We start from the raw sequence: 144,179 nt of genomic DNA, 5'->3' as shown, positions 1-144,179 counted from the left end.
ACAGGTAGGAAGGCCATAATGACCTCTAGTCAAAGAAATGAGTAGTGAATACACCAGTGACAATAACTTTGAGAAGAATCTAGAGAATAGTCTTAGAAGTGGAGAAGAAATTAAGAAAATTAAACAAAGGACTAGAGACTGAAAACTACTTAAAAAGAATAGGTAAGTAGTCAGACCTCTGGTTTGTAACAAAGATAATTGTGAAGAAACAAAGGATTGTTTTGAAGTTTAGAGTGCCTACATGTTAAACTTCCACTCTATTAGCAACACGAGATAAATTCATCAGACTTTCACGTGATTGAACTTTGGAGCTAAAACTCTGGAGCTGTAAAGATAACCATAAATAGAAATTAACTCCTAAAAGACAATGACCTTACTGGTTGCAAAAATGATTGCATTGAACTGGTTATTAATTACTTGCTCTGATACAAAAGAATATAAGTAACAAATTGACTTTTTTGTCTACTGTCTAATTTTATTTCTTTACATGTATATATTTATGGACCATAATGTAGTAATTCCCAGGTTTGCAAACTTTAGTTTATAAATTCACCTTCATGCAGTCCATAGACATTTTCATAAAGACTGCTAAGCTAGAGCCAGTGTGTTTGCCTTGGTAGAAGCTGACAGAGCTCCCATGCTGGGCTTCCAATAACCAAGTTGAATTTACACTTCAGCACACTGCCTTCCTGTCCATGGGTTTTCATGAGCATGAAGTATTGATATGCGAAGCCATGTATCAAACTCACTTGTGAGCGAACCCAGTTGAAAAATAAAAGTTCACCTTAATGAAAAGTATGCTGCATTGGGCTCCAAACCCAAATTACAATCTTGAATCAATCATTATTCTGTGTAAACATTAGACAGATAGCTTGCTAGACTCAACTTTAGTTGAAAGAGGTGGTGAGGAGGAATGAAAAACATGCATTAGATTTAATAATAACTTCATTCAAATAGTGGTGGAGACAAATCAGGGTGGGGTAGGGTAAAGAGAAAGACCACGAAAATATTGTTATTCTGGGAGAATAGTAGAAACTAGGAATCTGGGTGAGATTAAGGAAAAAGCTTTGTGAAAACAGCAGAAGGAAAGGAGGCTGTCAGTGTAAAGAAGTGCTATATAAAGTCAAACAATTTACCTTAATTTTGTTCAGCTTTTGCTATCTCTGCTAACAACCTAAAATATCTTCCTGCTAAATTTCTAGAAATTTTTGCACTTCAGGAAAATGGACGAGATAGTTTGTGTGTAGAAAGAGGAAGATTTTGTGCCACTCTGAGTTTTGGCTTGGTTTCTGGGTTCTGAGCTTCAGCAGTGACTCCCTGAGAGATTGATGTACTCCAAATTCATGACTATCTCTCCCCCCAAATCTCAGCTCCAACCTTATTTTATATCTCTTGTGTATATTTTTTGCCATCCCAATATTTTCTTCCTTTTCCTCCCAGCTTTACTGAGATTTTATTGACGTAACAATACAAGTTTAAGGTGTAAGCATTAAGGTTTGACCTACATAAAACATGAAGTAATTGCCATGTATGTTTAGTAAACATCCATCATTTCATATAGATAAAATAATTGAATAAATAGAAAAAATTATTTTCTTTGTGATGAGAACTCACATAGGATTTCCTTTTAATAACTTTCATATATAACATGCAGCAGTGTTAATTATATTTATCATGTTATACATTATGCACATTTATTTTATAACTGGAAATCTGTATCTTTTAACTGTCTTCATGCAGTTCCCTCTCCCCTCACCTCTGATAATCAAAAACCTAATCTTTTTCTATGAGTTTGTTTCTTTGTTTTTGAAGTATTATTAACCAACAACACTATGTTAGTTCCTATTACACACATAGTAGTTCAATATTTCTAAACATTCAAAATGATCACCATGATAAGTTTAGCTGCAATCTTTCACTATACAAAGATACTGCATAATTATTGACTATATTTCCATCATTGTGCATTTCATAGCCCTGACTCAATTATTTTGCAACTGGAAGTTTGTATCTCAACCTTCCTTACCTATTTCTCTCCTTTTTGCACCATCCTTCTCTGGCAAACAACTGTTTGTTTTCTGTATCTATGATTTTGTTTCTGTTTAGTTATGTTTGCTCATTTCTTTTTAGATTCTACATATAAGTCAAGTCATCAGGCATCTGTCTTTATGACTTATTTTGCTTAGCCTAATACTCTCTAGATCCATCCATGTTGTTGTAAATGCAGTCATTTTAATGGCAGAGTGATAGTCTATGGTATATATACATATATACAAGCTTCTTTAACCATTCATCTATTGATGGGCACTCCATTTGCTTCCATATCTTGGCTGTTATATATAATGCTGCAATGAACATAGGGGTACATATATCTTTTTGAATTAGTATTTTTGCTTTCTTCAGATAAATATCTAGGAGTGGAATTGCTGGACCATACATTAGTTCTATTTTAGACTTTTTGAGGAATCACCGTATTGTTTTCTACAGTGACTGCACCAATTTATACTCCCACTGACAGTGCTCCAGGATTCCCTTTGGTTCACATCCTTGGCAAAACTCGTTCTTTGTTAGTCTTTGTGATAACAACCATTCTGACAGGTATGAAGGGATAATTCATGGTGGTTTTGATTTGCACTTCCCTGGTAATTAGTGATGTTGAGCAGCTTACCATGTGCCAGTTGACTATCTGTAGGTCTTCTTTAGTAAAATGTTTATTCAGTACCTCTGCCCATTTTATTATTATCAGATTCTTAAAATATTGAGATGTATTAGTTCTTTTGTACATTTTGGATATTACCCTTTATCAGACATGTAGCATGCAAATATTTTCTGGTATACAGTAGATTGCCTTTTGATTTTGATGGTGTTTCTTTCATTGTGCAAATGCCTTTTTAGTTTGATGTAGTTCCATTTGTTTATTTTTGCCTATGTTTCCCCTGTCTGGGAAGACATATACAAAAAATATTACTAAAACCAATGTCAAAGGGCATAATGTCTATATTTTCTTCTAGAATGCTGTGGTTTTGCATTTTATATTTAAGATTTTCATACATGTTGAATTTATTTTTGTGAATGGTCTGAGGAAGTAGTCCAGTTTGCTTCTTTTGCACATAGCTGTCCAGTCACCTCAACACAATATATTGAAGAAGCTGTCTTTTTCCCACTGTATATTCTTGCCTCCTTTGTAATAGATTAATTGCACATATAAGAGTGGGTTTATTTCTGGGCTCTCTGTTATGTTCCATGGATCTATGTGTTTGTTTCACTGTGCTATTACCATACTCTTTTGAAGACTCTAACTTAGCAGTATAGTTTGAAATCAGAGAATGTCGTTCCTGCAACTTTGCTCTTTTTCCTCAATATCATTTTGTCTAAACAGTAGAAATTTACATCTCATAGCTCTGGAGGATAGAAGTCCAAAATCAAGATTTCAACATGGTCAGTGGTGGCCGCTCTTCTCGATCTCAGACTTCTGGTTTTATTCTTACATGGTGGAAGAGCCTGGGGATCTTTGTGGGATCTCTCTTAAGAGAGCACTAATTAATTCATGAGGACTCCACCTTTAAGACCTATTCATCTCCTAAATGCACCACCTTATAATGCCATCAAATAAAGCATTAAGACTTCAACATGTCACCATTGCAATGAAAAAAATAAAATACTTAGGAATATATCTACCTAAAGAAACAAAAGACCTATATATAGAAAACTATAAAACATTGGTGAAAGAAATCAAAGAGGACACAAATAGATGGAGAAATACACCGTGTTCATGGATTGGAAGAATCAATATTGTGAAAATGAGTATACTACCCAAAGCAATTGAGTTTCAATGTAATCCCCATCAAGTTACCAATGGTATTTTTCAGAGAACTAGAACAAATAATCTCACAATTTGTATGGAAATAAAAAAAACCTCAAATAGCCAAAGCAATCTTGAGAAAGAAGAGTGGAACTGGAGGAATCAACCTGCCTGACTTCAGACTATACTACAAAGCCACAGTCATCAAGAGAGCATGGTACCGGCACAAAGACAGAAATATAGATCAATGGAACAAACTAGAAAGCCCAGAGATAAATCCTCGTACCTATGGACACCTTATCTTTGACAAAGGAGGAAAGAATATACAGTGGAGAAAAGACAATCTTTTGAACAAATGGTGCTGGAAAAACTGGTCAACCACTTGTAAAAGAATGAAACTAGAACACTTTATAACACCTACATAAAAATAAACTCAAAATGGGTTAAAGATCTAAATGTAAGACCAGAAACTATAAAACTCCTAGAGGAAAACATAGGCAAAGCAATCTCTGACATAAACCACAGCAGGATCCTCTATGACCCACCTCCCAGAATATTGGAAATGGAAGCAAAAATAAACAAGTGGGACCTAATTAAAATTAAAAGCTTCTGCACAACAAAGGAAACTATAAGAAAGGTGAAAAGACAGCCTTCAGAATGGGAGAAACTAATAGCAAACGAAACGACTGACAAAGAATTCATCTCAAAATATACAAGCAACTCCTGCCTTCAATTCCAGAAAAATAAATGACCCAATCAAAAAGTGGGCCAAAGAACTAAACAGACATTTCTCCAAAGAAGATATAGAGATGGCTAACAAACACATGAAAAGATGCTCAACATCACTCATTATCAGAGAAATGCAAATCAAAACCACAATGAGCTACCACTTCACTCCAGTCAGAATGGCTGCTATCCAAAAGTCTATGAGCAATAAATGCTGGCGAGTGTGTGGAGAAAAGGGAACCCTCTTACACTGTTAGTGGGAATGCAAACTAATACAGCCACTATGGAGAACAGTGTGGAGATTCCTTTAAAAGCTGGAAATAGAACTGCCATATGACCCAGCAATCCCACTCCTGGGCATACACACTGACGAAACCAGAATTGAAAGAGACACGTGTGCCCCAATGTTCATTGCAGCACTGTTTATAATAGCCAGGACATGGAAGCAACCTAGATGCCCATCAGCAGACGAATGAATAAGAAAGCTGTGGTACATATACACAATGGAATATTACTCAGTCATTAAAAATACATTTGAATCAGTTCTAATGAGGTGGATGAAACTGGAGCCTATTATACAGAATGAAGTAAGCCAGAAAGAAAAACACCAATACAGTATACTAATGCATATATATGGAATTTAGAAAGATTGTAACAATAACCCTATATGCAAGACAGCAAAAGAGACACAGATGTATTGAACAGTGTTTTGGACTCTGTGGGAGAGGGCAAGGGCAGGATGATATAGGAGAATGGCATTGAAACATGTAAATTATTGTATGTGAAATGAACTGCCAGTCCAAGCTCGATGCATGAGACAGGGTGATCAGGGCTGGTGCACTGGGATGACCCAGAGGGATGGGATGGGAAGGGAGGTGGAAGGGGGGTTCAGGATGGGGAACACATGTACACCCATGGAGGATTCAAGTCAATGTATGCCAAAACCAGTACAATATTGTAAAGTAAAATAAGAAATAATTAAAAAGAAAAAAAAAGTGAAAAGACAAAAAGAAAAAAAAAAAAAAGACTTCAACATGAATTTTGAGGGAACACAAACCTTCACACAACAGTGTAGACCAAATATGGCTTATCTTCACTTTTAAATCTTCTAACACTGCTTTAGAAATAGTTTTTGCATACAGTGTGGGGTAGGCCCAGGATCAGAGAAGGCAATGGCAACCCACTCCAGGACTCTTGCCTGGAAAATCCCATGGATGGAGGAGCCTGGTTAGTTGGACACGACTGAGAGACTTCACTTTCACTTTTCACTTTCATGCTTTGGAGAAGGAAATGGCAGCCCACTCCAGTGTTCTTTCCTAGAGAATCCCAGGGATGGGGCAGTCTGGTGAGCTGCTGTCCATGGGGTCGCACAGAGTCAGACACGACTGAAGCGACTTAGCAGCAGCAGGCCCAAGATAAATATATCTTATTGAAATGGCTATCCAACTGATCCAGCACCATTTATTTTAAAGACCATCTTTTCCCACTACAGGGAAGTCATTACTTTCTCAGACATGATGAACTTTATATTTCTGGACTCTCTCTTCTGTTGCACTTTCAGTTTGTTCTTGTACTGAGACATAGGAAGGGTACTTAATTATGGATGGGATTACTTTAATAAATATAAAACCATGAGAATTTTTCTCAAATTTTCCCTTGCATCAGTTTGGAATACTGTATCTTTTAAAAGAATTTACTAATTTCACCCAAATTTTGAAACGTTTATCATAAAATTGTTCAAGAATGTTCCCTTTTCTTTTTAGATCCGAAGGACAGTATTAATGACCACTTTTCATGCCTGATTTTGATTACTGGTGCTTTTTCTTTTTTCCTTCATCAGTCTCATTTAGAGTTTACCAATTTATTAGTCTTTGTAACTAACTCTCTTTTATATTTCTTTATTTTATTATATATTTTTCTATTTCAGCAATTTCTGCTCTCATCTTTGTTATTACATACCTTTCAAAATCTTTTGGTTACTTTTCTAATTTGTTGAGGAGGAAAGATTAGCTCATTGTTCTATTAACTTTTCTATTTTTTAAAATATGTGCTCAAAACTACAAAATTGTCTGCAGATACTGCTTTAGCTATATGCCATGGTGCAATGTATAGTAATTTTATTATAATGCCATTCAAAACATTTGTTTGTTTCTATTTTGATTTGTTTTTAGTCCCATAAGTTACTAGGGAATGTGTTGCTTACTTTCTGTATATAAGGGAGGTTTTAAAGTTTTGAAGCTGAGCTAGGCTTCAAGAGTATGTGAACCAAGAACTACTAGATGTTCAAGATGAATTTAGAAAAGGCAGAGGAACAAGAGATCAAATTGCCAACATCCGTTGGATCATAGAAAAAGCAAGAGAATTCCAGAAAAATATTTATTTCTGTCTCATTGACTACACTAAAGCCTTTGACTCTGAGGATCACAGTAAACTGTGGGCAATTATTAAAGAGATGGGAATACCAGACCACCTTATGTGCCTCCTGAGAAATCTGTGTGCAGGTCAGGAAGCAGCAGTTAGAACTGGACAGGGAACAACAGACTGATTCCAAATAGGATAAGGAGTACGTCAAGGTTGCATATTGTCACCCTGCTTATTTAACTTATATGCAGAGTACATCATGAGGAATGCTGGCACTGGATGAAGCACAAGCTGGAATCAAGATTGCCAGGAGAAATATCAATAACCTCAGATACGCAGATGACACCACCTTTATGGCAGAAAATGAAGAGGAACTAAAAAGCCTCTTGATGAAAGTGAAAGAGAAGAGTGAAAAAGTTGGCTTAAAACTCAACTTGCGAAAAACTAAGCTCATGGCATCCGGTCCCATCACTTCACGGCAAATAAATGTGGAAGCAATGGAAGCAGTGACAGACTTTAATTTCTTGGGCTCCACAAAATTAAAAGATACTTGCTCCTTGGAAGAAAAGCTATGACAAACCTAGACAGCATATTAAAAAGCAGAGACATCACTTTGCTGACAAAGATCTGTATAGTCATGGTTTTTCAGTAGTCATGTATGGATGTGAGTGTTGGACCATAAAGAAGGCTGAGCACCAAACAACTGATGCTTTTGAACTGTGGTGTTGGAGAAGACTCTTGAGAGTCTCTTGGACTGCAAGGAGATCCAACCAGTCAATCCTAAAGGAAATCAACCTTAAATATTTATTGGAAGGACTGATGCTGAAGCTCCAATACTTTGACCCCCTGATGCGAAGAGCTGACTCGTTAGAAAAGGCCCAGATGCTGGGAAAGATTGAAGGCAGGAGGGAAAGGGGCTGACAGAGCATGAGATGGTTGGATGGCATCACTGACTCAATGGACCTGAGTTTGAGCAAGCTCTGGGAGATGGTGAAGCACAAGAAAGCCTGGCATGACGCAGTCCATTGGATCACAAAAAGAGTCAGACTCTACTGAGTGACAGAACAACAAAAGTTTTTAAAAATTTCATTTTAATTGCTTATTTTTGTTTTTGCTATGAATCTCTAGATTATATGAATTGTGGCCAATACCTACATGATTTCAATGCTTTGATTTTGATGAGTATGCTTTATTGCCAATTTAATGCTTAATTACAGTTAAATGCTCTTTGTAGGAATAAAAATAATGTGCCTTCTTTAGAATTACATTCTATAAGTGTTATTCTATCGTTATGGTCTACGTATGCCAATGAAATCAAGCCTTTTCATATCTTTTTCCTATCTTTTCCCATTCAACTTATGTATTCAATATACTTTTTACATATATCTCTTTTCAGTTCAGTTAAATTCAGTCACTCAGTCGTGTCTGACTCTTTGCAACCCCATGAACTGCAGCATGCCAGGCCTCCCTGTCCATCACTAACTCCAGAGTTTACTCAAACTCATGTCCATCAAGTCGGTGATGCCATCCAGCCATCTCATCTTCTGTTGTCCCCTTCTCCTCCTGCCCCCAATCTTTCCCAGCATCAAGGTCTTTTCAAATGTGTCAGCTCTTCGCATGAGGTGGCCAAAGTATTGGAGTTTCAGCTTCAACATTAGCCCTTTCAATGAACACCTAGGACTCATCTCCTTTAGGATGGACTGGTTGGATCTCCTTGCAGCCCAAGGGACTCTCAAGAATCTTCTCCAACACCACAGTTCAAACGCATCAATTCTTCATTGCTCAGCTTTCTTTATAGTCCAACTCTCACATCCATACATGACCACTGGAAAAACCATAGCCTTGACCAGATGGACCTTTGTTGGCAAAGTAATGTCTCTGCTTATTAATATGCTGTCTAGGTTGGTCATAACTTGCCTTCCAAGGAGCAAGCACCTTTTAATTTCATGACTGCAATCAGCATCTGCAGTGATTTTGGAGCCCAAAAAAATAAAGTCAGTTACTGTTTCCACTGCTTCCCCATCTGTTTGCCATGAAGTGATGGGACCAGATGCCATGATCTTAGTTTTCTGAATGTTGAGCTTTAAGTCAACTTTTTCACTCTCCTCTTTCACTTTCATCAAGAGGCTCTTTAGTTCTTCTTCACTTTCTGCCATAAGGGGGGTGTCATCTACATAACTGAGGTTATTGATATTTCTCCCAGCAATCTGAATTCCAGCTTGTGCTTCCTCCAGCCCAGCATTTCTCATGATGTGCTGTATAAAATTAAGTTTTGTTTTTAATCCAGGAAGATAACATTTGTCTCTTAGATACATGATTGATTTACATTCTTTTTTTTATATTTGAGTTTAAACCTACAGTCTTGCTCTGCGTTTTCTACTTGTCCTACCTAGTCTTATACTTTTTTATGCTTCTTTGACTTCTTTTGAATTAAGATTATTCTCTATTATCCCTTAAAAATAATTCTGTTTATCCCTCTTTTACTATACTTTAGTAGTTTTACTCTGAGAAGGCAATGGCAACCCACTCCAGTGTTCTTGCCTGGAGAATCCCAGGGATGGATGATCCTGGTGAGTTGCCGTCTCTGGGGTCACATAGGGTCAGACATGACTAAAGCGACTTAGCAGCAGCAGCAGCAGTAGTTTTACTGATGTTGTAATAATTACTTGAGTTAGTTGATAGTTACCTTCTTTCCAGACAATGCAAGCACCTCAGAATGCCTTGTTTGACTTATAAGCATTTTTTCATTTATTTTAATCATGTGTATATTCTGATCCCATGAGACAACATATTGTTATTTTATACATTCAATATTTACTTAGATTTACCTGCATATTTTACCACTGGTGTTGCTTTAACCCAGTTTCAGGAACTGAAATTTCCTTGGCTACTAAATGACTCAGTCTAGCTGGTCTACTTCTGATACACCCTTAGACCTGGGGTGTCTCCCGTCTGGTTCCAACCTCAATAATGGAACTTATCAGGGCCACTTTGGTAATGCTGGCTTCCGGCTTAATTTGCCACAGACCCAGACGTCTTCCAAAAGCACTGTTCAACCTGCCAGACAGCTATTTTGTATTGGCAAATTCCAACAGAGCAGAAGCAAGTCAAAAAACCAAGTTTCTCTCTGGATTTCTCCTTTCTTCCAGAGATTGATGCTATAGTTATTACTTTCTTAGCTGTTTGATGACTTTAAGAATATGTCACTTTTTTTTTCAACTTTTTTGTTATGTTATGCCAGAAATTTATTTCAAAACGTTTAGTATACTACTACAAAATGTCAATAATTATCTTTTATAAGCCTTTCCTCCCTTAATTAGACTAGTTCCCTCAGAGTTATATTATTTTCTTTGCACTTTTAAGTGCCTACTTTGGACTTAGTATGCAAAATAGTCAATTTTATTAAATAAATCACTCACCATACTCAAATAGCTCCAAGGAAAAATACATAAATAGTGCTATCTGAAAGGTCCATATGTTTAGCGGTAAATCTTGGTGAAGACAGAACATAGTGTCTCTATGGCAGCGCTCCAGTAATTCAAGTAATTGCCTGCTATACCAAGGAGTCCCTAAAAATATTAGCAGTAACTGAAATTTACATTCCTAATGAAGCTAAGAAATTGAAGTGTATTGTATTAATAATAACTGTTATATTTTATAGTGACTTCCCAAACTGGGCAGAAGCATATAATTTTGTTCCTGTTTTTAATGGTATGAGAGTTTGGTTCAACTAAGAACTAGTTTTATGGGCAGCAACCTACAGATATGTACTAACATAAAAGAGAAGATGAGGAAAATTTAAAATGGAGAAGCACACTACTGCAAAACAGAAAAAAATGAGCACAACCATCACAATTTAAGTTAAATGGAAACATCAGTTGATTCTACTATTTACACATACCTCACAAGGCGTTGTTCATTGCCTCTAAGTGCAGCTAGCTATAAAGGGCAAACACGGTGTTCTTCCCAACTCCCAGACACATGGAATATAACCTCTTCTCCCACTTGCTCCACCAGTGTGATTACCACCGCTGATCTTTTCTTTCCTTTCTTTTCCTTTCTCCTTCTTTCAACCTTCCTTCCTTCTTTCCCTCCTCTTTCATATCCTCTCCCATCCTTTTCCTTCTTTCCCCTTTCCTTCTTCTTCACATATTTGTATCGTCTGTTTAATACCTTTAAGTATCAGAAAGTCCCTAGTTCCCTTTTTTGATGGGGAGTTACGCACTGCATAGCTTGTGGGATCTGTTTCTGACCAGGGATTGAACATGAGTCCTTGGCAGTGAAAGCATGGAGTCTTAACTGCTGAACCAGCAGAGAATTCCCAACCACTGGATCTTTATTCCAAACCAGATTTTGTCACTTGGGCAAGTCTCCAAACATTTGCTGTCATACTTGACTAACCTGGAAAATAACGTCATTATTAAGGTAATATTTAATGTTTCATATTTCCAACAGTCTATAAGTCTATTAATTTTCCATGTTCATACACAACTCTATTCTTGATCATAATTGTTGGTCTGGTTTGGGGCACATGGTCTAAATTGACCAAATGATTCCCTCCTCTGAAATGTTTGGACTTAAATACAGCAGTAGCTCTTTCTAGGGATCAAATCGTAAGATGTAAAGCTTAGCAATTACTTTCAGTCAACTTTGCTGCCAAGGAGAGAAAATTTGCCTGAAGGGAAAGATAAATTTAAATAAGTTAAATTTTAATCATAAAAACAATTCCATAGCTTTGACAATTTATTCTTGTTTATTTAATTCCAAGTCCTGACATATAAGATAGATTTAGATTTATAAGATTAAGTCACAGGATATACAAGAAAATCAGATTCTTAAAAAATCTGTCATATGAGCTGATTTTGTCAAGCCACTTACATACCTTACTGAAAAAGAGAATTCTGGAAAAGGTTCAGATAAAGGATTTAGATTAAAGGATCCAAACAAAAATTACTATTTGAACATCGTTTATTATGAATCAGGAACTTAGCATATACTACTTGCCATTCATGAGATAAGCCAGAAAGATATGAATTATTGTCTCCATTTTGTGTTGGAGGAAATTGAGACTCAAAAAGATTGAATCAATTGCCCAATTTACACAGTTAGTAAATCATTGAGCTGAAAGCCAGCTCCCTCACTAGGACCAGAGATCCCAAACTTTTTTCATTCTATAATACAAGATTTCCTCTCAATTTGATCATAATATGTTTAAAAATATAGGAATGAAATAATTCATGAATTAAATTCACATGATTAATAAAATGTTTCCCTATAGGGTGAGATGGTTAGATAGATAGCATCACTGACTCAATGGACATGAATTTGAGTGAATTCTGGGAGCTAGTGAAACAGAGAAGCCTGGTGTTCTGCAGTCCACAGGGTCACAAAGAGTTGGACATGACTTAGTGACTGAACAACAACAATTAATAAAATACTTAAAAACAAATCTAGAAGAATAAACTTTCCTAAGAGCTATATAGTATTCTGAGGAGTACCTCTAATTTGATAATCTGTAAATTGCACATTTCTGATGGAAACTCAGTTTGACATCATGTATTACTGCCATCTGTTAGTTTTGTTGGAATTTGCTTTGTGACACTTGACTGTCTTAATTACACAGTACTGTATGAATTCTCGGGGCTCTGGAAGATGAGATTTTGTGGCCCACACTGATTTTCACAGTTGGATGTCCCAAGCCTGCTCTTTTGGACAAATAAGTCAGGAATTTTTAATGTTCCAAGTTATCACTTAAACTATTGCTAATAAATATAGCTGCATTTACACCATAGACTCTCAACAACTATTGACAGTTTTGGTTTCCCTTGTGGCTCAGCTGGTAAAGAATGCACCTGCAATGCCGGAGACCTGGATTCGATCCCTGGGTTGGGAATATCCCTTGGAGAAGGGAAAGGCTACCCACTCCAGTATTCTGGCCTGGAGAATTCCATGGAATAGTCCATGGGGTCGCAAGAGTCAGACATGACTGAGCGACTTTTACTTATTGACAGTTTTACTTTCAGGTAAACTGAAATACAGGAAAAGTTTTCTTACACAGATCATAAGGCTTGTAAATGGTATACAATCAGCTAACAAGCCTAAAGCTGTCTGACTTTAAGGTAAGGACACCACAGCTTCAAACAACCCCAGTCAACACTGGCTCCATAGACTTACTGAGGTTAAGGGGGAATATTTTTAAAAGATGTAAACAGATAAAATCAAATTCAATGATTATCCCTAGAATTATTATCTCAAAGTTGTATATATTGCATGTTGATATATGCAAAGCTTCCTTTAAAAACAATACAGTGAAAACGTCCATCCATACAAAAAAAATGCACATAAATGTTTATAGCTGCTTTATTCATAATTGCTGAAAATTGGAAGCAACCAAGATGCCCTTCAACTGGTGAATAAAAAACTCATATACAATGGAATATTATTTAACAGTAAAAAGAAATGAGCTATGAAGCCATGAAAAAGCACAAAACTTTAAAATGCATATTGCTAAGTGAAATAAGCCAATCTGAAATGACTACATACTCTATGATTCCAGTTATATGACATTATGGAAAAGACAAAACTATAGAGAGAAGAAAAAAGGTCAGTGGTTACCAGGGGCTCGGGGCAGGGGGACTGAGAGAAGGGATGAATAGAAGAAGCACAAGCATTTTTTAGGACAGGGGAAATATTCTGAATAATACTATAATTACAGACATATGTCATTACACATTTGTCAAAAACTCATAGACTAACAACACAAGAATGAAGCCAAATGTAAACTGTGAGCTCCAATTAGTAATAATGTATTGACGTTGGCTCATTAAACTGTAACAACATTACCACACTAATGCCAGATGTTAATAGTAGAAAAAAACGGGAGGGAGTGAGGGTGATTATGGGAACTCTGCACTTTTAGTTCAATTTTTCTGTAAATGTAAAACTACTCAAACATTAGTCTATTAATTTAAAAAACATAGTAGATGCCAATGTTGTGGGGATCATAAGTAGACCACCACAGACCACATGAAAAAATGACTATTTACAAGGTAGGCAAATGGATTTTTCTCTTTGAAATAAAATTCCCAGAGACAACAGAATCACATATTTTAAAAAACTGCTAGATATGAGTGAAGTTGATGTATCCTGGGAAACAATGATGACTATAAATGTAAAAGATGAAGATCCCACGATGGACTCATGTAAGAGTTTGAGTAAATTTTTTCACATAATGTGAGAAAGAAAAATTGTACTATTTCTTAATCATTATATTGCTTGACAAGCTATGTAATTGAAATAGGTAAGATGACAACTAAAACAAAACAACTAGCTATCAGTTCAGTTCGGATGCTCAGTTGTGTCCGACTCTTTGCGACCCCGTGAACCGCAGCACGCCAGGCCTCCCTGTCCATCACCAACTCCCGGAGTTTACCCAAACTCATGTCCATTGAGTCGGTGTTGCCTTTTCATACTCTTCATGGGGTTCTCAAGGCAGGAACACTGAAGTGGTTTGCCATTCCCTTCTCCAGGGGACCACGTTTTGTCAGAACTCTCCACCATGACCTGTCCATCTTGGATGGTCCTACATGGCATGGCTCGTAGTTTCATCTCATATATGATAAGTAAATTTATATTTGTCTTGGGAAAAATTCTTATTTGTAAAATTCCCATTGGGAATATGGAAGCTTACCCTATTGGGGGATTACATTATATTCAGGAATTTATGGTATTTTTTTGAGTATTTATATTACATTGGGTTAGACACAGTAAGGCAGATACAAAATAATCAAGGCACCATGATACAGTTCCTGCTCTGAATCCTTAAATACGGTTCAGTGATAAGGGTGGAATGAAGATGAAATTCAAGTGTTACTCTAGCTACTGCTTAATGTTTATAAGCAGTAAGTGTAAAACATGGACTTTATTATGCTAATCTAAATTAAGGAGAAATTGCCTCTGTCTAGAAAATTCAGAATATCTCTGTGGAGAAGGCAATATTTTTGATGAGCTTAAGTTGAAAGATGAAGAAGGAAAAAGTGAAAATTGGAAGAGAAAAGAATTTTCTCACAGGTGGAGATGCAGAAAAGAGTAAGTCATGTCCAAGGATTAGCAGTTGATTCAGTTGGTGGCTCACATGGTAAAGAATCTACCTGCAATGCAGAGATCTGAGTTTGATCTCTGGGTCAGGAAGATTCCCTGGAGAAGGAAATGGCAACCCACTCCAGTAGTCTTGCCTGGAGAATCCCATGGACAGAGGAGCCTGGTGGGCTACAGTCCATGGGGTCACAAAGAGTCAGACATGACTGACAATGAGCACTTTCACTTTCAGTTTGATTAGATCACAAAGATCTGAATACGGAGTGGAGAGGAGAGTTTTTATGGAAATAATGGAAGAGGGTTAGTTCTGTGCTGCCATTACCAAGTCCAAGCTCAGACTGCTTGCTCACTGTGCAACAGGCCAATAAATCAAGAGAAATGTTGCTGGGGCAAGAAACAGTGACTTTATTTGGAAAGCCAGCAGACATAAAAGATGGTGGGCTTGTGCCTCAAAGAACCATCTTCCCTTAGTTGGAATTTGGGCATCTTTTATACTAAAAAGGGAAAGAGTAAAGTAAAACATTTTCTGGTTTGGTTCAGCCTCTGGAGGGGATATGTTATTTTTTTCCTTCCTGAAATCATTCACAGGTGAGTCTGGTCAGGATGTTTCCTGTGAGCTATGTGTGTGTGTGTGTGTGTGTGTGTGTGTGTGTGTGTGTGCTAGTTGCTCAGCTGTGTCCAACACTTTGTGACCCTACGGACTCTAGCCCACCAGACTCCTCTCTCCATGGAACTCTCCAGGCAAGAATACTAGAGTTGGTAGTCATTCCCTTCTCCAGAGGATCTTCCCAATCCAGGGATTGAACCCAGGTCTCCTGCATTGCAGACAGATTCTTTACTGTCTGACTCACTGGGGAAGCCCTCAAGTGAATGAAACAAAGATATTTTAGCTTAATACTCATTTTCTGGGAGGCAGGATTCTCAGAGATGGGCCATTATGTGTAATTTTAGCTTATAGGCAACATCTCTTTAGTGATTAACTTGTAATACAATATAGTTTCTTCCCTATTACATTCCCTATTATATTCCCTACAGAATATAAGTCCTTCATTCTGTGAGAATGAAAGTTTCTGAACAAGTTACACTTCAGAAAAATGAATGTTATTCATTTGTTTTGTGATAATGGAATTTACGTTACTGCATTATACATTTTAGGTTTATTTGCCATTTAGACCATAAGATCCTCAAAGGCAGATGTCATCTTACTTCTCTTGTTATTATCAGCACTTAATATGTAACTGGTACATAGTCAGTCCTAAAAGAAATCAGTCCTGAATATTCATTGGAAGGACTGATGCTGAAGCTGAAACCCCAATAATTTGGCTACCTGATGCGAAAACTGACTCACTGGAAAAGACTCTGTTGCTGGGAAAGATTGAAGGCGGGAGGAGTAGGGGATGACACAGGATGAGATGGTTGGATGGCATCACCGACTCAGTGGACATGAGATTGAACAAGATCTGAGAGTTGGTGATAGACAGGGAGGCCTGGTGTGCTGCAGTCCATGGGGTCGCAAAGAGCCAGACAGGACTGAGCAACTGAACTGAACACTGTATAAACTCTATAAATGTTTACCAATGAATAATTGAATGGTGATTCTCTTAATCATTTAAAATAATTTTAAAACCCCTAGAACTATTGGTTTTAAACAGTCAAATCTGAATTGACCCAAATAACCATTGATTTACTATTGGGTTGACCAAAAAGTTCCTTTGATTTTTTAAGTAAAAATGAAAGACACATTTTTCACTTTCACCAAGAACTTTATTGAACAACATATTCACCTCTTTATTCTACCATTTTCTGCCATTTTTCAGGGAACTTCATAATTCCATCTTCTAAAAACTTTTTATCTTTTTGAGCAAAGAGCTATTTAAGATGCCTTTTAAAATCTTCCAGGAAATTGAGATTTTTTCCATCAAGAGAATTTCTTAAAAATAAAACTAGATGGACATCTGAAGGTGCAATGTCTGGTGAATATGGCAGATGAATCAGAACTTCTGAGCAAAGCTGTAACAATTTTTGTCTGGTCATCAAAGAAACATATGGTCTTGAGGTATCCTGATGGAAGTTTATGTGTTTCCTGTTGACAAATTCCAGACACTTTCATCAAGTGTTGCCTTCTGTTGGTCTAATTGGGAGCAGTACATGTTGGAATTAATCATTTGGTTTTCCAGAAGGAGCTCATAATGGGGGATTCCCTTCCAATCCCACCACATATGCAGCATGCCTTCTTTGGATGAAGACCAGCCTTTGATGTGATTGGCGGTGGTTCATTTCACTTGTCCCATGATCTCTACCATTCCACCTTATTGTATAGTATCCACTTTTCATCACCCATCGCAATTTGTCTTAAAAACAAAACATTTTGTTACACTTAAGTAGAGAACTGGATGCAAAAATACTGTCAAGAAGATTTTTTTTCAGTTACCTCATGTGGAACCCAGGTAGCACAAAAAGAATCCACCTGTTAATACAGGAGATGTGAGAGGCCTGAGTTCAATCCCTGGGTTGGGAAGATGCCCTGGAGGAGGGAATGGCTATCCACTCCTCTAGTCTTGCCTGGAGAATCCCATGGACAGAGGAGCATGGCAGGATACAGTCCATGGTGTCCCAAAGAGCTGGACATGATTGAGCAAGTGAGCACAATGTGGAACCCAAACATCAAAGTGATCAACATAACCAAGCTGGTGCAAATGATTTTAAACACTTGATCTGGATATTTTTAGTATGTTCACTATCTCCCGCATGGTATAACATTGGTTGTTCTCCATTAATGCCTTGATCACTATTAGCTTCAACTGATCTACCCTGACCGTGGAGCATTGTCCAGTGAGAAATCTCCATTGTCTCACACAAAACTTCACAAACCACTTTTGACATATTCGTCCAGTCATAGCACCTTCTCCATACACCACACAAATTTTTTTTTTTTGCATTTCAGTTGGATTTTTAACTTTCTTGGAATAATATGCATAATATGTTGAAAATGTTACATTTTTTCATCAATCTTGAATATTTAAATGGCCACATGAAAATTCACCAGGTTTGATAATTTTTTTAAATCATGTGAAATGATAACTGTCACAATACAGTCTAACAAAATTGTTTCTAGTGAAGTTCAAGACAACTAAGCGCTACTAGAGCCATCTTACAGAAAAACACAAACGAATGCTGTGGCCAATCCAATACCTCTGTTTGGGCTCCTCCCCTAACCTCCTTTGTAGGACAGCAGAAGTTGATAGGAAAAGGCTACAGAAGGGATGAAAAGGTCATGGTTCAAGAGGGGATTAACCCCCTAATAAACCAACAACCTCTTTTTCTTTATTAAACCCAACATCTTTTCGATATACTGGACCTGCTAATTGCACCCTTGGATTGTTCCCTGTGCCTGAAAAGTGACTGCTGCGTGTCTCAGACCCCAGCTTCTCCAAGACTGTGACTTGTCTTTCTCCTCTATGATCCCTTTGGAAGTTCAGGTTCAACCCTGAAACTCAAGCCAGTGCCTGGAATCCAGCAAGTTACTTGCTGACAGGTGTTCTTCAGAAGAGTCTTCTTGGAAATTTGGACATTGCTGTTTAAAGATTCTGCCTACATGCTCTCTCCACCCACTCCCAATGCGCTTCTCTGAATCCTAGCTCTGTCTGCTCAGGAGCCCTCCTCTCAGCACCTCTTGGTCTCCAGCCTCAGTGCCTCTGCTCCTCTGGAAGAAGACTTGGTTCTTTGTTTGGTCCTAGACAGACTGCTATAAACGACTGAGGCATACCCAAGGAGCTCCCAAGATTTCACTGAATATAACATTAAAGTAACATTTATTTTTAAATTTAAAAACACACCGAGCAAACTAGCCCCACTAAATTTAAAAATACTTAAGCAAAATAACACTTCTTATCAAACTAGCACAGCAATATTAAATGACAAGTCAATTGACTTAAACATGATCAGAAGATGTGTACTTGAAGGTAGTTACTTTTAAAAACATGGCAAAAGGTCTTAGAAGAATCAGAGGTGGTTCTGATATAAAATTCTGATGTTTGAGAAAGATGATCTTCAGAATGGCACAAATGCAGGTGAAACTTAACACTGTTTATTTTTAACATTTCCAATGGTTGTTAACTGACAGGCCATCAGGGTTGGAGGAGACTTCAGAGGTCAGCAACAATTTCCTTTCTGAAAGGAGTAAGTGCAGTAAACTTATGACCTTTTAAAAATAAAACTAATTAGCTAAACTAATTCCATTTTCCACAATTAGGTACTATGCAATCTGTTTGAAAACCTTTACTGCTTCTATTTTGCTACAACAAACAGAAATTTTCTTTTGCTGTCTTTTACTGGTAGCTCTTTTAATACCAAAACTTTATTCTGAAAGGAACATCTAATATTTTCTAATAGAAATAACTTTGTAATGAATTTGCTGTAATAAGTTACCTTCTCCGTAGTGAAGACGTGGCACTGAGCAACGCTGATGACTTTTGTACCACCTCTAGCCCTGTGCTCTGTTGTGGCATTATCTCAGGAATTGCTTTGGCCCCTCAATTGTCTGTCTCTAGAACTTAGTGAACGTTCTAAGGATTTCATCTTTGTTTAACCAGAACCTGCTACTGTGCTTTGCACATAGCAGGGTTTCAATAAATTCTGTTTAAAAGATAAAATAAAGGAATATGTGGACAAAAGATGAATAAACATGTGTTTGTATCAACACTCAACTGAATGTACATTTGGAATTGAATCAGAGCTCAAAATCAGCAATGCCTTTGAAAAATAACCTGACTTTCACATTCTTCCTATTCTTTCAGTGTCTTTATTGCAGAGGTAATAAGTCAAACACTGCATCTTCTTTTGAGTAGTGAATTCTTACTCATTCTTCTTTACACACAAAAAATGTGACATTTATGTGAAGCCTTTCTCTTTCTTTCCCTTGGGCAGGACTTTATTCCTATTTCTATCATGATGTCACATTGCACTGTCATTTTCTCTTCTAGCATTAGCCAGGCCCTAAGTGAATATTAAATGTGAATCCTTATGCATCATTCCAAGGTGATTCACTGTGTTTTTCTAACTTTGGATATAATTTTGCTGCCCTTGACGTATTATTTATGTTGATAAATACAAAATATATTTATTTTTATTATTATCAGTTTCATAACACAGGTAATTAACCTTTTAAATGGGCTTATATTACTTTTTACTCTACCACATCAACAAATATTATTACAATGTAGTAATGGTAGTATGAAAAACATGATAAATAAATTTACACATGTATAAACCAATAATGAATATATTGTTGAGTTTTGATACTTTAATTCACATGCAGTTCAATGGTGTGCATATCAGTTAACAAGAAACAGTTTAAAGCTAACCCAGGTAACTACTTATAGGGAAGTAATGCACATTTTATATTATGAATAGAATAGTCTTATTTTTATTTTTATAAGTAGCAGTGTGTAGTTCAACAAAGTCAGCAGTTAAAATGTCCAAAATGAAATTCTCTACCTAAAAATAGATAGCTAGATAGACATATAGACAGATAGACAGGTAATGTATACACGTAACTGGATATATAATTCTATTTATCTCATTTATCTGTTTATCAGTTGATCTATCTCCAGAAATGGAATGAAAGCTTATTCAGATGCAGTGAGTTTTTTCCATTATTTGTTTGTAATGGAACATGCAGGGCCTTGTGGTCTACGTGGTTTTAAGTTCTTTCTGGGAGCATCGCCTCTGTCCATCCTCTCACGTCTCCAGGCTTATGATCCTAACCAGAGCTTCATCATTATTCACCTGCCAAATATTGCACCAACAAGCTTCTGATATTATCTGAGGCTTTAGTCAATACTGGCTTTGATTTCCCTGACAGTCGTTTGCTATTCAGATTTCAAAATGTGAGAATTTAGCAGGAATCCATCTGCATTGCAGGATACCTGGTTCAATCCCTGGGTTGGGAAGGTATCCCAGAGAAGGAAATGGCAACCCACTCCAATATTCTTGCCTGGGAAATCCCACGGACAGCAGAGCGCAGTGAACTAACTCCATGGCGTCACAAGAGTCCGACACAACTTAGCAACTAAACCAGTACCACCAATATCATGATATTTCACTCCTTGTGTATCTCCCTTTCGATCCCTTACTTGTAATCCATTTCCTTTTTCCTTACTTACGATTGTATCTTGGATCTTTTCATCACAATGAAATGCTCTGCAGCAGAAAGCTAAACTATGACATCCCACTCTCTAAGACTTCCTTTTCCTTTTCCTTCAGTTCTCTCCTTCTTGTATTACCACCAAAACTTTCATTCAGTCTGGTTAAGCTTTCATCCTCTTATCCCTCAATTTTGTCCCAGATTATTATATTCCATTGGTCTCTACTTCCTCTCCTACTTGACTTAAGCCCTATAATGGTGGCAGGAATCATTTATTGAGTACTTGTCAAATGTAAGACACTGTGCTAATGTTTTCACATGCATTATTTAATGTCAGCTCTCACAACAATTCTGTGAGATAAGTACCATTATCTTCACATAAAGAAAATGTGATGGTGAAAAATAAATAAGCAAAAAACTCCAAGTGTCAGAATGAGATTTGAATACAGCTTTGTCAAACTCCAAAAGCACATTACATAAGAGAACTCACCTAACTTAAGATAATTTTACTCAGAGATTACTATACACCAGGGCTTATTTTGACCCTAGGAAGACAAAGATTGATAAGAAACAAACTGTTTCCTTAAAAAAAGAAACTGAAATTAATTGGTGGTAGAATCCTATAGGTAATCAAATAAATACAAAGCAACATAGTGCAATAATAAAGAAATATATAAGATAGTAACGGTAGTGTTAGTCATTCAGTCATGTATGACTCTTTGTGACCCCATGGACTCTAGCCCACAAGGCTCCTCTGTCCATGGAATTTTCCAAGCAAGAATACTAGAGCGGGTAGCCATTCCCTTCTCCAGGGGATCTTCCTAACTCAGAGATCGAACCTGGGTCTCCTGCATGGCAAGCGGATTCTTTACCACCTGAGTCATCAGGAAGGTAACACAAGGTAACATGATAGCAAATGGGAGAGAATTATTAACTTTGTAAAGAGTTTTATCCTCACAGATAAAGCAACAATTCATCTGAATCTTAAATACTGATTTGAAATTGACTAGGTGAAGGATAATTTTAAGGGACATTTCAGGAAGAAGACACATCATGTGCAAAGGTATGGAAATACACCTCAGCCAGCATGGTCTTCTACAGCCAGAGAACACAGAACTGGGAGATGAAACTACCATTCAGGCAGGGGAAGATCTTCAAGAATCTAGAATGAGATCTATGGAATGTGGATAGTTTTCTGTAGGAAATGGAGATACTTTATAGGGTTTTATGGCTTGATGTATGTTTTAGAAGGTGGAAGCTCTCAAGACACTGGAAATGGCAGCGTTTGGGAGCAAGGAGACAAATAAATCATCGATAGAGTTGAAGAAAGAGACTGAACAAATGTCTGAAACTGTATGGTGTTGGAAAAAAAAAAAAAGAATTCTTAAGAGAAACACTGGAGGCTGAATTACAAGAGTTTAGAAATCTATTGCCTGAAGGCATATGGAAAGGAGAGGAACAGAGGCATCTTGAGACTCATATCTCTGCCTGAGAAGACTGTTAAAGTGGTGATGCCATTATAGGGGTAAATGAATCAATGAGAAAAAAACACTTTCAGGAGAAGATAATGTGCTCAATTTTGAAATTATAGCTTCCAGATATTAAAGAGAGGATTTCCAGAGACAGAGGTTCTGATAGTCAGGAGTTAAAAGAGGCTTAGTGATGAGACTGGGTCATGTGAAGACAGACCCCTACAACCCAAGTTGGGGAGGAAAAGGATCTAGCATCTAGAAAAGGAAACAGTTAAGGATTTAGATGAAGGAAATAAAAAAATAAGGAAATAACCCAGTCACAGAGGTCTCTTCTAAACCAAGGGAGAACCAGAGAGGTGGGAAAGAAAAAGAAGTAACAAATAGAGGAAGAACCTATAGAGCCACTGGATTAGTGTCATAGGAACAGCTGCACTGGAATTTTGGAGACAAATCAAGTATTAGCTGAATAGTCAAAAACTTAAAGAAAGGTGGTGGAGGGGGGTTCCCTGGTAGCTCAGCAGTAAAGTATCCAACTGCAATGTGGGAGATGTGAGTTCCATCCCTGAGTTGGTAAAATCCCCTGGAGAAGAAAATGGCAACCCACTCCTGTAGTCTTGCCTGGGAAATCCCATAGCAGAAGAGCCTGGTGGGCTACAGTCCATAGGGTAACAAGAATAGGACATGACTTAGCAACTAAACCATCACCACCTAAAGAATTATAACCATTTTTTATGTGTCCAACTTTGCTTAGCAAATAGTATAATACAGGGGTCTCCAACTTCAGGGATTCAACGCCCAATGGTCTGAGGTGGAGCTGATACAATAATACTAGAATTAAAGTGCATAAAAAAATCTAATGCCCTTGAATCATCCTGAAACCATCTTTCCCCCACTCTTGGTCAAAGGGAAAACTCTTCCATGAAAGCAGTTCCTGGTGCCAAAAAGATTGGGGACTGCTGGATTTATATTGATTCTAACCAAAATATCCTTATACATGTATGTTAATAGCCATATAAATAGCTATCTTTTTAGGTATTTTCTTGGATGCACATTATTTTTAGATTTTGAAGACACTGAAGAACAGATATATATATGTATATATTAAATATGTTTTATGAAAATTTTTCATATTAAAATATAATCATCAATAATTTAATTTTTCTCATTGCAACACTTAACCTCAGATTTATGAAAAAATATAACAAATGCTTTCCTTGTTATTTCTTGTATCTACTCTCATGCTTCCATTCTTATCATATGATTCCACATGATTATAATTAGTTTCTCAGTAGTGAATAAACAATCATTTGCTTTTACTCTGCCAAACAACATACTACATTTAACAAAAAATTTCCATTTTTACAATCATGTTAAGATTGAAAGAATTGCTTGTTTAATTTAAACTTTTATTTCTTGACCTTTTCTGATTCAAATAAACTTATGTTTATAGTAAAACATCAAATGTTAATTGAGTGGTAAACACTATTTAAGTGTTAATATTAGGGAAGAGCAATCAGTTTAGACTAAAAGTAGTCAAAAGTTTTATTTTCAATGTGGTTTTTAAAAATGTTAAAAAAGAATAGAAGCATTTAGAAATGCATTCCAGAAATCACACATTTTAGCCTAAAATTGTTTCCTATTCTGAAATGACAGGAACATTGATGATTTTGCCCATTCTAAATCTCAACAGGTCATGAAGTTCCTTTCCAACCATGAAATAATGCATTACTAATTAATAACAAGAACTTGCTTCTTCAGCAAGTGCTTGCCTGTCCCTAAGATAGGTCAATGTGGAATAAAATTTTCTCTTCTAGGTTTAGGTTGCAGATTCCTGCTCTGAGAATATCAAGAGGCTTTTGCTTGAAATAACTGAACATTGATATTTGTGAAATGAAATGGCTGGCTGATTTCATTCTGTTTCCTTTTGCTTAGGTAGGAGGGTGATCTGAAGGTAGGAGGAGATCTCTCTTCAGCAGCAACGATCTGTAGCAATTGAATCTGTGGGCAAGTCAACTTCATTTACTGAGCGTGAAGAATGAGCACTGTTGTGAAAATAGGTGCAGAGCTCCTACCCACACAGAGTAGAAGTGTACTATCAATGGCTAAATATATGTACATGTGAAATTAACTAAAAACATTTAGTTGCAGAGGGGTCCTACTTCCATTATTATAACCATTTACTTGTAGTTGATTAAAAATGCCCCCCCCCCAATCCCTAGCCACTCGTAGTTTTTAAGAGGTAGAATTTATTTCTCTCCTTAGTGTAGGCTGATCCAATAACTTTTTGACAAATAGAATCTTGCAGTAGAAGCCCCATGTAAATATCAAGACTGAATCTAAAGAGATCTACAGCTCATACTTTTGAGCATTTGGATGCTCCCTCTTGGAATCCAGCTGCTATCCTGTGAAAAGTCCAAGCCATGTGCAAAGGCTGTGCAAAAGAGAATCATGATACTCTGGTCAGCAGCCCCAACTTCACCTGAGATCCAAGACAAGAGCCAGCATCAAATACAGCCATTGGAGTGAACTGTCTTGGACATTCTAGCCCAGGAGTGCCTCCAGATGACTGCAGAGTCACTGACATCTGGTGCAGTATGGCAGAAGAACCACCCAGCTGAGCCCAGTTAACACAGAATAATGAAAAGTAACTAAAAGTTGTCACTTTCAGCCACTGAGTATTGGGTGGCATGTTATACAGGAGTACATGCAACACTAATTGAATTGTTATCTGAGTATTTTGCTTATTAAATATCCTAAGGATACTTGCTCACTAAAATTTTGACTTTTTGTTTATACATGAGGTTCACTTGATGACAATGCAGGTACTTAGAAATCAATGAGATCCAGTTTAAAGACTTTATTCCTTACTAACTGTATGTAACTAGCATAATATATAGTATATATGGTAACTAAGTATAAACTTTCCTAAAGCTCAGCTTCCCTCTCTGAAAAAAAAAGTACTGATCAGTAACTGATCACCTACTTCCTACAGTTGTGAGGATTTTTTAAAAATTAAGGAAAAAAGTTTAGCACAGTTCATGATCTACAGTCTGAGATCCACTTAAAAATAACAGTTTCCTTCTCATTTACCATATTCATGGATAGCCATATTTTTTTCTTGTACTTCCAGTGTATATACTTTCATTTTATTACCTCTCAAAAGATTGAAAAAAAGGAAGAAATCAACAAATTGGCAAACTCATAAACAAATGATTCTGCTTAGTGTTTGGAAGTTGCCAGACCATCTTTCTAAGTTCTGTTTCAAAATATGGCTCTTGCAACTCTTAGGGGAGGTAAAATAAATTCCACTAAAATAAACCTGAGTTTCCAATCTTTTTATAGTTCCAAGTGGCTCCTGAAGAGAAGGGATAGTGTGTGTGGTGTGTGCATGTGTGTGTGCATGTGTGAATGCTCAGTCACTCAGTTGTGTCTGACTCTGTGACCGCATTGACTATAGCTCGCCAGGCTCCGCTGTCCATGGAATTTTCCAGGCAAGAATACTGGAGTGAGCCACCATTTCCAAGGGCTAGTGTGGTTGCAAATAATACTTTTCACCTCCCTTAACGCTAACAGCTATTCATTTCTTCTTTCCTCCTTCTCCATGCCCCATTCATGACTTCACTAGCTATTGAAAATTTACTTGGTAATTTGATAATCCAAATTATCATTCCTTTCAAGAATATATTGTTCCTTTACTTGCCAAAACTTTTGTCCTCACAAAATATGGCATATATTTTGAAATGCCGTATAAATTATCTACTTCTTTTAGAAAGCTTTCTAAATAGAGACCATTTCATCATGATACCTCCTTTCCTTAAATTCAGGAAACTTAGATTTCACAAATTGGTTGGGGGCATTTAGTAAGGTATTATCTTGAAGCTTGTCTTTTGTTCTCATGTTATTGTGTAACTTCCCTGACTATCATTATTTATTCAGCCAGATTGAAAGCTTCTTGAGAGCAAAATTCAACATTTACCAAATGTGTTATATTGAGTCATTTACTTAATCTCTTAAAATCTGGGGAATGGAGATTATAAATCCATTCTCTTCAGGTTACTTAAATTTAATGAGATAAAATACATGTGAAATACATGGTTTAGCACATAACTGCTTTCATTATAAGCCAGTTAATTTTATGTGTAGTTCTTGAATATGATGGCTGACAAATGCCTCCTGGGGAATAGATTGAAAGCTATAATGTTTGATGCTGTCTTTGATGTGCTCATCATCTAAAGCAGAAAGCACAGGGCTGAGCTGATGCAGATGAAAAATAGACCCCTGCTATAGAAACGATGCCTAGAATACCAACATCCATGCCCTGGCTCAGTGGCTGTTTCTTTTGAGAATATCATGGCAAAATAAATGATACATTAGAGCTATAACTTTACACTATTGAAAACTTCATTCTGATTGTTTTAGTTCCAACTACAGGAAATAAAATCACGTGAACAAGAATGATGTTTGGCTCTTGGATACAGGCCTAAAATAAAGATCTGGGTCAAATGAGGACAGTGAGGAAACTCTAAGAACATCAGTGAACAGCGGTGAATAGCAGCAAACAGAACCAGTGTAAAGAGAGTGAGAGAGAAAGATGAGCTGAATAATCATTACAGTCAAAGTTCCCCTACTTTGCAATTTGTATGACCTCAAGTGGACTTGAGTTTGGAAAGGACCTGACAAACATGTGGGCTTCCTAGGTGGAGCAGCTGCCAAGCAGCTGCCTGTCAGTGCAGGAGACCCAAGAGATGTGGGTTCAATCCCTAGGTCAGAAGGATCCCCTGGAGCAGGAAAAGGCAACTCACTCCAGTATTCTTGCCTGGAAAATTCTATGGAAGGAGGAGCCTGAGCACATCTATATAATAAACATGTAGCCCAACCCCCACAAGTCATGATGGAGGTGTGTATTATTTATATTGAAAAGGATAATTATTTATAGCGAGGAGATTTTATGTGTTGATCAAAGCAAGTTGCAAACTGTTTGCATTGCTATTCTGGGCCCTCTCTATATAGTCTACTTATTTCTCCTTTGTTCCAACCTTGGGAACATGGTTTAAGAAAAAACAACAGAGGTTACTGCTTGCATGTTGAGAGCACACAGGTACATCATTGTCTTTTGTAGCCCTGTTTTATAATTGCTGTAGAACCAGGGTCATTACCTAAAAGGACTGGCTATTGCTTGGTTTTGATTCACCTCAAAGAAAATGGCTTTTGAACAAGAATAAGTCCCTGGTCTTCATCTCTTCTCAGATGCCTTTCCATTAACTGATACAAGGGGACTAAATATTACATCCTTTGTTACAGGGATTTAAATTCTAGGAACAATGAGCACAATGTGTGTATCATCATGGATGACGAGGAAAGCAATGACACTGTATGAATGATCCAAGCCCCCATATAAGGAGCACCAGGGGTACTTACTGATGACACAAAGCTGAATTTATTAAACTTGCTGGGCATTAACATTAGCAAGAATATCTGTAGTTCTCAAAAGGGAAAATTTAGAGGAAAATTTAGATACTTACATGATTTGGTGGCCTCCCTGGTGGCTCAGTGGTAAAGAATCTGCCTGCCAGTGCAGGAGATGCAGGTTCGATCTCTGGGTTGGGAAGACTTCCTGTAGAAGGAAATAGAAACCCACTCCAGTATTCTTGCCTGGGAAATCCAATGGACTGAGGAGCCTTGTGGATTACTGTCCAGGGGTCAAAAACTGTTGGACACAACTTAGCAACTAAACAACAAGAAGTAACAGCAATGTATAGTATTCAGGAGAGAAGGAGATGGATGTAGTGGTTTTAGAGCAGAAGTTAGTAAGCCTGGTTTGGACAAAGATCAGTCAGAATTTATAAACAAGAAAAATTAGTGACCCTCAGTGGTCTTTTTGGAATATATGAATTCAGAGATAGGATAAACCATTCATCTGTTGAATAATTAGAACATATGGGTCTAACTATAGCAATTTTAAATCAGGGCTTATGTGTGTTGCAAACTATGATTTAGCAGATTGTTATGCAAATCATAATACAGTTTATTTTGCAAATTGTCATCTATTTTGACTTCTCAGAGCACATGTAATAAGCCCTAAAAGAAACTTTCAGCCTCACTGCTATGGTGGATTTCTAATAAGGGAGAATGAGAAAAAATACTTTTGTGTGTGAGGGAAAATTCCAAACCTTTGTGTAAAAAAAACAATGTTATTACTTTACTCTTTCCATCCAAGTAGCTTGCTTAGGAAATACCTGGTAAAAAACATCAGATACTAAAAAACTGTAGGTAATTTCCATTTCTGGAGTATATCAGATATATATTCCTATAAAAATTTTGCCAGGAACATCTGGCACTGTGAATGATTCCACCATAGTTTATCAGCCTGTTTCCTTACAATGTCATCAGGATGACTGGAAGAGCTGGCGCATTTGCCTTTGAGTCTCAAGAAGATATCGTGAGCATCCCAGAATATGATATCCCATTTGAGGAGCAAAATAAATAGTTCCCCGGCCCCCGCAATGCACTAGTAAGGAGAGTTTGAAGTATTTGGGAGCAGAATAAGATAGCACATGGGTATAGTACATACACTACCCTACCAGGGAATTCCATAATTCACCCACAAAGAAATAAGCAGAAAACACAGGGATTCAGTTTGCAATCAAATCATTAAAAATATCTCTGAGGAAGCTCAGCTGTGAAAACATATTTCCAGCTTTATTACCACAATTGTACTAAAGAAAAATAATGCCCCAGTCTGTTAAAAAAAATTGTTTGAGTAGAAAAAATTTTTTTCCTAGTAACTAGATATATTTGGCCATAAGCACTGAATAAACATAATACTCGCTGGTTTCATTTACTAGTAAAACACACAAACCATGTTTAGAACTAAGCCCAACACAGAAACAGTCAAAAATTTTTATGATTCCAAATCACAGCATATGCAAAAATCTATCACTGTATGTTCATTCCATGAAGAACCCTATTTAGTGAGAATAATTATTTTAAAAATGTTTTTTTCTCCATGGCCAAATGAACTAGTGTTAAATGTATAATTATGACTCAGGTACTCTTTAGAGTTTACAATTCATTCTATTATTTTAAAAGTTTATCCTCACAATAACCTTGAAAGCAGACAGAATCACCTCTGTATTAGTCCAGAATATTTTAATTTCAAGAAACACAACTCAAACTACTGCAAGAGAAAAAGGGAAGATAATTGGTTCATAAAACCAAGAATTGTAGCTGCTTCAAGCATGGCTGGAGCCAGGGACTTATAGGGATATAACTCTCCTCCCTTCCCCTCAGCGCTTTCTTTGTGCTTTGACTTCCTGTTCACTCTCTGCTGGTTAAAATATATGGCCACTGCAGCAGCCCGTGGTCCAAAATATGGCTTTCCTGCAAAAGCTTCCCTTTTCCCTGACATGCACATATCAGATTTCAGTCTCTGAGTGGCCTTGCTGGAGTCAGGCTCTCATCTCCGAATCAGTCACTATGTCCAAAAACGTGAGGCCCTTTAACTGTCCTGTGGTTATGTCTGTGGCTGGGGAAGACAGTGAATGCACAAGGAAGGGTTAATTTTTCAAGGAAAGAGATACTAGGCAAACACATAATGTATAACCTCCAAAGTTCAAGTGAGCAAATTTAGGCCCAAAGCAATTAAAGAAACTAGGGATCCTAATTAAATTAGGGCTTTCCTGGTGGTTCTGATAGTAAGGAATCTGCCTTCAGTGCAGAGACCCAGATTCGATCCCTGGGTCAGGAAGATCCCTTGGAGAAGGGAATGGCAACCCACTCCAGTGTTCTTGCCTGGAGAATTCCATGGACAGAGGAGCCTGGCAGGGGTTACAAAGAGTTGGACACAATTGAGTGACTAACACACACACAAAAGCAATATTACATGATTATTAACTAAAGCTCATACTTTATTCAGATTTCCTTAGATCTAACCCAGCACTCACATTCTGTATATTAATGCATATATATGGAATTCAGAAAGATGGTAATGATGACCCTATATGCGAGACAGAAAAAGAGACACAGATATAAAGAACAGACTTTTGAATTCTGTGGGAGAAGGCGAGGGTGGGATGATTTGAGAGAATAGCATTGAAGCATGTATATTATCATATGTGAAACAGATCTCCAGTCCAGGTTCGATGCATGAGACAGGGTGCTCAGGGCTGGTGCACTGGGGGTTCAGGATGGGGACACATGTACACCCATGACTGATTCATGTCGAGATACGGCAAAAACCGCTACAATATTGTAGAGTGATTAGCCTCCAATTAAAATAAATAAAATTTTTTTAAAAGGACCTCATTCAGGAAGTCATATAGCATTTAGCCATTATGTCTTGTTAGAATCCTCTAGGGTGTGACAGTTTCTCAGACTTTTTTTTTGATGACTCTATGCTGAGGAATATTGGTCAGATAATTCATATAACATTCTTCAGTTGTGGTTTTACTGATGTTTTCAAAGTAATCAAAAGAGTTACATGGGTTTTGGAGAAGAAGATCATAGAAGTGAAGTGCTATTTTTATCACATCGCATCAAGGATTCATACTAGAAATAAGACAAATCACTATTGATGTTAACCTTGGTCACCTGCCTGGAGTAGTGTTTGTCAGAGTTTTCCTTATGTAAAGTTCCTCTTTTTCCTTATTTCCATACCTTTTGAAAAAATATTACTATGCCCAGCCCATACTTAAGGAATAAGGAGTTTTGCTTCACCTCTATGTGAGTGGAGTATCTGCATAAATTTTTGGAATTCTTCTGCATGAGAGATTAGTCTATGTTCTCCATTTATTTACTTATTCAATCAATTATATGTATCAATATAAACTCATGGATTTTTTTTACCTAGAATAAATTTCTGTGGACAGTTTTTAAATGAAGTCCAAACTGTGATCATATTGTCTCACTTTAGTTTCTGAAAAGATCTATAACTGTTGGTTTTGTAACAGAGAAGAACAAAAACAAACCTAATAAAATAAAAATTAAAGAAAAAAAAGGAATGCTCGCATTTTCCTTTCTTTTGCCTTCTTTGACTGAAGACTAATACATTAGTCTAAATGTTACCAATTTCTTAAAGTTAAAAACCAACAGACCTATATCAAGAAAGAGATAAACTAATTTTCTAGCTAATAATAAATGTCAATTATCTACACACTCAAATAAATCCTCAGATGAGAAGTCAGTGAGTTTTAAAGGGACAAATAAAGAAAAGATAATCTTTGCCTAATTTTTTTTTGCACAATGCTCTCATACTGAGACATTTACTGAGGGAGGCAAATAAGGTCAGTCTCATATGGGAGATGCTACTAACAGGGCAAAAGAAAATTTCAACACTAAAACACTTTGAAAGTAACCTGGGCATACTCACATCCACAAAGTCGGGCCAAGTGATGGTGATAAATGGTAGCAACCAAATCTTTCAGTAACATCCATGTAATAAGAATTAATTTAGTAACTACTGTAAACCCAACAGGGCTTCCCTGGTGGCTCAGATGGTAAAGAATCTGCCTTCCAATGCAGGAGACCCAGGTTTCATCCTTGGGACAGGAAGATCCCCTGGAGAAGGGAATGGCTCCCCACCCCAATATTTTTGCCTGGAGAATCCCACGGACAGAGGAGCCTGGCGGGCTACAGTCCATGGAGTCACAAAGAGTCAGACAGGACTGAATGATTAACACTTCACACTTTATAAACCTAACCAAACCATCTTCTTAGGACTGCATGGACATAGTCTGTTCCTGGCTCCCCTAAGATTACGAGTGGTTTGTGTGTATCCTCAGCACATTTTGCAAAGTGTGATGCAAAGTAGGCATGAAATCAATGTTTGTACAGTAAATGAATTAACGCAGAAGCCTTCTTGAGGATCTTGAAAATAAGTAAATATTTTCATTTAAGTATTCTACATTTCAGGCCAAGAACTAGAGTAATGATCATAGTCAGCATACACGGTATCACTTGCATTGTCCAGCAATCAAGCAATCGTATTGGGAATACTGAAAGAAAGAAAGTCGGGAGGGAGGAAGGAAGGAAGAAAAGGGAAAAAAGATAGGGAGGAAAGAAGGAAGTGAATATTTATAAAACTGGGAAATAAACTGGAAATACTGTTACTTTCCAGAGAGAAACAACTATTGCCAATAAATTAAATTTTAATACAAACATAATTTGCCTTATGATGTATTTGATTTGTCATGCTCTTTGATTTCTTATACATTGAAATGGTAATCAGCTAAACACAAAGATGTTACACTAACTTTTGTGGTCATATTTTTTTTCCTTTCAATGAGGGTAAGGTTGAAAGAAGCACGACTTCAGATTCAAACAAGATTAAAGCCAAATGCTAAAATGGTCAGTTCGAACATGATGCACGTTGGTGAGAACAGATCTTAATTCCTTCAAATTCAAAGCAACTATAATGATCTTAGTTGCTTCAAGAAGAGTTAGAATTTGTTATTAATATTTGTGTAATAGACTTAATTTTAATTACTGCCTTGTTCTTTCCAGATGCTAGTGCTGAGGGTGGATTGGGAATTTCTTTCCAAGCCACTAAAATTCAAGAATGCAATCCTCTGTTTCCAGGGCTTAGGCGTGTGGGAGCGCTAAGCGGGGAGTGGCCACAGCCTGGTCATTTACTCACCAAAACCTCCTGGCTGACGAACACCTCTCCTGGAAGGCTCTCACATATGGAGCAAATAGGTGATGATGGGCTATCCTGTCCGAGAGTTCTGAGATCAGCTAACACAGAACCTCACAGAGGGGACGTGCAGTACCTATGCGAATGGTTACGAGCCTAGAGCCGCAACTTTCTCTGTCAACCACACCACTTCTTAGCACTGGTAACTGAAATGCACTTGGCAGTCTCTTGGTGAGGATTCTGGGTCTTACCTCACACCACACCTCTGTTAGTCCTTCTCAGGCCCTTATGACTTCCCCCAAGGTCACTTTCCATCCAGATATCTTGCCTATTCTATTCCTAAATTCCAATGCATGAATGTCAGCTCGTTTCACCCAGGAATGCGGGTAGACGGAGTCTTACCATAAAGGAGAGACTTAAGCAAACTAATGTTGCCCACTGTTAATCCAAATTTGACTCCATCAAGAAACGCTTTGAGTGTTAGCTATCTACACTTAGCTTTGTTTCACTCTTAGATTTGTCTCCTATTCAATGTCCTATTGACCAACATTTTTGCTAAGAACTGGTGTAAGTAAAGCATTAAGAGAGCTATTTCACTATAAACTTGGTAAATTATTGAGAAAAAAACATAAATGTTTGGAGGTCATGTGGAATGGTCACACTTAAGAGAGAGGTACTCTCCCCACTCCTCCATGAGAAATGCTGCCCTACTTCACGTATTGAAGACCACCGCTGGTGCCAGCTTGGTTCTTCCAGGATTTCATCATGCCAGCAGCCCCTGTACTCAACGGCTAGTGCCTGTTGAATTCAGTTTATCTGTGGGAAAGGGAGTTGGAGCATGAAGAGAATTCATTAGAAGCAATAAGGCCACAGATCAATTTATCCATGGCAATTTTAAGTAGTATGTTTGTAGAGATGTTATCAGGAAATGGGCTGAGAGCAGGAAAGAGCAAGCATGAAATATAGGCAGCATACAGGTGAAGAGGAGAAAGGAGAAACAGATAATTTAATGAATCTTAAAATTGTAGATAACAGACAATGGCGCGCAAACACAAGCAGGCAATCACCACAGTTTAAGTCTAGCCAAAATGGCCATATCAAGGGATGAAGTGCAATTAAGAATACGACGTCTGAGCTTGATTGCTTGTGTTTGGCTCCTGTTGAGATGTATCTCCTGCAGAATGGATTTGCCAAAGGTAAGATGAAATAGCAAATGAAATTTCCTTTGCTAGGATTTTATGCAAATGGGAAGAAAGGAAAAAATAAAGGTATTTCAGGTTGCTCTCCTGATGATTTATGGTCTTGTCTGTTCTTGGACATTGGACACAAAGGCAGCAACTTTGCCCATGAAAATGTATCTATTGTAGAAATCTAGTACAGGGCATAAGAACAGTAGCAAGCAACCCCCATTCCCCAGGAAATGTGTATTCACTGCAAAACAACTATTATGGGATGCATTGTGTTCAAAGGGCAAGGATGTCTGCATGCATCCCAGAGCGCTGAGAGTTAGGATTTAAATGTGGACTTTGACTTGAAATCTGAGGATTCTATTTTCTTGTTGTACAAAGGGACAAGGGCTCACCATTGCATCAAAGACTTACGTGTTGTTCTTCTTCATTGACGCTAAGCCTATCACCTACTCCAATGCTAGCTTGAAGTTCTTAGAGCTAAAAAGATCACTATCCTTAGTGATAGTATAGTATATAGTATATAGATTGTATAGATAATATATCTATTTTTTGTGGCATAAAACATGAGAAAGTAGATAGAAGGAATATCAACAGAAGCTGAATATAATAAAAACTTAATGTGAACTGAATCAAGATTGCCATATGCAGATGACACCATCTTTATGGCAGAAAGTGAAGAAGACCTAGAGAGCCTCTTGATGAAAGCAAAAGAGGAGAGTGAGAAATCTGGCTTAAAACTCAACATTCAGAAAACTAAGATCATGGCATCTGGTCCCATAACTTCATGGCAAATAGATGGGGAAACAATGGAAACAGTGAGAAACTTTATTTTCTTGGGCTCCAAAATCACTGCAGATGGTGACTACAGCCATGAAATTAAAAGATGCTTCCTCCTTGAAAGAAAAGCTATGACCAACCTAGACAGTATATTTAAAAGCAGAGACATTACTTTGCCAACAAAGGCCCGTCTAGTCAAAGCTTTGGCTTTTCTAGTAGTCACATATGGATGTGAGAGTTGGACTATAAAGAAAGCTGAGTGCTGAAGAATTGATGCTTTTGAATTGTGGTGTCGAAGACTCTTGAGAGTCCCTTGTACTGCAAGGAGATCCAACCAGCCAATTCTCAGGAAATCAGTCCTGAATATTTGTTGGAAGGACTGATGCTAAAGCCAAAACTCAAATACTTTGGCCACCTGATGTGAAGAACTGACTCATTTGAACAGACCCTGGTGCTGGGAATGATGGAAGACAGGAAGAGAAGGGGATGACAGAGGATGAGATGGACATGAGTTTGAGCAAGTTCTGGGAGTTGATTATGGATGGGGAAGCCTGGTGTGCTGCAGTCCACGGGGTCACAGAGTTGGACATGATGGAGCGCCTGAACTGAACTGAAGGCTGCACTGGGATACTCCTAGGGAAGACCTACATAAAACACCTGATCTCTGCATGTGCGCTCAGTCATGTGCGGCTCTCAGCACCCCCATGGGCTATAACCCACCAGGCTCCTCTGTCCATAGAGTTTTCCAGGCAAGAATACTGGAGTGGGTTGTCATTTCCTTCTCCAGGGGATCCTCCTGACCCAGAAACTGAACCTGCATCTCTGTGTCTCCTGCATTGGCAGGCAGATTCTTTACCAGTTATGCCACCTTGGAAGCCTCAAAAAATCTAATAAAATTGTACTATAGGAAAGAGAGGGTCTGAAGAGTTGGTGAGAAGAAATGTTCCCAAGGGAATTTAAAGGAAACACTCTTCATTGAAAAAAACAAAACATGGCAGAGGGAGAAAGGAAAGATTATGACAAGAATAAAAGAAACAGTTATCTCAAACTATGACACTTGAGACGGTTTTGCTTCTGGACCACAAATTTTACAAGCACATAAGTTTACAGGAAAATAGCAGAAGACTACTTTGTGTCCAGTGAAGCCTGGAAGGGAGTGGGTACAGAGATCATAGAACAAGTACAAAGGCCAGGAGGGGAAGGAACTCATGCAGGGTATCGGGAAGATGGCTTAGGTGATTTTTAAAAGAAAAATAACCCCAATTGAAGAGCCTCCCTTTGTTCTAACATTCCCAAGCAAATGGACTCACAGGCCAGGAACGTGGTAGCAAGGCCACTGAGGCAGGGAAGAACATGGGGCAGGCATTTGTCCACTTTCTGCATAATTTTCTCAGCTCATCATGAAACTTGTGGCTTTTGTTTAAGTCTACTAATATCCCTCTAGTTTGTGATGAATGCCTCAAGTAAGAATACTGCCTTGCTTCTTATATTGCACCCAATTTTATCTTATTACAAGATCATATGAAAACACTAACCAAAGTGAGGCTGTTTATAAAATTTTCCATCTGCAGCCCTCAGGTTCATTAGATGAGGGATAGAAGTTACAAGTACAATTCCAATAGGCCTTCTGCACACTTTGGTCACTCGTGGCAAGAAGCTATTATTTTACCCAAATTATTAGGTATAATAAACTATACTAACATTTAGATATGCTAACCAACCAAAGGTTAGATGTCACAGGTTAGTTTCCCTGGAAGTGGATTCTGAGAAGCAAATTAGCTTGCAAAATGTTTATTAAAAAGTGTTCTTGCAATTCACACCTGTGGGTCAGTGGAATGAAGGAGATGAAAATGGGATAGAGTAGTAAGTGGATGTGCAAGGTAAACTTAACAGTCTCAGCTGATCTCATGGGGAGTCCTGTAGCTATAGACATTGCCCCAGCTTGGGTTCAACATATGCTAAGCTGCTTCAGTTGTGTCTGACTCTTTGTGATCCTGTGGATTGCAGCCAACAAGCTCCTCTGTGTACGGGATTCTCCAGGCAAGAATACTGAAGCGGGTTGCCATGCCCTCTTCCAGAGGATCTTCCCAACCCAGGGATCGAATCTGAGTCTCTTATGTCTCCTGCATTAGCAGGTGGATTCTTTACCACTAGTGCTACCTGGGTGAACATAGCCAGACCTTTCTTTATGCCCTGATATGTACTGGTCATTTTATGTAGACCCCTCTGGAAAAATGTGTTTGGATAGGGTGGCTGCATAGTTGGGATGCTCTCTGAAGGAGCTGGTAGTTGAAAATCATGACTGAAAGCATTCTCAGCTGTCAGAGTACTGAGTCCTTCACTGGTGGGTCATCTGGAAAGTTCATCAAATGTCTACCGCTGGGATGTCTGCTTTTCCAGGACTATAGCAAATAATATGGAGAAGATAGATGAATAAAATAGTTAATATTTGGCTGTCTCCCTTAAGCAAAGAATAAAAGAGACCATGTAACATGCACTTTCAAGAGGAAGTGACACTTATTTAAAGGGATCGGTTCTGACACTTGGGAGTTGTGTGAACGTAACTCACCTATGGCTCAATTTTTATTTGGGAATTGTAGGTAACAAGTGTATGAGTTTTCTGCTGCTGTAACAAATCACTACAAATTTAGCAACATAAAACAACATACATTTATTATCTCATGGTTTAGATATATTCATTGAATATATATTCACTCATATGTTCATACATTGGAAGTACATGCTATGCTGTACTTAGTACAGCATAGTACTTAGTACTCTGCACATGCTGTGCTAAGTCACTTCAGTCGTGGCCGACTCTGCAACCCTATGGACTGTAGCCCATCAGGCTCCTCTGTCCATGGGATTCTCCAGGCAAGAGTACTGGAGTGGATTGCCCTGCCCTTCTCCAGGGGATCTTCCTGACCCAGGGATCGAACCCTCGTCTCTTAAGTCTCCTGCACTGGCAGATGAGTCCTTTACCCTAGCACCACAAGGGAAGGCCCTTGAAAGTACACAGTTAGTAACATGCATGTAATATTAATACATACCTATTGGAACTTCCTTGTGCTCAGTGGTAAAGAATCTGTCTGCCAAGGCAGGAGACACAGGAGACACGAGTTCAATCCCTGGGTCAGGAAGATCTCCTGGAGAAGGAAATGCCAACCAACTCCAGTATTCTTGTCTGGGAAGTCACAGAGGAGCCTGCTGGGCTAGAGAGTCCATGGGGTGGCAAAGAGTTGGACACCACTGTGCGACTAAACAACAGATATGTTAATATATTGCAGTAAATATTAATAAACCTAAAGTATATTTTAATTATTTTAGAGAAGAACAATTATTAACAGACGTTTAATAAATTCCTTTTACATTACAACTGAGTGTCATGCGTAATCCCTGAAATTCCTTTGAATAGAGATCATCTTGATTTCAGTTCAGAATGCCATAATGTGTTCATTCTGACAAATCTGTCCCTGCCACACTTGTGCTGTGTTCAGAACCTCAGATAACATCCTTCTTTTATGACTTGTTCAAAGAACCATTCCTACAAGTCCTTAAAAATGGCATGATTGGTCTCATGGTAAAAGATTGAATGGGGTGCCTTCTGCCTAATGATGCACTAAGAAGTATGCAGATCATTTGTTTATTTGCACAACGAAGGAAACTATAAGCAAGGTGAAAAGACAGTTTTCAGAATGGGAGAAAATAATAGCAAACGAAGCGACTGACAGAGAATTCATCTCAAAAATATACAAGCAGCTCCTGCAGCTCAATTACACAGAAACAAGTGACCCAATCAAAAAATGGGCCAAAGAACTAAACAGACATTTCTCCACAGAAGACATACAGATGGCTAACAAACACATGAAAAGATGCTCAACATCACTCATTATCAGAGAAATGCAAATCAAAACCACAATGAAGTACCATCTCATGCCGGTCAGAATGGCTGCTATCCAAAAGTCTACAAACAATAAATGCTGGAGAGGGTGTGGAGAAAAGGGAACCCTCTTACACCGTTGGTGGGAATGCAAACTAGTACAGCCACTATGGAGAACAGTGTGGAGATTCCTTAAAAAACTGGAAATAGAACTGCCATATGACCCAGCAATCCCACTGCTGGGCATACACACTGAGGAAACCAGAATTGAAAGAGACACATGTACCCCAACGTTCATCGCAGCACTGTTTATAATAGCCAGGACATGGAAGCAACCTAGATGTCCATCAGCAGATGAATGGATAAGAAAGCTGTGGTACATAAACACAATGGAATATTACTCAGCTATTAAAAATAATGCATTTGAATCAGTTCCAATGAGGTGGATGAAACTGGAGCCTATTATATAGAGCACAGTAAGTCAGAAAGAAAAACACCAATACAGTATATTAAGGCATACATATGGAATTTAGAGAGATGGTAATGATGACCCTATCTGTGAGACAGCAAAAGAGACACAGATGTAAAGAACAGACTGCTGGACTCTGTGGGAGAGGGCGAGGGTGGGATGATTTGAGAGAATAGCATTGAAACATGTATATTAACATATGTGAAAGAGATCACCAGTCCAGGTTCAATGCGTGAGGCAGGGTGCTCGGGCTGGTGCACTGGGATTACACTGAGAGATGGGATGAGGAGGGAGGTGGGAGGGGGGTCAGGATGGGGAACACGTGCACACCCATGGCTGATTCATGTGAATGTATGGCAAAACTCACCACAATATTGTAATCAGCTTCCAATTAAAATAAATTAAAAAATGCATTCTTGCATAATAAGAACAAAAAAGAAGTATGCTGATCAAACAGTCTACAACTGCTGCTGATCAAGAATTCTGTGAGACTTGTTCAGGAAAACTCTGGAGATTAAGAAGGAAAATAAAGCATGCATTTGACCTGCGGCAACCACATCTGGCTGAAATGGCTGGGCCCCAGTCCCCAGGAACTGTCAGGCTGCCCAGTCACTACAGAGGAAAGAGCTCTTGGGACCCTCCATCTGTGCTGTTTTCCTCCAAGAGAAATATTCTAATGCCTCAAGCTTCTTCTCTAAGGTTGCCTCTTGACTCTTGCTTCTGGTCACCCTTTGTCCTCATGGATTACGCCTCTGACTTCAGTATTAAGATCAGACCCCATACAACTCTTACTCCCCCACAGTTTAAGTTTTTTAAAATTGCTTCATGCATATGGAAGCAACATTGACAGCAGAATGGATAAAGAAGATGTGCTTTATATATATAAATACACACACACACACACACACACACATATATACACACACACAGTGGAATATTACCTAGTAACAAGAAAGAATGAAATAATGCCACTTGCAGCAATATAGATGCACTTAAAATTATCATACTAAGTGAAGTGAATCAGAGAAAGACAAATATCATATGACATCACATATATGGAATCTAAAAAAATGATACAAATGAACTTATTTACAAAACAGAGATAGACTCAGTCATAGAAAACAAACTTATGATTATCAAAGAGGAGGGTGGAAGGAAAAATTATGAGTTTGGATTTGAAATATACATACTACTATATATAAAATGCGTTAGTCCCTCAGTCATGTCTGACTCTGTGATCCCATGGATTGTAGCCTCTGTCCATGGAATTCTCCAGGCAAGAATTACTGGAGTGGGTTAGTGTTTCCTTCTCCAAGGGATCTTCCAGACCCAGGGATCGAAGCCGGGTCTCCTGCACTGCAGGCAGACTCTTCACCATCTGAACCAGCAGAGACGCTAATCAACAAGGACCTACTCTATAGCACAGAATTAATACTCACTATCTTATAATAACTTATAATGAAAGAGAATGTAAAAAAAGAATATATATATACATGGAACCTATATGTGGAACTTAGAAAATCTTATATGTGGAATCTAAAATATTGATACAAATGAACTTATTTACAAAACAGAAATAGCCTCAGTCTGTATATATGCGTATATATATATAAAACTATTTATATATGTATGTGTATAACTGAATCACTTTGCTGTTAACCTGAAACTAACACACATTGTAAATCAACTGTATTTCAATAAAATTTTTTTGAAAAGAAGTGAAAAAAAATTGCTTCATGTACCCCTTCCCTCTCCATCACAATACTAGTGAATAGGGTTAGAATTGTAGAACCTAGTAAGAGAAGTTTAGGTCTAATATTTATTGAAATGAATCATTGAGACTTTTTTCTTAGAACTTATAGGACTTTAAGAAGATGGTCTCGTCGTTTTGATTGGAGGACCGTAGGATACATGGCTGGGAATGTTTGGGAGTGGGGAGAAGAGCTCAGAGTTGTACTAGCCAACAATCCAGCCATGATGTGAGGAGATGCTCACATGGACCCCTCACCTATATCCTTGTATGGAATTATAAAAGAGAAAGTTTAATCAGGGGTTTACAATATAGGTGATAGTTGTCTGCAATGTACATTGTGTGAACAAACTCCTGAATGCTATGTAAAAAGAGAAAGTTAAAATTTGATCATAAATACATTCTTTCAGAACTTCCTCTTTTCTGTCATATAGTCTACTTTGGGGATTACAAAGGAGAAGTTCAAGTGAGATTAAATTATTAAACAGTATATTATTAAAGTCAAGTGTTGAGGGGACTCTGGTCCACAGTTGAAAAATAACTATATTATGCTTTTGGTGCTGCCAGCAATTGACTGTGAGATTTTTTGCAAGAATCTTATTGATCCAGAAAAGAATATGATTGTAAAGGAATAAGTAATGGCTGAATCTTGGGGAAATTTCCTTCTTCTATTTTCAAGCATCATGCACCATTCTTCAACCACTGATGATTTTTTGCATGTACTTATATTCTATTGGAACTTCCCTGGTGGTCTAGTGGTTCAGACTCTGACTCCAATGCAGGGGGCACAGGTTTAATCCCTGGTCCGGGAAATAAGGTCCCTATATTTTATACTAATATTTTATTAATCTGCAGCATATGTGACCCAATCATCAAGTCTTTTTAAGAGGAAGTAGCATATAATTTAATAGTCATAATTAATATGGTATTTTAACAGTAACTCAGTAGAATTAGAGCCAACATTTAATAATAATCATTATTCATAAAAATAAAAAACAATAAAAAAATTATATTTTCTCCCAGAAATTGTACCACTGCAATATTGTAAAAGAAGGAAGTGATTTCCAAGATAAGAAAGCCAAGTTAAGTGCCAAGTCCATAATTTGAGGAAGTTCATGCATCTGACACATGTAGCATGTGTGTGTGCAAAGTTACTCAGTTGTGTCCAACTCTTTGTGACCCCTATGGACCATAGCCCACCAGGCTCCTCTGTCCATGGGTTTCTTTCTATGCCCTCCTCCAGGGGATCTTCCAGACCCAAGGATCAAACCCGTGTCTCTTGCATCTTCTGCACTGGCAGGCAGGTTCTTTACCACTAGCGCCACCTGGGAAGCTCATGACATATATAGAGGACTCCTCAATTATCTGTTCTGATGGATAGAGGCATTAGTGCAGAGAATCTAAAAACAATTAAGTTACATCAAAGTCTAAATTCAGCTTACAAATTTATGCCTAAACATGACTGTGTCTAATGTTCTGAGGATTAGTAATACTTCATATTAAATAATGAAATTCCAATTCAGGAGACACAGGAACTATCTAGTTTACCATGCAACCAGTGCTTTCAAGAGAAGAAAAATGATCACCTCTGCTTCCAAGCCAAAAAAAAAAAAAAAAAGCTTAAATCTGATTTACCTATCTCTTCAAGCTTACTTTCTGTGAGTAATTAATAGTTTGAATTTCATAACACTTTAGGTGGACTGAAGTAAGCTTCGAGTCAGAAGATCAGTGTTTAAATATTTGCATCTACTTTTACTAGATATGTGACATTGGGCAAGGCCACAAACCCTTTGAACTTCAATGTGATCACCTGGGACATGAGGTTAATAGTAAGAGTTATATCTGCCTGTGTTCTTCCAATGAGTATGGATAAAATGCAACAAAATCATTAATGGGAATTACTTCATAAAGTATTTAAACTTATAATTGTTTAATGCACTATTACGGATAAAATAAATTGTAGCAATATAAATGTACAGCTTTATATTTGATGCAAACTTTGTGACCTATACCCAAATTTTTAAATGATTATACTTTCAAGGATAATATGATTTATCTGAAAAGACATACAAATAAGACTTAGCTTTCTTCCACTAACACCATGTGAGCATGTATAAATCTCTAAAGCTCTCTGGAGTTCAGTTTCCTCAGCTATAAAGAATATTGGTTTCTTGGCTTCCATGTTTGAAGCCCTAAAGCATGATTTGAGGAAAAAATTCAGAAGGGAGCTGGCATTTGAAAGTGCTATTTGGCATTAACAAAGCAAAACAGATGCTAGTACATCCGGCTTTAACTGCAGATACAATAATGAAAGAGAACAGTGAAATGTGGTGGTATACTTAAATCATATAGTTTATAAGAATAATGGGTAGAATGTCTAAATAACTTGCATATGAATAACAGTCAATATGAAACACTCATGGAAATTTGTCAAAACCATGACAACCAAACTCCATATTGCTAACTTCTTATGAGTTTCTTTCAAAATTCAAGGGACTGTAAGATACCACACAGGGCTGCTAAGTTTTCAATTAGACTCTCAACTCTGGGATATGTGTCTCCATAAATCCATGAAACAGACACTGTACTTTGCACAGGATCATGTGATGCTGTTTTCAGCAGCCAGAGCAGTAAAATTCTGCAAGTAGATCAGTTCTAGGCTGTCAGGCAGAACAAGGTCTTGGGGCCTTGGGGACCTGGAACCCCCGCCCGAACTAGATGGAACATTTCATGTATTATCTCATATGAAGCTGCTAAGTAAGCTCAGTAGGTAGACTACTCCATAGTTTCCTCCATCCTTCTGTTTTATTCTTTTCATCCTCCATATAATAACATATGAAGGTGACTGCTAAGTATAGATCTGACCCAGAGGAGCTCACTCTGTAGCTGAGACAAGAGCCCATGCACCTATTAAACCACCAAATATAAATAAAGAAGAGCAATGAGTCACTGAAATGATGGAGAACAGTTCCCTAAGAAACACCTGAACTTGCCCTTGAAAATTTACAAATTACATCAGGAGGAGTCAGAGTCCATTTTGTAAATTTCAGTTCAGTTTCAGCGCCAAGTGTATCACCCCTCTCACTCACTAACCAATAAGCACAGACCACACACAGGAGTTCTCCGGCTTCGTATGCAGTCCTATAGCGCTAATTTCTTTGCCTCTGCTGCCCCCTCTGCCTGAAAGAGTCTCCCGACCAACCTCCCATCCAAACCTGCTGTCTCTTCTTTGAAAGTCAGATCAAGGGTAACTTTGTAAATCCTTTGTGAAGCCTTCTGTGGCTCCCCCAGACAGGTTAGGCTTGCCACACTTTAGCCACCCGCACTGCAAGCTGACTTAACTCCACTGTATCTGTCTTCACGTTGCTGGTCCACACATACTCATGCTGTGTCCAAGCTACATTGTGTTATTAGTTGTTTAAATCTCAGACCATCAACAGTGCGAAGTGCTTAGTAAATACACAACATATGTTCCAGGAATCAATAAATTGCACATAAACATTTGTTAACTGTGTGTAATTTGGGTGGTGGATTCGTGGCTTTAAGCGTTAAGGGTTCTGTCTAATTCAGGTTATTCTTGAAAATACTACCATGTGGCTTAACCTATAATAAAAGAGTTACAGAGGAATGGTTTGAGACTGCTAGACCCTCACCACTGAATGAACTATAGGCAATGCAAATATTAATATCAAACAATGCATAAATATTCACAGAAGGAGATAAATGAGGCAACGCATACAACAACAGCACCTGAGTCTTCTGAGTGTGGTTTGTGAACACAGGAGGCTTTGGAACACTATAAATAAAAGATTAAGCTGTGAGAGCATTAGGTAGGTGGGTAGGTAGGCAGTACAGAGAACTGGTAACAAAGAATATTCACATTAGCATTCAGAAATACCTCAGGTAAAGAATTCATTTCCCAGTGAGAATGAAAATGATTCTTACTAAAAGTAGCCTCATATTTACATATTGACATCTTAAATACGTTCCGTGCAATGCTTTTAAAATAAGAACGCAGCATTCTCTGATGGAAAAGGAATTTCACACAACATGTCAACCAACGTCTAGAGATTGTGTGGCAGTGAGAACATAAATGTTTTCCAGCTTCACGGCAGGTCACAGTCCAGGGACGCCTGCACTGAGGAAAAACTGAGTGTGTAAGAGGTCCCCGAATTCGCATGTGAGCTGACGTCCCAGTCCGCACCGCAGGAGAGGGGCTCCTTGCTACCCTAAGTAACAGGGAGGGAATAAAATCATCACAAGTTAGAGCTGCAGCATTTATGGAGATCATCTTCTCTGGCTATACTTATGTTCAGATGAGGAAACCTTTTAGAGACCAGAAAGGTGAAGAACCTTAGCAGGTAGTAAGGGCTAGAAAATGTCAGAGTTGGAGCTAAAATCTTAGATCTCTAATTCCCAGTCCAGTGTTCTTTATTCTAACCTAGGCTATGTCAAAATCAGGCAAAAAATAAAATCTTAAGGCTACTAGGATTTACATTCAGAAGAGTTTCTACAAAGAAATAGATTCTGCTTCATGTTTCAACGTCCAGTTTTTGTCTCCCTCTTGTTAACAGAGAGACATGGACCAGTCTCCTAGTGACATCTGGTGTCTAAATCTGGGTAATACAAAAAAGAGGAATAACAGAAAGACTTCCGCATTTATGTTTATTAACATTAATAACACGAATAATATTTGGTTATTAAATCCAAAACTTTGAGAGTATTTAAAAATTTTTGCAGATAGCCGTTCATGGTTTGCCTGCTCAGTAATATGCCCTAAACGGAGCTGTGTTTTACAGTAATGTCCTTTTAATGATAGTGAATTGCTGCCACATGTGTGCTCAGTCGTGTCTGACTCTGCAGCCCCAAGTACTGCAGCCCACTAGGCTCCTCTGTCCATGGGATTCTCCAGGCAAGAATACCTGAATGGGTTGTCATTCCCTTCTCCAGGGGATCTTCCTAACCCAGAGATCCAACCCAGGTCTCCTGCATTGCAGGCAGATTCTTTACCGTCTGTGCCACCATGAAGGGCAATACTGTGCTATCTCAGCCTAAATTACACAATCTATTCAACAATGACTTATGAGAATTTATAACATGACAGAAACAGTTCTAGCAACAAGGGATGCAGAGATAGATATCTATTACCACTTTTTTCAGGAAACTCACTGCTTACCTGAAGAAATAAACTCATTAGTTCAGTTGCTCAGTCGTGTCCGACTCTTCGCGACCCCATGGACTGCTGCACACCAGGCCTCCCTGTCCATCACCAACTCCCAGAGTTTATAGAGGGAACTATAATAAGTGTGATAAGGGCCAAAATTAAGATACATACAAAATATGATGAGGAAGGAGTGACTGAGAGGTCAGGAAGTTTTCAAAGAAAATGGGACATTGTGACTTAATTCTTGAAAGGGGTTAGAATCCACATGAATTAAAAAGCAAAATGTCTCAATTTATTCTCTCAAATGTAACAAAAAGCATCTAAATATATTTTTATTACATTTGATTTCATGAATTTGAATGTCACTGATATTTCTTTAGTACTGATCAACTTAATCTCTGTGGAGAACAAGAGTATGTCATTATTTCTGGTCAATGAATTCTTGGTATTCTTAATATTTCTTGCCTCTACATCTCGTAAGTAGAGGAGCCGGGAGACAGAAAGCAGAGTTGTCTGACTTTGAAATACTCTAGTGTTATTTATTGAGTGCCTACTATGTATCAGATATTTTCCATGTTGCTAAATTAGTAAACAAAAGCCATGCCCTCATTGCACTTACATTTTATAGGGGAGGACAGTCAATAAATAAATAAGTAAAATATAAGTAAGTCCGATGGCTATGAATATTACTAAGAAAAGTTGATCAGGGATGGAAGGTGGGTAGTGCTGCGCTGTGCTCAGTCACTTCGTTTGTATCCAACTCTTTGCGACCCCAAGGACTGTGGTCCACCAGGCTCCTCTATCTGCGGGATTCTCCAGGCAGGAATACTGGAGTGGGTTGCCATGCCCTCCTCCAAGGGATCTTCCTGACCCAGGGATCGAACCTGTATCTCCTACATTGCAGGCAGATTCTTTCACCACTGAGCCTCCAGGGAAGCCCCAGATAGTGCTGAGAAGAGTATTTATTTTAACAATGGTAGTCTGGGAATGCCTCTCCGAGAAACGGACTTTTAATCAAAGACCTGAAGGAGGTCATGGAGGGAGACACGTGGATATTCGGGGAAAGTGCTCCAAGTAGAAGGAACAAGAAAACTCTGTGTGGAGAACATGGATTGAGTGTGAACACCAAGGAGCACATGTACCTAATGAATGAGACCTGGAAAGAGAAGAATAAATTAGGCCTGAAAAAAAAATGGTGGTCAGATTATGTAGGGCTTTTTGCCATTGTAAGGGGGATGATGGGGAAATGTCGTGGAGTTCAGGGTTCAAGGGTGACATTACCCAATCTGATCTAGCTGCCATGTGCAGAACATACCATAGAAGAAAGGCAAGTGATGAATCAGAGACACCAAAAATAGAATATTGTACTTACCCAGAAAACAGATCAGGGCTACCTGGAGGAGTTAGTGTAGGAGTGAAATAACTGGATTATGTTTACATTTTGTAGGTATAATTAGCAGTATTGACTGATGGACAAAACGTGTATTAGAAAAGAAGAAAAGTCACTTCGGAGGAAGGGTAACTCCAAGTTGCTTAAGCAACTGGAAGAAGAAGTTGACATTAAATAAGATGAGGAAATGTACGGTATGATCGTGTTTGGAGGAGCTGGCTATCAAGAGTCTAAATTAGGATGTACTAAATCTGAGATACTTGGCAAGTGAAGATGTCCAGTAGCTGTTGAATAAAATTTTAAGCTCAGGGGAGGGCTTCCCTGGTGGCTCAGTGGTAAAGAGTCTGCCTGCCAGTGCAGGAGACACAGGTTTGATCCCTGATCTGGGAGAAGGTCACATGCCACAGAGCAGCGAAGCCCGTGCTCTAGAGCCCAGGAGTCACAGCTACTGAGCTCACAGGCTGCAGCTACTGAAGGCTGGACCCCCTAGAGCTCATGCTCAGGCTCCGCAATGAGAAGCCACTGCGATGAGAAGTGTGTGCACTGCACTAGCAAGAACCCCTGATTGTCGCTACTAGAGAAAAGCCCATGAAGCAAGGAAGACCTAGCACAGCCAAAAATAAATAAGCTCAGGAGAAGGAACGTTTGAGCACATCAACATACAGATAATATTTAAAGCCATAAGAGTCGATGACATCACCTTGGAAATGAGTGTTGATAGAGAGGGGAAGAGATCTAAGAACCCAACCTCAGTGAACCTCAATGGAGACATGAGAAAAATTAACAATGGGAGCTAAAAGATACAACCAATGGGGATAGGATAACTGAAAGAGGTGCTTCCAGAAATCAAGTGAAGAAAGCATTTCAAGAAAAGAGTCAGCTAGAACTCAATCAAAAATTGGGCAGAATACCTAAATAGACATTTTTCCAAAGAAGTCATACAGATGGCCAATAGACACATGAAAAGATGCTCAACGTGCTTATTAGGGAAATGCAATTCAAGTCTACAGTGAGATATCACCTCTCACCAGTCAGAATGACCATAATTAAAAAATTCACAAATAATAAACTCTGGAAAGGGTGTGGAGAAAATGGAACCCTACTACACTATCGGTGGTGGGAATGAAAAATGGTGCAGCCAATACGGAAGTTCTTTTAAAAACTGAAAATAGAGTTACCATATGATCCAGCAATACTACTCCTGGGTATATATCCAGAGAAGCTCTGATTCTAAAAGATACATGCACCCCAATTTGCAGGGCAACACTATTTACAATTACCAAGACATGAAAGCAACCTAAATGTCCATTGACAGATGAATGCCCTTTGCAGCAGCATGGATGGATATAGAGATTGTCATACTAAGTGAAGTAAGTCAGACAGAGAGAGACGAACATCATATGATATCATTTATATATGGAATCTAAAATATGATACAAATAAATCTATTTAGAAAACAGACTTTCAGACATAGAAAACAAACTTATTTTTACCAAAAGTGAAATGTGAGTAGGGGTAGATTAGGAGGATGGGAATAACATATACACACTACTATAGATAAGATGAGGGCTTCCCAGGTTGCACAATGATAAATAATCTGACTGCCAGTGCAGGAGACAGAAGAGACATGGGTTCAATCCTTTGGTAGGGAAGATCCCCTGGAGGAGGAAATGGCAAACCACTCCAGTCTTCTTGCATAGAAAATTCCATGTACTGAGGATATGAGTGGGCTACAGTTCATGGGGTTGCAAAAGAGTTGACTTGACTGAGCATGCATGCATGCATAGATAAGACAGATAAACAAGAAGGTCCTATTGTATAGCACAGGAACTATATTCAGCATCTCATAATAAGCTATATAGAAAAGAATATGAAGGGAATATATATATGTGTGTGTATATATATAATTGAATTGCTTTGCTGTATACCGTAAACTAAGCTGTAGAGAAGTTAATTAAGAGAGAGACTGAGGGTTTACCATTGAATTTAGCACAGTGGAAATCATGCATGAACTTGAGATGGAGTCCTTTTGTGTGTGTGTGGAGCCCTTTTGGAATAGATTCAAGAGAGAGCTGGAGAAGAGGGAGGGGACAAAGTGAGAATAAGAAATCACTTTCAAGGAATTTTTGATATACAAGGAAGCAGAGAAGTCAGGTAATAGTTGGAGATTGTGCCAGGGGTTATTTTTTAAGGCAAAAAGATACTATGTTTGTATGTTTGTGTTGGGAGAGTGCGTAATTTCTTCAATTCAGTCTCTCTGCAACAAAGATCTGGAACTGGTGGACCAGTGTTCAGCTCAGTTCCAGGTCAGAGGTTTATTTGGTAAAGGTGTGAGGGGAGACCAGTCCTGAAGGGGAGGCGTCAGCCCATCTCGATTCCCTCTTTTTTTACTTTTTGTCTCCTTCCCCGCTCCGATTCCCGGAGCCATGCCTGCTCTATGCAAATTAGGGCTAGCAATTATCATTGATCAGGAAAGGGGTGTGTTTCACCTGAGGTTCCCACTCCAGTCCATGGATCTCTCTTTGTTCCCTTTATTTGGGCTTTCCCCCCTTTTTTTCTCTCTTAGTTATCACCATTTTGGACTCCTTGTTCCTATTCTAACTACTTAACATTCCTCCCTCAAGAGACAGGAGGGCCACTTCTTTAGGAATAGGGGCATTGAGGTCTCTCTTGGCTACTTCCTGCTGAGCTGGGATGGCGAGGGGCTTTCGGCCTCCCCCTCTTGCTAGTCTCACGCCTCAGAGTCCTTATAGTGGTGTCTGTCTAAGTGCAAGGGAGTTTCCTTGGCTAAGACAAAGAGAGAGACAGCAATGTAGCCCAGGCTGAAGTAAGAGCTCTCCCGATAAAGTTTATCCCCAGAAACTTAATTTTTTACCTCTTTATTACAATGGAACTCATTTGGAGTCCTGAATGGGTATCAGAGATCTCCCAGGGGCTCACAGGTGTATTGAGTGTCCTCTTCTGTTTTCTTCCACAGCTTAACAGCTGAGTAGTGAATCCAGGAGTCGTGTGCCCTGGTACCCTGACGGCTGTGGGGGTAGAAAGTATTAAAGGGTAGGGGCCCTTCCATGTGAGCTGGAGTTGAACCTTTCTGGACCCATCTTTCCAGACCTCTATGGTCTTGAAATTGGAGATTACTGCATATACTGCTTTCCTTTTTCCACCTAAGACAAAGCTGCTATCAACAGTGTGCCGATTTCCTTAGGATTGGTCAGAGGATCTTCTGTTAATCCCTCTGGGGGTTTCTGTCCAATGGCCCAAAGTTTCTAGGCAAGAGTGAAAGGGGAAAGAGCCCTCAGGGGAATAGTCGGGATAGGATAGATTAAGAACCTTACAAGGGGATATACTCAGTACAGGATTTTGCATCAGCATTACCTGGTATTTGAGGATCCTTTGATCAGACCTAAATAAGTGGTTTTTGCCACTGAGAAGTTGTTTCATTTGGTGGCTAGTAAAAATAGTTGGCTTGCTCCTGAGAGTTTTACAGCATCTTCTATTAGGACTGCAGTAGCTGCAAGATTTCAAAGGCAGGGAGACCAGCCTCAGGTGATTGGATCAAGCCTCTTGCATAAGTAAGCTACTGGCTGGGGCTCAGGTCCCAACCTTTGAGTTAACACTCCCAAGGTTATTCCTTCCTTTTTGTGGACATACAGTTGAAATGCTTTTTTCTGGGTCTGGAAACATAAGGTAGTGCTTGGGTTAAGGCTTGTTTTAGTGTAGCCTCTGCCTTCCTTTGAGGAGGTCCTCATGTCAATGGGATTGAATCGTCCTGTCACTTTAAGTTTTTATATAAGGACTGGGTGATTAGGCCATAGTTGGGTATCCAGAGTCTACAATAACTGGTTAGCCCCAGGAAAACTGGCAATTGTTTCCGAGTCATGGGGGAAGGCAACTGGAGGACTCTTTGTACTAGGTCAGAGGACAGCCTCCTGGACCTGTGTATAATCTGAAATCCCAGATAAGTGACCTTTTCTGGACCACCTGTGCCTTAGCACAGGAGACTTTATGTCCCCTCTCTGCCACAAAGTTTAGAACCTGAATTGCATGTTGTTGGGCATTTTCCTCATCTGGAGAGCAGATTAGTAGATCATCTACATATTGCAATATTTTCCCATTAAGTCCCAGATCTAGAAGATCTCAGCTAAGAACCTGTCCAAAGAGATGGGGGCTATCTCTGAATCCCTGAGGTGATACTGTCCAAGTCATTTGTTGATTTTCTCCTGGAGCCTCCTACTTCAGACAAAAGATATTGGGATTCTTTAACCAGTGGAATGTAAAAAAAGGTGTCCTTAAGATTCAGGACAGTAAACCACTTGGCACTGGGTGGGATTTCTCCCAAAATAACATAGGGATTGGGTATCATGGGATGGAGGGGGACTACAGCTTCATTTATGATCTGGAGATCTTGAACCATTCACCAGGTCCTGTCCTTTTTCTTTACAGGCAGGATCAGAGTTACATGGAGAATAGGTGGGGACCAATAGACCACAAGCAAGGAATTCATTAGAGCCTGTAGTCCTTCCTGAGTTTTTCTTCTGGGAGAGAAACTGAGAGGGTATTGTTTCCGATTTGGAAACCGAGTGGGAACTCAGGACAATGACAACTAGTTCAGCTTGACGGGCTCGTCCAGGTGTCCCTGGTCCCACACCTGGGGGTTTGTTTTGTCCTCCCAGTTTTTGGTCCCTCCCTATTAGAGGGGGCACAATGGGTTCCTCAGTAGTAACATGAGTTGAAGGGCTCTAGGGGCTGAAAAGTTTCCTATCACAAGGTGGTCCCCAGCTTTGTGAGTATATCTTTTCTCAATAAGGGAGTAGGGCATTCAGGGACCATCAGAAAATAATGGGATAATATCTGTCCATCCCAGCAACAAAGAAGTGCTTGGGTGAATCTTTTTGTAACGGTTTTTCCTGTAGTAACCAAAATTGTACAGGTTTGCAGGGAGAAGGCTCCAGTGTAGGAGGTCAGGACAGAATAGGTAGCCCTGGGTGTCAACCAAGAAATTTTCAGAGCTACTTGCCACATCCAGTTGCACCCTTGTCTCGAGCCCCTTGATGGTCATCCATGACAGGTGGGCTGGCTGGTGTGGGCTGCTTCCACCCTTTTGAGCCATCATAAGTGAAGGCTTGGCACTTGACCTTAAGGTTCTTGGGTCCCAAGGATAGAGTGTTGCTCAATGTCCCAGTTGATGGCATTTGTAGCAAGCTGTTTCAGGAGGCTTGCCATGGTTTGGAAACTCTTTCACCCAATGCCCCACCTGTCTACAGATTAGACTTTTCCCTTTGTCCTTCAAGGACTCAGTGTTCGCCACAGGGCTTCTCTAGAAGGCGGCCAGCATTTGGGCATGCCTTGTCTCTTTCCATCTCTCCCTTTCCTGGCCCTTGGCCTGCCTCTCCTGCTTTCTATTATAAAAGTATTGGTGACTGTCTGGACCATCTGGTCTAAAGAGATAGCTAGGTCCTGCTGCTGTAGCTGTTGTAACTTTATCCTTATGTCTGATGCACACAGGGACGGGAGTTTGTCCTTTAAAATCACCTGTCCTTCGTAAGAGTCTAAGTCCAGATTGGTAAACTTTTGGGGGTCCTCTTTTACCCTTTCCAGAACAGTGTTCTGGTTGGGCTCATGAGTTCCTGCTGAGACCCTGGCACAGCACCATAACTAATAGGTTTCCTAATAGGGTGGATTTCCTTAGGGTGCGTCTTACTGAAGCTGATCCAACCCAGTACTGTTGCCTCCTGGGAGCCAGACCACCCCAGGTTAGGGTGCAGATCCCCAAGCAGATTGTGGCCTATCAACCTCCTGGAGATCAAATCCTCAGGCTAGTCAAGGTAGGTCAGCCTTCCAGGAATTAAGTCCCTGGGCAGGTAGAGGGATGTTGACCTCCTGGGACCGCCACACTGGTGGATCCCTGAGCAGGTTGAGGCATGGCAACCTCCCAGGGACTGGGTCTCTGGGCACACTGTGGCAGGTCGACCTCCTGGGATCCCCAGGCTGGAGTTGGGCATCCCCAAGATCTCCAGCATGACTAGTGCTGGGAAGGATTAAAGGGTTATAATTAGAGCCAGGCATCCCCAGGTCAGGAACTGGATGTCCCCAGGTATTCCAACAGAGGGGTGTTGGATGGGCCTGACTCTTTGCTGGTTTGTCCACCTGGATGGGAATAAATAGCATGATGTAAAGCAATCTAAGCTTGTGGCCTGAGACTGGGAACCTGGCAGAATAGCCACAGGACTAATTCTTTTCTCACCTTGAAGGAATGTGTGTCTCTGACTTCCTCCCATAGTCCTCCATAAGATCAGTTTAGGGTGGAGATTTCATCCAGGGGGTATGTTCACAGCTTTAGGAGTAGAGTGGTAAGTGTTGGGGCCCAAATGGCCTGCAGAGATAACTCCCAAAGCAGCAAACATTGTTTCTGGAAGATCAACTGCCCTCGAAGGGATGTCACCAACAGGTGGACTTCTAGCAGGCATTGTGTGCCTGCCACCTGCCCAGCGGGTCCACTGAGAGAAGCCTGTTTTCATAGTTGTAGGTAACCTGGATATGAAGACGTAAATCTCTAGAGGGATTGGGTACAATACAATATTTCCCTTTCAAGGGCCAACCATTTTCTGGTTGTCCTGCCAGAGTGTTGCAGAGGCAAAATTGTGGGCCCAGTCAGGGCTCAGGAAAAGAGCCCACCTTTTGAAAATAGAAAGTTGATAATCCTCCCAATGCTTTGCAGAGAGCAGCATTGATGGAGGGAGGAGCTGGAGGACAAGAGGAGAAAGCAGTCAGAAGACCGTGCTAAGGAACCCCCTTCAGAACCTGCTGGGAAAGTGGCTAAATGCCTGACCTGTGCCCACACAGTGTTCATTGTCCTGAACCTCAGCACAAGGGAGATTAAGGACAGAAGAACCCTTACCCGCTTGGGCAACAGCTACTGGGGTGCAACGGACAGTGGGGCCTTGAGGACATGCTGGGGAGAAGCTGGGGAGCAGCCCTGCCAGAGTCCCTCAGTTACAGCCACAGCTGCTCGCCTGCTCGCTGAATGTTCAAGGAGACAAGAAACGAGCAATTGTAAAGGAATTAAGACTTTGTTAGCCATATGGTCCTGGACGAGGACCTCCTATCTTAACCAGAGGTCTTCTGGAATCTAAGACTGAGCTGCATGAGCCTTCCGCTGAGTACATTTTTGCTCTGCCAGTTCCAGCCACGTTCTGCTTCCCATCACTTCCCCTGCGCTTGGCTTCCTTTGTGCTGGGTTTCCACCGCTTTTGGCCACGTTGGACTTCTCCTGCAGTGGTTTCTACTGTGTGAGCTTTCATTGCATTGGACTGGTTGAGACAGAGAATATTGTGTAAAGAAGAGAGTGTAACCGTCTAAGTGGAAGGGATTGAGAACCAGTGTACAAATGTTAGCAGACAGGATCATGGTTAGCTCATTCCTAGTAACACGAAGGAAGAGAGAATATACACATAGGACATGTTAGTTTACATGGTGGTAGCAGAACAGAGGAGATATCTGTCAGTTGTTCTAGGTTACAACCAAGGACCTGAGTAACTAAAGTAGAAAGTGAGAAATGGACTATTTTCTGCCATATCAATAAACAAAACATGTCGCTGTCATCAACGATTGCATCCACTACCAGTAGCAGCCAACACCGATGGAGAGCTGGTGAGCCTTAAGGGAACTTAGGAGGGAAAGAATACCTGCTGTTGAACAGCCATCAGACTTAGCCGCTTCCTGTGTATATTAATTGCTCATTTGTGTCCGACTCTTTGTGACCCCATGAACTGTAGTCCACCAGTCTCCTCTGTCCGTGGAATTCTCCAGGCAAGAATACTGGAGTGGGTTGCCATTTCCTTTTCCAGGAGATCTTTCTGACCCAGGGATCGAACCTGGGTCTCCCACATTGCAGGCAGATTCTTTTTGATCTGAGCCAACCAGGGAAGACTGCCACTCCCTATAGTGTGCCCTGAGGAGATTCAGGATGTGAGAACACAGGATCCCAGAAAGCTTATCTGCATATCAAAGGAATGATTTCAGTGAGCCCAGACTCTTGCATCTTCCCACACAGAGAAAGGATTGATGCTGAAGCTGAAGCTCTGATACTTTGGGGCACCTGATGTGAAGAGCTGACTCATTAGAAAAGACCCTCATGCTGGGAAAGATTGAGGGCAGGAGAAGAGGGAGAGAGAGGATGAGATGGTTGGATGGCATCACCAACTCAATGGACATGGGTTTGGGCAAGCTCCAGGAGATGCTGAAGGACAGGGAAGCCTGGTGTGCTGCAGTCTACAAGGTCTCAAAGAGTCAGGCACGACTGAGAGACTGAACACTGCAATACACAGATAGAAAACCATTAAATACTTTAACTTGAGATATCTGGTTTTCCTTTAATAAACAAGAATCTTTTGACTTCACACTACTGGCTCTCTGTTGCAAAACTTCTATGTAACCTGAGCCCCTACCCCACCCCACCCCTCACCTCCACCTCCTCAGAGGAGTTCTCTCAAGGTTGCTTGAGATGCTGCCTCCTGGGCTTGAAGTCCTAAAAATAATAATAAAACAGAACTCTCACCTGTTAGGTTGTGAGTATTTTTTAACTTGACAGAAGTTCTCTGAAGAGGTCAGGATTTTGGAAATTTAATCCATGGATGTTTATCCAGATTTATGACAGGAGTGTTGCAAAACCCGATATGACACACAGGAGTATTGTAAAGGCACACATGATACAATCCTGAGGCAATAAAGAAAAGTAAAAGTAATAAAATCTGATGATATGAGCGAGCATCATGCTGGGAGATTTTTAAGACAGTCAGAGAGAAAATGATCTGGTAGGGTCCACTAGGAGAGAGAAGGACAGATAACCTCTCCACGTCTAGGTCCTGTGACAGAAGAGGCATGGGGAACAGCGACCCCTTGAGAGTATGTATGCCCTAAATTGGTTATTGATATCTTTATACCAGCAAATGTTACTGTCCAAGCTTTCTTTGGTCACTGCACAACAGGCCAATAAATCAGAGATGAGGTGCTGAGACAAGGAATAATGACTTTATTTGGAAAGCCAGCAAACTGAGAAGATGGTAGATGAAAATCTCCAAAAGACCATCTGATGGGTGTCTGGATGCCAGTATCTTTTACAGAACAGAGAGAGGTGGAGGTGAGAAAGTAAAGTAAACAGGCCATTAATCTTGCAAATGTCTCTTTGAATGGTCAGCCCCAAGGAGGGGATGTGTTCTGGCAGAGAGGCAGAGTCCCCGGAGGCAGACTGTTATGTATAGAGAGCATTCTTTTTGCAAACAAAAGCAACGGGAAACAAAAGTTAAAGAAACAGATCCAACACAGAGTCGGATTTTATTGTTCCCTTTTACACAGATATTTATTGGAATGCCAAATACATCCACGTCAATAAATGAGGGCTACCTACACAAGGGCTTCAGCATTGTTTGCCTGCATTTAATGTTTCACTCTATTCATATGTGTTGGAATCTAGTGTGTTTTAGAGAAGATGGACACTCACATCCCTGCATTCTAGTTAATTTCCAACTCAGAAAACTATATTGTGCTTCTCTACATGTATTTCAATGGAAAAAAACCTCTTTGCTTCTTCTTTGGCGCTCAGCAGAAAGAATGCTGCCTGTATGTTTCCAGAGAGGGAGGCTCTAATCAAATGGAGCTTTATGTTGTCTCCTAATGGTGACACAGTCTTTTCAAAGTGCTTTCAGAGTCTGTAGAGGAAAAGTACCCAGCAGACATAAAACCTGCTAGGAACTTAATCATGCACTCTGAGCAGCAGATCACTCAAATATAATTGGCTTGAGATTTCATTTAATCTTGTTTTGTTGGACACATATAACCATCCCTGTTACCCACGTCTTCTCTCTCCCAGATGTACAAATAGTTTTCCTGAACGTGTTCTCTTTTCCAATTCAAACAATTCTAATGATTCTTCTTTGACTAGAGTCTTTCACTTTGACAGTTCAATTTAGTACATCCACATGGTTATTATGAGCAAGATCTCAGGTCCTAGGGGAAAAAAGAATGAAAGATGAATGAATTCTGGTCCCTGCAGGCCAAGGCTTGCTGTGAAGAAGGAAATGTAGTTCACACTGCTTCACTAATCTCTTGGCTAAGTGAGAACAGAACATTGTCTCAAGCCTCCTCACAGCAACAATTCCCTGGGTAGTGCCTGGAAATACGAATTATTAACAGATTCCTCAGATGCTTCCTGTGCTTATTAAGCCATTCTAATACACCTGTATTTCTCATCTGGATCTTCCTTTTCTTAAGGTCTAAAGGGTTCTATACTCCTCAATTCATCCCTGCCTCAATGTTTTAGCGTGTACATCATTTGGCCACCTGATGCGGAAAACTGAATCATTGGAAAAGACCCTGAAGCTGGGAAAGATTGAGGGCAGGAGGAGAAGGGGATGGGGGGCAGAGGATGAGACAGTTAGATGGCATCACAGACTTAATGGACATGAATTTGAGCAAATTCTGGGAGACAGTGAAGGACAAGGAAGTCTGGCATGCTGAAGTCCATGAGGTTGTGGAGAGTCAGAGGTGACTTAGTGACTGAACAACAAAAATATTAAAACACACTAAAGGTCATGTTATCATTTACCAAAGTTCTATTTCTCCCTTTGTTTACTCTAAACTTTACAGTCTTTATCTAGGAATAAAACATATTCTAAAAATCTGCTTGAAACCTATCCTCTGACTATATGGCAGGAAACAGGGGGAATAGCCCTCTTTCAGGATAAACAGTGCATTGGAATTAGTGACCTCCTTCCAAATCATAGTCATTCCTTTGAGTCAGTCTTGATGACATGTAGTATGCTGAGAAACCTGACCTCTCTTCACCAGTGCCAAATAGAAATAAGGAGACAGAACTTCAGAGGAATAGAAAGGAGTAGCTTCATTACATTACAGGCAAAGTGGCCATAGCAAGCTAATGCTAAGACTGTGCCCTCTTCCCTGGGAGGCTGGAAGAGGCTTTATGGTTTCAGGATGGAAAATAGGGCTGTAGATAAGGATCAGGGCTGATGTAGCCTTGCACACTTCTCCTTCCAGGGGCATTGAGACCTTTACAGCTGGTGTCTGGTGATTCCAGAACAGATTCTGGTGGCCCTTGGGTTACCATCCCATGACATTCCTCCTAGAAGGAAGAGTGCTCCTAAACAATTTCCTTAAAAAACTAGAAATAAAACTACCATATGAAACAATACCACTTCTGGGCATATACCTTGAGAAAACCATAATTTAAAAAGACACAAGTACCCCAATGTTCATAGCATCACAATTTACGAGTCAGGACATGTAAGCAATCTAGATATCCATTGACTGATGAATGGATCAAGAAGTTGTGTTATATATGTATAATGAAATATTATTCAGCCATAAAAAGGAACACACTTGAGTCTGTTCTAATGAGGTGGATGAACCTAAAACCTGCTATACAGAGTGAAGTAAGCCAGAAAGAGACAAACAAATATCATACATTAATGCATATATAAGGAATCCAGAAGAATAGTACTGACGAATCTATCTGCAGAGCAGGAATAGAGATGCAGGCACAGAGAACAGAGTGGTGGACACAGTGGGGGAGGAGAGGGTGGGAGGAATTGAGAGGGTAGCATCGAAACATTAATATATGCAAAATAAATAGCTAGTGGGAAGTTGCCGTATAACACAGGGAGTTCATCCCAGTGCTCTGTGACAATCTAGAGGGGTGGGATGGAGTGGGGATGTGAGAGGGAGGTTCGGGAGGGATGGAATATATGTATACTTATGGCTGATTCATCTTGTATGGCAGAAACCAACACAATATTTTAAAGCAAATATCCTCCAATTTAAATAAAAAAAGAATGCTCCCAGAGGAAAGGGGTGTTAGGGAATGTTGTCTTGGATGGGGTAAACATCAGGCTCACAGTACAACCTTAGCTGGAAGGCAAACATTTTCACAGTGCAATTAAGCAAGAATGAGAAGGGAAACAAACATCTGTAGTTTGAATGGGTGGAGAGAATAAGGGCTGAATAAAGGCTAACATGGGCTTCCCAGGTGGAGCAGATGGTAAAGAATCCACCTGCAATGCAGGAGACCTGGGTTCAAGCCTGAGTCAGGAAGATTCCCTGGAGAAGGGAATGGCTACCCACTCTAGTATTCTTGCCTGGAGAGTTCCATGGACAGAGGAGCCTGATGGGTTATATAGTTCATGAGATTGCAAAGACTCATGAAATATATATATACACACCCTCCCACAAAGATATATATATATATATATATATATATATATATATATATATATGCTGTTGCTAAGTTGCTTAAGTCGTGTCCAACTCTGTGCAATCCCATAGATGGCAGCCCAGCAGGCTCCCCCATCCCTGCGATTCTCAAGGCAAGAACACTGGAGTGTGTTGCCATTCCCTTCTCCAATGCATGAAAGGGAAAAGTGAAAGTGAAGTTGCTCAGTCATGTCCGACTCTTAGCGACCCCATGGACTGCATCCTACCAGGCTCCTCCGTCCATGGGATTTTCTAGGCAAGAGCACTGGAGTGGGGTGCCATTGCCATATACACAAAGATACAGGACTGAGCAGAGTCAGATATGACTGAGTGACTAACAATATTCAACAACAAAGGCTAACATAATGGGGTGCCTCAACTAGTTTCTGCTACTATAACATGAGATCAAAGCAATAGTTGAGCACAATCTTCAACATCGTCATCTGTAAATTGAGACAACTATAGGACATGTCAAAAGCCTGTGAAAGTAAATAACATGATATAAACCTTTATTTAAAAATAAACAAACAAACAAAAACCAGTGGCTCAGTCAAGTCCAATTCTTTGTGACCCCATGGACTATAGCACGCCAGGCTTCCCTGTCCATCACCAACTCCCAGAACTTGCTCAAACTCCTGTCCATCTCACCCTCTGTCATCCCCTTCTCCTCCTGCCTCCAATCTTTCCCAGCATCAGGGTCTTTTCCAATGAGTCAGTTCTTCTCATCAGGTGGCCAAAGTGTTGGAGCTTCAGCTTCAGCATCAGTCCTTCCAATTAATATTCAGGACTGATTTCCTTTAGGATTGACTGGTTTGATCTCCTTGCAGTCCAAGGGACTCTCAAGACCACAGCTAAAAGGATCAACACTTTAGTGCTCAGCTTTCTTTATAGTCCAATTTTCACATCCATACATGACTACTGGAAAAACCATAGCTTTGACTACGTGCACCTTTGTTGGCAAAGTAATGTCTCTGCTTTTTAATAAGCTATCTAGGTTGGTCATAGGTTTTCTTACAAGGATCAAGTGTCCTAATTTCATGGCTACAGTGACCAATTGCAGTGATTTTGAAGCCCAAGAAATTAGTCTGTCACTGTTTCCGTTGTTTCCCCATCTATTTGCCATGAAGTGATGGGACCAGATGCTGTGATTTTTGTTTTTTGAATGTTGAGTTTTAAGCCAGCTTTTTCACTCTCCGCTTTCACTTTCATCAAAAGGCTCTTCAGTTCTTCTTCACTTTCTGGCATAAGGGTGGTGGCTTATCTGCATATCTGAAATTATTGATATTTCTCCCATCAATCTTGATTCCAGCTTGTACTTCATCCTGCCTTGCATTTTGCATGATGTACTCTGCATAGAAGCTAAATAAGTAGGGTGACATACAAACTTTTTTATTTCATATGATAAATATATTAAAATTTTAAAATGCAAAATTTATAATTTTATTTTATGTAATAAAAATATAAAATTTATAAAAGTTTTTATTTTATATTTTAAACTGTAACCAAACTAAACATTGTCATATATACCTAAAATGTTGCTCACTTAACATTTCAGTTATTTTCAATTACCCACATTAGTGATTTATTGCAATCCCAGACACATAGAAAATAAGCAATAACTGTTATAACATCTTTATTTCTGTTATTCAAAAAAAAATATCATTACTATGTGCTGTTTTATTTTCAAAAATTATATCAGAATTTTTACAGCAGCTATTAGAGCTTGTTAAGCAAATAATTAAGAATGAAAGTACTAAGAAGTTTAAGTAATTTTAAAAGCAAAATAGTTACAAAGTGAGAGGAATTGACATTATTCTATTATCACTTCTCTTAAACCACAGCTCTTGACTCCTGGTCTGGTGTTCTTTTCATTAAACAGCAAAGTCCAGTTAGTTGGCTTAATTCTTCAACCATTCTAGAGAATGTCACCTCAAAACCTCACTCTCGATTCTTTGTCACACTCCCCATTCCTCCCCCCTCTCCGATAACTCATTTGCTATGAAAAGGCAGAGCTAGAACAGAAGAACAGATTAAGTTCCTCATCAGAAAGAGCAAAAAACAATGCTCTGGATTACAAAAACTGCATTAGCATCACTTCATGTGATCATGTCAGAGCCACAGGTGGATGAACCAACGCTGAGGAACAGCTTGGTTTTCCTGCCACTTCTGAAGGATAAAGATGCCTTTCTCCTCCAAAGCCATTCTAGCTAGTAAACTTGTATTGCACAAAGAACATTTTTTTAAGCATATTATTGATCAATAGCTCAAAACACATCTTATTTGGTTCAGTTGCTGGAGGAAAAAAAGCATGGAAATTCATAAAATTTCTTAACCGAGATATAGTACATTTTGGAAATGGACTCAATCGTAGAACAGATGTTTCTGAAAAAAATAACAAGTATTCTAGTGCAGGAGGGCATTGAGTACCCCCAATATATCAGAAAAGTGTGAAACAGCTCACAAACAACCTCTTCTAAGCCCTCAAATGATTGCTTGATAAACTACAACAACAACAAAGTCCTTATAAGCCTAAATAACTTGCATTAGAGATATCATTGGCAAGGGACCCTTGCCTGATACTAATTTGACTTGCAATAAAATCCAAAATCTTGAACAGATAGATGAGCAGTGTTAAATTTAGTAAGCCATAAAAGCCATTAGACTTTGTGGCCCTATTTCATGGTGGCCTATGTAAGCAAACCCAAATCTAGCCCTATAAATGTCTCAACCAAAATGCTAAGCACAACCAATCATAAACAGGGAACAAACCTCAACCTATACCCAAGGAGTAATCTTCTTACTTCACTTCCACCTTTTCTCTAGAAAGGCTTCTCCCTGCACTCCTGTCTATGGAGCATTCCTAACCACTTCTGGTTTGGTGCTGCCAGATTCCATTCGATTTTTGCTCAAATTAACTCTTAAAGTTTTTAATATACCTGAGTTTATCTTTTAATGGTTCTGGTATCAGAAGAGGGAACCAAAGGAGATTCCCTTCAACTAAAGCTCCCAGGAGCAAGAAGCAACCAACCAATCAAAGCTAACTGCTGAGACCCCTGAACACTCTGCTTTCTCAGTGCCTCTGGAGATGGTGGGCTGTTGTTGCATAGTTGCAAAGTCATGTCCAACTCTTTGTGACCCCATGGACCGTAACCATGCCAGCCTCCTCTGTCCATGGGATTTCCCAGGCAAGAATAATGAAATGTTTGCTATTTCCTTCTCCAGGGGATCTTCTAGACTCAGGGATCAAACTCTCATCTCCCACACTGGCAGGCAGATTCTTTACCACTGAGCCACCTGGGAATCTGGAGATGATAATTACCTCCTCTTTAATCCTAGCTCTGTGGCTTTTGTATAATTAGCTTCCAGACTTTATCAGTGCATTTCTTTTTCCAAACCAGGTCCAGAAATTGGCCAGAGTCAGATTGGGTTTGACTAACTGGACTGGATCTGGAGTTGGCCTGGGTCTGAGTTAAGTCTTGGATAAGTAAATTTTGTCTTAAGGCTGAACAAGCAGTTAACCAATGAAACTTCTGAAGTACAGTGACCATAGTGGAGTAACTTTAATTTAGATAAACTTACTTATTTATAAGGTGTCTTAGAGAAAAAGAAGTCTCAGCCAAGAACTCATCATAAAGGATAGAGGGAAAATTTTTATTCCTGTTACCATTTCTGGTGACCAAGATGGGACCCGCTAGGACATCCTATTATTTCCAGAGCCTACAGGTGGGATCTTAGGAAAACGAGCAGAAGTCAGCAAAGGGTGAGAATTCTTACCTAAGTCAGCTCTCTCATATCTCTGTCTGTGGTGCTTGGTAGAAAGAAAAGTAAATTTTACATTGTTACTTCCTTTCCAAATTCAGATTTGAAGGAAAAAAAATGGCAAGAATTAGATCTTTGAATTTTGATTCATGGATTTTCTTTCAGATACTCGCTGGTTGTCAGTCCTTTCTTTCCCAGGAAGAACTATTACCATTTTTCTGTCTTGACTTTTGTCCTGAGAACTTGGGTTGACAACTGTCAGGTTGGGCCCACAAGATACGGCCAGAGAGAAATGTGAGTTACACCTTATTTGTGGCTGGATATAGAGGGACAGCCTGGAGCAGGGCATGACAACCCACTCCAGTATTCTTACCTGGAGAAACCCATGGATGGAGGAGCCTGGTGGGCTACAGTCCATAGGGTCGCAAAGAGTCGGACAGGACTGAGCGACTAAGCGTAGCACAGCATAGAGGAACAGAAATGTGGGTTGCACTTCATGTGTAGCTAAGATCCTTCCATTGTTTGAAGTGGCTCTGGATATCAAGAAGATAGTATCTTTTGCATCCCTTTGGGTCATTGGGAATTAGGAGGACACTGAAAAATGTTAGAGGGCTGAAGGCACCTGCAACACTTATGTTTGTGACAGTCTTTTTTCCAAAGTCCTAGCTTGCTACAATAATAGAAATTAGGAGAACTTTGGTTTTGTCTGGGAAACTTCAGGTTTGGTAACCTTCATTTGATGGAGTTGAAAATTTAAAATTTCAGTAATCTTTTTCTTAGATGACTCATCTCAGGTGCAAGTGAGCTGATTTGCCAAATTAACTAAACCTGGAGTGGATATAGTTTCTTGTTACACCTTGGTCCTTTTTGGTTAAAAAGAAAGATGCCAGTTTAGCATGTCAACAAACATAGAGCTAAAGGCTACCCAAGCAGATTCAACATCTAAAGGAAGATGAGAATTTTCTTTGAAAAAACCTGGTTGATTATAATAGCTATAAGATGGTTCATTGGATTTTTGTGTGCTAACCTGAATTTTGTTTCAATCAATAGGCTTAAGAAAAGCTACTCTAAGAGCTGGGTCAATGTTCTAGCTTCTCACCAAAAGTTAGGAGTTTGTTTTTCTAAATCTCTTTCAAGAAGTTCTCAATGGATAAATTTCATCCAATGTTTAGTTTGACTCTCACCAACAAGCATGTAAAGTAACAGACATAGATCAGAAGAAACAAACAAACAAAAATAGGTTGGAAAGTTTGATAACCAAGTTAAGTTCTTCAGCAAACCTGTGGAAAGGGTGTGGTCCTTCGTTACTTTTGGAATCTCTTTAATTATGTCTCACAATTTGGCCTTAGTCCAGGGAACATAAAAAACTTGGGGTTTGTTTGAATTCTCAGAAGACTTAACTTTAAAGGGCAGGTCTAATAGGTTCAGCAGAGGAGGAAGTGGGGAAAGGTTTAGGGGAAAAAAAGGGAAATTTGGTGAGAGAATTGGAATGAAGAAACAAGTTATAGAGAAGGTGAAGACAGCGCAGAACAGAAAGGGAAAGATGGTGGGGGGGGGCGGGGAGGGCTGAGCACAAAGATGGAAGTCATGCATCTGGATAAAAAGATCTGGAGCAGGGGGAGGGAGAAAGAGGCCTCAGAAGCCATCTTGTCTTCTTCCATTTGTTTTTGCCTCAGTTAATTTAAAAATTGTATTTTGCAGAGAGACAATTTTAGATGTTTGATAACACCTGGAAGCCTTGAAATACCAATTTAATCAAGCATCCCATTCAGTTCTCACAATTTTAGAGCCATGGCTGTACAATTTAGGTTTAAGAAAAGTACGTTTGGGGAGTTCAAAAAGTTCCCCATAATGGAGATCAGTGTTCTACATTACTTTTGGTTAAGTAGGTCCATTTAGGTAGAAATCTGCATGAGGAGGGACTATTGTTTTTATTCATAAAACCAGCTGGAGTCTCTGAAATGAGAGGGTGAGCTCAAAACTTTTAGATAACTTGGATTCCATTTCTTAGAGGTTTTACTCTAGAGAAAAGGAAAGAAAAATCCTACACAGCATAGTTTCAATAGGAACAGCCTGGTTCCAAAGGAATCCGACCAAAGACTTAGCACACACTTCCAATAAAAGCAACCCAGTTTCAAAAGAGTCAGGTCAAAGTGCCAAATGAGTACTCACAAAAAAGGCAAAGCCTTTAACAGAAGGGACAAAGCCTTCAAAAAAAAAAAAAAATCAGGTCCTTTGAATAAAGACTGGAAAGTTTTAAAATGCAAATAGAGCAGAGCTTCAGGGTCTGCAAAAAAAACCAATGAGTTCAAACCCAGTTTGGATCCAACTACTACTCTTTTCTAAACATGTGAGTTTTGTATTATTATACTGTTACTGAAAAATAGCATTTGCCTCCTGGTGGGTGTCAGCCAAATGGCACAACCAAGTGAAGGGTGGGGAGAAGGAAGTATTTATTACTAGCAGCAAGTACAGAAAATGCTGGGGATCTTTCTACCAAGGAGTTTCTTTCTGAAGAGCAAAATAGGGCAAGTTTTAAGCTAAGGGTCCATACATACTCATGAAGGGATTTGAGCAGAGGAGAGTTCAGCATAGAATTGGTGGAAAGTTTGACAGAATCCAAGTTGTAGTTGATGGAGTTCAGAAAGGGTCAACATCATCATTTCTTAGGTTCCAGCTGATTAAGTGATTGAGTCCTTAAGGGGGTTTGAATTCTGCAAAACAGCTCAAAAATGTGTTTTTGGTTAATCTTTCCCATTGTGACAGTCTTTACAACTTATTTATTATCTTTGTTATTGTTACTTCTCTTGCCTGATAACAGTCATTTGTTCTTGAATTGGTTTGTTCTTATAAGATCATTAATTACTGAGACCTGTCCAAGAACAAGCATTGTGGCCAAGCTTCAATCACAAAAATGGCTTTTATTACATCAAGAAATCCTTGTCTGGTTTTCTTTCTTCAGGGAGTCCTACCCTATCTGTTTCTTGGCTAAAAGTTTAGAACCATAAGGTCTCTGTTTGTGTCTGCCTATATATTTATGTATGTCCATGTATGTATAAGTGTGTGATATTTTTCTACTTCCAATGATATTGCCAAAGTTAATTTTTAAAGAACTCCATTTGATTGGCTTAAAGACAAACATTTCTATACATTAGAAATACTCTCAGAAATATAGACACTAAAAAAATAAAAGAAATATATTGGAAGAATCAATATTGTCAAAATGGCTATACTACCCAAAGCAATCTATAGATTCAATGCAATTCCTATCAAACTACCAACTGTATTTTTCACAGAACTAGAACAAATAATTTCACAATTTGTATGGAAATACAAAAAACCTCGAATAGCCAAAGTAATCTTGAGAAAGAAGAATGGAACTGGAGGAATCAACCTGCCTGACTTCAGACTATACTACAAAGCCACAGTCATCAAGACAGTATGGTACTGGCACAAAGACAGAAATATAGATCAATGGAACAGAATAGAAAGCCCAGAGATAAATCCACGAACCTATGATCACCGTATCTTCGACAAAGGAGGCAAGGATATACAATGGAAAAAAGACAACCTCTTTAACAAGTGGTGCTGGGAAAACTGGTCAACCACCTGTAAAAGAATGAAACTAGAACACTTTCTAACACCATACACAAAAATAAACTCAAAATGGATTAAAGATCTAAATGTAAGACCAGAAACTATCAAACTCCTAGAGGAGAACAGAGGCAAAACACTCTCTGACATAAATCACAGCAGGATCCTCTATGACCCACATCCCAGAAGTTTAGAAACAAAAGCAAAAATAAACAAATGGGACCTAATGAAACTTAAAAGCTTTTGCACAACAAAGGAAACTATAAGCAAGGTGAAAAGACAGCCCTCAGATTGGGAGAAAATAATAGCAAATGAAGCAACAGACAAAGGATTAATCTCAAAAATATACAAGCAACTCCTCTAGCTCAACTCCAGAAAAATAAATGACCCAATCCAAAAATGGGCCAAAGAACTAAACAGACATTTCTCCAAGGAAGACACACAGATGGCTAAAAAACACATGAAAAGATGCTCAACATCACTCATTATCAGAGAAATGCAAATCAAAACCACAATGAGGTACCATTACACGCCAGTCAGGATGGCTGCTATCCAAAAGTCTACAAGCAATAAATGCTGGAGAGGGTGTGGAGAAAAGGGAACCCTCTTACACTGTTGGTGGGAATGCAAATCAGTACAGCCACTATGGAAAACAGCGTGGAGATTCCTGAAAAAGCTAGAAATAGATCTGCCATATGACCCAGCAATACCAGTTCTAGGCATACACACTGAGGAAACCAGATCAGAAAGAGACACATGCACCTCAATGTTCATCGCAGCACTATTTATAATAGCCAGGACATGGAAGCAACCTAAATGCCCATCAGCAGACGAATGGATGAGGAAGCTGTGGTACATATACACCATGGAATATTACTCAGCCATTAAAAAGAATTCATTTGAATCAGTTCTAATGAGATGGGTGAAACTGGAGCCCATTATATAGAGCGAAGTAAGCCAAAAAGATAAAGACCATTACAGTATACTAACACATATATATGGAATTTAGAAAGATGGTAACGATAACCCTATATGCAAAAAAAGAAAAAGAGACTCAGATGTATAGAACAGACTTTTGGACTCTGTGGGAGAAGGCGAGGGTGGGATGTTTCAAGAGAAGAGCATCGAACCATGTATATCTAGGGTGAAACAGATCACCAGCCCAGGTTGGATGCATGAGACAAGTGCTCAGGCCTGGTGCACTGGGAAGACCCAGAGGGATGGGGTGGAGAGGGAGGTGGGAGGGGGGACCGGGATGGGGAATACATGTAAATCCATGGCTAATTCATTTCAATGTATGACAAAAACCACGGCAATGTTGTAAAGTAATTAGCCTCCAACTAATAAAAATAAATGGAAAAAAAAATAAACTTAAAAAAAAAAAAGAAATATAGACACTAACTCAAATAGTTTTCGGAATTAAAGACCATTCCTGCACTTGAGTTAGTCTAATATGGAAGAAAAGCTTTCTAGAGTAATTTCATTTCCGTCACACTGTAACACATATGTAGGTGGAGTACTACAGCAACACATAAAATGAAAACATCTTCTTACCAAAGTCCAGAAAAAGTGAAAAGCAGAGATAGTATTTGAGAAGAACCTTAATACATAACCAGAACACTCCCAGAAAGTTAAGTGGTAATGGACATTTGAGGCAAATGAGACAAATTTTACAAAGTTCAGTGCCACAAAATAGCCAAGAATGTTTCAGAAGCCACTTACAATTTCATGTGACAAGTTTTTATGATAGGTGATAGCAGAAGAGAATGGGGGAGTAGTGTTGAATAAGAGATGTGGCTGGAGAGCTTAATTATTGAGGATTAAATGTTGCAAGTAAAATAAACTAAAGTTAGTTTCAAGAAAAGGGAGAGTGGGCAAAGGGGCAGACGTTTATTATAAGGATAAAATAAGGGTATCTCAGGAGCCAAAGGTAGGAAAAACACTGGGTCTCAATAAAACCTGAAATCAAGATCTTGAAGGTCAGGAGTTAAAGGAATACTCCATTTCTAATACTATTTCTGCTCCTACCTGGTTATGTGCTTTATTCTACTTTCTAGTTAACCTTAGTTCTCTGTGAATATACCCAAGTGGTCAGTAGAAGCTGACTGCTCACATACATAACACTTCCAGCCACCTCAATCTCCAATTCAACACCACAGCAATAAAAGACCTTCCTCTAAGCTCAATTAGGTATCTATTCTTCATTTAACTATTAATAACTGCATCCAGAAGCATGAGGTTTTCAAGGTGTCCACTATAAGAATAGACTTGTATAAGGTCTTGGGGAAGAAAAAAATTATATATATACACATATATGTATCTCGATGAAAAAAATTACACTTCATTTAATTTTAAGAGAATTAAATTAAGGGAAATTAAGGGAAAAAAAGAGTAAAGGTAAAGATTTTCAAGCAAGAAATCAAATGCGAAGGACTTCCCTGGTGGTCCAGTGGCTAAGACTCTGAGCTCCTAATACAGGGTCCCCAAGTTCAATCCTCCGGCAGGGAACTAGATCCCACATGCTGCAAATAGAAATCCCATGTGCTGCAACCAGGACCCAGCAAAGCCAAATAAAATAAGTAAAAAAACAAATACTAAACAAAAAGTCAAATGTGATTGCATTTATCTTTTAGGAGGACCCGGTTGGTGGTCGGCTTTGACTGAAAGAGATAAGAACTACCAGATTTACTTTATTTACTGTTGTATATGCTGTACCTGGCGTACTTCCTGATGCAGAGGAGACTTTCAATAAATATTTCATAAGTTAGTGGATGAAGAATGACTTCGCATTTATCCTGAACAATAATGGAGAATGGTGTCATTGATTCAGATGGAGCTGACAGAGAAGTCTGGCTGGAGATGGGGTGATGTTGGAGAGTGGAAAGTGAAGGTGTTGGGGGTGGTGGTGAAGTGACTGATACGTCAGCTTAACTGGATTAAGGGATGCCCAGAGAGCTGCAGATCATTAGTACTGGTTGTATCTGTGAGGGTGTCTCTGGAAGAGACTAGCATCTGATCCAGTAAACTGAGTAAAGATTTCACCTTTACCAGTGTGATCGGGGTCTTAATTGAACAAACAGGTGAAGGAACAGTGAATTTCTTCTTCATCTTTTCCTGCTCTCAGACATCAGAGGAAGTGGTTCCTGGGCCTCAGACTTGAAGACTAGAGACGCACCCCTCCACACCCCTTCACAGGCTTTCGGACCAGGACTAAATTTTAGCATCAGCTCTCCTAGCTCCCCAGCATTCAGACAGCAGACTGTGGGACTTCTTGGCCTCCATAACCAGGTGAGCCAACTCCCGTGATAAATCTCCTCTTCCGTGTATCTCTACATAGCCTGTCAGCTCTGTTTCTCTGGAGAACTCTTACTAATCCTGGTTGTCAGCCACTCAGCTCCTCTCTGTTCCTGTGAAGTTCGAGGGGCCTTGTAGACCGTCAGGTGGAGATCTCAATTCAGCAATGGAACATTTAATTCTGGATCTCTGAAGTGAAGTCTCGGCAGACAATAAATGTAAAAACCTGGAGGAGTCTATCGAGATAAGTGATATTTAGTGACACTGACTTCTGTAATGTATCTATTGGATTAAAAAATTAGAAGTCATTTTTTTAAATAAAGTCCAGTGGACATTCTTGATTGCTGGTCATTCCTCCAAACAGTGATTCAGAAATTGATGCTTTTTGTGTCTTGAGGCTATACCATTCCCTAGAGCCTCTGATATCTCTGCTAGATCTTGTGTGTTCAACAACATAAGTGAGGTGAATAGAGAGAGAGGATTATGGAGGAAGTATTAAGGGCTAGGCTTGGCAGTGGTGTATAACACTTCCTTCTATATTTTATTAACTCTTACACAGTAACATAGCCCTACTTAACTTCAACGGAGAGTGAGACTTGTGGTCTAAGCTGTATGCCTAGGAAATAGGATATACGTTGGTGAATAGTTTCTGCCAGGGCATGATGGTGCTTGGAGTTTGAAATCACCTCAAGGGATACTACAGAAAGAAGAGAACCCAGAGCCAGAGGCAGAGGCTTCAGGCAGCCTAACAGGTAAAGGGCTGTTAAAGGAGGGGCTGGCAAAGGAAGCCGAGAAGGAATGCCAGGCAGTTTAAGAGAAGTGGTGTCATCTAGTCCAGAAGAGAGAGTGTTCACTGGGGAACTAGCATTTCACCTTACTAAACTCTCTGAGGATCTGTGTTGCAATATTTTAAAAATCTTTTTAAATGTCCTTAAGGGCAGGTTTTATATATATAAAAAAATCTATTCAGAATTTTACTTTAACTTTTATAATCATTATTTGGGTGACTGAAGTTAGAAATTAAAAAAAAAAACCTTGTTCTTTAACTTCTTTAATTTCTGCATATGTGTCTTATTCAATTTATAAATCTAATAAATTTTAACAATAACTGGGATCTTTTATAATTTTAGTATCATGTTTACACACTTAGTTAATTAAGTACTGTTAAACATTTTAAATAGCATTTATACATGTAACGTATTCTATTAATTTTTAGGCAATTCAATCATTTAACAAATCTTATCAAATAGTTAAAATTAATTCTCATCAGTCTAAAATTGTAATTTATAATTATGGATAATATTAACTTCTTTTACATATTTTGGAAAAATTGCATATAAAGACAGTAAGTAACTGAATTATTCAATTATATAGCTTATACTAGAATCAAGTCTAATTGAATAGACCAAATTCTCTTAAATATCACAAAGCACGGTTTTGAAATACTAAATAATTAATGGAATAATACATAATCTGATTACCTGAACATTTCTGTGTTTCAATCTAAGTATTCTAGAGTTTAAAATCTACTATCTCACAAGTGAAACTTTGGTGTCATTTCGAAGATTCTTCAATGATAGTCTCTTACGTGTTTGGCTTATTTATCTGAAATACTGACCAGAGACATTGTGCCTATGATGCTCTATGTGTAGTCATTATATCAACTCATTTAACAGTCTTGTAGATCTAATAACCAACAGACAATACATACTTGGGTTTAGATTTTACTTAATTTTTCTTCTCACAAAACTTTGCAACCTGTTTTTACCAAAGTTCCAGGAGTAAGAAATCCCAACTGAAGCAAAGAAAAATCTTATTAGTTTGGTGTTTCTGTGACCCAGGCCAGTTCTTGGCCCATGGTGATAATTTTAAGAAATGCTTTTCAGATTGAATACCTTTATGAGCATATGTTAGTAAAGGACAAAAATGCTTTTTCTCATTACTGAATTAAATACTTGTATTTTGCACCATACTGTTTATTGTTTAAAAGAGCTTTGTAACTAGGTAATAACTACTCATCATCTAGTAGTTGCTGTACAGTTCATTCATTTAAAAGCTTTTATTGTATAAGTGCTATGTGACAAGGGCTTCCCAGGTGGCGCTAGTAGTAAAGAACCCGGCTGCCAATGAAGGAGACATAAAGAGACCCAGGTTCAATCCCTGGGTCAGGAAGATCCCCTGAATGAGGGCATGGCAACCCACTCCAGTATTCTTGCCTGGAGAATCCCATGGACAGAGGAGCCTGGCGGGTTACAGTTGATAGGGTTGCAGAGTCAGACACGACTGAAGTGACTTAGCATGCATGCATTATGTGAGAAGCGCTCTGCCAGGCCCAACAGGCAGAGTTTTCAGTCTAGAGATGCTGTAAGAGTTGGTAACTGGTACAGATGCAAATATTCCATTTGCATGGACAAACAATATACTTGCCTGTGCTGTGTTTCCTTCATTTAATATTTCTATTCTAAATATATTATTTCATGCACTGGAAGATGAAGAGGATGGTCAGGTTACATTTTAGCTTATCTTGTCCACCTATGTACAAAGTAATGCTGTACAATTTTTGTGTGTATGGATGGGCCTATGGTACTGTGAAATATTTCAAGGTATTCTTCAAACAAACACTAATGAGGTTAATATGAATCATTAGGTATAAATGTGGAGCCCATAATGCTATCTGAACATTAGCTATTGCTGTTCTTTTTGGCTTGCAATCTCTGCTTTCTGGTATTGTTATTTATCTTTGTATTTAGGCCCTATCTTCCCCCTTTGAATAAAGCTCTTCAGTAACAGAAATCATCTCTTATATCTCATAATTGCTTCAACTCTTAGTATAATGTCATCCAATCATTCAAAATGATGTTTCTATATATGAAGCATTGTGATAACTCTGGAAAATAGCTGGGAACATGATATTGTTCCTGGCACCAAGAAGCTTAAAATCTGAAAGGGAATAAGAGAATAGAATGTGCAACAAAAGGCTAACACATAAGATTAAGGAAAACTAGAGATCAGTGTGTTAGTAGTAAATGTCTATGAATATCAAGAACACAGCATAAGTGTTTTTAAGCAGGCTCTTTAAAGAGAGAAAACATTACGCATATAAAAGTGGAAATAAGATATCCAAATAGAGGAATACATTTGCAATTTTGAACACTTTCAAATAAAGCATTATTAAAAAAAATTTGTATTTCCTTGGGAATTTGTGAATCATAATAAATGTGTGAAGGAAGTAAGTGGTTCAGGGTTGGGGAGAATACTGTATGAAATCAGTGTTTTTGAAAGCTCAAATAGGCACCCAGGCAAGGTGTAGGGATGACAGATTCTTCATTTGTCATTAGGTAACATAATACATAGTGAATTAGCAAGCACATGGTTTTCTTTTTTAGCATTAAAATTCTTCTTCAGTTCAGTCATTCATTTGTTTAATGAAAGCGTATTTATCAAATAGTTATTTTGTGCCAAAAATTATGGGTATAAACATGTGTCAAATAAAGTATCTGACCTCGCAAAAGATCACAATATTCAGGAAGATAGACATATAAACTCAGTTATATTACAGAATGATAAATGTTATAATCAAGAGAAATAAGAGCATGTCCCACTGGATTTGGCATTCTTCTACAAGTCCTTATATAGAGGTCATCTATAATCTTTTCTCAATAGTCAAAGAAAGGAGTATAATGTGATCTAACACTTATCAAAGCACGTGTGTTTTTGTAGGGGAGGGAGTAATTTAACTTCACTAAAGCTTGGTTTCTTCAGCTATAAAAGGGAAATGACAATAAAAATGACAGTAGAAAAATCTAGTGTGGCTTGCAAAATCACTTCTTAGAGATTTCAAATTCTTTTGGGCAAAATCTTGGTAGTCAAATAAAATTATCTTTCAAAGCATATAGTAAGTGCTTACCATGTAGAATGTGCTCATGATATTAATTAGTCATTAATTACTCATAAGAGCTATGTCTTTCCCACTAAACTGTATGCTTCATGAGGGGAGAAGGAATCCTTTCTATAAGATGACAAATTTTCATTTGTTCTCTGATTTCTTCAAATGTAGCCTCAGTTCAGTTCAGTTCAGTTGCTCAGTTGTATCCGACTCTTTGTGACCCCATGAATCGCAGCATGCCAGGCCTCCCTGTCCATCATAGACTCCCGGAGTTTACTCAAACTCGTGCCCATCGAGTCGGTGATGCCATCCAGCCATCTCATCCTCTGTCGTCCACTTCTCCTCCTGCCCCTAATCCCTCTAAGCATTGTAAAGGCTATTAACTAAATTGTCATGTAGTTCTTATATTATTCAAAAGCTCTTCTTGTACCTAATAAATATAATTTGTCTCATTTACATTCACACATGACCTTCAGAACATCTTTATTAACACATAGCTCTTAATAATGTTATTAGATGATCCTTTTTTTTTTTTGACAAATGAGATGACACATTATGTGACTCTTGAGGATTTAGGGTTTAGACAGGACCAGAACTAAAGCTTAAGTCGAAGTCTTCTGACTTCAAGGCCAGTGCTCCTCCCAATATAAGCTAAGCTCTTAGCAAATATATCCCATGCTCAATGCAGACAGCACAGTGATTTAGAGTAAGATAAGCACTGGATTATGTTTTAGCTTTGTGACTTTGAGCAATTTATTCCATCTCATTAAATTTCAGTTTTTCTATGTGTAAAATGGGAAAAATTACAGTATCAACTATGAAAGGTACCAATGATTAAACAAGTTAATGTATATACAAACTGTCTCATTTAGAAAGTGCTCAGTGAGTATTATTCTTCCACCATTCCTGGTTAGAGTTGACAACAAGAACATTAGGCAGCATTCAAGAAATAAAAGGCATTGTTAGAAAGGGATTAAAGGTTAGGGTTAAGGTTCCATAACCGTAACCTGTCCTAGGTCACCTAGTAGTTGTCTTGGTTCACTGTTGACATTTTAATTCTCCCATGTCTCTTCACTTAGCTCAGAAGTTCTTTATATAAAGTACCCAAGATTCTCTACCATCTAGCCCTGTCTCTCCTCACTCTCTTTCTGTCCTCTGCCTTTCCCAAAGGAACCTATCTGCCTTTCCTTGACTACCCCTCCCGAAGCTCCCAGGGCCCAAAGTTTCTTGTTATCTCCAGCATGTTCAAGCTCTGCTATTTCCTGGATTTGTAAAATACAATGTTCCCATTAAGCACTCCTAGCTAAAGGCCATGTATGCAGTTTCCCCTACAGATTTTAAGAACATCATTGATTTTATAAAGCCTGTGGTTATTCTCATCCTTTAGATACCATTGTTATAATTTTTTAAGAATTTATGACAAGGGTAGAATTACGTGCGCTTGACTTGTCAGGTTAATTCAACAATGACTGATTTCACGCCCACAATGTAATAGAGTGCCAAGTGCAGCTGGGATTTGAAACGAGATAAAGTCTCCGCCTTCAGCAAATTCCAGTATCATTTCTTTAAAAATGGTTGTGTAATGTAAAGGCAGGGATAATTTCCTAATAGTTTATTAATATCAGTGATCTTCATTAGGAAAAACTGCATAGTGGTAACTCACATTGACATCAAAATTCACTCCCTGAATCCAAATCAGTGCCAAAATAGGGCACCGCCGTTTTCTACTCGATTTTCCTTATTGCAGGGCTGTAGTAGTATTTAATGGGGCTCCCCTGATGGCTCAGTTGGTAAAGAATTCGCCTGCAGTGCAGGAGACTCCGTACCATCCCTGGGTTGGGAAGATCCCCCGGAGAAGGGACCGGCTACCCACTCCAGTATTCTGGCCTGGAGAATCCTATGGACTATACAGTTCACGGGGTCGCAAAGAGTCGAATGGGATCTCAGGTCCAAGAAAAAGTTCTTGAGAAATAATTTAGTCTACCAACTAGCCTGCAACATGTATTTTCCTAGACAGAAAAAAATAGAGGACCCTTCCATTGAATTTCGCGGGAAGCAGTTTTCTTTCTGTCCATAGGACTGTGCCCTGGAAGTGCAGAAAGGAGAAGCGTTTGTCCTCCGCTTCCTCCTTCCCTTTGTTCCTCCTTTTTCTTTCATTTTAAAATAAGGGCTAGAAATCCTCAAGCAAAACTTTTTCTCTTTTTTGAAGCACCTCTCCGCGGAGTCGGGGTTAGCTCCGGGAGCTCCGCCTCTCGCTCGCCCGGATTGGTTGAGAGTCGAGCGGACCGAGTCTCGGGGCGGAGTCCGCGGAGCCCCGGCGGGGAGCGCACTCCAGGCGGCCGGGCTGATCCGCGCGGCGCAGGGGAAAGGCGCCCTTGCCCGGCCGCCCACGAGGCTGTAGCGGGGCCGCCGCACGGTTCCCGGAGGCCCCGCCGCCGCGCGCCGAGATGTGGAACCCGCTTCACGAAATCGACTCTGCCTCGGGGGCCTGGCCCCGTCCGCGCCGGCTGTGCGCGGTGGCCCTGGTGCTGTGCGCCGGCCTCTTCGTCCTCGGCTTCCTCTTTGGTACGAGGGGGAGGACGGGGGTCCGCGCCACGCTCGGCCCCCAGCCCGCCCTCCTGCCCCGCGGCCCGCCGGGCTCCGGGGCCCCCTGCCGCGGGGTTCCTGCTGCTGGGCTCAGGGGCGGGGATCGGGCTGAGGGGCGTGCGGACCAGCTCCCGCGAGTTAGGTGGGACTTAGTTGCCGGGGAAGCTCGTTTGCGTTCCGGACGGGCTGCTGGAGGACCGGCGCCTACAGGAGGAGAGCGCAGAAACCCTGAAACTGAACTTGAGAAAGTCCCGCCGGCTGCAGGCCTGCGAGAAATTGGCACCTTTCCGCAGGATCTCGGGGGACGTTTGCTAGGTCGTCCAAGGAGCTTTGTAAGAAACGGCTCTTACCTCTTTGGAGTCTTTATCTAGTCGTGTGCGGTGGGGAGAGCGCTGGGCATTGCTTCTTGGGAGCCCTTTTCTCTCCTTTTGGAAGTTAGTAATAGAGGAACAGTTAGGAACTGGTTGACCTTATTGTCAGTGCTCTGAACAGAACTTTTTAACAGCAGTGCTTTCAAGTTTTCCCCTGTGTACTAATTTGCAGACTTAACCCAACTCTCCAAGGTAATCGGGGAGCAGCGCTGATATTTTTCTCAGACTCGGCAACTTCTTCCTGACCTTGAGCAAGTGAGGGAGTCTCTGTTAGCCTCAGTTTGTCAGTCTTTGTAAGAATAATAGCTGTAACTTACTGGACGTAGTAAATTGGCACTTTATTCTTTCCTGGTGAGGAGATGCTTCTCATTGGACTTTAATGCACAAGACTAGTGTAAGGTATCACCAGCTAGTTTACCCCTACTATGAATTCTGGGCTCCCTTTCTGGGATTTAGAAGACCAGGGCATAAACCTGCTAGGAGTAGTAGTTTAGTCGCTAAGTCATATCCAACTCTTGCAACCCCATGGACAGTAGCCTGCCAGGCTCCTCTGTCCATGGGATTCTCCAGCATAGAACACTGGAGTGGTTGCCATTTCCTTCTCCAGTTAAGCCTGCTAGGCTGCCTCAGTCTCAGTCTCTTTGTGCTTGCTTTGCGCCCTTTGAACCACATTCTGCTCATAACTGATTGTGGATATCAGGGTTGCTGCGGGGCTTAGGTGAGATAAGTGTACTCTTTAACGACTCCCGCCAACTTGAGTTTCAATTGTCTCAACTGAAAACCTGGGAAATTCACTTGGTAAGGTTAGCACGAAGGTTAGGATCTTGTGTGTCTTTTTTTCTTCTTTTTTTTTGGCCACGCTGGGTCTTGCTGTTCTCGAGCTTTCTAGGTGCCAGGAGTGGCGGCCACAGGGCTCAGTAGTTGCCGCTCTCTGCCTCTGGGCTCAGCAGTTGTGTGGCACTCAGGCTTAGTTGCCCCTGGCGTGTAGAATCTTCTCGGACCAGGGATCCTGCTCATGCCCCCTATGTAGGCAAGGGGATTCCCATCCACTGTACCACCAGGGACGTCTTCTCTGTCTTTTAGAAGCATTTTGTGCTTCTTAGTGTTGCCCCTGGGCTTCCCAGGTGGTTCAGTGGGTACAGAATCCACCTGCAATGCAGGAGACTCGGGTTAAATCCCTGGGTTGGGAAGATTCCCTGGAGGAGGGCATGGCAACCCACTCCAGTATTCTTGCCTGGAGAACCCCATGGACAGAGGAACCTGGCTGGCTACAGCCCCTGGGGTTGTAAAGAATCAGACACGACTGAAGTGCCGGAGTATGTATCCTGTGTTGCCCTCGGCCCCATACAGTGGCTTACATGGAGTGCGTTCTTTATTAATGTTAATTTTTCCCGAGGATTCTCTGCTCCTTCCCTCCCACAGTCCTCCATCCTCTTTATCCAACTCAGTTTTCAGATCTCGATTCAAGCATTTCATCCCCTATGTGCCCTGATCTTAAAGTCGTTTCCAAGTCTCTCTTTTTTTTTTTTATAACATACTGGTGGAACTGTATTTCCATTTGCTGCCAACCATTTATTTCAGTACACATGTATATATGCATGTGTGTAGCAGGTATGTGATTAATAATCAGAAAGCTCCATGAAAGCTAGCTGGGTGGTTCTGGTAACCATTTTATGCACAAATCGTATCATTTAGCTGACTATCTGTCATGAAGCCAGCTACAGGGGCTCATGGTCCTGGGCGAACTGCCTACCCGTTGCCTCTAGCCTATGTTTGTCTTGAAGAGATGTTGGGTGACTTGTAGTTTCATTGTAGCTCTCTGAAGTTGGACTTTTCAAGCCTGCTTCAACTGGAAGCACAAAATATTTCATCACACTTTGTTTTAGTTTCAGAACCAGAACAAATTACAAGACTGAATTGCCTTCAACTCTTTGAAATGATTTATGTACATGAAATATGTTCATAATTAACTCATTAAACACCTACTAAATGTTTCTTCTGGGTCAGCAGGGGAGTAGTCACTGGGAATAGAAGCTTGAAGGAGAAAGAAGGTGGATCTCCTTTCTGCTTTCATTTTCCCCATTAGTTGAAGTGTATTTAATTTTAGTGCTAATATGATAAAGCATTTCTTAGAATAACAGCAATACATAATGAAATTGGATTAAAAATATATTGTGACTGATTTGTAATTAAGTCTGTCTGAATGATTTTTTTTTTCCAATGGAGGTAGGCAAGAGAAAACTTCAGGATATCTCAGTTAATGCCAGAGGTCATGGACAATTTGTGTTTTATATATGATAAATAAAATAATAAGGAAAAGTAGGCTCTGTCTGAAAGCTCATACCCCATTCCTATATTTATTTGTCTTTTGCAGGATGGTTTATAAAGTCCTCCAGTGAAGCTACTAACCTTCCACAGCATAATGTAAAGAAAGCATTTTTGGATGAGTTGAAAGCAGAGAACATCAAGAACTTCTTGTAGTAAGCAGATACTTCAAAGTTTATATCAAGTTGGAAAATTTTGTTATTCTGTTTAGAAGTTTGATCCACTATTTCATAAACAGAAACTGACTTTAAAAAAAGTCTTATTATTGAAGATCTTGTATCACATTTCATCTCAAAAGGATTGTACCCTCAACTGAACTTTATCATGATATTTATTTTAAAGCAGGTGTCAGCTACTTTTCCTGTAAAGAGCCAGCTTTTGTATGCTGGCTGATCTCTGTCACAACTACTCAACCCTGCTATTTCCTATCACAAAGAAGTGATAGGAAATACATGTTGGAATAAGGGTCAGTTTTGATAAAACTTTATATTATCAAAATAAAATTTGAACTTTGTATAAATATGTCATAAAATATTATTCCTCTTGCTTTTTTTCACCTATCTAAAACATGATAGCCATTTTTAGCTTGTGGGCTGTACCAAAAAAAAGGAAGTGAACTGGATTTGGTCAGTGAAACATAGTTTGCTGACTCCTGTTTTAGAGGAAGATAATGTATTTAAGTCAAAAGAATGAATTTGGACTTTGAAGTCAGACATTGACAAGTTTAAATTTCATCTTTGCCTGTTGATATTAACATAACTTTGAGTGAATATGTAACCTTCCTGAGCTCTCATTTTCACATCTATAAAATGGGAATAGTGATACTGTTATGATGAGCATGAAATTAGAGAGCATATGTGTGACTTAATGTAAAAACCTGCTGCCTATTTCCTGAAATAGCTATCCCTGGTATAGAGAAAAAGAGTAAATGAATAAAAGGTATTTGCGAGGCAACTAAAAACACTTTTATTGAATAATTGATTAGAATAATTAGAATACTTAGACTCTTTCAAAGCAAAATACTTGAAGTCCTGATAATGATTAAAGGATTCCTTTATGAATGTAAGTTATAATTTTATATAAAAACAGGCAAGTAAACAAAATAGATAGATAGACAGTACAGCAGACCTGGGTTCAATCCCTGTGTTGGGAAAATCCCCTGGAGAAGGGAATGACTACATTTTCCAGTATCTTGCCTAGAGAATTTATGGACAGAAGAGCCTGGTGGGCTACAGTCCATGGGATCTCAAAGAGTTGGACATAACGAGGCAACTAACACCACAGAGAACACATAGTCTTTAGAATTAAAACTATGAATAAAATTTGCTTGGGCATCTGTCAAGCCTTTATAAGGGCCATTTCTGGTGAGAGATATGGAATTTTAAATTTTTTGTGGGGAAATTTTTCTGCCTCTTGCATGTCTTTTACTGTAATGATGTGTAATAGGTGTAATAAAAGTGGAAGTCTGGCTAGACATAATCTTCACTCCTAGACGGGTGCTACCTCTGCGTCCTTTTTCCTTTTCTGACCTGTGACAAGGTTGTTGTTATTCAGTTGCCAAGTCGTGTCTGACTCTTTGGGACCCCATAGACAGCAGCACGCCAGGCTTTCTTGTCCTTCACTATCTCCCAGATTTTGCTCAAACTATGTCCATTGAGTCGATGATGCCATCCAACCATCTCATCCTCTGTGACATGGAGTGACCAGCAAAGAAGAAAAATGAATACCTTCCTCTCTCACTTTCTGGGCTCTCAGCTTTTTGCTTATTCTCCATGGCCTTCACCAAGATTTTCTGTTTATGCTGCCAAAATCTTGACTCTATGTGTACCGATGACGAACAGAAATATGGAGACAGTTATGGAGGAGGAAAGAGTGACTTTATTTCTTTGGCAGGCAGAGGGGGAGTACCTCAAGAACTGTGCTCCTCTCCCTGGAGAATAGTATAGTGTACAGTGTTAGTTGCTCAGTCATGTCCGACTCTGCGACCACATGGACTTTGACCTGCCAGGATCCTCTGTCCATGGGGGTTCTCCAGGCAAGAATACCTAAGTGGTTAACCATTTCCTCCTCCAGGGGATCTTCCCAACCCAGGAATCGAACCCAGGTCTTCTGCCTTGTAGGCGGACTCTTTACCATCTGAGCTACCAGGGAACTCTGGAGAATGGAAGAGGTTAAATAGTCAGATAGGGTTATGTGACAAGGATCAAGGTATTAGCATTCTTCTGCAAAGTGACAAGGTTAGGATGTGTGCAGGGTCTCAGGTGATTGGGTCTTCTAAACTTGATGAGTTTTTCTGGTTCCTTTAACCTCACCACATCTCAGGTGGTTTCCTGGCTGTTCTCTCTTGCTTAGCAGCTGTTTGAGTCTGCCCTTTGGAACTCAGGGAAGGTCATGAAGGTAGAGTCTTGCCTATAGAAGTGGGGGACCAAAAGGCCTCCATGCCCAAAACCCCACAGGGCCATGCTTGGCATCATCTAGAACTCAAGAATTTCCACCATTAATACAGAAAGAGCTGAACAGAACCCCCACTCACCCTTCTGCGGGCCACAGAATCTCCAGAAGTCTCCTAACTCCCCATAATTCCAGTTTGCTATTTGTCCATTGGAGCTGTTCAGTCTTTTATACCCTTAGGTCAGGGGTCAGTAAAGGCTCAGATGTGGCTTCTCCCCTTTTCTGACCCTTTGCTTTACTGCTGAAGATTCTCCAGTGTTTCGAGGTTACTTGACTCTGACTGGGACGATTAAGGAGGGGCTGGCTGCCTTTTCAGTCTCCCTTGGCATGTAAGGTTGTCCTATGTTTTCCTTTTGTTTTGTAACACCTGGTTAAAGTCTCAGATTTGTTCATTATTTTGCATTCTTCCTCCACTTATTCTGAAAGACAAGGTTATTTTAGAGGAATGTTTTAGAATTTTACTGATCTGCATTTGAATACAAGTTCGACCTTTCACTGGTTGTCTTTAAGTCACCTAATGTCTCTAAGCATTGTTCATTCGTAAACCCAATGTAGTGTATTAAAACATACATCAATAGCTCCCTTTATTAATTGAGATGACATAGTGATACTTAGGGCATATTTAAAGTTTTCTAGCCAGACAGAGATGTATATGCCTATTTTTTAAATGCATGATGTTAGCTATTTTGGATAGTTAGTAAATTATTCAAATAAAAAATAACTTGATATTCTAGTAGGTCAAGAAATAGTGTCACATTTCTCAATTGATTAAAGCAAAAAAATAGGAACTTCTGCTTATTACCAGTTGTCTCATTGAGCCTCAGATCTTTGTGTATTAGTGAGGAAGCAATTTTCTCCTGTATGAATGAGAGGGCTTCTCTGCTGGCTCAGAGGGCCAAGAATCCTGTCGTCTGCAATGCAGGAGACACTGGAGCCTCGGGTTCCATCCCTGGGTTGTGAAGATCCCCTGGAGGAAGAAAGGGCAACCGATTCCAGTATTATGCCTAGAGAATCCCATGGGCAGAGGAGCCTGGTGGGCTACAGTCCATGGGGGTCTTAAAGAGTCAGACATGGCTGAGCCACTAAGCAATGCACAATGAATGAGAAATTTAAGACATGGCCAGGATCATACAAGAAGAGAGTGGCAAAACCTGTAGTACACTGATTTTGTGCCAATTGATTTTATTTATCCTTGGAAACAAGTCTTTTTTCCTACTCGTCATTTTTAGGATCAACTTTTCTCCAAATGAATGCTTTCTAACGCTGATCATAGCATGCTTCTTGTATGTCAATTGATAACAACAAAACTTTTACCAGGAATTTCACTCATCATGTTACCAGATGAAACTTGGGTCTGCTAGCCTACTGGGCAGCAAAGTCAATCTGCTGACACTGGGTTGAGGTGAAGGAGTACAGTGTTTACTATAGGGTGCCAAATAGAGAGAACAGACACCTCATACTCAAATGACCAGAAATCATAGATGGCTTTCAAGGGGAGGGTTTTTAAAGACAACATTTGAGATGCTGGTTGTAGCTCATGGACTTTCTTCTGACTGGTTGGTGATGAGGTAACCAGATGATGTTTCAGAAATCTGAATCATCAACCTTGTAGTTCTAAGTAGTCTCAAGTCTATGTCCTGTGGTCAGCAAGCAGTCACCATCCTCCATCTATCTGGGGTTCTCAGTTTCTGCAGAACAGCTCAAAGATATGCATCAGATTGTTATATTGTTTAAACTATCATTACTTTTCTCACTTTACCACTTTTCCTTTGTTTCTGTATTCTCTGACTTCCATAATAGTAATTGCTTGTGTCTGCTCTTTGGAACTCAGGGAAAGCCTAGGAGATTAAAGCCTTTTACTGCAAAAAATAAACCACTGTGGGGCTTTTGTATCTGGGAGGGCCCTTGGAGCTACTGCTTGGTTTCAGTCCCCCTTTTTCTTTGACACTCCTTAATCCTGACAGGAATAGAGACCGAATGGGAAAAAGGAATAAGACTTTTTGGATAGAGAGGTTCATCATGAACTTGGCAGGGGAACTTAGTTTCAGGGGAGTCATTTCACTAATAAAGTTTGATAATGATCTCCTATGTGTGTGTGTGTGTGTGTATGTGTGTGTGTGTGTGAGGGCAGGGTCAAGGCTCCCATAACAATTCTTTCATGTAAGAATAGGGTTATAGCTATGACTTCAGGAAATTTGCATACTTTGCATCTGTTTTAGTTGCAGTTTGGATTTGTGTAATAGGGAATAAAATAGCAACATGTTGGCTTGTAATATTTTCTTTCCAAGTCGATGAGGAGATGCATAGATGCCTCAGCTGCCTCTTAAAATTGTGTTCTTTTTATTACTTTATTTTGCAAATACACATTAGAAATCCTATATAAGGTTTTAAACATCTAAATATTTATTAAACGAGAATTGTAATACTGTTTTTGTAAATAAAAGTTTAAATGATTTTACTCTAATTATAAAATTAATTCCAGGACTCCCCTTCCTCCCTTATTTTTTATCAATATATACAGTAGATTCAACACTTAAAATTAGGATGACTATAGCTATGTTGGTTATTCTTTTTTTTTTTAATCACTTTAAGAATGGAAGTAGGTTGAGTTTAGAAAAACCTACATAATTAGAATGAGAAATACATGAAGCTCAAGACATTTATAAGCTAGAAATGAATAAATATCATTTCATGACACATGATGCTTTGTCATATGGGATTTTTTTTTTCTGAAAGGATTTAAATTGAAAATAACAGTGAACTGAATCTTCAAGGAAACAACAAATTTCCAAGAAAGAGAAATTTAAAACAAAAGCCCCAGTATCTACACATATTAAATGAGAAATTAGTCTATTCTTGAAAATATTTGTGGTAGCTAAAATTTTAGCCACATAGTTTATTTGTTATTTGTTAAAGATATTCTTGGTCAGACTAATTCTCATTGTTGATTTTTAGTATTATACTTATAATGCATGGTGAATGGAATACAAAAGATTCAGTTTGAGCTTGTGTAAATATGTTCAAATTACCTCTTAAAGAAGACGATTTAAAATGGCTGCTAATCAAAAGGTTTCTCACTTGGCTATAATGTTCATTATTTAAAAATAAATGTAATTATCAGTAGTTCTTGAAATGTCACAGCTTGATCTTTGGTTGAAAATGTTTTTTGCTTTCCAGTTATATTTCACAAGGTGAAATAAATAGATAATTCCATGAAATTTCAAATATGCATGAGTCTTAAGGAAAGAATATAACACTTTCCTCATCTAATATAGAGACATTCATCTACAGGTGTACACATACCAATTCTCTACAAAGATCGGTTTTTCTGATTTTTCTCTTGAATGAGTACAAATTAGAGGTGAAGATTTTAAAACACACTTTAAAATCTATATGATGCAGTAATGGTGCCACTTTGTTTTTTTAAGGTGTAACATTTCAAAGTATTTTTTTTAATGTAAACCTGCCTTATTTTGTTGTTGATTTAAGACAAAGGCTGACTAAACAATTTCTAACCACTTTCAATTTTTGTTCAACAGTAATTTTACACGGATACCACATTTAGCTGGAACAGAACAAAACTTCCAGCTTGCAAAGCAAATTCAAGCTCAGTGGAAAGAATTTGGCTTGGATTCTGTTGAGTTAGCCCATTATGATGTCCTGTTGTCCTATCCAAATGAGACTCTTCCCAACTACATCTCAATAATTGATGAAGGTGGAAATGAGGTAAAAAGAAAGAAAAATTAAGCTCCCTCATCTTCTCTTTTGAAATATCTTCTGTAAAATAATGCCCTGTGCCATCCCCAAACGCTGGTAGAAGTCAATATTGACACTTGTGAATGATGCCTTTAATGGTGTTACTACTGGTGCCAACTCTTTCTTAATGATGTTTGAATTTAATGTGATATTGAAAAGATTCTGAGAAATTGATACTTGATGACAGTTGCTATTTTCTACTTTTTAACTATTGTTCACTAACAAAATATGTTATGTTAGTAAATTACAGCTAAATTAGATACACTTTTGATTGGTTCAGATGATAGAAGATCATGCACCAATTTGAGGATGCTAGGAAATTCAGAGATGTGCTGTTTGAGCCAGTATGTTTTTATTGGTAATTCATGATTGTATTTTCTGTGATCATGTATTCAGCTGTGTGCCCAGAACTTGGGTGTGGGCATTTGGAAGGAAGAGAATTTGGAGAGAAATACTATAGAATTATATCTATAATAAAAATTTATAATCTTGTTTGCTAGTTAGGGCACATAATTGGAAAAGAAGATGATACAGATAATTGAGATATTTCATATCATGATATATATTCAGTATGAAAGCTCATAAAATATAACTCATATATTCATCACTATTTGCCTTAGAGCTACCATATTCCTATCTAAAATAGCCCTTTTCTTCTCGATAGCTTTATTCACTCCCCTTTGCTGGACCTTCTAAATTGCATATAGCTTCAAATGTATCCAGTTTGATTGGTCAGCTCAAAATGTCATGTGATTTTTGTACATAAAAAGTTTTAATCACCTCCTCTGATTGACTAATGGATCAGCCTTTTCTTAATGATTAATATGCTATTTTGCAGTCAGTGATATAATCCCATGGTAAATTTCCTAATATGAGTTGAAACTTTCCATATTTACTCTTTTAAATTATAGTAGTTAATACAGTTTAACTTTAAAAAATACTATCAAGCCATTTCAAAATTATAAAAATATTTTTTAAGGTTGATATGGGGGATACCAATATACTCCATAAGATTCCATAACCTTAAAAAAAAAAGATTCCATAACCTTTATAAGTGGTGGCATAGCTATATAATTATTAAAAGTCTTTAAAAGTATATTTAGGAAGAGTATTTGATCACATAATAAAATATCAGTAATATTAAAAAAAATATGTGGAAACGGTGGGGGAGGGAGAGAGTGAGACGAATGGAGAAAGTAGCATCAACATGTATACACTATCGGGTGTAAGAGGAACAGCTGGTGAGAAGCCCCTATGTCGCACAGCGAGCCCAGTCTGGTGCTCTGTGATGACGTGTATGTGTAATTAAGACTGATTTGCATTGTTGTATGGCAGAAACCAATACAACATTGTAAAATTAAAAAAATTAAAAAATAAATATTAAGGTTAAAAAAAAATACATGTACTTAGGGAAAAAAGATACATGTACTTAAACCAAATTTGATCACTCAAATTTGGTGATTGTGTACAATGAGGAAAATAACAAACTTTCACTTTTCTTCTCTTTTTTTCCTTTGCATTTCCCAGTTTCATCCCTACCTTTGCTTTTATTCTATTGCATTATTCATTTTTGCTATTATAAGCATTTATGAAATTTCTAAAGCTTGTCCCGTCATATGAACATATAATGTAGAAGTTTCATTTTGGAGGTTTTCCTGAATGGGGTTAGCTGCCAAAAGCTTATTAACTTTTTTGAAAGTTGTATCAATTCAGTTTTGTTCTTTTCCCAGTTATACCTGCACGTGAATACTCACACCGTTCTCCGAAGGGCCTTGCTTTTTTCCTATTTCCCTCTTCCCCGAGGGAATCACTGTTCAGCCCTGAGTTGATTCTTTTGATATTTACCTCTGCTTCTTTAAATGATGTGCTTGTGTTGCTTGTGTTTCAGACTCAGGCACTTTCTTTTGACCTTGGGACAGCTCAGCTCTATTCTTACCCCTCTGCCCCAACTACAGATGCTCTCTTACTGGGTCCCCATCTCCCAGATCAATTAACGTGACTCACCGTTCATAGCCAAGCTAGGTAAACTGCCAACTTTGCTGTCCCGCATGACACAGACATGTTCCCCTTCCCACAGACAACAAATAGGGTTAATATTTTATGGATTCTACCAGAAATGTTTTCAACACATATTTATGAATTATTTCTCTTATTTATGTAGGAACAATGTGCCATATAGATTGAACTATATATATATATTGCCTTTTTATGTTGTAAAAGTTAAATAGAAATTTGTAAACCAAAATTATTTTAGTTATACTCAGAATACATAGTTTGAGGCTATGTTAGTGAATGTTGGATAGTGAATGTTGTGCACTGGTGTATTGTCTGTCTTTGATAAAGTCACCCAAAAGAGTCATTTCCTTGACTGTAAGAAACTTTTCCCAGTTGGAATAACTCATAAACTTGATGTGAAATCCACCTGCTCAGTGATGCTGTAAAATTGAAGGTTACCATAAAGGCAAATCAAGTGAGACCAGCTTGAGTACTCCCTTGGCTGAAAGACTTGCTGATGTGATGACTTTGTCTTGAGATGGATTTTTATTGCACTTTAGCATAGTTTTTCTTAGAATTTTTCCCAGTGATTCAGTTCAGTTTGTTCTCTATGTGGACCAGAGAAAAATTACAGGAAAAATGGAAGATGTGGGAATTTTTGAAGAGTAATAGTTGATTTGGTTTCATTTTAGATTCTGTCAGCATCTGAAGTAGGTAACTGGTGCTTTAGTACAGTGTCAGCTCAGATTCACTGTCCATCTCCCAGCACCTTTAAATTACTGCACTGGCCAGGACCTATAGTTTAATATTGAAAGGAAGTGAAGACAGCACGTGTCCTTGACTTGAATGTCTTTAATGTTTCACCTTAATTTTGATATTTATGTCAGGTTACCTTAATTCAGGGCTTTCCAGGTGGCACTAGTGGTAAAGAACCCACTTTCCAATGCAGGAGATATAAGAGACGTGAGTTCGATCCCTGGGTCGGGAAGATCCCCTGGAGGAGGGCATGGGAACCCACTCCAGTATGCTCTCTGTCCATGGGATCACGGAGATCGGAGTCAACTGAATCGACTTAGCGCAGTGTGCACTAATTCACTTTTCAAGTTCACGAAGACTTTTTTGTCATGAATTTATATTGAATTTTATCAGAACTTTTTTCTTTTTCTGGCTAATTTTTGAGATGAGCATATAAGTTTTCTTTTTCATAATGATGATTATAATAAATGATATAATAGATTAATTTACATTTTTGAAATGTATAATAGTCTGTAGTAGAGTTTTCAACTCATATCTGTATACATTTATTATATCAATAACATGTTTGGCCTGTATTTCTGCAATTTGCTTATTTGGTTATAATTTCTAGCTTATACTTGCCTTATAAAATGAGTTTTTAATCTCTGAAATAGGTTGTGTTATATTTAAAAAATCTTTTAGTATTTCAAATCAAAGGAAAATCACTTGGTTTTGATACTTTGTTTTATGGAAGATTTTAAGCTACTGATTCAATTTCTTTTTTGTTATGGGACTATTTAGATTTGTTTAAAATGCACTCGTATGTCAGTTTTAATTATTTTTTAAATGCATTTTTCCATTTCATCTAAGTTTTCAATTATTGGCATAGTTCTTCCTAGTACTTTCTTACTATCTTTTTTGCAAGATCTATAGATATGCCTGTTTTTCTACTCCTAATATTATTTATTTGTATTACATTTTTTTCTTAAGTTATCCTTTTACCTTCCTAGTTTCTATTTTGCTATTCTTTGTAAATTTTCAATTGAATACTTAATTTATTGATGTTGGACCTTTCTTCTTTTCTAATATGAGTATTTAAAACCATACATTTCCTTCTAAGAACTACTTCAGCTAGATCTCATAAGATCTGATTTTCTAAATTAACTACATTGTGATCAAATAATTGCAATTCATATGACACTAAACCTTTGCAACTGTTCCTTTACAGTCTATTATGTCATCAATTTTTATAAATGTTCTCTTCTTATTTGAAAAAAAATATTTTGAGTTGTTGAGTTTAATAATTTTATATTTGTTCATTAGTTAAAATTTGTTAATTGGTGAAAATATCCTTTATCCTTGATGTGCTCTCATTTTGTCTATTTTTATTAATTACTGGGAAACAAATATTAGATTTTCTCACCATAATGGTGGATTATTTTTATTTTTGTTTTGAATTCTGTCAATTTCTACATCTTGTAGTTTGGAGCATTTCCATTAGATATAAACAGTATTTGCTTAGTGTTTCTTTTTCTGCATAGTTACTTTCAGACTTACTGTGATCATATGTTTAAATCACTTCTTGAAAAATGATACACAGTTGAATTTATCTCGTCTGACATACTAAGCTTTTTTTAAAAATTAAAAAAATTGTTATTACTGACTTACAGTAATAATACTTACATGATTTTTGCTTTTACTTTTTCCCCCTAATGTTCCTTTTTCTTTTCTTTTTTTTTTGTTTTCTTCTTTTTTGGGGGTGGGGTAATGGTTAATTTTATTAATTATATTTCTTTTAGTAGTTTGGAAAGTAAAATAATATTGATTCCCACTTAACAGTGTCAGTGATACACTTGAAAAATAATATTATGTTTGGTTAGAATTGAATTTAACCTTTAATTTGTTTATAAGTAATTAGTTTAGCATTTTTATAAGTGAGTAATAATACTGTTGCTGCTGCTGCTAAGTCTCTTCAGTCGTGTCCGACTCTGTGCGACCCCATAGACGGCAGCCCAGCAGGCTCCCCAGTTCCTGGGATTCTCCAGGCAGGAACACTGGAGTGGGTTGCCATTTCCTTCTCCAATGTGTGAAAGTGAAAAGTGAAAGTGAAGTCGCTCAGTCGTGTCCGACTCTTAGTGACCCCATGGACTGAAGCCCACCAGGCTCCCCCATCCATGGGATTTTCCAGGCAAGAGTACTGGAGCGGGGTGCCATTGCCTTCTCCAACTAATAACACTACATGATGTTATTGTTTTATTTGGAAAGTGAAGTTTTCCTTCTAAATCAAAAGCTGGTGCTTGTAGAACCTCTAAGTCTGTAGGTTATTCACCCCATGAACTCCTCACAGCTTCTAGCACAGGACTGGCTGTTTGATCTGCATCTTTAAAATACAGAAGTCTTGATTAACCCTCTCCTGGCGAAAGAGATGATATATATTTCTTTGCTTGATTGTAGTAACTGAGCTTTACCTGATTTGCTTCTGATTTATGTTTTGCTTCTCTAGATTTTTAACACATCGTTATTTGAGCCGCCTCCTCCCGGATATGAAAACGTCTCAGACGTCGTGCCACCCTTTAGCGCCTTTTCTCCACAAGGAATGCCGGAGGTAAAAATGCGTGTGATAAAAGTAACAAACAGAACTTCCTTGCACATGCAGGCAATAATTAAAGGGGTATTGAGGTTTTTGATGTAATCCAAATTTATGTTTTTCTACATTTAAGAAATAGAATTTCTTAGGAATAAGAAGGAATATACATTTTGTGTTCATAGTGTTTTTTAGTATAAAATTTACCGCACTGAGAAGGGGGAAATCCAAAGTGTACATTTATTTGACAAATGCATACACCTATGTAATTAAAGCACCATCTACTTGTAGAATATTACTGTCACTTCAGAATGTACTTCTAAGCCCGTTCTCAGTCAGCCCCACACACTCCCAAGGCAGTCATTGTCCTGATTTTTTTTTTTTTTTGGCCACCTTTGATTAGTTTTGCCTATACTAGAAATTCATATAAATGGAATTGATAGCATTTGTCTATTTTCTTTCCCTAAGTATAGCACCTGTGAAAATCTACATATTTTGCATTTATCCATAGGTTTTTCTTTTTTATTGCCAATTAATTTCCATTATATGAAAATACTACATATCTTGCTACCATTGGAAGACCTGGATTAATTTTATAAAGAAATTGAATGAGAATTTGAAATAGTTGCCATTTTCAAATGAAGAGTACAAATATCCTTTTTAGAAAATTAATATGGTTTACTTAATAAGGCAGTGTGCATATTTATTATCTGAGTTTTCATAGTAGATCCCCAGATTCTTGGATAGTACTTTGTTTATTATAAGAAAGCTAAACTTGAAAGAGTTGAATATAATTTATTATAGTCTTTTGAAATATTACCTCTCCTGCTATAGTATTTGACATCAGGTAGATTCAGTTTTGGACATACAGAGTTTGAGGTACCTAGGATATTCCAAGAAGTTGTAATATTGAAGTATCACTCAATAGAGAGATAAACACTTGACTATCATCAGAAACATCCCTAGTAAAAAATTTGCATTTAGAACTGAATTGATACTTAAAGCTCCAAGGAAATAGCAGCACACTCCAGTGTTCTTGCCTGGAGAATGCCATGGACAGAGGAGCCTGCCAGGCTACAGTCAAAGGGGTTCCAGAGTCAGACACAACTGAATGACTAAAACACTTCACCAGTCAGTTAATGTTTATTGCAAAAACATAGGCACTAAACCTATGTTTTTAATTAATTATTAAGCCTATGATTTAATATTAGGCAATGCTAGATTTTTTAATATGTAAAGTTAAAAAACATACTATTTTTTATTTTTTTCTAGTGCATTTGATTAACATATTTAAAAACTCACAGGTTTAGAATATTTTCTACCAGTTGTATGAAGTTTGCTTCAAATGAGTAGTGAACACCATAGTTAATGGCACAATATTAGAAAAATTCTCCCCCCAATTTGCACATAAATAGGTCGCTTACAGTCATTATAGTCATTTCATAATTGACATGACATAGAAATAAAGGATATAAAAGCTGGGAATGAAGAGATAGTATATTTTAGATCTCAGGTGTCTAGAGATTACATAGACTTTACCTTCTGGGTAAGGCACATTACCATCATGGGTCCATGTAAAATTCCTAATTTAATTTCTTTCCTTTCATCTTTTATCCTTATTTTCAATCTCATTCCTCTTCTCCACATCCCCTACACCCTGCCACCATCTGTAATGTATTTATACTTTTAGGAATGTATGTATTCTTATAAAAACATGGGCTTATTAGCGATTGGTATATTTTGAATATATGCAAATAGTATTATACCTTAGATCTTGGTCCATGACTGTTGTCAATTACCTATTTTTAAAAAATCTATTTTATGTCAGAGTAGTTTGTTACTTTTTACTGTTGCATAGTATCCCATGTTAATGTGCACACCGCATGTAGCTTATCCATTCTCTTATTGGCAAACAGGTTGTTTGCCTCTAAATCTAAATTACCACAAACAGTGTTGGAGAGCATGTGCTCATACGTGTCCCTGTATGGGCTTGCAAGGCTTTCTCTGTGTATAGTAAACCAGTTGTGGGATTGCTGGTTTGTAAGTAATAGTTGATTTCACAATGTTCAGACTGCAGCAGTTTATTGCTCCGTACAACACTACATATGAGTATTCCTTTTTCCTCACATTTTCATCAACAATTGAGGTTATATAACTTTCTAAATTTTGCCTATCTAATTGTGTTGTTTTGTTAGTTTGGGGTTCTCAAGGCAAGAATACTGAAGTGGTTTGCCATTTTCTTCTCCAGTGAACCACGTTTTGTCAGAACTCTCCACCATGACCCATTCATCTTGTGTGGCCCTATCCTCTGAAAGTGAAAGTGGCTCAGTCGTGTCCGACTCTTTGCAACCCCATGGACTATACAGTCCATGGAATTCTCCAGGCCCGAATACTGGAGAGGGTAGCTTTTCCCTCTCCATGGATCTTCCCAACCCAGAGATCGAACCCAGGTCTCCCACATTGCAAGTGGATTCTTTACGAGCTGAGCCACAAGGGAAGCTCAAGAATATGGAGTGGGTACCTATCCCTTCTCCAGGGGATCTTCCCGAACCAGGAATTGAACTGGGGTCTTCTGCATTGCAGGTGGATTCTTTACCAACTGAGCTATCAGGGAAGTTTTGCTTCAGGTTATTTGAAATTAGCAATTCAACAATGTCTGTAATTATAGTTTAATTCAGTGGTTCTTATGTCACAATAATCTAGAGGGCTTATAAAACACAGATTCTGATTCACACCCCCTAAATTTCACTAGATCTTGGGTGAAGTCTGAGAGTTTGTTTCTGGTAAGGTCCTAGATGGTGTTGACTCTGTGGGTTCAGGAACCATGCTTTGAGAACCACTGGTCTTATGTCCCAATTCTGTCTGTATTAACAAGAGCAGGAAGATGGAAGCTTGAAAGAAGTGGAAATTCTAACAGTGCAACATTGTTAATTATTTCCAGTTATAGAACAATTGTGCAGTGTAAATTTTACAAGAAGGTCATTGTCTGAAAACAAAGATTTTTTCTAACTAGCAATGACAGCTCGCATTTGTGAAGTGCCAAGAGGACCTGTCTGTCCACACTTGTTTTCATTTTCAAAGTTTTCTGTCATTTTCAAACTAATTTCTTCTCCTGTCCCTTCTCCATCCTAATTTGTTTTGTGAGTTGTGCAGATTAAAAGGTAGCTACAATTTACAGGCATTTAAAGAAGTAGTCAGTTTTCCCAAAGTTGGTGATATTAAATATGAATAAATTTCAAGTAGAACATTTATGCTAAATAGAATTCACTGGAACCAAATTGGTTAATGGCTGTGTATTCACAGTTAGAATAAAAGTGTGCTCTAGAGAAGGCTAATGATTATAAACCAGACATACAGTGCTGCCATCAATAGTTTATTAATCTTGCATCGATCTTGGGAAGAAAAATAGTAGCTAAAAGTAATCCTTTTCCTGAAGCAAAGATTCATATGTCACTTTCTCAATAAGCTTTCTTCATTTTTTTTGGAAATGGCAGGTAACTGAGTACAAGGTCCATGTTTGCTTACTATATTTAAACTTAGATTTTTTTTCTCTACAGAACTCAGCACCTTTTAATATTGTATACAATTTGCTTATTACTTTTATGATTTATTGTCTCTGCTTTCCACATGAACATAAGTTTCTTCAAAGACAGGGATGTCTGCAGTTCCTGGAATGATATGTCTTCAACATATTTGTGGAATGAATCCGAGAGTCAGCTTGGAAACAACCTTACTGCAATACATTATAAATTTGTTGTGCACATGTTATGAGACATAGTCAAAGAGGAAAAGAATAACCAAAATAAAATGATGGGACACTAGAAATAGTGTGAGACAGGAATAGGATATTAGAAATAGTGTAGGATGGGGGACTTCAAACACTTGGGTATGTAAAGACTTTCCAAAGGCAGATATAGGATCATTTAAAATAAAAGTTGCATTATTTGTTTCTCAGTGGACTCTTCATGGAATTGAGAACTAGCCTGTGGTAAGGCTCTGCTGGTCCCCTGTTTCCACCGCCCTGATTTACAAGTATTTATTTCTTATTTTATGAATGAGAGACATCACTCATCTATCCTGAAACATATCTCTGAGTTGTAAAAAAAAAAAAAAAAAAAAATCTCTAGGCCTCCAAACAAAGAGATGCTAGTGAAAGCTTCTAATAGCTCGGTAACAGAAATTTGTCAAGTCAAATGGTTTACAGTTGAACAAAATTAAAGATGGGTCTAATTGAGTTTCCAGCTAATACCATTAGAATTAACTTGGATAACAGATCAGTGTGAGATATAGGGGTTGTAACTTGGAAAGAGTTAAAATGATTCAGGGAAAATTCTATAACGAGTTTTTTTTCCCACTCATATCCTAAAATTTCTCAAAACATGTCTAACAGTGAGAAATGTGAATAAAACTGATAGTCCTGACTTATTCTGGAAATAATTTATTCATCCATAGATCCATGACCTCATGTTTTAACATCCCATAGTACTAAAAGTTGTATTTCAAGCAAAATTTTATGCGTAGGCGTTGTTTATAAAAGTTTGTAATGATGCTTAGACTCACTTTGATACTGCTAATAATTATAATAGCAAGTTACTTGAAGAATTTTCTTAACATGTACAGCTTGTCATAGGAAATAAATATTTTTAAACACTATACACATGCGTTCTTAATCAAGACAGGTTTGGCAGTGATTAAGATTTACAAGCATTGTCCAGATTTATAGGCAACAGAAACTGAAATGGAATTTGCCATGCTAGATGTTAATTAAGGAGTGTTCTCTTGGGATCAATATCTGTGGCAGGGAGGGGAAGGAAGCTGGAACAGACAGAGGGAGAAATTGCACCTCAATGCCAGCTCAAGGACAGCCTCAGCTGACCCAGTGGGCTTCTCTGGAGTCAGGACAGCCCTTCAGAATGCCCTGAGCTGGACAAAGATGTCCAGATTTTTCTGTTCCCACACTGATCAGTCATTGAACATGTGTATCCTGGAAGAGCATGACCTTGAGCAGAGTGGCTGTGTGTAGCTGATCTTGAGCAAGCACTGACTTTGAAGACGGCCTGCAGAGAGCCTTCCTTCTCTGGAGCGAGGACGTCTTCAATGAAGGGGAATCTAGGCAGGACACCCTGTGTCCTGTAGAAACATATTTTACCTTAGTATATAGTAAGATGCTTTAGGCAAGGGGGAAAATACGAGTTCAAGGAGAAAACGTGTTGATAAAATTCTGACTGAAGAGTGTGGCTTTACAATGAATGTTGAATAATAAGTCATTATAGTACTTAAATTCTTTTGGATATAAATAAAAGAGGTAAAATTGCTTCTGAAAATGTTAATATTTATAATGTGCTGGAAATTGCATTCTTTATGGCAACTTAAAGATATGACAAACAATTTCAGATCTGAACCTAAAAATAAAGGAGAGATGCATTGCTTTTCAAAATTAATTTAAGGAGTAGGTAAGCAAAAAAAAAAAAGAGTGTGTGAAGAACCCTGATCTAATCTTAACAGGCCATTTTACAAGTGATAATGTTGAGACTCCAGAGACTTGTTTGTGATCATTATAATGATATGAAGCCAAATTTGTAAAGTAGTGGTGTTACCTGACAATTATTTCTTACCTGGTTGTGTGAAGATGCATTGTGAATGTACTTCCAAGAGAATAAAGCTCTCATCAAGGGCTTTTTAGCCTAGGGTACCTGGCTCCCTCCAGATTGCATGGGGCAGCGTGTATGTGCATTTTTCTGGGGAATGCTTCTCTATAGTTTTATAGTCACTACAGAGGAGACATTGACACAAAACAATATTTAATTCATAAGTCTTTACCCAGCTAATTGTCTTCTCAATTCAAGTTCATTTCTCCCTTGAATCTCTTATCAGAGGCTTTTTTGACCCTCTTACGTACTCTTGCTTCTTTCCTCTTTCAAAAACGCGAAACAATCTTCATGCCAAGAAATCTCTGTTATGAAATCTTTCTTGTACTAAGTCATCTATGTTCTCAACAGGGTGACCTAGTGTATGTTAACTATGCACGAACTGAAGACTTCTTTAAACTAGAGCGGGACATGAAAATCAATTGCTCTGGGAAGATTCTGATTGCCAGATATGGGAAAATTTTCAGAGGAAATAAGGTAAAAAAACCCCAAAATTCTCTTTTATTCTTTTCAATAAAAATAAAAAGTTATATTGTATCTTGGGCTTTCCTGGTGGCTGAGACGGTAAAGAAACTGCCTGCAATGCAGGAGACCTGGGCTCAATCCCAGGCTCAGGAAGATCCCCTGGAGAGGGGAATGGCTACTCACTCCAGTGTTTTTGCCTGGGGAATCCTGTGGACAGAGGCGCCTGGTGGTCTACAGCCCATAGGGTCACAGAGGGTCAGACTGAGGGACTAACACTTTCTGTTTTTCATATTGTATCTTAACATGGGTAGAACCACATCCTTAAAATTTTTTGATGACCATGATCTTCCCATACTCTTTACCATTCCTGCCTAATGGGGAGGGTACATGTGCTAGTTTATAGGCAGGTTTTAAACTGGGTCATTGGAATTTGGCCAGTGTTCAAGGAGAACAGCTCAGGTTTTTCCATACCTACACATTGTCCCTGTGGTCTAGGAAGTAGCGTGCATTGGATTTATTATTAGTCTTTAGTATCTTTAAATATTATCTTTGGAAATATTTACTAAATTAAATTTTGGTGTTAATTCTTTGTTAGAGGTAATGAGACAAGCCAATCTATGCACAGCAGTTTTGAAAGTTACCAGCACTTGAACTGGGGCTTCCCAGGCAGCACAGTGATTGCTGCATGGGAAGATTGTGCCTGCTAATGCAGGAGATGCCACAGATAGGGGTTCGATCGCTGAATTGAGAAGATCCCTTGGAGTGGGAAATGCAGCCCACTCCAGTACTCTTACCTGAGAAGTCCCATGGACAGAGGTGCCTGGTGGGTACAGACCGTGGGGTCACAAGGAATCAGATACACTTGATTTTTTTTCCTCTTGTGGGAAATTAATTTAAAAAATATTCTCTTTCAACCATAGAAGAAATGGGAATCTCGTCTGTGAAATCTACTTGCTTATTGTGCTTCTAGACTAGAGGAAGGAAACAACGGGTACCTGTTACCACTGACATGTACATTTAAAAAATCTTCTCTGAGAGCTAATCCAGCCCTGGAAGCTAGTTTTTAGAGTTTGCGTAAGAAAAAGACAAAACCAGTTCTCTGTGAGATGTCCTTTGTTGTAAGCATAAGGATTAAAGATAAGGATTGAAGATAAGCTTTAGCTACTTATTTAAGTGTAATTTCAAATAACCAACCTAAAATAAGAAGCACTGTTTTCCAGGTTAAAAATGCCCAGCTAGCTGGGGCCAGAGGGATCATTTTGTACTCAGACCCTGCTGATTACTTTGCTCCTGGGGTGGAGGCCTATCCAGATGGTTGGAATCTTCCTGGAGGTGGTGTTCAGCGTGGAAATATCTTAAATCTTAATGGTGCAGGAGACCCTCTCACACCTGGCTACCCAGCAAATGGTGAGTGATCAAGCTTCAGTCATCACAGAAACTTAACATTTTGAAGTGATTTTATCAAAAGATTTCCTTTGACAAAAGGATAAAGTATGTCATTTTCTTACTGTCTTTGCATCTAAGAATAAATTAAAGGGTTTTGAACTCGGAAAATTACTGGTTTGGGTCCTTTTATCCCTTGTTTGGAACCCTTGCATCTGGTAGGTTTTGAAAAGCAGACATTATCAGATATTTAAAAGTAAGATGGTTCATATACCTTATTGCATAACATTCACATAGGAAGCTGGGACAAAATGTGGGAAGCAAACATGTAAATATTTTATAGTAAAATGTATGAATAATCATTTTAAGCAGAGGGTACATAAATAATATAAATAGTCATGTCTGTTCAAGTCAGATCTTGCTGCCAAATTAGTTTATATCAGATCATGTTTTGTGCCAAGTATTAACAAATGCCCTCTCCCAATTAATGGATTTCACAATTTTTCCAGTTCAGTTCAATCTCTCAGTTATGTCCGATTCTTTGCGACCCCATGAACCGCAGCACGCCAGGCCTCCCTATCCAACACCAACTCCCGGAGCCTACCCAAACTCATGTCCATTGAGTTGGTGATGCCATCCAACCATCTCATTCTCTGTCATCCCCTTCTCCTCCTGCCTTCAATCTTTCCCAGCATCAGGGTCTTTTCAAATGAGTCAGCTCTTTGCATCAGGTGGTCAAAGTATTGGAGTTTCAGCTTCAACGTCTGTCCTTCGAATGAACACTCAGTACTGTTTTCATTTAGGATGGACTGGTTGGATCTCCTTGCAGTCCAAGGGACTCTCAAGAGTCTTCTCCAGCACCACAGTTCAAAACCATCAATTCTTCGGCACCGAGCTTTCTTTATAGTCCAACTCTCACATCCATAAATGACTACTGGAAAAACCATAGCCTTGAGTAGATGGACCTTTGTTGTCAAAGTAATGTCTCTGCTTTTTAATATGTTGTCTAGGTTGGTCATAACTTTCCTTCCAATGAGTAAGCGTCTTTTAATTTCATGGCTGCAATCACCATCTGCAGTGATTTTGGAGCCAAAAATAAATAAATAAAGTCTCTCACTGTTTCCACTGTTTCCCCATCTATTTGCCATGAAGTGATGGGACCAGATGCCATGATCTTAGTTTTCTGAATGTTGAGCTTTAAGCCAACTTTTTTACTCCTCTTTGACTTTCATCAAGAGGCTCTTTAATTCTTCACTTTCTGCCATAAGGATGGTGTCACCTGCATATCTGAGGTTATTGATATTTCTCCTGGCAATCTTGATTCCAGCTTGTGCTTCCTCCAGCCCAGCGTTTCTCATGATGTACTCTGCATATAAGTTAAATAAGCAGGGTGACAATATACAGTTTTTTAAAATTTCTAATTGTAAATAAGGGACAGTAAAACAAATTCTACAAATCCCTGAAATGGCATATTTTGAATAGAGAGTCTGGAAAATGCTTATTGTGTCATTACTGTGTAAAGACAATAGTGATCCCTTTCAAGGAGTGTTTCAAAAATGCTAGCTTTTTAATGCATTAACGGCCCTATAGGCTTTGTTGTACTCTTATCTCTACTTGACAGGAGGAATGTGAAACCGTAAGGAAGTAAACAGCCTGTCTTGTTCATCACACCACTAAGTGAGGAGTGGGGATTCAAATTCAGGTAGTTTGGCTCCAGAGTCCATGTTTTTGTCTCATGCTGAAATGCCCTGCTGTAAAACAGTAGATCATTAACAAAGGAGCTTGGAGCATATTTTTAATGTACTCAGCTATTTGATGACATTTACAAAAATCTGTCATCATTTAGTTTGTGTGGTTTAAAATTAACAAAGGAAAATAAATAAATAAATTAACGAAGGTTTATAACTTGGATAAAGTAGGTTACCAAAGTATTGGTGGCATTTCCATATTTATTTTTCATCTTGGATCCTTCTATCTAATTATAGACTCCTTTAAAGCTTATGTGTTTGGCTTTGTAAATTTTTGAGCATAGTACATTGTCATAGTTTTTTTTTAAGCAATACATATTATCCTGTGATAAAATCATATGTCTACCTGAACTTCACTAACTTAGCCTTTTTATTCCCAAGTTTTGAAAAATGCAACTTCTCCTAAACTCTAGTTTGTTATACAAAGCTAAAATTATGAACATAAAATATTTAACTGGAATATTTCTGTTTACTATGCTCAGATTTAAAAGATGACATTGTAGAAATGTTATTCCTATGAGGCTTCTACTTGTTGAATTCCCTTTTGTGCCCTATTCTTTCTTATTTTTCTTTTAATTTCACTCTTTATTATGGAATAGGTCTGACGCACAAAAATAGAGATAATAAATGCCATTTTGTCAATCTTATTTTATCTATTCATTGTCCTTTTTTTGATTATTGCTCTAAATTTAAAAAATCCCATGTAATGTATTATTATGTCATTTTGCCATAAAAAGACTAGCTTTTACAATCACCTATACCAAGAGAATTCCAGAATAACATTTACTTCTGCTTCATTGACTACACTAAAACCTTTGACTGTGTGGATCACAACAAACTGCGGAAAATTCTGAAGGAGATGGGAATACCAGACCACCTTACCTTCCTCCTGAGAAACCTGTATGAAGGTCAAGAAGCAACATTTGGAACCAGACATGGAACATCAGACTGGTTCCAAATCGGGAAAGGGATACATCAAGGTTGTATGTTGTCACCCTGCTTATTTAACTTACATGCAGAGTACATCATGCAAAATGCCAGACTAGATGAAGCACAAGTTGGAATCAAGATTTCTGGGAGAAATATCATAACTTCAGATATGCAGGTGACACAACCCTAGTGGCAGAAAGCAAAGAGAAACTAAAAAGTCTCTTGAAGGTGAAAGCGGAGAGTGACACAGCTGACTTAAAACTCAACATTCAAAAAGCTAAGATTATGGCATCTGGTCCCATCCCTTCATGGCAAATAGATGGAAACAGAGGCAGATTTTATTTTCTTGGGCTCCAAAATCACTGCAGATGGTGACTGCAGCCATGAAATTAAAAGACGCTTGCTCCTTGGAAGGAAAGCTATGACAAACCTAGACAGCATATTCAAATGCAGAGAAATTACTTTGCTAACTAAGGTCTGTCTAGTCAAAGCTCTGGTTTTTCCAGTAGTCATGTATGGATGTCAGAATCAGACAGTAAAGAAGGCTGAGTGCGGAAGTACTGATGCTTTTGAACTTTAGTGTTGGAGAAGACTCTTGAGAGTCTCTTGGACAACAAGGAGGTCAAACCAGTCAGTCCTATAGGAAATCAGCCTTGAATATTCATTGAAAGGACTGATGCTGGAGCTGAAGCTCCAATACTTTGGCCATATCATGTGAAGAGCCAACTTATTGGAAAAGACTCTGATGCTGGGAAAGATTAAAGGCAGGAGGAGAAGGGGATGACAGAGGACAAGATGGTTGGATGGCATCACTGACTCAATGGACATGAGTTTGAGCAAGCTCTGGGAGATGGTGAAGGACAGGGAAACCTGACATGCTGCAGTCCATGGGGTTGCAAAGAGTTAGACACAACTGAGCAACTGAACATTAACAATAAATTTCTTGTGATTTGAAATTTTGGAGGAAAAAAATGGAAGAATAGCCTTTATTTTTCTTAAATCTGGAGAAATGACAGGATGTGTCTTTTTATTTTGAGGTAGAGTTTACATATAATAACATGTACAGATCTTCAGTGTTAATTCAATAAATTAAAAAGTTGTATATATCTGTGTCACTCTAAGATATAGGACATTTCTGTGACTTCAGAAAGTTCTCTGGTGCCCATTTTTGGTCAGTTTTTACCATAGCCTCACCCCTAGAAGCAGTCATTTTCTGATATCTTTTGTCATTCATTAGTTTGGTTTTGAACTTCATATAAATTGAATCAGATTATATCTGTTCTTTTGTTTGTTGACAGAAAATCAAGTAGCAGTCAAGCTAAGAAGAAAGAAAAGGGAATATTATTTATGCCAAACTGAGGAGTATAACCCAGGGAACAGATTCTCAGAAGCTCTGAGAACTATTCCACTGGTTGGGAGTTAGAGATGCAGTTTTATACGTTTTTGAGAAAAGAATTTATGCATCATACTGACAGATTAGACTTGTACATAAAATTGACCAAAGATATTTTGATCCAGTAATGCATGTATAGAATAAGCCTTTGATCAATATGACTCCATGTATGGTGTGAAAAAGAAATATTAACCTTAAAATGACAATACTGAAATCTGATGAAAGGATCCATTTTTCTCAGAGGTTGATATTATTCTGCTTTGAGGAGGTCTGGTTAATGTACAATGCAGATGCACATTGCACACTTGCAAAGACTGCCACAAACAGAGCATGTTATCCTTTTTCCTTCTTAGTTTAATTGTCTTGTCATTGAAAAATTTGTGATTTTTTTTTTTTGCTCATCATTTGTCTTGCTGCATTCACTCAGTATAAGTAGAGATTAGTCATCTTATTATGTGTATTGATAGTTCCTTCCCTTTAATTGCTGAATAGAATTCTATTATGGGACTCCTCTATAAATTGCTTATTCATTCTCCTATTTATGAGCAGCAGGATGGTTCCCAGTATTGGCTATCCAGATTCAGGTGCTATGAGCAGTTTTGTGCAGGTCTTTCTGTGAACATATGTTTCTGTCTTTCTTGGGTAAATACTAAGAGTGTAGTTGTTGTGCCATAGGGTATAATTTTCTGCATAACATTAATTTTCAAAGAAGTTGTTTAAAGTGACTGTAAAGAGTATATACAGTCTTACAAGAAATGTATGAGAGTTTCAGCTGCACCACATTTTTGTTAACATTTGAAGTTGTCTTTTTAATTTTAACAGTTCTAGTGTATGCAATTTAAAAGTGTGTTTAGTGATTTGGCTCAGTTGGTAAAGAATTCACCTGCAATGCAGGAGACCTGGGTTCGATCCTTGGGTTGGGAAGATCCCTTGGAGAAGGGAAAGGCTACCCACTCCAGTATCCTGACCTGGAGAATTCCATGGACTGTATGGCCCCTGGGGTTGCAAAGAGTTGGACATGACAGTGACTTTCACGTTAGTGTGATTTACAGCGAACGTTTTGAAAGGGACTCCATTTTTATTAGAAATATGTTTAACTTTTTCAGAATATGCTTATAGACGTGAAATCACAGAGGCTGTCGGTCTTCCAAACATTCCTGTTCATCCAATTGGATACTATGATGCACAGAAGCTCCTGGAGTAAGTTTTTAAGAAACAAACAGATGGCTATTTGAGTAATTCTCTTTACCAATATTCTTCAGCTATCATGCTTTTATCTTCATTATTCCATACTGAAGTTCTCTGTGGTGGGTGGAATATACAATTTTATCACCGTTTTATACAATAGTGATTCTAATCTGGGATTTGCTTTAAATACTGATATTAAAGTGAAATACCACCATGAAAGTGAGTCTTTCCAGATCATCAACTTCAGGGATTGTAATGATTGTTTGCTCTACTGTGCTTTTTTTTTTTTAGTTTTTTAAAATTAATTAATTATTTTTAGTTGGAGGCTAATTACTTTGCAATATTGTAGTGGTTTTTACCATACACTGACTTGGATCAGCCATGGGTGTGTGTGTGTTCCCCATCCTGAACCCCCCTTCTACCTTCCTCCCCATCCCATCCCTCAGGGTTGTCCCAGCACACCAGCCCTGAGCACCCTGTCTAATGCAGTGAACTTGGCCTGGTGATCTGTTTCACATATGATAATATACATGTTTCAATGCTATTCTCTCAAAACATCTCACCTTTGCCTTCTCCCAAAGAGTCCAAAAGACTGTTCTTTACATCTATATCTCTTGCTGTCTAGCATATAGGATCATTGTTACCATCTTTCTAAATTCCATATATATGCATTAGTATACTGCATTCATGTTTTTCTTTCTGACTTAACTTCACTCTGTATAATAGGCTCCAGTTTCATCCACCTCATTAGAATTGACTTACGCATTCTTTTTAATAGCTCAGTAATATTCCATTGTGTATATGTACCACAGCTTTCTTATCTATTCATCTGCCACTGGACATCTAGGTTGCTTCCATGTCCTGGCTATTATAAACAGTGCTGTGATGAACATTGGGGAACATGTGTCTCTTTCAGTTCTGGTTGCCTTGGTGTGTATGCCCAGCAGTGAGATTGCTGGGTCATATGGCAGTTCTATTTCCAGTTTTTTAAGGATTCTCCACACTGTTTTCCATAGTGGCTGTACTAGTTTGCATTCCCACCAACAGTGTAAGAGGGGTCCCTTTTCTCTACGCCCTCTCCAGCATTTATTGTTTGTAGACTTTTTGATAGCAGCCATTCTGACTGGCATGAGATGGTACCTCACTGTGGTTTGGATTTGGGTTTCTCTGATAATGAGTGATGTTGAGCATCTTTTCATGTGTTTGTTAGTCATCTGTATGTCTTCTTTGTAGGAATGTCTGTTTAGTTCTTTGGCCCATTTTTTTGATCGGGTCATTTATTTTTCTGAAATTGAGCTATAGGAGCTGCTTCTATAGTTTTGAGATTAATTCTTTGTCCATTGCTTCATTTGCTATTATTTTCTCCCATTCTGAAGGCTGTCTTTTCACCTTGCTTATAGTTTCCTTCATTGTGTAAAAGCTTTTAAGTTTAATTAGGTCCCATTTGTTTATTTTTGATTTTATTTCCATTACTCTGGGAGGTGGGTCATAGAGGATCTTGCTGTGATTTATGTCAGAGAGTGTTTTGCCTATGTTTTCCTCTAGGAGTTTTATTTTTTTCTGGTCATACATTTAGATCTTTAATCCATTTTGAGTTTATTTTTGTCTATGGTGTTAGAAAGTGTTCTAGTTTCATTCTGTTACAAGTGATTGATCAGTTTTCTCCAGCACTTGTTAAGCAGATTGTCTTTTCTCCATTGTATATTTTTTGCTTTCTTTGTCAAAGATAAGGTATCCTTTGGTGCATGGATTTATCTCTGGGTTTTCCATTTTGCTCCATTGATCTGTATTTCTGTCTTTGTGCCAGTACCATACTGTCTTGATGACTAGCTTTGTAGTATAGTCTGAAGTCAGGCAGGTTGATTCCTCCAGTTCCATTCTTCTTTCTCAAGATTGCTTTGGCTATTTGAGATTTTTTGTATTTCCATACAAATTGTGAAATTATTTGTTCTAGTTCTGTGCAAAAATACCATTGGTAGCTTGATAGGGATTGCATTGAATCTATATATTGCTTTGGGTAGTATACTCATTTTCACTATATTGATTCTTCAGATCCATGAACATGGTATATTTCTCCATCTATCTGTGTCATCTTTGATTTCTTTCATCAGTGTTTTATAGTTTTCTTTATATAGGTCTTTTGTTTAGGTAAATTTATTCTTATGTATTTTGTTCTTTTCGTTGCAGTGGTGAATGGAATTGTTTCCTTCATTTCTCTTTATGTCTTCTCATTGTTAGTGTATAGGAATGCAAGGTATTTCTGTGTATTAATTTTATATCCTGCAACTTTACTATATTAATTGATTAGCTCTATTAATTTTCTGGTGGTATCTTTAGGATTTTCTATGCTGAGGATCATGTCATCTGCAAACAGTGAGAGTTTTATTTCTTCTTTTCCAATCTGGATTCCTTTTATTTCTTTGTCTTCTCTAACTGCTCTGGCTAAAACTTCTAAAACTATGTTGAATAATAGTGGTGAGAGTGGGCACCCTTGTCTTGTTTCTGATTTTAGGGGAAATGCTTTCAATTTTTCACCATTGAGGATAATGTTTGCTGTGGGTTTATCATATATGGCTTTTATTATGTTGAGATATGTTCCTTCTATGCCCGCTTTCTGGAGAATTTTTATCATAAATGTGTGCTGAATTTTGTCAGAGGCTTTCTCCACATAGATTGAGATAATCATATGGTTTTTATCTTTCAATTTGCTATGTGGCATATCCCTTGATTGATTTGTGAATAGTGAAGAATCCTTGCATCCCTGGGATAAAATCCACTTGGTCATGATGTATGATCTTTTTAATATGTTGTTGGATTCTGTTTGCTAGAAATTTGTTAAGGATTTTTGTATCTATGTTCACCAGTGATACTGGCCTGTAGTTTTCTTTTTTTGTGGCATCTTTGTCTGGTTTTGGTATTAGGGTGATGGTGGCCTCATAGAATGAGTTTGGGAGTTTACCTTCCTCTGCGATTTTCTGGAAGAGTTTGAGTAGGGTAGGTTTTAGCTCTTCCCTAAATTTTGTTTGAATTCACCTGTGAAGCCATCTGGTTCCTGGGCTTTTGTTTGTTGGAAGACTTTTCATTACACTTCTGATGTTTGTGCTTGTGATGGGTCTGTTAAGATTTTCTGTTTCTTCCTGGTTCAGTTATGGATAGTTATGCTTTTCTAAGAATTTGTCCATTTCTTCCAAGTTGTCCATTTTATTGGCATATAGTTGCTGATAGTAGTCTGTTAACGATCCTTTGTATTTCTGTGTTGTCGTGATTTCTCAATTTTTAGTTCTAATTTTGTTGATTTTATTCTTCGCCCTTTTTTTTCTGGATGAGTCTGGCTGATGGTTTGTCTATTTATTTATCTTCTCAAAGAACCACCTTTTAGTTTTGTTGATTTTTGCTATAGTCCTCTTTGTTTCTTTCTCATTTATTTCTGCTCTGATTTTTATGGTTTCTCTGCTACTAACTTTGGGGTTCTTCATTTCTTCTGTTTCGAGTTGTTTTAGGTGTAGAGTTAGTTTATTTATTTGATTTTTCTCTTGTTTCTTGAGGTAACCTTGTATTGCTATGAACCTTCCCCTTAGCACTGCTTTTACTGAATCCCATAGGGTTTGAGTTGTCGTGTTTTCCATGAATATTTTGATTTACTTTTTGATTTCTTCTGTGATTTGTTGGTTATTCAGAAGCATGTTGTTTAGCCTCCATATGTTTGTATTTTTGATAGTTTTTTCCCCTGTAGTTGACATCTAATCTTACTGCATTATGATCAGAAAACATACTTGAAATGCTTTCAATTTTTTCGAATTTACCAAGGCTAGATTTATGTTCCATCATGTGATCTATCCTGGAGAATGTTCCGTGTGCATTTGAGAAAAAGTGTAATTCATTGTTTTGGGGTGAAATGTCCTATAGATATCAATTAGGTCTAACCAGCCCATTGTATCATTTAAAGCTTGTGTTTCATTCCTTATTTTCTGTTTGGTTGATCTATCCATAGGTGTAAATGGCGTATTAAAGTCTCCCACTATTATTGTATTACTATTAATTTCCCCTTTCATACTTGTTAGCATTTGCTTTACATATTAGGATGCTTCTATGTTGGGTGCATATATATCTATAATTGTTATATATTCTTCTTGAATCAATCCTTTGATCATTATGGAGTGTCCTTCTTTCTTGCTTTTCATGGTCTTTATTTCAAAGTCTATTTTATCTGATATGAGTATTGCTGTGCCTGCTTTCTTTTGGTCTCCATTTGCATGAAATACTGTTTTCCATCCCTTCACTTTTAGTCTGCATGTGTCCCTTGATTTGAGGTGAGTCTCTTGTAGATAGCATACATAGGGGTCTTGTTTTTGTATCCATTTAGCCAGTCTTTGTCTTTTGGTTGGGGCATTCAGTGCATTTACATTTAAGGTAATTATTGATAAGTATGATCCCATTGCCATTTACTTTGTTGTTTTGGGTTTGATTTTATAAAACCTTTCTGTATTTCCTGTCTAGAGAAGATCCTTTAGCATTTGTTGAAGAGCTGGTTTGGTGGTGCTGAATTCTTTCAGCTTTTGCTTGTCTGTAAAGCTTTTGAATTCTCCTTCATATCTGAATGAGATCCTTGCTGGGTATAGTAATCTAGATTGTCATTTTTTCCTCTTTCATCACTTTAAATATGTTCTGACATTCCTTTCTGGCCTGAAGAGTTTCTATTGAAAGATCAACTGTTATCCTTATGGGGATATCCTTGTGTGTTATTTATTGCTTTTCCCTTGCTGCTTTTAATATTTCCTCTTTGTGTTTGATCTTCATTAGTTTGACTGATATATGTCTTGGGGTGTTTCACCTTGGGTTTATCCTGTCTGGGATTCTTTGGGTTTCTTGGACTTGGGCGGCTATTTCCTTCCCCATTTTAGAGAGGTTTTCAACTATTATCTCCTCAAGTATTTTCTCATACCTTTTCTTTTTGTCTCCTCTGGGACACCTATGATTTGAATGTTGGGGTGTTTGACATTGTCCCAGAGGTCTCTGAGGTTGTCCTCATTTCTTTTAATTCTTTTTTCTTTTTTCCTCTCTGTTTCATTTATTTCCACCATTCTATCTTCCACCTCACATCCTATCTTCTCCCTCAGTTATTCTGGTTCCATCCAGAGTCCTTTTTGATCTCAGCTGTTGCCTTATTCATTATTGATTGAGTCTTCTTTATTTCTTCTAGGTCCTTCCTTGTTAAACATTTCTTGTGTCTTCTCAATCCTTGTCTCTAGTCTATTTATCTGTAACTCCACTTTGTTTTCAAGGTTTTGGATCAGCTTTACTATCACTATTCTGTATTCATTTTCAGGTAGACTTCCTATCTCCTCCTCTTTTGTTTAGTTTGGTGGGCATTTATCATGTTCCTTTACCTGCTGAATATTTCTCGCCTTTTCATTTTGTTTGGGTTGCTTTTTTTGGGGTGCCCTTACTGTAGGCTGGAATTCGTGGTTCCTCTTTATTGTGGAGCCTGCTCCCTGTGGGTGGTGTTGGACTAGTGGCTTGTCAGGGTTTCCTGGTTTGGGGAGTTTGCACCTGTGTTCTGTTGGGTGGAGCTGGATCTCTTCTCTCTGATGTGCAGTGAACTTTCCAGTAATGAGTTTTAGGGTGTCTATGGGTTTGGCCTGGCTTTGGGCAGCCTGTCTTTTAATGCTCAGGGCTGTGTTCCTGCTTTGCTGGAGAATTAGTGTGGTATGTTTTGCACTGGAACTTGTTGGCTTTTGGGTGCAGCTTGATTTTAGTGTAGGTATGGAGACTTTGGGGTGAGCTCTTGGCTATTAATATTCTGTGTTAACATCAGGAGTTCTCTGATGTTCTCAAGTTTTGGAGTTAAACCTCCTGCCTCTGACTTGCATTCTTTGTCTTACAGTAGCCTCAAGACTTCTCCATCTATACAGCATAGATGATAAAACATCTAGGTTAATGGTGAAACAATTCTCCACAGCAAAGGACACCCAGAGAGGTTCACAGAGTTGCATGGAGAAGGGGAGCGAGGGAGATAGAGGTGACTAGGAGGAGAAGGGGGAGGTCAAAAGGGGAGAGAGCAGTCTAGCCAATAATCAGTTCTCTAAGTGTTCTCCACAGTCTGGAACACCCAGAGAGATTCACAGAGTTAAGTAGAGAAGAGAAGGGGGAGGGAGGAGATAGAGGTGACCTGGGGGAGAAAAGGGGAGAGTCAAAAGGGCAGAGGGCAATCAAGGCAATAATAACATCCCTAAGTGAAAATGGATACTGGAGATTAGATTCTTAAAGGTACAAAATTGAAAACAAATACCAAAAAGCAAAGATTAAAAATCTACAGTATAGGTTAGACTCTCAAAAATACAATATAAAAAATACAAAACAAAATCAATCACTAAATTAAAGAAACATATATATGAAATTTGCTTTAAAAATAGGGTCTTCTTTTTGCAAGGTAATAGTAGGTTATAAAAGTGAAAGTCAAAGGAATAATAACTTAAATTTAAAAAAGTTAAAGCGTGATCATAGTAAAACTGTATCTAGCAATTTCTCTGGAGCTGTTGTGGGCAGTGTGGGGTGAGCTCAGTTTCAGGTAGTTCGTTGTTCCAGCTTGTACTTCTTCTCAAGGTCTGTAGGCCCCTCCAGTGCTTCATTAGTGTTAGCTGCACGGTTTTAATCTGTTGCATCTGTCACTTCCAGAGCAGGCCCCCCCTTCTTTGCTTATTTTGCTTCCTCTGTTTTCAAGTCTCTTCAGTGTCTAGTTTCCGCCCTGACACAAGCAGGAGAAGATCATCACTTATTTAGGCTCGCTTGTTGAGTTGTGTTGTGGGGAGGGAGGAACACCGCAAACAGATATCGCTGGCGTGTGTGAGGAGTGCTCTCAACGTATGGACCACACTGGGTTTGCCCCAGCTCATGGCAGCGCGTGCTTCCTGGGTCTGCACTGCTTGGACTCCAGGGTGCTCTGCAAGGGAACTGTCCAAAGTGGGCCCTGCATTTCATGCACTTCTCAGGTCTAAGCCGCTCAGGTTCTTGGGTACTCTGAAAGGGCACGGACTCAGTTGGGCCTGCGTTTTTGTGCCCTTCCCAGGTTTGAGCAGCTCGGGTGACCAGGTGCTTGGAGAGCTCACTGTCCCAGGTGGTCTGTGCATCTTAGTCACCTTCCTGCTCCTGGCTGCTCTGTTTCCCAGGTGCACTGCAGGAGCACTGTCTCAGATGTGCCGTGTGTCTCCCCTGGGGAGCTGATCTCAGGATGTGACCCTCCTGGCAGATGTCAACCGTCCAGGATCCCAGGAAGACGTGGTTAGCAACTGGGAGACTGCTCACAGTTTGGTGGAGGATGCAGTCTCTGGGGCCGAGATTGCAGCAGCCTCTCACCTTCTGGCTCTGGCTGTTGCCTGCCTGCCTCCCTGCCTCCGGCGGGGGGGGGGCGGGCCTGTGTGCAGCCAGCCAGCTCTCCTTTGGTATAAGCTCAGTCCTTTGTTCTGTGAGCAGGCCAGGCTTTTGCAGGAAAGTTCTATTTTTTTTTTTTCTTCCTAGCGATCCCACAGTTTGGGTTGCTATCTCACGTTAGCGCCCTCAGATTGCCCTCAGAGCATTCAGGCCTGGTCCTTATCCGAAGCATGCAGCCCACACCTCCCTGTTTGGCCCCTGCTCGCTGCTGGCAGATGCAAGCATCTGTGCTACTTCTCCACTGACAGTTGTGGTTAGGTGCTTAGTCTGTGGTTGTTTTTTTTCTCCCCCTCCCGGTTGTGTTCTCTGAGATTCCAAAACTCCCCACAGAACCGTCTGTGAGAGGGTTTCGTACTATGTCCAAACTTCTCCTTCACAACTCCCTCCCCAGGACGGGTCTCTGTCCCTAACTCTTTTGTCTCTCTTTCTGTCTTTTATATTTTGTCCTACCTCCTTTCGAAGAGAATGTGTTGCCTTTCTGGGTACCTGGTGTCCTCCACCAGTGTTCAGAAGTTGTTTTGTGGAAGTTACTCAGCATTTAAATGATCTTTCAATGAATTTGTGGGGGAGAAAGTGGTCTCTCCGTCCTATTCCGCTGTCTTGGGACCGCCCCTCCACTGTGTTTTTTAAAAGGAGTTTTTGGCTGCGCTGGGTCTTTGTTGCTGCACATAGGCTTTCTCTACTTGCTGCGAGTGGGGGCTACTCTTCATTGCAGTTCATGGGCTTCTCATTGTGGGGGCTTCTCCTGTTGAATAGCACAGGCTCTAGAGTGAGGATCAGTAGCTGTGGCTCATGGGCTTAGTTGCTCTGCAGCACGTGGAATCTTTTGGGATCAAAAAAATCAAACCCATGTCCCCTGCATTGGTAGGAGGATTCTTAACCACTGGACCACCAGGGAAGTCTGCTCCACTGTGCTGAAGCATTGTGCTAAAACAGTCACCCTATTTGTGTCAAGGCCATGCTTCCATCACATGCTCCCAGTCAGGAACTGGATGCAGCAAGGATATTAAATGAGGCCCATTACTGGGAGACATGGGACTCCTCTGATGCAAGGGTTAGAAAGGCTGAGAACAAGGCTTTTGCCACCAACACTCTTCTCTCTTTTACTCCATATCTGGCTTTCTTGGCCTTTCCTAGCTCCCTTGTTATTTCTTTCACTGGCCTTTCTCCTGATAAATGTCTTACTTATTGAATTCTCTTGTTGACTACTTTTTCACGGACCTAGAATAACACCCTTTGAAAGCATCTTCCATTGATTATCATCTTAATTCATTCCTCTTCCTCCTCTGCTTTCATCATTGAAGCTTCTCCAAAATTGTTGTTTAACCTGATGTTGGAACTCTTTCCTCTTTCCTGTCTTGCTTTCTACCATCTTCCTGTCCTTTCTTCATTACTCTTGAGCAGGGTTCAGGCAGTCATCACTGACTTCTCTAGTGGTTTATCACTAGAGACCAAAGCATTTGGCTAGTTTCTTTTCTTTGAATTCAAGGCAGTCTTAATAACTGTATTTTAGAGTGGATGAGAAAACTTTTCATGACCTCGTGCAGTGCCCTCATGACAGGTAAGGAGGCTGTCATCAGACAGCTGGAGGAATTTGTCTAATTTAACGAGGTTTCCCAGGTAGCACTAGTGGTAAAGAACCCACCTGCCAAGGCAGGAGACATAAGAGACTTGGGTTCGATCCCTAGGTGTGAAGATCCCCTGGAGGAGTGCATGGCAACCCACTCCAGTATTCTTGCCTGGAGAATCTCATGGACAGAGGAGCCTGGTGGGCTAAAGCCCATAGGGTTGTGAGGAGTTGCATATCATTGAAGCGACTTGGCATGCACTCATGCACGTTCCACTGAAGGGCAGATTTAGGAACAGCACACTGGTCTGTTTTTCTTTTGAGCTCTTAGCTTTGCCATGTGGGTTAAGACTCAGGATGGAGCACAACTTTTGAGTGCACCATGGACTATGTGTTTGTCTAAATACAGAGTGTAAATATTCATTACATTTAAAAGATGAGTGTGATTATAGCATTACTTGTAATAGTGGAAAACTATAAACAATACAGAACTTCAATCATTGATAAGTAGTTAAATACATTACTATGGTAGTACATGAAGCTATTAAAATGTATATTGTACAAGAGTATTTAATGATGTTGATATATGCTTATAATACAGTATTGAATGGGAAAAACAGTTTCAAAAATATGTATGGTGGTGGTTTAGTGGTGATGTCATGTCCAACTCTTTTGGGACTCCGTGGACTGTAACCTGTCAAGCTCCTTTGTCCATGGGATTCTCCAGGCAAGAAGACTGGAGTGGGTAGCCTTTCCCTACTCCAGGGGATCTTCCTGACCCAGGAATGAAACCCAGGGTCTCCTGCATTGCAGGCAGATTCTTTACTGACTGAGCTATGAGGGAAGTCCATAATCCTAATGCTGTATAAAAGTAAACCTGTGTTATCTTTGTAGTTAGAAGAAGAATGCAGTTAGAAGATTTTATGGAATTAGACGTGAGGTTTGTTTAATCTAGTGTCTACCATTTGACTAGGGTAAACTAGTCAAATTTGGCTGTGCTATAACTGTGTTACTACAGGAATTACTTGATGAAAAAAATTACCAAATGTGTTTAAGTCAGCTTTAGTAAGTCATTTTGTAAATGCAGTCATTAATAGCATAACTTCTATGGAAATATATTTTGCATTCAAGACACAGTGATTAAAAGTGAATTTTGGAAAGTACAACATAATTTTTGGAAGGAGGCAATGATCTGCATATACGAAAGCAATAAGATAGTTTGCATTTCTCCATCCGTATCCATACTTTGTAAGGGCTTCCCTGGTGGACAGTAAAAAATCTGAGTCAGACACAATTGAGCGACTAACACTTTATTTTATACTTTGTAAGGTATAATGAAACACTATACATGATTAGAATTTCATCTTATTATAAATTTAAGAACATACAGCTTGTGAATTTCACTGTGAAAATTTACTCCCTCTGCATAATTAAGGAATGTGATACTTGTCCCTGATGGTCAATTTTCATATTCCCACAAATGGTTAGCAATGTAATACTATATATTAATTAGAAAAGATAGTATTTTATAAATTAGATATATCATAAAATGAAAGTTTCTTAATAAATTTTTAAGAAGAAAAGACACAGAACATTATATAATGGCCCAGGAATGCTGAGAACTTTATAAAAAGTTGATGAAATTTGAGTTATAGTAAAATTTTAATTTACCTGAGTGGGATGTTCATATTCTTTTTTGCTCTTTTATACTAAAGTGAATGTGATTATATGGCTTCTATTTGCCTCCCTGAGTAAATACCAGGATTATAATGACAGCAGCAACGATCATAATAAAGACAGTGACAATAGCATTAACGTACATAACGTACTAATTAGTTTCTAGCACTTACTCTGTGCTAAATGCTTTACATATTTTTTATCAATTTACTCATAAAACAACCAGATGAGTTAATATCATGATAGCTTATTTTACAAATAAAGAAATCAAAGTTCAGAGAGCATGTAATAGATTTGGGATCCAAATTCATGTCTGATGTAAAAGTCAACTTTGTTGTTGTTCAGTTGCTCACTCATGTCTAATTCTTTGCAACCCCATGGACTACAGTACACCAGGCTTCCCTGTCCTTACCTATCTCCTGGAGTTTGCTCAAATGCATGTCCATTGAGTTGATGATGCCGTCCAACCATCTCATCCTCTGTCGCCCTCTTCTCCTCCTGCCCTCAGTCTTTCCCAGCATCAGGGTCTTTTCCAATAAGTTGGCTCTTCCCATCAGGTAGCCAAAGTACTGGAGCTTCAGCTTTACCTTCCAATGAATATTCAGAGTTGATTTCCTTTAGGATTGACTGGCTTGATCTCCTTGCTGTCCGAGGGACTTTCAAGAGTCTTCTCCAGCACCACAGTTTAAAAGCATTAATTCTATGCCGCTTAGCCTTCTTTATGGTCCAACTCTTAAAACCATACCTGAGTACTGGGAAAACTGTAGCTTTGACTATATGGACTTTGTTGGCAAAGTAATGTCTCTGCTTTTTAATATGCTGTCTAGGTTTGTCATAGCTTTTTTCCCAAGGAGCAGGCATCTTTTAATTTCACATCTGGTCACCATGGTGTAAGGGTTAAATGGTATATCCTATGCAGATCCTATCCTAGAAGCTATTATGAGCTGGCTTTCAAGAAAGCAAGTTCAGGGACTTCTCTGACAGTCCAGTGGTTAAAACTTTGCCTTCTAGTGCAGGGGTGCAGGTTTGATTCCTGGTCAGAGAATAAGATTCCCCATGCTGCACGGTGTGGCCAAACAAACAAGAAAAACAGAAAGCAAGTTCTTTGACATTTTAACTTATAACCTCAGAATTTTCCATCAGCTAGAAATATGTTTTTTATGTTCAACAGAAAAATGGGTGGATTAGCACCCCCAGATGACAGCTGGAAAGGAGATCTTCAAGTGCCCTACAATGTTGGACCTGGATTTACTGGAAACTTTTCTGCACAGTTAAGAGATTATTTTTATTGTAACCCTCTTTAGGGGGAGGAAACCTTTTTTCAAAAAAGAATTATAGAGGATGACTGGAAAGTAAAATCTACTATCAGCAGGAGACATAAAAACAGGTTGGAAAGGGTATTACACTTATATCTTCACAATTGGACAATTGGACAATGTAATTCTTGCTTATGTGCATTTAGAAATATTCAAAACAATGGAAGATTTAAAAAATGTGGGTGGCAAGCTGTTAACCAGTATTGTTAGCCTGTCCTCTATTTTTGTGTTAGAAAAGTCAAGATGCATATCCACTCCAGCAATAAAGTGGAGAGAATTTACAACGTGATCGGAACTCTCAGAGGGGCCGTGGAGCCAGGTAACTTAGTCGTCTGTTCAGCGCATGTGGATTGGGCAATGCTTTGGTGATAGATACTGCTCTGAGCTCTGGGAATGTAGAGAGAACAAAGCGAGGCAACTCTTACCTCTAATGGAACTCATGTAAACACAAAACAGATCCATAGGAGGCAGTTTTGCGTTGTGATGCATGTTGTGAATAAAGGTTGGGACGAGATTGGTCAGATGAGCAAGCTTGGTGAAAAACTACACATGCTTCAGTTAAAGGAACAAGGGAGGAGGAGCAGGGAGGGATGGTTTCTAGGTGTTTAATATGAGCATTTTTTCTCTTCAAAGAATTCCAGATTTCTTTACTGCATATTTTGCATGGAGAAATATCTTCATAATAATGATAAATAACTCTTACAAAGTTAAGATAACTTCAAGTTAATGAATCCCGTACATGGATTTATTTTTTTTTACACTGAAATTGGCAAAATACATAGACATGTGATTTTCATATGATTTCAGATAACCTGCTCAGTGATATATTTGAAAATAATCTTACTTTATTATGTTTTGATTCCTTAAGACCTATAAATTTGTAACCAAAATAGAATTAAACTGCATATCTTTCATACAAGCAGCCAGTATTTTCTTTCAGGGATAAAGAATATTGATATGCCTTCCAGTGAGCACTAAGTGATATGCAACTAACTATTTATTGAACCTCACTGAGTACATGTTTTGTGCCAGCTCTGTGCTAGGCTTTGGGGATGGAGGGATTTTTATAAACGACCCAGACTGGGGAAAAGGAGCCCCCTACATTTAAGTGTGGTAAATGCTTTATCAACATGAAAAGGCTGTCCTGAAAGTAGGGTAGGGGTGTGATTCGCTCTCCCTGTAGAAATGGGAGCAGATTATAGAGAGGTAGAATCTTTGAGCTGTACTTTAAAAACCAAGTAGAAAGAGTAGAAAGTGGAAAACTCATTATATGGCCACTCTGTTCTTTTAGTCTGAAAATACTGGAAACCATCTAAACTGGTAAAAGAGGAATAACAGAGAATTATATAAAGAGGTGTATATATTATGTATATATTAAAAGTATATAAGGATACTTTTATATTCATTTATCATTACTTACATAGTTATAATTACTATAATTCATTGAAGTATTTACGTTTGCCTATTGCATGTATATTTTCTTCATACATCCCATGCAGAATAGTGATATATTTATGTAAGTCTTTAGGAATGTTGCTATCTTGAGTCCTTAGTGCCTTGTGTTTAGATGCTGTTGAGTCATTTGCAGTTTGCTCTGTTCTTGATCTGGATTGGTAAGTAATTTTGCAATTATGCTTTCTAGACAGATATGTCATTCTTGGAGGTCACCGTGACTCATGGGTGTTTGGTGGCATTGACCCTCAGAGTGGAGCAGCTGTTGTTCATGAAATTGTCAGGAGTTTTGGAAAGCTGAAAAAAGAAGGTAATGTAAGCAAAGAGTAAAAAGACCATTTTTTCTGTATCTCAGTTTGGTCTTCAGTAAAGTGAGTGTAAAATCACCACCTCAGTGGTTTGTGTGCAACAGCAGAGAGGCTGCATGCAAATTAAATCATAGTAGTAGCATACACTATGTCATAGTGGTTAGGAGCTGAGAGTAGCTCTCAGTAATTAGCAGCTGTATTACTTGTGCTCAGTTGCTCAGTCGTGTCTGACTCTTTGCAACCCCATGGACTGTAGCCCACCAGGCTTCTCTGTCTTTGGGCTTCTCCAGGCAAGAATACTGGAGTGGGTTGCCACATCCTCCTCCCAGGGATTTTCCCAACCCAGGGATCGAACCTGCATCCCCTGCATTAGAGGTGGATTCTTTACCAACTGTGCACCTTATGTTGATTAATAATGTTGTTTAGGCCTTTATATATTTATTTGTAATAATTTATTTATGTGTAATATTCACATTATTTATATATAGATGCGAAATTACAATCTGAAATAAAGGAATTATACTGTTCATGGTTTCTTTTGGCAGCAAAGAAGATGGAAATGGGTTTCTTCCCTGCAGAATAGACACCAGAATTAGGTTATAAGCCATTGTGTCCTGGTCTGAGAAATGTGAACAGGAGTTCCTTGGGCTCTTCCAAGCCTCAGGTCTCAGGTCAAGGGCTGTAAGTGATTGAGAAGATGAAAGCTTAGTCAGAAAAATGCTAGTCTTCTTGCTTAATAGGATGCTGTCAAAAGTTTCATATCTGCATTCTCACAATCCAGCTTTGGTTTCTCCCATGGACTCTCAGATTTTACTATACTGTTAGACTGACCATTACTTCCATCATTTTAGAACCTTTTTATGAAACCAAAATAAAATTCAGTTCAAATGGTTGTTTTTTAAAATGAACATTGCACACTGAGAAGAGAAGGTCTACTTTGTTTACTGCTGCTGCAAACAAGGTGTCTGGGCTGGAAATGTGATCGTAATTTTCCTTCTTTTTTTTTTAGTAACAATGAAAATAGTAAATATATGTTTAGTAAAAATATGTTTGCATGATACCTACTTTCTCAGAGAAACAATGTTATTATATATGCTATCTGTTTTGAACTCATAGCACCAGGGAGATGTTTACCTAGTTATTTCTATTTACAAATGTATTGACTGATGGACTTCCCTGGCATTCTAGTGATTAAGACTCCATGCTTCCAGTACAGGGGGTACAGATTTGATTCCTGGTTGGAAAGATCCCACATGCTGTAAAGTGTGACCAAAAACAAAGAAAAAGCAAAAATACATTAACTGAAGTGTTTAGGGTTCAATAATTCACCCAAGGTTGTGTAACGGATGTGTGACAGAGTCTGGGATTGAAATTCAAATTTCTGGCTCCCAGTCCAAAAAACTGCGACATCTGTCTTTGAAATTAAATCTAAGGCTGCTCTATTCTTTTTACCATACAGTTTTCTTATTCTTTAAGAAAACAGAATTATGGAAACTAGAATTTACATAGTTTGTAAATTAGGTTGTATTTAATATTATTATGAAAAGTTTAATTATTTTGCAAGAAGGATCCCTGTGGTAAATATAAAACATGACTATGACAGTTACAAAATATGCCTACAGACTGCAGTGATGAGGAATAATAATTAATCGGGGATTTGAGTAATAACTATTAATACACTTAACAAAAATGAAGCACTTGACTCAATAACCAGAGGGGTAGTCAGTCTTAATAAGCACAAATGAAATATGTACTCAAACAAGGAGAACGTCTACTGTTTGGAGAACTTGTTCAGTGCTGTCTTTATAACTGTTATGCCATTTAATCCTCCCAACAGTCAACGAATATCTTTATCTTTGCTTTGCTCTTCCTGGTATACAGATGCTGAAACAGGGATTTAGCAAGTTTGAGTAACATTCCCTTGGTCATACTGCTAGTAAGGGGAAGAACCAGGGCTTGAATTAAGATATCTTTAACTCCAGGGTCGGTGTTTATAACTCTAAGCCACATGACCTTGCTACTGAATGGTGTACTTTTCAGCAGCAGCAGACCCTGTCGTTGCAAACGGAGCTTCTGTTGACTAATTCTGGCAAATAATGGCATGAAGTCATATAACCAACTGATACTGAACCATTGTTTGTGTGATGCCAGTGCAGCTTGGGAGAACTGTAAAGGATTTTCTCTCAGTTCTATTGGCTGTAAGAGCATAGTCTACATCTAGCACTTTCTTTCACTCCAGGCAGCTGCAGACGACAGATGGCTTCCTATTCTTAGCCAGTCATTGTAAACCTATTAGAATGTTTTATGAATTCATAGAATATTTTTAAAAAATTATTTATTTAAATTTATTTATTTTTAATTGAAACATAATCACAATATTGCTTTGGTTTCTGCCATACATCAGCATGAATCACCCATTTGTATACATACATCCTCTCCCTCTTGAGCCTCCCTCCCACCTCCCATCCCATCCCATCCCTCTAGGTCGTCACAGAGCACCTGTTTGAGTTCCCTGGACCTCACAGAATTTTTACCATGTCTATATTCCCCGCCCAGCCACCGTTTTCAATACAAATGCTCTACTTTGTATTGACAGATCAGCTTTAAAATCATTGAGAAGGAAATTAAGATTATCACCATAATTCACCCTTCCTAAGCAACCAGTGAGTTTTTGCTGTTGTTATGTGTTGGGTATGCTGATGTCTTCACTATATTATGCATTTTTCTAGCTTTTATCAGTTCAGTTCAGTTGCTTAGTCGTGTCCAGCTCTTTGCAACCCCACGGACTGCAGCACGCCAGGCTTCCCTGTCCATCACCAACTCCCGGAGTTTACGCAAACTCATGCCCATTGAGTTGGTGATGCCATCCAACCATCTCATCCTCTGTCGTCCCCTTCTCCTCTTGTCTTCAGTCTTTCCCAACATCAGGGTCTTTTCCAGTGAGTCAGTTCTTCGCATCAGGTGGCCAAAGTATTGGAGCTTCAACTTCAGTATCAGTCCTTCCAATGAATATTCAGGACTGATTTCTTTTAGGATGAACTGGTTGGATCTCCTTGCAGTCCAAGAGCCTCAAGAGTCTTCTCCAACACCATAGTTCAAAAGCATCAATTCTTTGGTGCTCGGCTTTCTTTATGGTCCAACTCTCATATCCATACATGACTACTGGAAAAACCATAGCTTTGACTAGATGGAAATTTGTTGGCAAAGTAATGTCTCTGCTTTTTAATATGCTGTCTAGAATGGTCATAACTTTTCTTCCAAGGAGCAAGCGTCTTTTAATTTCATGGCTGCAGTCACCATCTTAGGTATGCACATGTATTTCAGGATGGAGGCCTCGAAGAACAATTCTGTTTGCGAGCTGGGATGCAGAAGAATTTGGGCTTTTTGGTTCCACTGAGTGGGCAGAGGTTAGTTTATAATTTGATGTAAGATAGATTTTCATAGTAATAAACAGATAATATTTAATTCACAAGAATGTAAGAATAATGTCAATCCAGCAAGAAAATATTCAAACACTTTTTTCAAAAGTCTGAAACAACATATTCATGTTCAAAAATCTTGTCAGCTTGTACTGTCTTCCTCATATCATAATGGCCTGCTTTAAATCATGCTAAGAGTGAGATGGAAAATCTCACCACAGAATATTTATGAGGCTTCTTGCAAAGTAATTTTACCTGCATGCATTGTTGGCTGTGGGTAATAGAAGCATTGCTGGTAAGGTAAATATATGCAAAAATAACATTTATTACATTAACTTATAGTCATTATATAAATATTTACTTATCTCCTATTATCTTGAAATTATGAGAAGCCATGTGCTTACATTTTCTTTGAAGTTTACCAAGAAAAAAAATGGTGTTCCTGTAAATGAAGATTTATGCTGGTGTCAAGAAGAGCTGAAATATTTTGATTCGCCTCTTTAATATTATTTTCTTCACTTACTTTCATGTTTTTTCACTTTATTTTTTATAAATAAAATGACACAGATAAATAAAAGGACAAATAAAAATTTGTCCTTAAAAATAAAATTGCTTGTTTTGGAGATTCAGAGTCCACTTCTAGCAAAAATAATCTTGCTAGTCTTTGGCAGTGTTTTAAAATTGAAAACAAAATTTTAAGGTTTTGACCAGTAGGTGGTACCATAACACAGGAAAACTTAGCTTCCAGGATTATGTGTGATTAAGAAATCAACTTGTCTGCTAACCATATTAAGAATGTGGACAGTTTCATCTCAAATTTTAGTCTTAAAAATGTTTTGCTTGTTATTTCTTGCCAAATTCTTTCAAACATTGAAAATCTTGAAAGTCATATATGTCAAACTTGGGGTGAACTTGGGCCAACTTCATTACAAACCAAACAGTAAATGTATATGTCCTTTTTTTTTAAAGAAGGGAGTTATGACTATATGTTTATTTATTCATTTACTTTATTTATTTATTATAGGAAAATTCCAGACTCCTTCAGGAGCGTGGTGTGGCCTATATCAATGCTGATTCTTCTCTGGAAGGTGAATATCATCAGTTTCATAGGAAAATATATATGATCTTGGTAGTGCAGCAGTTTAGTTCATAAATCACGCGCTGACAGAGAATAGAAATCCGGTGACAGGTGGTGAGGGAATCTTCTGCGGGTTTGCCGTGCTCAGGGCAGCGGTGAGCTCGAGGATGCTACTTTGGACTCTATTGAAACAGCACCCTTTGATTTGTTTCATCTGGCGTATTACCGTATCTGTGGTAGGAATTCAGTGACTGTCTGTTAAATGAATAAATCAGTCATGGAACTAGAGATTTCTATAATTTTAGAGTGAGGTATCAAAAAGCTATGATTTATGTTTAACTCCTATCATTATCATATCATGCCTACAAATTTTGAGGACAGATAGTGGCTTCCAAGATTTCATCTTTCACCAAGACTTTTTTCTTCTAAATTTTTTCCCTTCAATTCAAACACTTATTAATCACCTCTCTATGCAATGAACTTTCCAAGGTTTCAAAAGCATTAGGGGTTGATAAAGAACAATATAATACTAGAGAGTTTAAGATTTAGTATGTGCTGTGCTGCGCTTAGTCTCTGAGTCATGTCACACTCTTTGTGACTCCATGGACTGCAACCCACCAGGCTCCTTTGTCTGTGGGGATTCTCCAGGTAAGAATACTGGAGTGGTTTGCCATGCCCTCATGCAGGGGATCTTTCCAACCCAGGGATCGAACCCAAGTCTCCTGCACTGCAGTCAGATCAGAAGGGATGTCCACCAGTCAGAATCACCAGGGAAGCCCAAGATTTAATATAGATGATAAAATAAATCAGTCTAGGATTCTGATATATGCAGGTACTCTCAGAAAGATATTAATGTACTGATCTTGGAATTCAGAGGACCTAACGACAGCAACTTCAGGAAAGGCTTGAGAAATGAGGTAAGCACTGAAGACAGGACTTTTAGAATGGGTTTGTTTTGATAAACAGAGATTCAAATGAAGAGATAACCTCAGGTCAATTTCCAAGAAACCCAAACAGTCTATTGTCACTCACTGCACCGTGGTGATGGTTTAGATGCTAGTTGTGTCCGACTCCTTGCGACCCCATGGACTGTAGCCTGCCAGGTTCCTCTGTCCATGAGATTTTCCAGGCAAGAATACTGGAGTGGTTTGCTGTTTCCTTCATCAGGGGATCTTCCCGACCCAGGGATCGAACTCAGGTCTCCTGCACTGCAGGCAGACTCTTTACCGACCAAGCTCCCAGGGAGGCGGGTATGAATCACACTACACCATAGCCCTGCTCATCTTTCTGTTCCTCGTCAACCACTGTGACTGCTGTTCTCTATACTCAGATTGCTGTTCAACACACCATCTGTTTCATTCTTAGAGTCTCCTTAGGAATGCCATTTTTTTCCCCAGGAAACTATATCTTTATAATACTCATCACTGCCATTATTAAGTAATTATTTGTTTTACAAACTGCCTCCCTTTCTAGACTATATTCTAATACCAGGAACAGGTGGGATCATACTTCTTCATCCCTGGATTCTTAATGTCTCATTAAATAAATGTCATTTGCATGGGTGCAACAAATGAATGTATAAATGAATGAAGGGTGGACTATAGAATATTTTATTTAGTTTATTAGTAAGTCTGCCATGTCAAAAATAGTCGGGACATTGCATATGATGGAGGCACATTGACATTTACATTTTCTTCTTTGTCCATGTATCTGAGCTGCGTTGTCTCCTAAGTTAGTGCATTTTGGTTGTCTTCCCCTCCTTCCTCTGACTTAGTTAGTGGCTCATGGGTTGGGCTTATATCTGGCCCTGCTACTTCCTAATTATGTGACCTCAGGTTGTTGCTCTCTGTGTATCAATTTTCTCAGCTCGCAATAGAGTTACTAAGATCACATATCTCAAAGGTTCTTGTAAGGGCAGAAGAAGTTAATAATTACAAAACTCCCTGAGTTGTCCCTTGCACAGGGTTAATGTTCAGAAATGTTAACTTGAATTATTATCATCCTTGTTTAAACACTTAGGAAGATGAAATACCTTGTCACACAGAATAAGTTTTCCAAACATATTCTTCAAAAGTAGAATAACATTCTATTGCTGTTTTTTTTAAGATTTTAATGCATTTTTTTAATCTGTGGATTTTGCTGGATTAACTCATTCTGAGTTAATGCTCTTTTGTTGTCTCCTGATCCCTTTTAGTATCAAAAGCAAATAACACCCCCATTAGTCTGTGATTGGAACACAGCTTTTCTCACTTTGTTATGTATTTAAAACTATTAACTGTTCCTTTCTCAAATAATATAGTAAATCATTTATTGGCTTTCTAATGTTAAGATGCAGAATTTACGAAGAAAAAATTTCTACTGAAACCATTCTGAAATAACTCTCTCTTCAAAGACACTACTATTCTCAGTTTGGGGTGTTTCTATCATGTTGACATTCATATATAAAATTTAGCTCAAAGTGCCAACAACAGCAAATGCTGTTAAATATAAACATTTACTTTAAATGTTTTAAATTAACGCTTTAAATATAAGTGTTTATTTGACACAGTAATCCTGAGAGGGAACTACTTTTATCATCTCCGTGTATAGAACATTTGCTTTGGCAGAGTAGAAGGTAAGGTTTTGGAAAGGTGAGAGGTGATTGAAGATTGTTTCATGTATTGCACCAAGGGTCAAGGTGAGGATGAATTTTATCCAGGGATGAACGGGAAAGTTCTGACCGGATTTGAATTCTATTTATTTATTTTTGGCTGCACCTCAGGGTTCGTGGGATCTTAGTTTCTGGTCTGAGATCAAATCCGTGCCTCCTGCGGCAGAAATGCAGTGTCCTAACCATTGGACGGCCGCGCGAGTCCCTAGTCAGATTTTAAAAGGGTCATTCTGGCTAAGGAGCTAGGATTGGTCTTTGAATGGGAGAATAAAATAAAGTAATGAAATAGAAAACAATCTTCTCCTTGTCTTTCAGGAAACTACACTCTGAGAGTTGATTGTACCCCGCTTATGTACAGCTTGGTATATAACCTAACAAAGGAGGTAAAAATAATTACATGGAATTTTAAGTTCTACAAATGTTTTCCTGAGGTGGCATTTTTATGGTTATTATGTCGAACAACTGTTGTTTTATAACTTTTTTTTTTTTCACATAGCAAAGATCCACTCCTAGAAACATCTTACAGATGGTGGGTGCACACTGCCCTGTTTCTCCCCACACCAGTCTGAGGCAGTCTGTGGGGAGCATTGCATATGCCATATCCATTTGAAAATGAGAAAGCAGAGCTCAAAAAGCATTAGCTATTGAAGTCACACAGCTTGTTCAGTAGCTGCGCCGTGACCAAGTCCTGTGGTTTAACTTCTTAGTTTTAAAACTGATGCTTACTCTTTAATATGATACCAGTTAATTCAGGACTCAAGAAAAGTTGGTATTTCTAACTGGCTGAGAAAAAGTAAGTAAATCACTGCATGCAGACTCCTGGGACAGAGCCTGGAGTACGTGAATTGAATGTACTCAGTTCATGATTTCCTGCTGTGGCTTTCAGTCCACTGAGCTAAAGGTACCTTATTCCTTCTGACAGAAGCACAAGATACTGAACCTGGTAGTGTCTGAATTCCTGCAGGACTGACAGGCAGCTCTTCATTTTAGTTCTCCTGCCCCATAAAGCCTCTGGTCCTAGAATTAGTCATAATGAATGAGCTTTTGCATGGTAGATTTTTGTTTTTACTGCTATTTACCTGCTTTGAACAGAAAAAGGATTAAGAAACAAAACAAAACTTGGCTATTTAACAGAGGGCTAACACAGCCCACCCCAGTACTCTTGCCTGGAAAATTCCATGGATGAAGGAGCCTGGTGGGCTATAGTCCACGGGGTCACAAGGAGTCGGACACGACTGAGCGACTTCACTTGACAGAATTACCAACTGAAATGTATTTACTAAGAAAAATATTTGTTTCCCTGAGGTAGGGATTTTAAATAGACCCTAAACATATGGTTAAGCTTTGGTTTAACAAGCATGGAATTTAATTTATTGACATTTCCAGTAGGAGTGGAAAAGTTTAATTTGGCACTAATCTATTCATATGTTGCTTAGAAGTTCCTTCAGGATCTGCAGGTTTTAATCAATTCCTGTGATGTGTTTACAAAGTTAAATACTGGGAACATTGCATCTCAGAGAATTCCCACCATTTATGGAATTTAAAGTCAGTGCTAAGGAAGCTTGGCAGTTATATTTGCTTACCAGGTGGACTGGTGGTTCTCTGTGACAAATGCAAAAACACAACTTCTAGGTTAGGTTTGAAATTATGTGATACTTAGTAATTTTGGATTTTTAAAAATTATGTTTTGTTTATTTTGAGAAGATGATTTGCAGCATTTCAAATTTTAGTGATAAACTAAGCAATCTAGTAATATATTTCTACATTATTCAAAATTCGTATTTCCTAAAATAAATTGAATATTTCTGCCATTTGTAGCAAAAAGTTTTGGGTAAATTTATAAGCTTGAGTGAAGTTATTTTGTTGCTTTACATACTGACATTTTACATCGTGCTTGTGTAAATATAATTGTGTTCGCATTGACCATTGCACATCCCTGTATTATAGCGCCTAGCACATGAAATCCACAGTTTTATTTACAGTTCCCACTAGTAGATGATATGTAACATGTGTTATTACACTTTGTATTGCTGGCATCTATGAGAAGTCTTCCACAGCATAAGTAGTCTATAAATTTTTTTGAGTTTAATCTGTTAAGAAAAATAGACCATGGGATTTTTATTAAATACAAAATAAAAACTTTTTATACCATATATTAGTCAATTACCAATAGTAGTAGAATATTAATTACAATTTAGTGTGCTAAATGTTTTGGCATAACATTTAATACTCTGAAACTCACATTCAGTAGTAGGGCATATTTTACTCCCTTAGTTTTCTTGTCTGTAAAATCTAAAAAATTCGTTAAAAGCCCTGTGTTTAACATAAATACAGTATACACTCAACTAAGTGAAATATTATTGCATTTATTTTCTTATGTATTATTTAATGACTTTGACAACCTTGTTGGCACAAAGCTATATTAAAACAAAAGTCTTTCCTTAACCAGCTTGTTCCTTTTCATTTTTTTTTAAGAGGAGAAGGAATGGAGAAGAATAGATTGAAAAAATCTTATAAAATGGCCATTCATCTGAATTTAATGGCTTGGTAATAGTTTGGTGTACCCTTTCTTTCCATACACTCCATGTATTTTTTTTTATAATAGGTGTATTATATATAGTAACATTTTCCCATATCGTCAGAAACTCAGTTCTGTAATTCTTAATGACTGCTAATGTATGAATTGCTTTTCATATTTTCCTTAATATGATTTAACTACTCATTCCCTGGTTAAAAGATATTTAGATTTTGAAACATCTGGTTTATAAGTATACTCTCTTTTTTCCCCGGTTTAACTCATGTAGCTCCGAAGTCCTGATGAAGGTTTTGAAGGCAAGTCTCTTTTTGAGAGCTGGAATGAAAAAAGTCCTTCCCCTGAATTCAGTGACTTGCCAAGGTAAACAAACAGAACTCTGTACCAAATTTAGTAAGAAATTGTGTCAAAAATAAAGGATAGCTTCTTTTAATAAATAATAAAAGTTTAAAATTCTATAACATCTGATAAAGATTAAGCAATGCTTAGCTTCACAAATAAAATTGTTACCTGAAAACTGGGTTTGCCTCTCAGGGGGTGTAGAGCCAAAAGACACAACCAAGTCAAATAACTGGAGATGGAAGGATGAATTATTTGCAGCAAGTTTGGAAAACATTGGGTGTGCTTAGTCAGTCCTGTCTGACTCTTTGTGACCCACTGTGGGTGTAGCCCACCAGGCTTCTCTGTCCATGGGATTTCCCAGACAAGAATATTAGAGTGGGTTGCTGTTTCCTTCTCCAGGGGATATTCCCAACCCAGGGATCAAATCTGCATCTCCTGTGTCTCCTGCATTGCAGGCAGATTCTTTACTTGCTGAGCCATCATGGTATCCTGGAAAACACTGGGGATCTTTCCCAAAGCAATGTCTCCCTGAACAGTAAAATCATAGATGTTTTAAGCTAAGAGTACATGCATATTCAGAAAGGGGCTTGAGCAGAGTATAATTCATAATAAAATTGGGACAAAATTTGAAAAAGTCCAAACTTTAGTTGACTGAGTTCAGAAAAGGTTAACATCATCATTCCCTGCTGATCTGGTGGTAGGGCACATATAGTGGTTTACGTTCTGCAGAACAGCTCAAAAATGTTCTTTAGGCTAATATTTACCATTGTAACTGAACTGAAAGTCCTTACAATGGGCTTATTATCTTTGCTGTTGTTACTTCTCTCGCCTAAGGCATTTGTTCCTAAATTTTCTTGTTGCCTTAAAATCATTTATTACTGAGACCTGTTCAGGGATAAGCATTGTGACCAGGGCTTTATCACAAAATGGCTTAGGTCAAAAGTGAGTTGTCTTATGCCAAGAAAGCCGAACCTAGTTTTCTTTTTCTAGGGACCCATGACCCTGTCTGCTTACAAAATATTGGTATGTGTTTTGAAATTAAATCTGTAGGCCATCAAAATGTGATTCTCTTTGGAATAGATTATGCACATGGTGCCTAAGTCTATCCTCTTGCTGCTTAATAAATTTACTTTTTTCTGAACATCATGCAATATTTTGGTTACTCTGAGAAGAATATAGGCATCATATCAGGTTTAGCCATATCTTCACAAGCAAGGGATGAGGAATAAATATCTCGGTAGTTTGAGATTAAGATAACAGTATGAATAATTTAAATTTTTAAGGATAGGATTTAAATCTGAGTTATCTGAAAATTTTCTGATTGTTTTAACTGTATCATGTACAACAAATATAGATAATAAAATAAGTCAGTGGAGGAAAATACTTTCCAACTTCAAGAATCTTTTTTTTTTTTTTAATAGTGAAATACAATTGTGATTCATAGTAAGTGCGTATTTGGTTTTCTTGATTCTCTTAAAGAGCGCCTAAAATCCCTGGAATTTTCTAAGAGGTGAGAGGGACAAAGGTATCTTTTGTTTTGTTAATGAGGTAACATGGACCCATACCTAAAGTGGGGACTGGTTGCGGGGAGAACCAATCAAGTGATTTGAGGGTTGTAACTCTCAATCTGGCCCTCAACCTCTCTGGAAGGGAGGCAGCCTGAGGTTGACTCAGTCACCAATGTCCAATAACTTAACTGATTATGACCATGTCCTGAGGTTTTCATAAAGCCTCAAAACTCTAGAGTTTGGGGGAGCTTCCTGGCTGGTGAACATGTGGAGGTGCTGGAAGAGTGGTGAGCCTGGACAGGGTTGGGAGTTCTGACCCCTTTCCTGTACCTTATTCTATGCATATCTGGCATCTGGCTGTTCCTGAGTTATAATTTTAAACTATGAATCAGTGATCTAGTAAGTAAATGCTCCTCTGGGTTCTGTGAGCCACTCTGGCCAATCCAAGGAGGGGCTTGTGGGACCCTGCTCTCTGTAGTGGTTGGTCAGGAGCACGGGATTCTGAGTGGGAGGGGTGGGACAGTCTCTGGTGGTGAGCCCTTCATGTCTGGGACCTGACACTACCTCCAGGTGGGCAGTGTCAGAACTGAGTTGAATTGTAGAACACCCAGCTGGTGTCCTGGAGAATTATGTGCTGTTGGTGTGGGAAACCCTCCCCTCCCCACATAAACAGGTTGGAATTGGGTCCAGAAACTCAAAAGAACAATGATCACCCCTCCCCAAAATAGTCTTATGGAAGTAGATATTTTGTGATTAAAAAATGACATCCCCTCCTTTTTTTTTGGTGCTTCTCTAAAGGCAATATATCTAAAAATTGTATTTATAGTATTGAGTGGAGATTTAGTTTAATTCATTTCGATCTGTATTCAGTGAAGAAGTTACTCAAATAATCTTATATTTTATCTCTAAAAGGATTAGCAAATTAGGATCTGGAAATGATTTTGAAGTGTTCTTCCAAAGACTTGGAATTGCGTCAGGCAGAGCAAGGTATACTAAAGATTGGGTAAGTCTACTAATAATTTCTTCAGGATTAATTATGAATATATTTTAGCTAAACAAATAATTCTGGATCAATAAAAGTGACATAAGCACCATGCTTGCTCCATCCCTGATTTTGTTCAGCAACTTAGAAATCTTCCCATTTTTAATTGGTTTCTTCTGATGTCTGTCTGCATGTTTGTAATCATATACTCCTGCTATTTCTTTCTTTTTCAGTTTTAGGTATTATCCATTTACTTCTTTCTAGGGAAGCTAGGCATTCAGTTCTCTTATGTCACTTCCTCTCCCAACCCCCAAACACTTTCCTTCATGCCATTGTTTTCAATATCATATTTGTGCTATGCTTGTTGATTAGAAGACATTTTTTTTTCCTCCATGTATCTACAAACTTTTAGTATATTCAGACTCATCAGGTGATCTGGCAGAGTTCATTTTCCCTGTTGGGGTTCTTCTGTTCCTCTGGGTTCTCTGGTTATTCTTTCTGCCTGTGGCACAGTTTTTGCCTAAATTTTAAAAGAAAGCTGAGAACATCTTCATTTCACTCAACTTTGGATTTTCTGTTTCCCAGATTTTATGTCTTCCTTTTTCTTATTTACTCACCATTTTTTTTCTGAATCACATCTTTCAGGCACTTCTTGAAAAGAGTGAACAAAAGCTAAATACCTTGCATGCCTATTATACTACACAGAAGTCTTCAATAATTTGACTGGGAAGCAAAGTTTTGTTGCAAATTCTATACTCTTAGAATTTTGATCTTATTGCTTTGTCTCCCAGCCTGTTGAGAGATGTTATTTGTTCCCTGATCTGTTGTTTCTTGCTTTTTATTTTTAAAGGAAAATTTTAGTATCTACTCTTTATGACTGTGTTGTCCTTGGTGAACAAATGCATATTATGTCATATTTTAATATGCTGAACTGGGTACAAGTTATACCCTTTGTTCTGGAAACCTGTGGTTGTAGTTGGAGGAAATGTTTTTTTCTTTGATTATTCCCTCTTTTCTCTTTCTCAAGCTATTATGAAATTTGTTTAGCCTCTGGGGGATTCTTTTCCAATGCCTTTATCCGTTCTCTTGCATTCCTGTGTCTTTTTTTACATTCAGCAATGTTTTCTTCAACTCTGTCATTCATTTATTCCATTTTATTAAGTTTCCCTCCATTCCCTGTAGTACCTCCTTACTCTGACATGATTTTATTCTAGTTTGCAGGCTGGATCTATAGCTTTCAAGTTAAAAGCTGTCTTCAAATGCCTGGCCGTCTTTGACTGTCTTATTTGGGAGTGAGGCTAGAGAAAGCTCATTTGTGGGGGTGATGCCTGTTGAAGGGGAAGCTTCACAACAGAGGGACTGAGAGTGCCTGTTCTGGTTGCTTCTTTGGGAGAGAGCTAACACTGAGGATCTGTAGTCTTTTGTCTTGGGTTGGTTATTCTGCCCAGAGGGAAAATATCTCACCACTGGGGTTGGTGATGAAGGTAGATGTTAATATCATCTGTATTTTCTTATGAGGAAACTGCAGCCAGGAAAGGTTGGTAAACTCTGGGGTTAATAAACTCCTGGAGTTATTTGGGGTAGTAAGTTCTGAAGCCTGGATTCAGACTCTGGCAGGCTAATTCCTAAGTCTCACTCTCAACATACCTCTATGCAAAGTGTTCTATGATATCAGTAAAAAAAGAAAAAGAAAAAAGCAAGCATCTTTAAAAAATGGGCGAAAGGCATAAATCAGCAACTCAGAATTTGAAAAGTTGTCCCCTCTTGCCTTTTGTGTATGTTCTTGTATTCTTATAATGGTCTGAGCATTACTTGTCTCTTTAGTGAGATTTCAAATCTACTACTGAACCCTCACTGTTTAGACTCTCACTCATCAGCACACTGCTTGTCAGAAAATTACTCATTCATGGAATTTCAGTCAGTAACCAATTTGCACCATTGCTCTATATATAGTAAATCATGCTTATTTTCTTGCTTCTAACAATTCTTTGTCTTCTTGAATTATTTTCACACAAATGCAGCATTATCTTGTCTTTATTTGAAGAAGATTTTTACATCTCCTGTTAAAGGCAAGAATGTTAGGTTTCTTCCAAGATCATTTTTACAGTATTGTTTATGTTATATACACATACTTTTTTACTAGTGAAAACCTGGGGCAGGTTTAATAATAAACATTTAGTAAGTGGCTTATTGAAGTACTTAGATACTTCCTTTATTCATTACTGACAAAAACAGTTTTACTAATGCTAACAGTAACTGTGATACCATGCATTTTATATAAGTTATCATACAAAGGATACATTTTGGATTTCTTTGCATTTTTTTTTTAAGGAAACAAGCAAATTCAGCAGCTATCCTCTGTATCATAGTATCTACGAAACGTATGAATTAGTGGAAAAATTTTACGATCCAGCGTTTAAGTATCACCTCGCTGTGGCCCAGGTTCGAGGTGGAATCATCTTCGAAATAGCCAATTCCATAGTGCTGCCCTTCGACTGTCGAGACTATGCTGTTGTTTTAAGAAAGTACGCCGATAAAATCTACAATATTTCAATGAAGCATCCACAAGAAATGAAAACATACCATGTGTCATTTGGTATGCTAGCTTTCCTCTTTCAAAACTCTTATCTGTAATCTCTAAAATGTAATGACTTACCTCAGGTCCATTTATTATTTATTGCTATTGCACATGATCAAATATTTTATGCATATAAATGTTCCCTCGGTCTCACTGATGCCTATCTTGCAATATACAAAATATAAATACCGTGTTACAGACAAAAGGGAACAGCTTCCTGTATGGTTCCCCTTGTTTAAACTATAGAGCAATGCCGTTTCATTAGGTTCTAATTTCTCTTTTAGATTCACTCTTTTCTGCAGTGAAGAATTTTACAGAGATTGCTTCTAATTTCAGTGAGAGACTCCAAGACTTGGATAAAAACAAGTATGTTCTGCATATATACAGAGAGACAGATAGATATGCTATGCGTGCCCTGTATATAATAAAAAAGAAATACTAGTTGACGTCTTGTTGTTGAACTATCTTTGGAAAGTGCTTTTCTGCTTTCTTTCTATTCTAACACATCCTATATAGGGCTGCCGTATCTGTTAAAGATGTATTTTTGACATTTAGATGACATGTGCTGTTGAGAAATGCTGGTGCCTCCATTACTATGAACTCTGAGTAGTTGTAACAACATTTCCACCTTAATGTTGAAGGGTCCTTCACCATATGTCCCCATCATTTTCTTGTTTTTTTCTTGTTGTTTCAACATCTGTACATCATATTTCAACCAAACTCTTCTTTCCCCAGAACACACCTTCTTCCCTCTTCTTAATGTCACTACTCCCACAAACACTTCATAATCTCCACTGCCACCTGGAAAAATTCTCTGTATCCAGAATAGCAAATAAGATAAAGCCATTCTTATTTTTCCAAAAGGTAGAATGTTGAGAGTAAATATCAATTAAATATATAATGATGATACAAATATCAAATCCTTGGGGACTGATGCAAGAATACATGGAAAGAGAGAGTGCAGACAGATCAAAAGTTAGACCAGTGATATATAAGGAAGTCTTTGTAATGAAGGATACATTAAAATCAAATGAGAAAAGTATTCAATAATAATAATATTGTATAAGCTTTTTCAGGAATTGGTAAAAAAATAGTGAATTCAAAATCTCACTTCACATTCTATGCAAAGATAAACAACAGGTATAGAAGAATTATTTAATAAAAATTAAAATATCTTAGAAATGAGATTCAAAGTTTAGAAATGATAATGCAGTCAGATTTGAGAATATTAAAATGGTTTATAATATGAAAACTAATAATCCAAATCAAAGATAAAAGACTGGAAAATTTGGATGGTGGGTAATGAAGACACAGAAAATATGAACGGGGGTAATACAGATATTATAAAAATTTGTTTTTGAAAACTGATGAGGATCCAAAAGACAAAGTGGGGAATATTGACACTAGACAAGAGAATTCAAAAATAACATATCATCTGTACAGAAACAAAAAAAATTCAAATTTACTAGTAATTCCAAAACCACAAATGAAAATGTATTATTTTCATATCAAGTGAATAGCAATTTAAAATTTGTTTGTGCAAATTGCTGCAGGCAGTACACTGAAGCTGATGCTCTTGTGCTTTATTTTTTCTGATAGCATTGAAATTGCTATTGCTTTAAGCTATTAAAGAACATAAATGTATATTGTTAGAATTTCTAGAGCAATGACAGTGTTCTTACACTCTGCCATAGTATTTCTATTTCTTGAAACTTTTTCCTTCAGGAAAGGGTCTCAAGTTTGAGGGAATGAAGTGGCTTCTCATAGAAAAATTCAAATTATAATATCAAATAACTCAAAGCAGCCTTAATACCTATGAGGACAGAAGTTACTAAACAATCAGATGTCCACCAATTTAAACATTTTGTAAACATTAAAATTGATAATTATAAAAGAAGTTTATTAAGATATAATAATATGTTAAGCAAACAAAAGGGTCATAAAATTGTTCATATACACTATTTTATTGAATACAGAGAAAATATTATAAGAAAGCAATTAGTATAATAATCATGTTATCCTTGGGTGAATGTGAAGATTTTTTCCCTTATACTTTATAATTCTTTTTGAATTTTTGTCTAAGTAAAAATAGCTAATGATAAATTTTGGAGTAATGTCAAACACTATGTAGTCGGGAAGATCCCCTGGAGTAGGAAGTGGCAACCCACTCCAGTCTATAAAGCTGATTTTCTGTCATTAAATAAATGATGTTTCTTTCTTGTGGGGGAACTGCCGGATGGCATAGTATGGTAATCTAGCACACTGGCTTTCACTTCCTTGAGTATTTCTGGATTTCTCTTATCATCTCTAACTGATAGTTAAGGTACCACTTGTATCTCTATATTATGTATGCATACCCTGAAACACCTGGAGCTGTGGTTTGTACATAATAAGAGTAAGTGCTGGCTAACATAAATTAAGGTGGATGTAGAATTTCTCAATCAAACTTTGAAATCTGTGGAAGAGACACTTCTTGAATCCTGCTTTTCTTCAATTAATGTCTTAACCCATTGAAGAAAACAGAGTGTTGACTTCTTGGTACCTTTATGGTCACATAGTTTTCAACCTCAAGACCTAGCCTCCTCCGGTCTGTAGGGAGGTCAGCATACTTCTGGTGGAAATAGATCCTGTTCACATAAGTCTGGTGCTCTGAGCGTTTACCTCCCAGGGATGTTTTAGTTTGAACCCTGCAAGGTGGCGCGAGTGGTAAAGAATCTGCCTGCCAACGCAGGAGACAGGAGACGCAAGAGACTCAGGTTCGAACCCTGGGTCAAGAAGATCCCCGAGAGTAAGAAGTAGCAACCCACTCCAGTAGTCTTGCCTGGAAAATCCCATGGACAGAAAAGCCTGGCAGGATGTAGTCCATAGGGTTGCACAGAGTAAGACACGACTCAAGCGACTTACTGCGCTGAACAAGGAACATATGAATGGGGTGTGTGTGTGTATATCTACATAAGTTTCTGTGTTCTTAGCAATGCTTTATGAATTTGGTTCAGAAACTGGTGATACCTTATTGAAATTATGGTTCATTCAGTTTTCCTCTTTATTAATGTGGACTGTTCACAGGTAAAGTCTGTGCCCATGGTTTAGCTTTATACTATCACATAACCTGAGTTCTTGATGCTAAATGAGTGTTGAAAATAGCTCATATCCAAATTCTGTGGCCTTTACTTATTCGATTTGTCTTTTGTTGACGTACTGCAGTTGAAGGAATAGCACTGACCTCCCACTGCTGCTGCTGCTGGGTCGCTTAAGTCAGGTCCAACCCTGTGTGACTCCATGGACTGTATCCCGCCAGGCTCCTCTGTCCTTGGGGATTCTCCAGGCAAGGATACTGGAGTGGGTTGCCACACCCCCCTCCAGGGACTCTTCCTGACTCAGGGATAGAACCCATGTCTCTTACATCTCCAGCATTGGTATGTGGGTTCTTTAACACTAGCACCACCTGGGAAGCCCACTGAGCTCCTATTTCACTCTAAAACTTTCTAGATGTGAACTTGGGCAAGTTATTTCTCTACTGAATCTGAATATCTCATCTATGGAATGGGCTGCTATTCATGCATAACTTGAAGGATTGCTCAGATGATTAAAAGGAATATATTTTATAAACATTCAGAATAGTAATGGGCACATAGTTTTCTTATTAAAACTAAGACATAACAAAGCTAGAGATGATTCAATTTTTATATAAAGTAATTTGATTCCTTATGGTAATGATTACTTTTCATTAGTTAATTAAATTATGACAATATGTTGAATGTAACAACATATTGCTGCCCTACTCCAGGATTGCTGGTAAATTTTCAGTTGTATTGAGGCATTTTTATTACAGTAACATTCTCCTGCATACTCTGGAATGTGAACTCTATAAGCAGGAAGAGTCTGGTACTTAGCAGGCATTCAAATATTGTTGAAAGGAGGAAATAAGCAACACCCCTGTGTTCATGTAGGTCTACCTTTAAAAACAATGAAGTATTATTAGCCATCATTTGATAAATATAATTCTCTAGGCACTCTACTAAACATTAATATGCTAATCCTTTTCAATATTTAAATGACTTCTGTGAACAGATTATTAGGATACTTAAAATGAAAAAGTCTTGCCTATTATTTGAATACCTAGGTTATAGTTAGTTATTTCAGTGTAAATAAAAATTACTATAATTTTTTCCATTGGCACATTGAACATTATCAGTTTTTTGGTTTGTTTTTTAAATTGGGGATATAGTTGCTTTACAATTTTGTGTTGTGTTAGTTTCTGCTGAACAAAGAAACGAATCAGCTATATGTATACATACAGCCCCTCCCTCTTGGACTTCCCTCTCAACCCTGCTCCCGTCCCCTCCATCTGGGTCAGCAGAGAGCGCTGAACTGAACTTTCTGTGCTCTGTAGCTGTCCCCAGTAGCTGTCTGTTTTATCCGTGGTAAGGTATATGTGTCAGTCCTCATCTCCCAGTTCATCCATGTCTTCCTGCCCATGCCCCTGGGTCCACACTTCATCCCCTACACTCTCTATCACTGCCCTGCAGGTACGTTCATCTGTACCATTTCTCTAGTTTCCTCATACATGCATTAATATATGATGTTTGTTTCTTTCTTTCGGACCTAATTATAAGCCTTAGCAGAATATTACTTTATGGGATTTAAAGAAATATAACTATGCATGCTACTGTTTTTTAATTCGCATGTTATAGGAGTTTAAAATTAGCTGTGTTTACTTTTGTTTTGAATGTTTAGTTTGCTGGGTAGTGCACGTATTTTCATGAAGCTGCAACTTATGCCTTTCCTTTTCTAGCCCAATATTATTAAGAATTATGAATGATCAACTGATGTTTTTGGAACGAGCATTTACTGATCCTTTAGGATTACCAGACAGGCCTTTCTATAGGTAAGGATAAAAATATGGCTCTTCATTTTAATAAATGTGGCAAAAATGTATTTGATTTCTTGCAAACAAAAAATTCCAAAACTCATGTAGTAAATGCTAAATATTATTTATTTATATAAAATGATTACTACAGGTCTTTATTATCTATTTTTTTTTTGTTTGTTTCTGTATATAAAAGAGTATATGCTCCTTGTAGGAAATTTAGAAGACCGAGGAAGTCAGAAAATAAAAATCTCCCCTTTGGTATACATAAACTTTAGCCCGTTTTAATTTTATTTTAAATGTGTATTTATGCATATACATAAGGCATAATAAATATATACTTATTTACTGTCTCCGGAGAAGGCAATGGCACCCCACTCCAGCACTCTCACCTGGAAAATCCCATGGATGGAGGAGCCTGGTAGGCTGCAGTCCACGGGGTCACTAAGAGTCGGGCATGACTGAGCGACTTCACTTTCACTTTTCACTTTCCTGCACTGGAGAAGGAAATGGCAACCCACTCCAATATTCTTGCCTGGAGAATCTCGGGGACAGAGGAGCCTAGTGGGCTGCCGTCTGTGGGGTCACAGAGTCGGACACGACTGAAGCAACTTAGCAGCAGCAGCAGCATTTACTGTCTTAATGTTGATATTCAGTTTTTTCCCCTAATTTTTGATAATCCTTAATTATTTCTGATAAACATCAACTGTCCCCAGGTTGATCTTACTAAGAATTCAGAAAGAATTAGATCACTGACCAGCCAGAAATGATCCCATCTTTCTGTGCAGGGATTATTTGTGAAGAATTGGAATTGAGACTAAGGGTGTCATCCAAACAGAGTGAATGGTCTCCCCCTGGCGGCAGCATTGTGCCTCTTTCCTTCTTTGTCTTTTTACTGTGGAACTTGTCCTTCTCTTCCAGAGTTATTATATGCACTTCCTTCATAGCTCAGTTGGGAAAGAATCCGCCTGCAATGCAGGAGTCCCCGGTTCAAACTCTGGGTCAGGAAAGTCCACTGGAGAAGTAGCTAGGCTACTCACTCCAGTATTCTTGGGCTTCTCTTGTGGCTCGGCTGGAAGAAGATCCCCTGGAGAAGGGAAAGGCTACCCACTCCAGTATTCTGGCCTGGAGAATTACATGGACTGCATAGTCCATGGGGTTGCAAAGAGTTGGACACAACCAAATGACCTTCGCTTTCACTTTCACTAGCTCCTTCAGAAAAACAGCACCTTTTTCCAAGATCATGTTGAATGTTACAAAACTGTTTTTAATGATTCTCACTTGATTCTGGGTATTGCAGCATGACTTCTTTTTTAAGTAGGAGAAAAACAGTGACAAGTTGTGGTTACTGTTGTTAGTCATTAAGTCATGTCCAACTGTTTGCAGCCCCATAGTCTACTCTGTCCACAGATTTTCCAGGCAAGAATATGGAGTGGGTTGCCATGCCCTCCTCCAGGGGATCTTCCCAATTCAGGGACTGAACCCACGTCTCCTGAAATGGCAGGCGGATTCTTTACCTCTGAGCCACCAGGGAAGCCCATACAGTAATTGATTGGCTGGGTCATAAATGAGACCCTATTGTGCTGCATTTCAGAAGATAGAATGGTATTTTGAAGTCATCACTTCTTTACAGTATACACTGAAACTTATCACTTCATCTCCCAGACCTCAGTTTCCTCCTCTTTCAGATGCTAATATCAATTTTGTAGAATTTATTTTCAAGAATTGGAAAACTTAACGGTGGTTTACTCGCTAAGTCATGTCTGACTCTTGCGACCCCATGAACTGTAGCCTGCCAGGCTCCTCTGTCAGTGGCATTTCCCAGACAAGAATACTGGAGTGGGTTGCCATTTCCTTCTCCAGGGGATCTTCCTGACTGAGGGATCAAACCCAGGGCTGCTATGTTGCAGGCAGTCTCCTGCATTGCAGGTGGATTCTTTACCCACTGAGCCACCAGAGAAGCCCTTTAGAAAAATTATGGGTTAATAATTTAATGCCAAGTGTGATACATAGTAGGTGACAAGCTGCTGTTGCTATCATTGTCATCATTTTTGTTACTCTGAGCCACTTTAACTCATTGTCTAAAGTCAAGATATAGTTAATTACCACATACTTCATAGTCTTTGGAGATTGAACTTGGAAGTCTAATTGACAAGTGGCAATTAGAATTATACAATCCATGAATTGTAGGGCACCCTTGTTTTTTACCTTGTATATGTAATTTGAGCAACTGATAGCAAACTATTTCTGTCAACAGGCATGTCATCTATGCTCCAAGCAGCCACAACAAGTACGTGGGGGAGTCATTCCCAGGGATCTACGATGCTCTCTTTGATATTGAAAACAGAGTGGACCCATCCAAGGCCTGGGAAGAAGTGAAAAGACAGATTTCTATTGCAGCCTTCACAGTGCAGGCTGCAGCAGGGACTCTGAGAGAAGTCGCCTAAGAAATTTCTTCGTAAAACACATACTGAATTGGTATGATGTATCGGAAAGAATCATGTTGGATGTATTGATAAACTGAAAAATAAAGTTGTGTACATATGTATACATAGATATAGATAGAGCATATATCTACCTTGGCATTTCTTTTCTTCTTCTTATAGATCAATAAGAAAGATGGATATTTTTATTCTAAAATTATAGAAAGTTATTCTGAAGTTGAACTAAATGATGAAAGTAAGAAGTGCCTAAAATTTTAATACACTTAGGTGACGTTATCAGAAATCACATCTCTTTCAACACTTCCAGATCTATTCCTGTCACTGCACATGTAGAAAGCATCAGTTTGTTATAGAACACAGAGGAAAATCCACAGGGCTTCTTCAAGCCTGGGACCTCGGTCTGCCTGGCCTCCCAGGGCTGAGAGGATTGCTGTATTAGCTCAGTAGTTGGGCAACTCTGGTCTAGTCACCCTGAAGGTAAATGTTTTGTTTTATTGTTGTTATTTAGTCACTAAGTTATGTCTGACTCTTAGCAACCCCATGGATTTTAGCCCACCAAGTTCCTCTGTCCGTGGATTTCCCAGGCAGGAATACCGCAGTGGGTTGCCATTTTCTTCTCCAGCAGATCTTCCCAACCCAGGGCTCAAACCCATGTCTTTTGCGTCTCTTGCATTGGCAGGTGGATTCTTTACTGCTGAAATGCTCGGCAAGTGAATATGTGTGCTTAGTTGCTCAGCCATGTCCAACTCTTTGCAACAGGAGCCCGCCAGGCTCCTCTGTCCATGGGGATTCTCCAGGGAAGAATATGGAGTGGGTTGTCATGCCCTCCTCCAGGGGATCTTCCCAACCCAGGGATTGAACCCAGGTCTCCTGCATTGTAGGTGGATTCTTTACTGTCTGAGCCACCAGGGAAATCCTAAGGTAAATATAGTCCCTCTATAAAATAAGGGATAATTGTTTTTTTAAAAGGATATGTGTAACATATACATACAGCACAAAGTAAGCATTTGTAAACCTACTTCATTAATTAGGTTAAGGAAAGGAACATTACCAACATCTTTGGATCCCACATGTACTTCTGACCATATGCCTTCCCCTTCTGTCAGAGATACTCACTTTCTTGAATTTTATGCTTTTTTCATACATTGCTTTATCCCAGACATGTGTTTGACTTTGTGTATTTTTAGAATTTTTGAAAATAAAATTGTACCCCATGTATTTCACTATAACTTGGTTTTTAAAATCACCCTTGACCTTTCATCTATCCATGTATTATTGTGGCTGTAGGTCATCAGACTTCACTAACAAGAGAGCACTCCCTTGCATGGATATATCACTTATCCATTAAATGCATTCAGTCAAGGCAGAGAAACCACACAAAAATGTAAACAAGGAACGTTAACATAAAGAATGATTAATTATAATAGCACTGGAGCTACGAAGTATTGTCTAGTGTAAGGTAAATAGAGGCTTAAAGAATGTAAGAACTACAGATACACAAAACAATCACTGTTCTTGGGTTGAGGACTGCAGGAAGAGGTAGCTGTTTCCTTAAATAAATTAAGTCATTGTATACATCAGAAAGATTTAAACTTGTGTTTATACCTATGATAACCTAATCTTCTTTAAAAGTATAGTATAATACCATAAGAAGAGTGTAGTCTGGAACTTCTACAAAAGGGCTGAAGAATACAATTCACATTATCGAGAAGATAAAGATCCTCACTGGTGGACATTAGGATGACAAGTACAGTCACCAGTGAGTTCTCTCTTATAAAGCAAACAGCCTAGCTGACTTTACATTTTGTCTAAAACTATCACATGAAAATGTTTATAATGCTCATTTATTGGTACAGAGTTGGAGATAGTGGGGTCTAGTCCATTCTGTCTTCCTGAGACAACTTTAAATTGTTCTGTCAACTGAGGGTTTGAAATTAAGGTATCTCCTGTGTAACAAATGGTTTGTCTAATTCTATCACTTTGGTGACAAAGGTCCCTATAGTCAAAACTATGGTTTTTCCAGTAGTCATGTACAGATGTGACCATAACGAAGGATCATAAAGAAGGCTGGACTAAAGAAAGCTGAGTGCCAAAGAATTGATGCTTTCCAATTGAGTTGCTGGAGAAGACTCTTAAGAGTCCCTTAGATTACAAGGAGATAACACCAGTCAAGCCTAAAGGAAATCAACCCTGGATATTCATTGAAAGGACTGATGCTGAAGCTCCAGTACTTTGACCACCTGATGGGAAGAGCTGATGAATTGGAAAAGACCCTGATGCTGGGAAAGATTGAAGGCAGATGGAGAAAGGGAGAGCCGAGGAGGAGATGGTTGGATAATATCACTGACTGGATATGAGTGTGAGGAAACTCCAGAGGATGGTGGAGAACAGGGAAGCCTGACGTGCTGCAGCCCATAAGGTCCCAAAGAGTGACTGAACAGCAACAATCGTGTCTCACAGGGTAGCCACATGTAGGTCTCAGGCACTTGGAACGTGACTAGTCTTGATTGAATGGAGTTGTTAGTATAAAATGCATGCTGCACATTAAAAACTTAGTACAAAAAAAGAATGTAAACCAGTTCATTAGTATTTTCAATATTCTGTTTTAATGATAACTTTTTGAATATATTGGTTTAAATATATTGTCGAAATTCATTTCAAATAAAGCCATCACCAAACTAGGCTGTGGAGATAGGGTGGTAGTGATATTAATTATCCTTAGAGTCAGAGTCAGTTCCAGGCTGGAACCATGAGGGGAGATGGTGCCTGAGATAGAGAGGAAGAGAAGAAATACAGCAACTTCTCTCTCTGTGACCCTCTATTGTCCTTCCAGAGCCTGCTGGAAACCAAGTTGTATAAAAGTTTTAGAAAACTGGCTACCAAGGATGAAGAACAAAGTATGGAGAAGATGTGCAAAGATTCTGAACACATTCGTCCCAGTCTGACAGTTCATTCTTTTTGGCACTCAACATCTATTTTCCTCCTCCTATGCATTTCTTTAAAAAAACTATTTTTTCCTAATTTTACTTACCTATTTTTGGTTGCGCCAAGTCGTCACTGCTGCACGGGCTTTTCTCTATTTGTGGCAAGTGGGGGCTACTCTGCCCTGCGGTGCACAGACTACTCGTTGCTGTAACTTCTCCTGCTTCAGAACACAAGCTCTAGGCATATAGTCAGTAGCTGCAGCATGTAGGCTTAGTAGCTGTGGCTCCTGGGTTCTAGAGCTTGGGCTCAGTAGTTGTGGGATATGGGCTTTAGTCACTCTGAGACATGTGGAATCTTCCAGGACCCACCAACCTGTGTCCCCTGCATTGGAAGGTTGATTCTTATCCACTGCACCACCAGGGAGGTCTCTACTATGTATTTGTTATGCAACTGCACAAATTAAAAAAGTTAGGCAGTATTTTAATTGAATAATATTTGGGATTTTTGTTCAGTTACTCAGTTGTGTCTGACTCTTTGTGACCCCATGGACTGCAGCACAACAAGCTTCCCTGTTCTTCACTATCTGTCGGAGTTTGCTCAGACTCATGTCCATTGACTTGGTAATGCCATCCAAACATCTCATCTTCTGTTGCCCCCTTCTCCTGCCCCCAGCATCAGGGTATTTTCTAATGAGTCAGCTCTTTGCATTAGGTGACCAAAATACTGAACCTTCAACTTCAGCATCAGTCCCTCCAATGAATATTCAGGGTTGATTTCCTTTAGGAGTGACTGGTTAGATCTCCTTGCTGCCAGGAGACTCTGAAGAGTCTGCTCCAGTACCATAGTTCAAAAGCATCAATTCTTCAGCACTCAGCCTTCTTTATGGTCCACCTC

General features: G+C 38.5%; 1 protein-coding gene across 2 annotated transcripts; it reads left to right on the top strand.

Annotated features, from left to right (window-relative positions):
• Positions 1–76,962: 76,962 nt before the first annotated feature.
• On the top strand, positions 76,963–141,578 carry LOC110151074 (glutamate carboxypeptidase 2). Of its 2 annotated transcripts, XM_070457143.1 has the most exons (19): positions 76,964–77,215; positions 79,982–80,087; positions 85,923–86,109; positions 91,373–91,474; positions 97,453–97,578; positions 98,787–98,973; positions 104,127–104,220; positions 116,052–116,150; positions 116,430–116,515; positions 117,839–117,958; positions 121,281–121,363; positions 122,400–122,463; positions 125,419–125,486; positions 127,908–127,999; positions 130,399–130,489; positions 132,800–133,064; positions 133,331–133,412; positions 137,842–137,934; positions 140,174–141,578. In XM_070457143.1, the coding sequence occupies exons 1-19, from the start codon at positions 77,098–77,100 to the stop codon at positions 140,361–140,363; spliced, it is 2,253 nt and encodes a 750-aa protein (XP_070313244.1). In that variant the 5' UTR covers positions 76,964–77,097; the 3' UTR covers positions 140,364–141,578. The 2 variants fall into 2 exon arrangements, with proteins under 2 accessions (XP_070313245.1, XP_070313244.1); XM_070457144.1 differs by lacking the exons at positions 130,399–130,489; positions 132,800–133,064; positions 133,331–133,412 and having other exon boundaries at positions 76,963–77,215.
• Positions 141,579–144,179: the final 2,601 nt, after the last annotated feature.

This window comes from Odocoileus virginianus, chromosome 28, assembly GCF_023699985.2.
Source record: "Odocoileus virginianus isolate 20LAN1187 ecotype Illinois chromosome 28, Ovbor_1.2, whole genome shotgun sequence".
Classification (NCBI taxonomy): Eukaryota; Metazoa; Chordata; class Mammalia; order Artiodactyla; family Cervidae; genus Odocoileus; species Odocoileus virginianus.
This window is presented reverse-complemented; position numbering and strand designations above follow the sequence as displayed.

Excerpts from the sequence above, each read along its gene's own strand:
- LOC110151074 (XM_070457143.1), top strand. The coding sequence starts at position 77,098 with ATGTGGAACCCGCTTCACGAAATCGACTCTGCCTCGGGGGCCTGGCCC. Across the intron at positions 98,974-104,126 it reads ACCTGGCTACCCAGCAAATG|AATATGCTTATAGACGTGAA; the intron begins GTGAGTGATCAA and ends TAACTTTTTCAG. Across the intron at positions 122,464-125,418 it reads TGCTGATTCTTCTCTGGAAG|GAAACTACACTCTGAGAGTT; the intron begins GTGAATATCATC and ends CTTGTCTTTCAG.